We start from the raw sequence: 143,178 nt of genomic DNA on the forward strand, positions 1-143,178 counted from the left end.
AAAAAACATAGTGATATGGTTATAGTGATAAGTGAAAACACTGGCCCTGGTCCTATCACAACAGGTGTTATACAGCCAGGTAACATGGACCCTCCTTTTTATCATGTGTGACCTTCACAGTTTCCATAACTTAAAGAAACATGTTAAGTGCACAAATAAAATTCATAGTTGATATGACAACATGAAGGATTCTTACAGCTTAAAAAAAAAAAAAGAACATTGAGTGTGTCAGTATCCTCCAACTAGCACTTTTTTTTTTAGCTCTTTTTGCATTTCAGAGATGTAGATCTGCATTACAGAAGGTACACTGAAGGAACTGAAGGAACAAGTGTGTTTTCAGAGTTAAAATTCTATTTAGCAATTTGGGTTTCCATTCAAAAATTCTCTTCAGGTCATTCTGCTACATCTCTATTAGTTTAAAGTCCGGGTTCTGACTGGTCACTGGAAAGCTACCCAGATATCATCCCAAGTTAACGTGATCATTCTGTTGAACTTAATTTTGATGTCAGTGACAGAGAACTGTCCAGACTCAGAGGCAACAAACAGCCCCAAATCATGACGCTCCCTCCACTGTACTTTACCACGAAAAAAAAAAAAAAATGTTTTCCAGTTGTTTTTTTCATGCCCCTTTTAAAATCTGTAAAGTATCGCATGTTCTGATTGAATAACTCAACCTCGTCTTTATAAGACACCCACCCAGATAAAGAGTACATTTAGTCAACTCTGTTGCGTGTTCCATGTTTTGTACAAACCACCCTCCCTATCCAGTGCTTCTGCATGAATCTACCCCCCTCATGCAACAAAGGAGTGACAAGGAATTTTTTTTCAGCCTCAGCCAAAACTGGTTCCTTTGAGCGAGTGACTGAGAAAGAGTTGAGTCAAGAGTCAGGCTCTAATGTCCTGTTGAGATGTTTGCTGATTGGACAGATAGGCAGAATTTTTTGATGCCCCTCGACAGAAACAAAGGTGGAGGTAAGTTCTTCTCAGTGTCTTTTATTCACCAGAGTTGGTCACACCCATCCACTCCAACTGATGGGTTTACTCTCTCTCTCATTAGTGTGAATTTTAAATCTCCTCATCACAGCCTCCGTAAACAGTTTCTGGTTCTTCCAGCATGTTTGCCCCTGCAGCCATTTTCAAAATCACCACTTACAAAAACAAACACTATTGTTGGCCGCTGCAGATTCTTTGGTCTGACCCTGAATGTCAGATCTGGCTCTCCCACAGGCAGTTATGCAAATGCAAACACAACAAAGCCAGACGGGCCGTTTTTTTCTTTATCGCAGGCTCTGCGGATACAGTTGAAAGAATATCTGGCCTCGTGTCAACAATATGCTGTCATCAATATGTGTCCCAGAGCTGCGACACAAGTCTGGACTTTCTGGTTGTACCGTGGCTGGGGAGTGGTTGCTCAGACTTGTTTCTTCGGAAGGGTTACATTCGACTTCATTGCCATGACCCTTGAGAAGGAGATAAAAGCTGTGTCGAAAGGAGGTGATACAATGAGTGTAGATTTATTCCAAGTTAAGACCAAAAGTTATCCTGCAACAAACTTTAAGATCTAAAAAGAGAATATTTCCGGGGGTTGCATTTGTCAATGAAGGCTTCCTGATGTAAGCGGTGACCGTGCGTATAAGAAACATTCACTCAAGCAGGCAAATGAGTCTGCTGGGAGAATCATGCTGGGGCGAGAGTTCCTCCGAAAACCCAACATCAGGCATGAGATACACAGCAGATACAACCCTCCAGTGTTTGTTCAGGTGTGGGAGCATATGTCCTGAGATGAAGAACAGGAGGATGTGATCAGGGTCAAGTAAACTCTGAGGAGTGGGGTTGGTGATGAAATTATTCGCCTGGGAGCTAAAAACAAAAGTAAAATCTGAAAAAGGAATGTATATCAGATATTACAATCTTCGGGTATGGTATGAGCTATTGATAAAACGGAACTGAATAAAAAAATAGGGCTGCACCAACTGAGGAATTTTGGGCCTATACCAAAAGTTGAAAATAATCATTTGAGCAATTCCAGTTGTTTTGGTCATTTATTATCCCTTTAATGCCAGGGAAGCAATTAAATGTGCATTATAGAAAAAAGCTTATCCATAATAAGAAACAAATTATATCATATAGATGTCAAACTGTTATTAGAACTCCTCACTTAAAAAAAATAATTTTCTGTAAAATAATTTTTAAAACAATGACTTTTCGCTTACATATAAATCAATATTGTCAGTTTCAGGACAAAGCCAGTGCAACACAATCAGGAAACGCCAGTTAAAGAACAGCCACTGACATCAATTTATGCCATCAACTAATGTGGCCAACTTATTGAGGATTGTAAATGCCGCACAGAGGAAATTCTGGTTGAAATGTCCACAGATTAGAATGGATTTGGGTGTAAGCAGGGCGGATGACATGGATGAACACAGTATGTGAGCCTTGAGCTGCCACAGATCACACATTCACACATATATAAGAATGTATAAACCCTCCTGTTGTCTTCGGGGGTCATGCCAGGAAAAACGTGTATAAAAGAAGTTTCTTATCCAAACTGAAGACACCGCAGGCTTTAGTTACTCAAGAAAAACTATTCAACTGTAAAAATGTCACCAATCACCCGTCTCAGAGGTGTTATTTTCACTGATTCAATTTTCAAAAGGCAAATGAACACCCATAAAACAGGGTGAACGATGTCAAACAATTTTTTGTTATGGAGCCATCTCTGATTTGTTTTAGTTACTGTAGGTCCCACGACAAACAAAGTTCAGAGATGGCATCCTTTTGTTCTTGGGAAAGCTCCTCTTGTTCAAGCTAGAATTGAAATATTTGAAGTTGTTCAAATTTCCAAAGGACAAAAAAAGCAATGATTTCTTTCTGTTCCATATAGTTTTTATAATGCTCCTAATGTGCAGATCTGGGCTGTCTTCTATCACAAATGTTGCTATTTCAGGGTCTCCATTGAGTAGCACATGAATAACAGCAGGACTATTCCTTTGACTTGGGCGCCATCATGCAAAAAGATGTGGAACATGGAATTAAGTCATGCACTAAATTTCACAAATATATTCCAACATAACTTAGAGAATAATGACATGACATTACTCAAATTTAAGCTAAATCCATATTGCAGTTGGGAAATGATGGTTGTCCGAAAGTACCGCATCGCTCCCTCTCCAAATGCAGCATCACCTGGAAAGAAATGTACACAATAGTACATGAAAAAAGGTCGCTGATTTAATTGAGGACACAGAAGCAGCAGAAGCATTTTTTAGAGTCAAGTAGACTATATATATTTTTTAAAAACTGGCGTTTCACTGCATCAAGGTTGTGAATTCCAAGGCTGAAAAAAATGAACTCATTTGTTAACCAGTTCAGACTACTTTTCAACAAAACACCGTAAAAGAAGATTGCAGTAACACATAATGGCAAAACACTAAAAACATTGGAATAGTAATATTTGAGATGTACTTATCTTTGTAATTTACATTACTAACATCCAAGAGTGCAATGAAGTGGGCATGCCCACTGCTGTTCATGTCTGTAGGATGAGAGAAGTCCTCTGAATCCCTCACATCCATCTTCAGTACAAGTGTTCTCGTGGAGCAACTTCTGCTCGAAAACTTTGAGCTGGATCTTTAGCAAGTCTTCGATCTAGTTAACGACAACAAATTGAACTATTATAGACAAAAACACAGCGAATTAGCAAGTTCAAGTTCAAAGTTTTATTGTCATGTGAAACACGTTTCCTTGTACAATGAAAAACTTGCTTGGTGGTTGGTGGCATAGTGGGTTAAGCAGGCACCCCATGTACAGAGGCTACAGTCCTCGCTGCAGCTGGCCCTGGTTCGAGTCCCGCATTAGAAGACCCTTTGCTGCATGTCATTCCCCCTCTCTCTGTCCCTGCTTCCTGTCTCTCTTCGACTATCCTGTCCATTAAAGGCACAAAAGCCCCAAAAAATCATTTTAAAAACTTGCTTTGCTGTCTGCAAGAATGCCAGTCAAAGTTGTAAAAATACTATATACAAATACAAATAAACAGAATGCTGGTAGTGCTAATGTAGACATGTTGTAGTTCACAATTTATTAGCTGTTATGGAGTCTGATGGCAGCGGGGGAAAAAAAGAGTTCTTGAGCTTGGTGGTCCTGCATTTCACACTTCTTGGCTGATGAGGTTTCCTCTCCTTCCTCATGTCCACCATCATTTCCTTCGTCTTGTCCGTGTTGAGGGTGAGGTTGTTGTCCTCACACCAGCTTTGCAAACCTCCCTCCTGTAGGCCGCTTCATCCCTGCTGATGATACGTCCTATCACTGTGGTGTCATCCGCGAACTTCAGGACGATGTTGTCCTTGTGGGAGGCGACACAGTCGTGGGTGAAGAGGGTGTAGAGCAGGGGTGTCAAACTGAACCGTGAAAGGGCCGGTGTGGCTGCAGGTTTTTGTTTCAACCCTGCAGCAACACAGCTGACTTGTTTCATTCAATCAGCTGAACTGGTTAAGACCTTCAGTCATGAATTCTCCTACAAAGCACAAAATGAAAAGTAAGAAAATAAACATTCTTGTCGCACTTGCATCACACGTGAGATGTGATCACATGTATGGTTTCTCTTTGTATGAATGTAATTACACAATCTAGGAGCAGGTCCTGCTGAAGTGGACTTATGTAGACTGTAGCCTGTCCAATCATTAGGCGAGGGTATATCCAGAGCTGGGACACTGAAGCAAAGCAAGATTTCGACTGCGAGTAGATCCTGTAATTTTCAGAAGTTCAAAGCCTCTTCCGTCACGCCGCTTTGGAAACACCTCCATCAGTTTATTAGTTAAACCCATTGGGTCGTGCTCCTGCCCTGTAATGCTCAAACGCTAGTAAATGAAAAGCTGAGCTAAAGTGTCACAGAGTTTTATGAGAAAAAAAACAACAACACAAACTTGGCTTCTGTCCATTTGTATTAGATTACAGATCTAAAACTATGCAGAGAATGTCCCCTTTTTCTCTCCAAGACTAGAAGCAAGAATTTCTGCTTTAAGCACAACGCTTGGAACTTTATCAGCATTGTGGTCGGCTAAACAGCAGAAAGTGTGTGTGCGTGTGTGTAGCTGCTCCGACTTATTTGGCTCTGTGATGATCGCCGCATTGAATTCCTTCGGGCAGCTGCGTATTATCCAACCATGGCTGTACCGGGGCTGACGTACCCATCCTTAACTGTATTATCCAACCAATTTTAAGTCAATGGGCTATCTGTGAATACACTGAATTTTGTTTTGAAAGGATATCAAGGATTAGTGGGCGATTGTGTTGAAATTGCGAATCCTTGCTTAAATAAACTAAAGACTTATTTGTTACAATTGTCACCATTTATAAACATTTATCTCAATAACAGAACACCTGTTGAGGAAAGGTTGGATGTCAACACAGCAGTAACGTGTTCTCAGCAGGCCATCTAGTGTACAGATACAGCAAGTACAGGTTATATTAAGATTAAGATCAGCTTTATTTGTCATGCATACACACAAAATTTGTCCTCAGCTTTTAACCCATCCAGGTTGGCACCTGTTGACACACACACATGCATGGACATGCCCATGCTCACGGTCACACACTCATAGAGACAAATGCCAACCTGGAGTGGTGGGCACCTAAATAATCTGGACATATTTGAAGGATCGTACCTCAAAATGTATGAATTGTGACAAATTCAATGGTGCCAATTAAATCAAATCCAGTTTTTGGTCTCAAATTGATGAGAAATCAAATCGACTTCATTTGTACAAAGTAGATGTAAGCCATTCTGACCCACAAACACTTTTTCCATCAATCTCAATTAGCAGATATTCTTTATTTTTTTAAGAGGGATGTCGAAAAGCAGTCAGGAAACAGTGGTGACACTGCTACGCTCAGCATAGAGTTCAGTGAGCTACGCAGCGTGCTCTCTGCAGTTGCTTTCAGCTAGCTGTATGTAGCCGTGTATAAAAATTAACTGGTTGTTCAGTTAGCTTTAGTATCGTTTTCCTGAGTTGACAGGATGTGCTGGTTTCACTAATCTGCAGCACTTAAAAGTGCCATTCTGCACCAAAAACACAAGACGGCAAAATTAATCATGAGATGCCTTTATTGTACTTTTTTGGAATCCAGTGACACCGACACGAGAAAATGGTCCTATCCCTCCCTCCCCTTTACATATGTGACCTGAGAGGGAGGGGCTGCAGGGTGGGATGTACCGTGATCCCGCTTGTAGTCTTAAATTAAACACAGAGTTAATAGTGAAGACACATCCAGGTGCATTTTCACAGACACGCACGACATGCATTCAAAAGGAGTTTCAAGGAATGCAGTGACTCCTGGTTCATGTACACTTTGTCTCAAAGTATAAGACAACAAATTTAATATGACTTTTTAAAAAAAAAAAAAAAAAAAAAAAAAAAAAGCTGTTTTGATGGCCCACGATCAGTCTATAATAATTCAGGCTCTGTCAATGTTCCACTTGGAGGAGAAAAACAAACAAAAAAAAAGGTAAAGAGACACACTACTACTCATACTGGGAAATGTTTTAAATATGAAGTGGATGGTTCATAGCTTTCTTTTTTTTTTTTTTTTTTCATTAATAGTATACTTTAATGACAAGACAACCGTCTCACTAAAAATCAGCTCATCTAGGTAAAACTAGGCCTTTCCACTGACTGTCTCCCTGCTGTATCTAAGTAAAATATATCAAGTCCAATCCAGGGCTCAGTGGGCTGTTGGTCCAGTTAGAAGTTGTTCACTTCAGTCGTCATCGCTGCCACTGGCCGAACGTTCCTGCGACACAAACAGGAAGCAGATTTACTTTAAACACCTCTTTTCCAAAAATAAAATGAATAGTGAAAAGTCTGCAATTCGTCCAAGTGCTGCCAAAGTCCGTTTTCTTCTCTCACCTCTTCCTGTTCTTCCTCGCTGTCATCGTCGCTGACCACAGGTTTGGCCCGGGAGCCGCGGCCCCTCCGCCGCTGGCTTTTACCTCCTCGATCCCCTTTCTCTTTCCGGCTCAGTTTAATCTTCACCTTTACTGAACGAGCTGATGGGAAGCCCAGAGATCACAAACAGCGTGAGGTCACGCTGGCCATTCACGCTCGCACTGTTAGGCTTCGGTACGTTTCTGATACTTACATTCAGACTCCGAGCCTTCGTCCAACTCCTCCTCCTCCTCTTCGCTCTCCTCACCCTCGCTTTCGTCCTCCTTCTCGATCTTCTGCCTCACACTGGTGAAGACCGACTGAAGCACGATAGAGTCCTCGTAGATCTGAAAGGTTGACACAAAATTTGAAATTGTGTGAAAAAGAAAAAAAAAGAAGAAAGAAGCAATTTAAGTTTTTAAGAAATTTAAGGTCTGCGGGACCCACCAGAGAACCCTCCAAATTGAAAGTCTGGGCGTTCTGACATAGCAGCATCACATCCTTCTCCAGGTCGTTGAGGCTGCGATACTTGTGGCTACGGATCCTCTCCTGATGGAATCAGTGAGGAGTCACACATGTGGACCGTAATCAAAGGGCAGGAAAACAAAGATCAGGTTACCGTTTCTCCTACCTTAATCTTTCTGAAGTCCACTGGCTTGCGGATGAGCTCATAGTACTCTGGCAGCTCCTTGCGAGAGGGCAGCTGGATGAAGACCTCGCTCAGCTGTCTGCCATTTCTGAAAAGACGAAGTTGTGGTTTTAGAACACTAGTCTTAAGCCACCTATCATTTCTTTATAAATTACAAGGAAAACAGGAAATGGGTGCAGCAAAATTTTTGGATGTTGGCCGCCTTTTGTTCCGTTCAGTCAAGATGATCCCACACTGCTTCAGTAATGCTGAGCTCCGGCCTCTGGGCAGGATTCATCCCTCCATAAGTCCTGTTGCCACTGATTTTCAGTCCACTTCTTGTGTCATTTGGCATCCCTCAGCCTTTTATCCCTGTTTCCCTTCTTTAAGAACGGCTTCTTGACAGCCACCCTTCCATGGAGACCATTTCTGATGAGGCCTCAGTGAACAGTAGATGGATCAGCTAAAGGTCCAGATGCATCTCTCAGGTCCTGTGTCAGTTCTTTGCTGATTTTTTCCCCCTCTTTCTTAAGGACATCACTTTTAGTTACTGCTAATATGTTCTAAATATTCTAAGTCTCTGGAAAGGCCAGATACAAAAACTGGAATGAAAAAATTAAAATTGTTATTATTATTATTTTTTTTTTAAACTAAAAAAAAAAAAAAAAAAAAAAAAAGAAACTTAGCCGATGTCCAAAGAAAAACATTGAAAGACCTCCAGAAAGCCTGAAGAATTACTGCTCACAACCACTCAAAGGTTATACTTTTGTACAGGTACACTTACAGCTTATTTAAACACCCATTTCCTTTTTCCTAACATCACAAACACATTTAAGTATATATTTACTGGACATTCTGCTGACAGAACGGTTGGTTATCTCACCCATCCTTATATTTAATGACAGCGTCCACGGTCTTCTTCATCTTCTTAGTAAGCGATGGAGGATTGGGAGAGAGCTTCTCAGCCGGCGGGCGGCCACGTTTCTTAGCTTTCTTCACCTCCTCGTCCTTGTCCCGTCCGCGGCCGCTGCTGGAGCTGGGTGTGGCCGGCCCGCCGTCGTGGTCACGGTCTCGCTTTCGTTTTCTGGTGGTCTTTTTGTGACGAACCTCCTCCTCTATGTCCTCCAGGTTACCTTCTTCTATGGCCTGTGGCGAGGAGACGAATAAATCGGAAGCTCATCAAGAAGCCATTCGACAAGGTCACACTTCCATAAGGTTTTCAGCGCTCTAAACTCATCCCACCTTGAGCCACTGTTTCTCAGTGAGCGAGTCGCTGTAGTCCACCTCCTTCCTCTGGCGGGACCCCCGGCCGAACATCTTCTCCTCTTCTTCTTCGCAGGTCAGCCTCTCGACCTCAGCGTCGTCTTTCAAAATCCAGCTTGGCATATCGTCCTCCTCCATCAGGCGAGGTTTCCTCTTAGGGTTGCGGGCATCCTCGCGGCGTCGGTCGAGATCCATGCGCTGGAACAAAAAGCGAGATTTAGAATCAGACCCTAAAATCATTAGGTATATTATCAGTATAGCTGATATAGAAATGGGTCCAACCATGAACTGTTCAAACTCCTCTTCACTTCTGGCAATCATCTGATTGACAGTCTCATCATCAGGAACTTCATCTTCCTCCTGCAAACCAATAAAAGAGGTTAAATAAAAGAAAGCCGACAGCTAATATATGTGGCACCTCAGAGCAAAGCCTCCGAACTAATGTTATTCACTTGCATATTGGGGAAAAAAGTATTCTCTGAGAAGTGATCCCTGCTATATGTATGTCAAATCAGTAGAAAAGTCAACTGCAGAAAGGAAGAAGCGTTGCATATTGTGAAAGATAAAGTATCATATTAACCATTAAAGGTTTGTACAGAAGCAGAAATACATCAGGGAGAAAAGGAGAAGCTCGGATTGGTGAAATCCTGAGGAAAGAGGGAAATAAAGAAACACGGGGAGAGAAGGGGGAAAACAAAAAATAAGAAGAAAAAAAAAAAAAAAAAAAAAAAGAGAATGAAGAGGTGAAGCAGCGCACAGGCAGATGTGGGTGGGTGGGCGATGCGAGAACGGGTTCAGATCACACCCACCCACGCCCCCCTAGAGCGGCAGCCACCTCGAGCCCCGACCTCGTCCTGTTCCTCATGCTCCAGAATGGCCTGTAAGAAGGCCCGGCGCTCATAGCCCGAGGACTTCTGGTCAAACATGCCAGCCTGGATGACTTTCTGGTCCACGTTCAGCTTGTACTTGGCCGCTGCCAGGATCTTTTCCTCCACACTGTTGACGGTGCACAGGCGGAGCACGCGGACCTCGTTTTGCTGACCGATACGGTGAGCTCTGTCCTGAGCCTGCAAGTCCTGTAAGAGGGAAAAAACGATGCGTTTAGGTGGAACACTGTGACCATTTAGTGCCAGCACTGATCTGATGAAAGAGCAGGAAGGGATGAGAATTTGGGCATGAAGGTGCATGTAAACAAAGGCCAGTGTCGCACTGGAGCCATCTTTGACTATGAGGTGGTTATCTTATCCAACTTATCTACCTGATGAGGGTTCCAGTCGCTGTCAAAGATGATGACGGTATCAGCGGACTGTAGGTTCAGGCCCAGACCTCCTGCCCTGGTGCTGAGCAGGAACACAAAGTAATCGCAGGCCGGATCATTAAATGTCTTCAGCAGCATGCCACGGTCCTCAGCTTTGGTGGTTCCTGAAATTTTTTACAACATTTTTTTTTTTTTTTTTTTACTTGTCGGTTCTGGCTCTTCTACACACTCAGGCGACAACATAAGCGGTGCAAGTGCATTTAAATTGTACGGCAAGTTGGTAATCTACAAATTACCATTGAATCAATTTGCAAAAACTATGGTGTCATTTGAAAAAAAAAAAATATATATTTTTTTACAACCAATGCCCAACAAGCAAAAGCCGGCCCTGCTCAGAAGTGTCTCACCATCCAGACGCAGATACTTGAAACTGCGGTATGCAAAGTAGTCCTCCATGATGGTCATGAGTGAGGTCATTTGACAGAAAAGCAGCACTTTGTGGTTGGTGGCCCTCAGCTTGGGCAGGATGCGGTCCAGCAGCTCAAACTTTCCGGAGGCACGGTACAGGTCAGCGCTGAGCAGAGAAAAGGGACGAGCGTGAGGAAGAATAATGCGACAACACATCCGCAGGAAAACATTCACAGAGAAGCGGCGCGGTTTAAAGTGTTACACACCCTGTCACGATACCGCCAGAATGACCGAGATGCTCAGAGAAGGACTCCTGTGAACGAGATTAAAACGACCACGTTCATTTCTTCTTCTTTTGTGCGTGTTCAATGCGTCTGAGAAAAGAAAAAGGAAGAAAACCGACACCATCGTTCGTGTGGCGTTTCATACCTCGATGTGCTGAAACATGTAGGGGTGGTTGCAGATCTTCCTCAGTTGCATGATGGTGTTCATCAGGGTCTTTGTGCCACCTTTACCCTAGACAATTTAAAATAAAATAAACAAAAAACCACAGTGGACTTCTTAAAGTAATATTCACGAACCTGAATTTCACTGCTATTATAAAAAAAAAAAAAAAAAACACCACCATGGTCCTACCTTCTTGTCCTTCTCTGAGCCATCTGTGAGCAGGACTCCCTTGGCCTGCATGTGTCGGTACAGAACCCGCTGTAATGCGGACATGTCGCACTTGATCACGTACTCCACCTGGAGGAAAACGGTAAGGGAAGAGCTCAGGAGTGCCGCCCAGTAAAATCAGTTTTTTGGATTAAAGAAAATAAAATATGCTTCAGAGGAAATGAGTCGGCTGCTACTACACGGTGTAATTTGGTAAAAGCTGATTTAGAGTGTGAAAATCTACGCTGGCACAAAAAAAACCCACGAACAACTTATTCTCGTGGGGAACAATTACCAAGCAAGTACAAATATTCGAAAGCATTCCTGACCTTCTCCGGCAGCTGGGCCTCCACCTCCTTTTTCAGTCTGCGCAGCAAGAACGGTCGGAGCACTTTGTGTAAACGTCGAATGATCAGGATGGTCTCTTCTTCATTCAGGTCAACCTTAAGGGAAAAAAAAAAAAAGAAAGGAATGTTTCAGGTACTTCTTTCTAAGTCGATCCGACTTGGCGTCTCTCGGACCGTTCTCGGCTAACATCCCCAACTCACCTTTTCTCCTGTCATGGCGAAAGGGGCGTTGAACCACTGCTCGAAGGTGCTGCAGCTCTTGAAAATGGTGGGCAGCAGGAAGTTGAGCAGGGCCCAGAGCTCGGGGAGCTTGTTCTGCAGCGGGGTGCCTGTGAGCAGCACGCGCCGCGGGGCCAGGTAGTGCGTGTTCAACACCTGCGTCAGCTTGCAGTGGTGGTTCTTCATGCGATGACCCTCGTCCACGATCATGTACTTCCAGCGGAGCTTTTTTTTTTTTGTGGGGGGGGTAAAGATATCGCACATTAGGAGCCAGTTGATGAATGCTGCTCAATCAGCAACAAATCTAAAGAACAGAGGTGCCGATGAGGTAGTCGTGTGAAAAAAGTACAATAGCCAAAACTGTGGCATTTAAATGTGTGCCTTAAATCAACGGTGATACATTTATTAAATTGACTTGATGAGCAGCACCTGGGTTTTTGTGACATAAATAGTGATACTTTGTAACGCTGTATGTCTTGTTGTTCATCTAAGGTTGTATTCACCTGATTTTAAGACCTGGTAAGGTACAGGTGATTTATTTATTTTTAATTAAATCTTGACACCTTAGAATTGACATAACGTACTACATGTGTGTGTCAATTAGGGCTGGGCGATATATCGATATTTAAGATATATTTTTAAATAAGATATGGAATTAGACCATATCGCATATATCGATATAGTTCAAATTTGCGCTGTAATACTTGCTTCAGGCAAGCCGTTGATCAGAGCTCTCTGCACTGCTTCCCTCGCTCCGGCTCCGCCCCTCCTCTCTCATGCACAGAGGGGGGAGGGGGAGGGACACTCCAGCACTCTTAAACAAACATGGAGAAGGCAACAACACCTGCTGAGCGTAGGAGGAGAGCCCCTTGGTTGGTAAAATAAAAAGCAGTGGCTCAATCATTTGGAGATGGTTCGGATACAAATTGTCAGACGAGCAACAAAACCAAGCTATATGTAGGGAGTGCCATAAGCACATTGCAGCCAGTGGTGGAAACACTACGAATCTTTTTTATCACTTAAAAACGTGGCACAAAGTGCAATATGAAGAGTGTGTGAAACTGCGCGCTGCAGCAGCCACAGGCACAAGCCGTCCCCAACCTGACAAAGCTCCAGCCCCAAAACAAAGCTCACTGCAAGCTTCATTTTCCCGCTGTGTGCCGTATGAGAAGAAAAGCGACAAGTGTCCTTTCACATTGCCAAAGACATGGTCCCTGTTGCAACAGTGGAACAGGTCGGGTTCAAAGAGCTAATTAAAAAGCTGGGCCCGAGATACGAGCTTCCCAGTCGGAACTATTTTGCACGAGAAGCACTGCCGCAAATGTATAGTGAAGTCAGGCAGAACGTTGCGGGCCGGCTCGCTAACGTCACCCATTTTGTGTTGACCAGCGACATGTGGTCAAGCAGAACCCGTGCGAACCTTATATGAGCGTGACAGTTCACTTCATGCAAGACTGGGAGATGAAAACAGCTTGGCAACTGGTTGAGACTGTTCAGATAAGCTATTAAATTAACAAAAATAAACAGGTAATCTCAAGCTGATGTTTAAAAACGTTTTTCTTAAACTGTGCACTTTATTTTGTTATCTCTTTATATATAAATGCTGCCCTCAGAAAAAGATTTACCTATTTTATTTTATAGGCTAATTTTATTTAAGATTTTTTTTTTTATTTAAATGTGCACCTTACGGAGCTTTGTTATACAGTGTTTACATTTTATAGTGAGTTTCATAAAACTACTCGTATTTGGCTTTGACTTTGACTGAGCATTTCATTTCACAGCTCTCACTTTGCGGAAAAAAATATCGGGATATATATCGTATATCGATATTCAACCTAAATATATCGAGATATGACTTTTGGTCCATATCGCCCAGCCCTAGTGTCAATGAATACATTTCTGTTTAGAAGGGGACCAAGATGACTCGTTACCTTCGCCAACACCTGCTTATCTTTAATGATGTACTCGTATGTGGTGAGCAGGACGTTGAACTTGCCGCTTCGCAAGATTGGAACGAATGCACGACGAGCAGCCGGAGAGCCCTGAAAGTGACAAGAAATTGCTTTCGATTCATAAGAAAAAACAAATGAATGCTAATGGACATTCGGGGGAGCTGGTTTGGTCGTGATAACTGCGCGAAGATGCCACTTACTTTGTAGGAAATCTTAACAACGGACGGTGCCCACTTATCGAACTCGTACACCCAGTTCGACAGGGTTCTGAAAATAAAAGACAAACATTCGGTTTCAACAGCGCAATCATCGCTGTCGAATGTGTTCACAGACAGATGAGAAGAGGCTGTGTTCGGACTTACGAGAGAGGTACAATGATGAGGAAGGGCCCATTGAGGCGCTTGTACTCCATGAGGTAAGTGATGAGGGCGATGGTCTGGATTGTTTTCCCGAGACCCATCTCATCAGCCAGGATGCCGTTCAAGTTGTTGTTGTAAAGCGACACCAGCCACTCCAGACCTTTAATCTGAGCGGGGAACAGTTCAAGTCAAGCCATTAAACCGACGAGTCCAGAAAGATAGATCTGATGGCTCGTGCTTTGCGATTGGTTACCTGGTATTGCTTGAGCTGCCCGTTGATCAGCAGAGAGGACTGTTTATCCACTTTCTCAGTGACGGCATGAGCGACGGCGTAGTACGACTGCAGGCCTCGTTCGAAGCTTGCGTTGCTGTACTCATCGTCTACATCCTGCTTGGCGTGTCTGAAGGAAAAGAGACGGGAAAAAACAGTGAACTCTTTGTGGGACAAAATAACATCCATGCACTCGCACACGATGAGAGTTAACAAATCGCCCGATGACTTAATCGCCGAGGGTAAATGCACACTTGAGTCGGGCTATGGCTCGAGTTCGACCCGGCCAATTCACTGGACCGCCGTCCTCGTCCTAGTTTGCGCGCACGGGGAGCAGAATCGAGTCACCGGCTGAAGTGGGACTCCAATGCTGAGATGTTGTGGACTGTGTGGGAAACACTCGTGACACTGCAACTTCTAACTTTGTCTGTGGGAGATCACGGTACATGCAAGTACGCTGCGGTTATACATACTAATCATAATCATAATTTTAAAAAACAGAACAAAAAAAAGAACAGCATTTTATTAGAGCAGAGCTACAGTTTGGAAATGCCTGGAATGCTTTTATAACCTGGGTGTGTTAATCCCGTTTTGAGAAGATCGATTTTGGTCGGACCGACATGTTTATGGGCCTTTTAAAAGACGGCTTTTGGTCGTAATAACGATGGTGTTGTTCAAATGCGTTTGGTGACCAAACTGTAACTGTTTGACTGCGAACGAAGCGTACTCAATGATGTGCTGAACATCCACTTCGGACACGTCTTCACTGTCGGGGTCTGGAATCTTCTTCTTGTCATCTGCTGGAGCTGTGGTGGGCTGAGGGTGCTCGTTGTCGTCGTCCTGACAAAAGAAAAAAAGAAAAGAAAAAAAACAACAAAAATGAGTCACGACAACTGCAGGAACGGACGTGCCATCTTCTCGCCTTGAGGGGGCAGTGCGTACCTCCTCCTCCTCTTCTTCGTCTGACCCACTGTCTTCACTGTCGGACCGCGGTGCGACTTCATATCTGCGGAGGAGGACATTTTTTGACACGGTTGGAAACGTTTGGTTTGCGTCTTCATCGTGTCATGTGACACCCCACGGTTATACTTAAAAACAAGAAACGTTACATATTGGAAGCACCTCCCATATAAAAGCTAGCCACTTTAGCGGAAAACTGAGAAGCCATGACACTAACCCTGGGTTCATTTCAAGCCAGGTCTCCAGCTGTCCGGCCTTTGGTGCCTCGACACCCGTCAGGATCTTCCCGCTGTCCACGTGGATGACTTTGACCGGTAGGTCGCTCATTTGACTCGTCTCATCCAATGGCTGCGAGAAGAAAATAGAAAAATAAAAAAAAGCTGTTAAGAGAAAGAGCTGCAGATTAGATGACCTTTAGGTGTCCTTTTCTTCTTCTAAACTCACCTCTCCATCAGGTCCCAGAGCAGCAGCTCCACCCTCTGCAGACTCTGGCTTCTGAAAGCATGAAACATTCAATTCAAGAGTTCGATTAAAAAAAAAAAAGTCTGAGAAATCCAAGCCACGCAAGCACTAAAAGCACACATTTACCTTCTTTTTCTTCTTCTTCTTCTTCTCTTTGAGAGCTTGCGCTGCTTTGTGGGCGCGCACCAACTCGGTGAGGTTGGCCACGTACTCGTCCGTCTGCTGCAGCAGGTACGCCAGGCGCTTGTCTTTCTTCTGGTCGATAAGCTTACGATAACCTTCTTCATCTTCAGCCTGGAAAGACATTCGCAGAGAGCTCAGATCCCTGTGGTGGACCAATGAAACCGTCATCTATGACTGGAACTGCCAACCTAATGGCAGTTCCCGTTGCAACTTCCGTCTCACCATCAGCCTCCGCATTCTCTCCTTTTCGATGCGCTCGTTCTCCTTCTTCTGCTCGCGCTCGGTGTTTGCATGGTAGGTGGCGACGGCTTTGGTGGCCTTCTGGATCTTGGCGGTGATGGAGCGGTGGTACTCCTTAAAGTCCTTGGCGTGCTGCAGGATGCTGTTGAGGTATTCCTACCAGGGAAAGGACTCAAGTTAGGCTCTTTAAGTCAGTTTCTTTCATTCGGTTTCATCTTCAGCTCCGTTACATTTTAAAGCCGGACTCTCGCACTCATAAAAATCGAGCTTTCCCCCAACTGTGTACCTGGTGTTTCTGGCGCCGCTTGCGCTCCTGTTCGATCTTCTGCTGCTTCTCAAGCTTCTCTGTGATGCGGGCCTCACGTAGCGACTGCCGTTTGCTACGCTTGTAGGCTTTAGCGTTGAGGGCGGTTTCCAAAGCAGTGTCCCGGCGCATGCAGACAACCACCTCCTGTCGCAGCTGTAGCGGCACACAAGGTCGATTAGGTTGTCATCCCGCTAAAGAAAACCCGTCTTCTGTCAGGGAACTTTCACGTTTACCTGTCTCTGGAAGTTAAGCAGCCTCAGTGCTTTGAGCTCGATGGTGGCCTTGGTGCGCAGATCACCTGCAAGGGAGCCGGGCAGGTTTTCCAACTCCTGTATACGGTGAGTGATACGAGCCTGTAGCCTGCGGAACAAAGACATTTTTTCTTTAAAAAGTTTTATTGTTCTCCAAAAAAACATCTTTGCTCGGGGATGCAAAAGCAGAACCCCGTTTTCACAGAGGGTTGTTAGTGGAAAACGGATTTTTTCTTCTCAGTCACGGGCAGCTTCAACAATAATGTTGAAATTAATCTATTAACATATGACGTTAAATCAAACTCTGGTGAAAAAAAAAACAACCTGTTTTTTCTCCCCAATCCCACTGTAAAAGTGATAAAGTGTAAGAATCCACATTAAAGCGATCCCCTGAAACACTATTTTTGGTATATATATATTTTTTTAGATTAGAGTTGTTCAAAATGCTGCAGGGCGACCCTCATAGATCGGTGAAGATGATGTTTATGACACACAAGTAAATACGGACACCATGCATTGGCTGTGCTTGATGTAATATGTATAATATATCATGTAAAATAGAAAATGATTTGAACATAACTGGGATCAATCCAAATGAGGGATCAGGGGTGTCATCCCAAATTGTGCTTTATGTTTTCAGGTGAAACACCTTGTGTGTTACTCCTCATCCCCCCCTCTAATCTCACCTGTACTCCCGTTCCTGGAGGATCTCCACTGGGTCCAGCCCGCGGGGTTTTTGGATAGGTGTTATGCGGTTCTGCTTCTGGTGCAGCATCATGGGAGGGGGCTGCGCAGGCTGCCCTGGGGACTGTGTCTGAGGAGGCATTACTGGTGAGGCGGCTGGGGGCACAGAGGGAGGAGCGGGAGAGGGTCTGCCAGTCGGCTGAGGCGGAATCAGCTTCTGAGGAGGGTTGGACGGGGCAGCAGCATTCACCATTGGTCCTGAAAGGGAAGAATTTTGGAGCGATAAGTTTTTTTTGTTTGTTTTTTTTAACATGGAAACATAAAAACAGAGCTTTTGTCATTCCCACAGTAAGTGTACCTTCAGGCCATGATTTGGGGGGTCCGTTAGCAGGCTGGCCTTGCATACCAGGGGGAACTCCTGCAGGTCCAGGAGGTGCCATATTGGGACCTACCATACCTAAAACAAACATACAGAAATGTTCATATTGTCATTTTTTTGACCCCATGTAATGAATCATTTTAGAGCTAAAAATCATGTTTTATCACCATTAATTTTCTTTCAAAGCACAATGGGCTCACCATGCGGTCTATTGTAATTAGCCTGAGCTGGTCCCGGCCCAGCACCCGGCCCGCCTCCGGGCCCTGTAGATGGGGGCATGTTGGGCATTGGCTGTGGCTGCATCCCGGGCATGGGCCTCTTCCCCTGCACAGCCATCTGAAGGTGCTCGGGAAGCGGCTGACTGCGTGCCAGCATCTTGTAGGCCATAATTTGAGCCCTGAGTTGGTGCAACTGGTTCTGGTTGAAAGGAGCGGGTCCAGCGGCACCGCCAGGAGGTGGCCCGGGTGGTCCACCTGGACCCTGAGGGCCGCCGCGGTTCGGTTGGCCCATGCCCTGATTAGGATCCCCGCTGCCCTCCATAGGGCCCGCCACAGGTCCAGAGGGAGGTCCGTTGGCCGGGACGGGGCTCGGTGCGTGCTCTGAACCTCCCAATGGAGACGGGTAACCTGGGAAGATGAAAAGAAAAGATTCAGGCACGGTTAAAGAAGGTTTTTTTTTTTTTTTTTTTTTCTTAAATGAGAAGGACATGCTAACCATGAGTAAGGGTTACAAACTTAAAACCATTAAAACTACTGAGCCAGATTTAGCTTTGCAGAAGGGACACGCCGACTGCTTGGTGCGCGACCAGAAATAGCCAATTTTCTAACTTTGACCCGTTTGAGTTATGGCCGACAATCTAGCTGTCAGAAATCTGATTTTTTCTTTTGGTCACAAAGCAAAAAAAACCCCAGCATGAAATCAAGCTTCTCAAACTCAGACCAACACACATAGATGGAGTCAGCCGTGTATGCAACCGTGCTTACTTCTGAACTTGTTGGATTTAATCAGTTTAATTTGAACAACATCTCTGTCCAGCAATGTGGAGAATTCTATTTTTAGATTTCAAAGCGAGAGAAGCCCCTGTATTTATAATCTTATTGTTGTGCGTCGCCGCATGGAATTTAATTCTTGTCAGGGTGATAAATTTGCGAGATGCACTATACTCCGTTCAAGTGGTACAGTGCACCCGCGTGTCTCCCTCTCATCATATCCTATTTTGCCAACTGACTGGTTTTGCAGATGCAGCTGCCTTTGTTGTCATCTGAAAGGGAAATTCCCCGCAAACCCCGCCCCCTCCCCTCCCGTTGCCTTTTGCGCTTGTTGACTAAATTAACAGCAAGAGGAGAAACCGGCTGGATGGGTTCACGCACATACTGAAGATCTGCACGACTGAATGACCCCTTTCTCCTGCATGCTGCCTTTTGGGTATAAAAAAAAAAGAGCCCTAAAACAATAGAAAAATAAGTCTTTATTCCAGACTTTATACCCCCACTAAGTATATATATATATATATATATATATATATATGAAGTATATATATGAAGACCATGTACTTTCATCATTTCTAAAGCTAAACCTTTGACTCAAACTACATAGAACACAATACTGCTAAAAGTGTTACCTTGGGAATGTTGATCCATTGGGCTTGGAGGGGGTCCCATTCCACTGTGCCCCCCTGGTCTCATGCCCATACCCTTCATCTGACTGTAGCGGGGGTCATCCGGCATTCCTTTTTCATGCATGGCTTCCATGGGCTGTATAATGCAAAGTAAATGTTGATTAAAAGATGACTTAGCGCGCGCACACACACGCAATTACACACGTCTTAGTTTGAGAGTTACAACTGTTAGAGGAACTATTGGGACAGCGGATAACAAATACCAACCAATGATCAAGAAATGGCAAATGAAGTTGTAAACTGATAGATCGTTTGTTATATATCCCTAAAACTTAAATCTAATGTCGAACATAAATAATAATGTGGGGGACAAAAAAGGATTAAAATATGATTTAGTACTTTGTGCATCTGATGCATGTTGTCCTGAGGATATCCTGAGGGTCCCTGTGGAGGGTGAGGGTGCCCAGATCCTGGAGGTCCTGGGCTGGGCCCCATCATGCTGTGGGCCGAGCCTGGCGAGGGACCCGGGCTTGGGCCCATCATGCCTCCTGGAGATGGCCCTGGGCCTGGAGAGGGACCAGGCCGAGGTGTCCCTCCCATCGGGGGATCAGGAGTGGACATCTCTCAGGGGAAACTTTGAGGCAGCAGCAAGTACCCCTAAAATAAAAAAATAAAAATAAAAATGAAGGCAAAGATCAGGATCCATCGTTGACACGTTTATCTGTCAATTTTGTGTATTTTTATCATTCTTCTGGTGCTTAAGAAAAGTTTCCTAAAATATATATCACAACAAACAAACAAAAAAAACAGGCAGTCTAAACTCTACAATTTCCCTAGACGATTAAGTGTCATCTTCATATTGCTTATTTTTTTCCGACCAAGTGGTACACCATCAGTTTCAAATCTGCATATGACTGAAGATATCAAACTTCCATATCTGCACATTTGATAAAGACAGATGGCGGCAATGTAGAAAAGCAGCTGCCGGTGAAGTCAGCAGATCACACAGGAATGCTCATTTTCGGAAAAGTGATGCTATCGTTGTGTTTTCCAGTTTGCCACAAAGTAAAAGTCACACACACACACACACACACACACACACACTGCGTGGCACTCAGAAGTGTCCAATGAACTTGAGCAAACCCACCTAAAACTGCCTGACGCGTAAGAGGTTACTGTTCAAGTTCTCGTGGGACAATACGTCCTTTTAAATAAGTCCAACTGTGACAGCCCAGTCTCGTAAACTGTGGCAGATGTTGAGTGGCTGCTTGGGAATGGATCATTCAGACAACCTGAAGCGCAAAACCTACATGCAATATGTAAACACCGAGGGCAGCCACTGTTAGGATGTGATTGTATGAAGAAAATTCTATTTTAAAAACATCCATAATTCATCATGAGGTCGTCTTATCTGTCACTCAATGGTGCAAGTAGTGAGTAAAAAGACACTGTAGATAAGGGCCCTTTTTAACAAAACACAAGCCAGTATACAGAAACGGACGTTTATCAGATAAAAGGAGAATATTTGTGTCAGTCAATTTTTATATTTTTAAATCATGTTTACATTCACAAGTCACCAGCAGTTCTCGCAGTGTAGCTTGCAGGCTTTGCTAACGTTAGCCAGGCCTAGCCTAATTTTATAGGCAACATTATACTGTGGCAATTAAAGCCCATTGTTTCCACTTTCACGTCCATTTAATTTGACACCAGTTTGCTGGTGTTCACTTTCTGCCTCGTTCAGTCGTGAAAATCCAACTACGGCGATGATAAAGCTACAGAGAACGCGAGCCGACTCAGACTGAACTGCAAAGTAAAAGCCTGGACTAACACAACAACATAAGCTGTCTAGTGACGGTGGCTAGCACGCTAGCGAGCTAGTCGAGTTAGCCTAGCCGGCCATGCTCTGTCTGGCCAAATGGGCACAAAAACTGCGCCGTTAAGCGAGATATTCGGGCAACATGTGAAAGGTTAGAGCATCACTCATCTAGGGAGCCGATTGATCCAACGCGCCTCCCGTACCCTTGGCTCAGCGCTCCGCTCTTCGCACATTTCCAAAAATAATTTTCATTCATTGCACTCTGCCGCGCCACGGCAGCCGTACTGTAATGTCGGTCTCGTTTTTTTTTTTCTCTGAGAGAAAAAAAAGCCCTTACCGAGGCACATTTATCCTACAACAGCAGCGTCAAACACATACAAAAGTTTCCATCACCAGCAACAAGATTGAAGAAGACTTACACAAAGTGGTGAAAGCTGATGTTTGGATTCTCACCGGTCGCAGCGTCCCTTGGTTCTCCAAGCCAGAAACAAAGAGCGACCTACCCAATTGGTTTTTTTCCTTCAACCCCCCCCCTCTCGGTAGATTCTATCGCAGAGGCCGGTCTGTTCGACTCAGCAGCGCCCCCTACCACAGTCTCACTCGTTTCCTGCATACCCAGAGAAGGCACTGCATTTACACAGAGGCACGAAAGAACGAGAAGCCTACGTGGGGGATGGGAGCTCGGGTTAAACACAGTCTTGTGGATGAAACCGTAGAAAATAAGGTTTAGCTGCGCGTATCACGCTGAAAATGGCCACATTTGTTATGGTACAGCATAAACTAAACTTGAATAGGTGGCGAGCGGGACATTATCAGGCCACTGCAACATGAAACAAAGGCACCAATGAAATGTTACTATCACACAAAGAAACAGGTTCTTTTAATAATGACACAAACCGTTGATTTATGCTGAAGCAGCTCAGTTGCCAAGCAACAAATTACTCAGACAGTTATTTACATTTATTAAATTTTCAGACCTTTGTGGAGGTTGATTTTACTAACCTAACTGCGACATGTTAGTTCACCCGCATTCACCCATATAATATCCAGGTGGGTGAGAAACTAAAGGACAAACCTAAACTCTTTATGCCCACCTTAAGTCCACATTCACTGCTGCTGTATTCACAGGATAAGCTGCAGCCAGGTGCTCCTAATCAAATGCATGTGAATAACTGATCAGAAGCAAGTGTGAGAACCTCTGTGAAAGCCAAAGTTTGGGCAGTTTGCTGGTTCGGAGCATTCAGGTGTGTTAACACAATGCTAAGGAGGAAAGACATCAGCAAGGATCTTAGGGTCTGGTCAACAAATCTATTTTGCTAAGGCACCTTCCTAACTTACGAACCTTGATAATTATGTAATGTTCAATATTATATCTAGTACGACATTCAAGAGACAACCTTCATTAAAAAACATGTTAAGTTTGCATTGAACAAAGTATCTAAAGCACCTTTTGTAGAAAATGAATCGGAAAACGTAGCTTCAGCTCAGTGTAAGTGTGGTCAACTTCTTATAGCAGCGTGGCTATTTTTCCTTAGAAGTCTCCTGCCTTCTTTTCCTTAACCCCACAACGTTTATCATCTACTTTAAGGAGAATAGCTTAATAGGAGATCAGATTTTTTTTAACTGTTTGACTGGACCTGCAGAGAAGCAACTATTTGTTGTCCATAATTCTAACTGGGAGAAAGATCAATCCCAGGTGGAAAACATTCTCGACAGTTGTCCATTTTCCCAGGTGTGAATGTCCCAGCAAGTTCACCACAAGGCCAGGCTGTACAAGCCTCAGAGAAACTGCAAAAGACCCAAACAGCTACATCTCAGACTCTGAAGGCCTCACTTCTCCTTTGGACAGACGAGACCAAAGTGGAGATGTTTGATCATGATACACAGCACCATGTTCGGAGAACACCAAACACATACCTCATGCCAACTGTCAAGCACGGTGGTGGAGGGCTGGTCATTTTTGGTTTGTTCTGCAGCCACAGGACCTGGACACCTTGCAGTCATTTAGTCCACCATGAACTCCTCTGTATAACAAAGTGCTCTAGAATCAAATGTGAGGCCATCTGTCCGACAGCTAAAGTTTGGCTGAAACTGGGTCATCAACAGGACAATGATCCCACAATGATAAAAAGGATAGCAGCGGAAGAAAAGAATAAAGGGCAACCCAGTCAAAGACCAGACCTCAACAGGACTGAATTCTGTGGTGCAACCGATACAGAAAAGTGCATTAACAAATGTCCCTTAATCCTCAGTGAGCAGGAGCGATGTAAAGAAGAGTAGGCCACAATTCCTCAGTGATGTGAGACTGAGAACCTCATACAAAAAAAGAATTACTTATAGTTGTTGAATAGAATAGAATAGAATATAAGAGAATATGATATGATAGAATCCCACAAGTGAGAAAATTGCATGTTACCGAGCTCCGTGATAAAGGATAAACAAATGCAAGAAGGTTGTTGCTGTTGCTGTTAAAGGTGGTTCAACATGCTACCGGATCATAGGATGTATTTAGTTTTTCACACAGTGCTTCTGCATTTTCAGTTTGATTTGGTTAAGTAAATAATGACACAATGCAATATGTTACGTATTGTTCCTCTGCAGACTCTGTATTTGCCTAATTCTAAGACCTGCGAAGGACCACATGACTTTCTATTATGTCCTGTCACATGAAACCTTGGGAATGAAATAGGGTATACTTCTTTTTCACATCACTGTTGATAATGCGGTACGGACAGCAATGCAAGATAGGCTCTTGTGGCTGCTTACAAACACTTATGGTCAAGTAACATGTACTTCATATGGATATAAATGCGGCCCTTTATAAAAGTGTTTTTTCATGAAAATGACTTATTAAATGCTGCATGCTGCAGGCCCTTTGACATGTGACTCATGAGCTTAAGGGCAGTCAGGTCATGGCAGTCTAAGTGTCTTTAAGCCTTCGGGTACGGTCTCATCCTGAGCAGCTATTTGCAGTGTGCTGATGGAAAGGAAACCACCAGAGAGAAAAGACCGGGTTAGGTTGGAGTTACAGTATCAGACATGCCCCACCACCGGTTTGCTGCCAAGCTTTGGAGATACCGTGTGGAAGGTCTCATGGCGATCTTGGCGGTTACCTCTCTGCTCATACTGGTAGGCACTCATTTAAGGTAAGTACCAGCATTGTGGCATCAGTCAAACCTCTATTTTTGCCGTTTTCTCAAGTCACTACATATATCGTCAGTGAAAAACAATTACAACTACTTCAGAAAAATAGTTTTGTTTCCACAGCACTCAGGATTTGCACAAAGGTTGGAGTAAGATGCCAGTGCAGCATAGAAAGGAAGCCGGTGCCGGTGCCAAGCAAAGACCTTACAACACATACCGAGGCAACAAAGGAAGACTTAAAACTCAGGCCTTGAGAGCACAAGTGCATTTACGGAGGATGAAGACACACACTCCTCCAGTTGTTTTCCTTAAAACACACAAGACAGGAAGCAGCACTGTCCAAAATCTGTTGTTCCGCCTGGGAGATAAGGAAGGAGCCACGTTCGCTTTCCCCTCTTACAGCTACCAGTTCAGCTATCCAGATAAGTAAGCAAATGTCATGCTTAGGTATATAGATCTCACATCTCAAAGAATGCTCTGTTTGCTCTGCTTTAGATTTATTGTGATATTTGAGCGTCGGCTTTTCTTTGTCTCCTCTTTCAGATTCAAAGCAGAATTTGTGGACGAGTTACCCCAACATTCGTCTCATTTCGACATACTCTGTAGTCACATGCGTCTGGACGTGGAAGAGCTGGAACAGTTGATGCCACCAAACACCATCTACATCACCATCCTTCGTGATCCTGTACAGACGTTTGAGTCTGTTTTTTCTTATTACACCTTCTCTGTTCCTGCTTTCCTCTCAGTCAAAAAGGCGGCAGAGACCACGGGGCGCAGATCGGCACTCTCTGTGTTCCTGGAGTCACCCGAGTCATTCTGGGACCCTGAAGACCCAGATAACGGCCTAGGGAAGAACCCCATGAGCTTTGATTTAGGCCTCGACAGCCAGCATTGGAACACCTCCCGGTCTGTGCTGCAGGAAACCTTCCATCTGGTTATGATCACAGAGCACTTTGATGAGTCCCTGGTCCTCCTGGGGGCCATGCTGAGGCTGGAGCTGGAGGATCTAGCCTACGTTCGCCTGAACACTCGCTCCTCGATTAATGTCTCTCCGCTGGATGAGATGACGAAAGCCAGGATAAGAGCCTGGAACAGTTTGGACGTGCTGCTCTATGACTTTTTCCTGCAGGTGTTCCGGGAGAAGTCAGAGCAGCACGGACTGGAGAGGCTGAGGAGAGACGTGGCTCAGCTGAGGGCCTCCACGGATAGAATCAGACGGAAATGTGTGGCTAGAACAGAGGTGCCCCCTGGGGAACTGGAGGACTCGATACGACCCTGGCAGAGCGATTCGGTAACCATCTTGGGTTATCATGTAAAGGGCAATCTGACAAAGCAGGAGCAGGCATTCTGTACGCGGCTTATTTTACCGGAACTTCAGTACCACGCCCATTTGTATTTCCAGCAGTACGGTCGAGTGATGAGGCCTGCGCCTTAAGAACGACATGCATGTCATATAATGTATGGAAAAGTGTCACAGTGAACTGAGAATAAATCTGATCAAACCAGCACTGATCTGCTTTAAATATGTTTTATTGTGGTTTAATGATCAGAAATGAGTTCATTCATTCACTCATTGCTACGCTCTTTATTTAGATAAAAGGCTGAAAAACAATCCAGTAAATAACATTTTTCTTTTTTTGGGGGTGGGGGGAATGTCATTTTCTGAAGTGTATACTTTTTTGACATCCATTTGATTAAACTCAAACATGTTCCTTCATCAGAAGAGGTAAACATTTTTCATTGGTTGTCCTTTGAGTAGGAATTCCTGTGAACATGTGACATTCATCTGAACAGATAGCAAAAACATTTCTTTTTGAGCTCAAATGGACGGAGATGACAAAAAAAACAAAAACATTCTTCATTCCTAAAAGTCCTTCAGTTGAACGGAATTAAATGAATCGTCCTTTAGGCGAATAAATATATAAAACTACAAATTTGCAAAAAAAACAAGCAATATAAATACAGTGGAGTCATAACTAATACCTGAACGATTTATTTTCCTAAACCTTGATGACATCCTTTTGCTCAAATGCTCAGTAGTAGAGTGCAAACGTCAGGTGTGATCCTTTTCAGTTCAAAGGAGAACAAACTCGTCCATGCTGTTGCTGGTGTTGGCTCTTCTCAGTTCACTGTTCCTCTTTAAATAGGTGAGGCTGTTTGCGGGCGTGTGGCTTTCGTCCTCAAGGCTTTCTCCATTTGCGAAGATAAACATGGGGTACGTCTCAGCCGATGTGGAAACAGCCTACAAAGAGGAGCGAGAGGGACTGAACTAATGACTCGAGCTTTTCAGAGATGACACAATTAGTGCTATAAATGATCTTTATGTCATTTGATGAAGCGACACCAGGCCGATAACCACCACATCTGCATTAAGGCACATTCACTTTCATGCCCTAAAAACTGACAAGCCACAGTTTCGATGAATAGAGACCAAGATAACACAAAGATGCACCTTGTTAACAGATGTGCACAAGGACTCAAACTCCTTTTGTCCCTCGGCATAAAACCCAATGGTACAGCTGGGGTCCATGCGGGAGAAAGGCATCTTCCTGGGATATTTACAGTGAAACGACTGCAAGAAGTGTGGAGAGAAACTAGATCAGAAAAAAGGACTACAGTGGATCCAAGGTGGATTCATCAATTCACTAAGTACTAAGGCATTGGTTCAATGTGGATAAATGAGTTCATCTATGTCTGAAAAAAGTCATCAAGAGATATTTCTACCGAGGCGGAAGTTTACTATTGCAGGGTGTTCATAAATAGAAAAAAAAACTAACCCTAACCCAAAAACAAGTTGGTAGGCAAGCATAGACATGACCTAAAACGCTTCTTGTCTCATCTTTTCTGATTCTTAAAAACACAAACTTACAAACCAGTCACCCCTGCATACTTCAGAAGGATCAGGTAGATTTTTTTTAGCAAGCAACTATATGAAAAAAAAACCCCAACTCTAATGCAATTTACTTGTTTCCCCCCCTCCCCTTTATGCTATTGTGCTAAATGAGAATCTGGTTTAAAATCAGTTTAAATGAGCATACGACTATGAACGTGCAGAGTTGGATGCATCAGACAACTGTTCGTGTAAGTTAGTGGAACAGGTTTTGAGGGAGGAAACACAAGAGAAAGAGAAAAAGGAAGTGAAATTGCACCTCATACCTCCAAGGGAAAGTTTTCCTTTGTTATATTCACTGTGGGCTGGCAGTAGTGAGGGTCCAAATACAGCAGATGGTCATCTTTTGCACAGCACGGCCGGGGGAAGAAAAACACACACACACAAAAGAAGTGATTAAATGGACGAGCATCCTAATCACACACGCTTTACCAAACATACCCTGGAAGCCGATGAAGAACAGAGAGTGCTTTGGTTTGCCACCAATGATTCCAATGCAGCACTGTAACTTCAAGAGTTTCTGTAAAAAAAACAAAACAACATACAAGGAATGGTTTGGTTTTACGTGGAGCCGTAACAACCTCAACTGAGTTATATTCTAATGCACAGAAATACTAAATACTTTTACGCAGGTGATGTAGGAGGGATTGAGATCTTGTCCTCCGAGTCGCACAGGAACCAGGATGATGACAGACCTCCAGGAGTGTGGGAGCGGCTGTTCACACAGCCTCCTCACGTCCTGCAGATAGACTGCGCAAATAAAAATGAAAGAGATCCACGGCCTCATGAGGTGTCCACATGGTCCACATCCTCTCGTCTCCAATTTCAGTTCTAACAGCAAATAATACAATGGGAGGACATACTCACTTGTGCAATCTTGTGCTACATACACAGCCAGATTGGGAAGGTCTGCTGACGCTGCCACAGCTTTCCTGAAACGGAATGACGTTCTCCGTTATGGCTTGATCAAAGTCTTTTGAAATAACCGGACTGGAAGTCATCACTTCAGGTCTCACCGTAGGATATGTGCCACGATGGACGGACCGTACCAGTCCCCGGCCTTCTTCCCCGAGCTTTTGCCCAACTCCACGAGCTGGTGTATCCCAAATGGGGCTTTGGGGAGGTCAGCGAACCAGGACACCACCTTCCTGTGCGTAGCCTCGATGGGTCTGTCCAGGAGGGAACCCAGGCTCAGTTTTCGACTCAGCTTATTTGCTCCGTCCTCTGCATTCCACGCAAGCTCAGCACTGTCCGTGGGGCGAAGCAGATCCATGTCATCTTTGACCGCACAGTACCTCACAGACCAAAGCCAACCTGTCAAAGATATGAAGAAGTAACGCTCAGGAAGTAAACACCTGAGAGAGGAAATGTGCGTTGAATCGGCAGTTATATGACATGCATAGACTGAGAAAAGTTTCTTTGTACTGTATGTATTTTGCATGCTAAAAAAAGCAGTTATCACGGACTAGCGTGCTATGCTATGGCTAGAGGTCTCCACCACCAGGTCAGACAGCTCAGGCCTTCAGGGCTCTCATGTCCAAAGCTTTGAGGGTCTTTGGGTCTCACACTTTCATGCCACGCAAGCATTTTCTCATGCAGTGATAAACCTTTTCAAGAAAGTTGATGTTGTAGCATAAAAAGAGGACACTGACACCGGCAGTGGCTTGAATTTAACTGTCCCGCAAGAGCAAGGTTTTCTCCCGTGCTAGCGACACCTAAGTGCCGAGACTTGGCCCAAGGCCAAGAGACTGATAGCAGCTGAATCTTGAGACTGAGTGAGAGCAGCCGCTAGCACCCGCTTGCTCTCACTAGCGACTGGCTAATTTCTCGAGATGTGGGAGGGGCTGGATTAGCATATTCACAGAACCCCATTGAATACGGAAAAAGTGTAGTCATGCTCAAGCTTCAATGCATTCTATGCATTGCATAGGCTAAGAAATGGATGAAACCCCCCCCAAATATGAGCAAGATCCAGAAACATTTCTTCCTTCTCTGGGCTCAGTTTGATACGATGCATCGAAATGTTCAATCCTTTTCCAAAGACACTGCCACCTGCATAAATTTGTAAGAATCTCTAAGAATATCTTATCATCATCTGACTTTTCTGACCGAATAGACGGCATTGCGGTGTTACTGTGTGCTTTGTCACCTGGTGGCATCATGTGTAAGAGCAGTCCTCGTGCCAGCAGCATCTGGCCTGTGCGTATCACACAACCCCAACCGCTGTCAGTTGTCAGGGAGCAGCCGGGCAGCTGGGGGAAGCCCCGTCTGTACGTTAACCACAGGAGAGATGTAAAGGAGCGATGGAAACACTCTCTGTCCCCTGGCACAGTTACAGAAGTCGAATCTCAATTTTCTGTTTTGCTTTCGGAATCACATGAAAGACATCATTTCAGAAAGTACGAAGGCCAAACGTCTGACCACAGCTGATAAAGCAAAAGGAAAAAAAAAACGCCTCACCTTCATCCTTGAGATCGAAGGACTTTCCCAGCATGATCAGAGGAGAGCTCTTGCTGAATTTTGATTTCTGCTTCAAGGGCCAGCCTGATACATTCAAGAGAAAAGTTCAACTGCTCAGCTTCACAAAACAAACGGAACAGAGATGCACATTACAAGCTGTTATCATGAGTTTCAATGTCAGGCAAATAAGACTGACCATATTTGACACTGTTCCAAGCCGAAACCAACTTGGATTTGAGTTTGCCCTTGTCCTCTGCCTCCTGATCCTCCCTGCACACCTCTTGATCCAGAGGCTCAGCTGAGTCAGGGGAAAGGAAGAGCCAGTCATCCATGTGGTCCGGAGCAGCAGCCTGGCCGCCGTCACAGTGAGCGGAGGACGTAGTGGGATTCATAACAGCTGGGGATTGTCTCTTATTGCCACAGCGACCTTCACAGATACAGCAGGGATACAAGTTATCACAATAAAGCTTTTTTTTTTTCCTGGATCTGATTGAATTTCTGTTAACCACAGCAGAGCAAACCGGTCTCTGTGACAGTAAGTAAAAAGGGAAAACATGTGACGGCACCCTGTGACTCGAGAAATTTCAGATATGTCACTGTAGCTGCAGCGGGAGAAGCGCTGATTCTCACCAACATTTGGCCTACTTCAGGTGAAATATTACATAGTTTCATACTGTGTGCACATATCTGGGTCCAGAAAGTGTAAATGAGTACTGCAGTGTTGGGATACACCCCATGACTGATTTAACATCATTTACTACAGTTTGATCAAGCTATTGCATAAATGTATAAGCAGCCCTTTAATTTGGATTTAGCTTTAACTACACTGACTGTTAAAGGAGAAAGTCACGCACACTTATACACTGCCCGTCCCATAGGTAAGAGCCTCCCATTGAATAATTACTGCATGGATGATTAGGTTTAAGCCGGAAACAGGTTATTTAATCCTGACCGAGGCAGTGAGTAGCTTCTCATTTCTTAAACAACCATGTCGGAAGACACATCCTGTGCTCGTGGAAAAGATGTTTCAGAAGGGTCAAATTATTGGCATGTATCAAGCAAAGAAAACATCTAAAGAGGTTGCTGAAACTACTACAATTGGGTTAATTACTGTCTAACGCAATATTAAAAACCGGAAGGATAGTGGGGAACCATCATCTTTGAGGAAGAAAAAAAAATCCTGATTGATCGTGATCGGCGATCACTTAAGCGTTCGGTGGGATCAAATCGTAAAAAAAACAAAAAAACAACAGTAGAACTCACGGCCATGTTTCACAGTGAAAGAACATTTCCACACGCACAGTGCGAAGGGGACTCAAGACATTGGGACTAAACTAAAAGCTGTGTGACCTTAAGAAAACCACGCATCACTGAGGCTAGTCACTGCGAGGAAAAAAAAGGAATCCATTTATCAGGGGAGCAAAAAGATTGGACTCTGGAGCAATGGACGAAGGTTATGTGGTCTGATGAGTCCAGATTCATCGGGCGCAAATTGTGAAAGAGAAGAAGCACGAGAAGCACTTTCAGGGAGCACGAGACCTCATTATCACACATGGATTGGCCTCCACAGAGTCCAGAGCTTAACCCAATTGAGGATCTTTGGCATGTGCTGGAGAAGACAGCGCAGCGGTCCGACTCTCCCATCATCACCACGAGATCTTGATGAAAAATGAATGCAACTCTAGACGGAAATAAACAGTGTGACACTGCAGAAGCTTATCGAAATAGGCTAAAGGCGGTCCAATAAAATATTACAGTGTGCGACCACTTTTAGCTTTGATTATGGCACACTTTGCCACGGCATCATTTAAATAAGCCTTTGCAATGTTAGAAGACTTAATTCTGTTTAAAATTACATTAATTTTCTACTTGGGTTTTATATTGATGATGGGAGAGTTGACTGATTCTTAGTCAGGTTAATGATGCCCAAGATGAATCCTGGGATTAATAATTTCAAAATATGCTTGTGCCATCAGAAAGAAAAAAAATCTAGTGATGGAAAAGCCAGGTCATTTAGTCTGTAGGTATCCAACCTGAGGATAAGGTTCCTCTGAGGGATTACAAGACAAAGGGGAAGAGAAAGATAAAAAATGACATAGGAGAGAAGAAAAAGGTTTTGCTGACATGATTCAGTCAGTTAGCTTGCTTCTCCCAAACCTTTAATGGGTGAATTTGAACAATTCTGAGATGAAAAGGGGCAAATACCAGATTCTCGAAATAATAATTGGGAAAGCGCTTGACTTGAATATTTAACAGTGCATATTATAAGTGTATATTATAAGATCATCATGTTTTTGTTTTGTTACTTAAATTAATAAAATAATAAAAAATACCAATATATGACACCAACTTTATGGGAAAAAATGCTCAGACATCTGATGGATTAGAAGTTTAAATTGGCATTAAAGAAGCCCAACTAGTGTACGCAAGAATGCTTATGCTCGACCCCCTCCACCTTATATTCAACGACATTTGGCTAGAATCTAATTTCCATTCTACAGTCACGTCAAAGCAACCCTGGTTGTGTTGAATTGAAAAATTGTTTTGGAAGTTTTAACGCGAGCTCATAGAGAACCAATATATTCGGGATTCATTTTAAAATCGTTCACATTATACTGTGTTGACACTGTACTAAATACAGTATTTTCTATTTGACAGAAATACACTCATTATTATTTCTAAGTAACTTCTTGAGCAATTTAAATGGCGAAACGAAACATTTACGAGCAGCAGATTCATGCAATGAGACGAAACGCTGGCAATTACCGTCCATACGTTTAATTAACGTGCGAGTAAAATTATATTCACCTTCATTGCGGGAACGTCATTCTTCCTCCTTAGGTTGTAATACTTTCCGAGGACATTTATTGAGGAGTATGGACTGTTTTCGCTGTTTTGTTGGTATTAGTTTGGCTCGGCCCAACTGCTCAAGCAGAGGCAGCGAGTAGTGGTTGAAGTCACTTCCTGTTTAGGAAGGGCACCTGTCAGCGCTTCTGTGATTGGTCGACAGGAGGGCGAGACCGAGCCTCCTTTTTTTTTACGTGTGAACGAGCTTCCAGTAGGACAGCGAAAGATGTCGGACCAGAAAAGAAGGTGATTTTTGAAGATTTTTATTACATTTCTTTTCTTTAGGACTTTTTTTTTGCCCCCTCCCCCCGCATTGGTTCTTGACAACAGTGGCTGGTAAATATGTGGCAATGTAAAGGACAACAACAGTCAAAGATAGTTGTTTTAAAAAAGGTCAAACACTTGGACAAATATGGACATGACAGCAACATTAGCTCCCAACTTTAAAATTTAAAGGATGATAAATCAAAACTGGAGTCGCCACACAGATTTGGTGGGTTGCCAGGTCTAGATGTAAGATTTAAATATTTAAAAAATAACCTAACAGCTGGCCTAAAGCATAATTTCATATCCATTGCAAAAAAAAAGAAGAATAAATAGAACAAATAGAATACAAAAAAACCACAATGTAAGACAAAAAATATTAAAAATGTATAACACAACATAAAGTGCAATTCTGTCACATTACACACAAAAACACTGGTGCTTAATGTCCAAACGATAGGTTAGTGTCTGCTTAATCCACTACATCATTACGGATAAAATGACGATTGTCAAACTAATCTAAAATTGATGTAAATGTGTTAATATTCAGCCAAATTCTGCATCATAATTCTGCATTATGAAATGGAGAGATCCACAGGCAGAATGTAGTAAGACTTCTCATAAACTACGGAATCATTTCTTTGTTTCTTTGTACCATAGAACGTCTGGTGTCAAGTAATTTTGTCCACAAGGTGGCAGTCTAAGACAGGTCTGTTATCCCCAAACTACATTTTAACACACAACAACAAACAAGACCTCAACACTAAGATGCTCCCAAACAAATCTACTCCTGGCTTTACGTATAGCCAGCCACAGTTTCACTGACGAGGATGCTCAGTTCTGTGGAACTGATGGATTGCATATCGTTATACATTAAAGTACAAAAAAAACAGCAAAAAACTTCACATGATCCCAAATGAAAACACTGGCACTTCCCTTCACATCTAACATGATACAATACACTGAATTTCTGCACCAACAGAAATGAGTGAACTCTTCTCTAACTGCTGCGGCTTTCATTATGCATCTCTAACCCAGTTTGCCTTTCACACCACGCTCTAAGCACACGCACATGTTCACGTAATGATCTAAAATATATAATTGCACGTTTCACTATGATCAGCAGATAACTTTTAAGGGGAAAAAAAAGCCTTTGCTTGGCTTATTGCAACGTTTGCGCCTATGTTTTTTTTTTTCTTTTCCCTCGTCTTAAGCACAATGTAAACTTAGTGATTGGGGACACCGATAAAAAGTGGCATCGTCAGCACATTGCATAGTGTCCCTGTGCAAGTTCATCAAATCTACCTCTTCATATCCCACTGAAAGTCAGCCCTTAAACAAATCAGAAGACTGCACCCTCCAGCTCCGTCAATGTGAGTGTTTTGGTTGCTTGGTCCAGTTTCTGGCACGTCCGTTATATTCTTCGGTGCACCACGCGTGAGAAATCATTCTGTGCCGAGAATACAGCTTTTAGCAACTCAACACTGAGGAAACTAAAAGATGGCACCGGAGCTGATCTGAAATACGAGTAATGCCCGTTTCTAACAGAATCCTGCCTGTTCACACACAGCTCAGAGTGGTTGTTGCTGTGTTCAGATGAAAAGTTGTTCACAGTGTTTCTCTACCCCAAGGTCTGCTGTATATTTTTCATCTTCTTTTTAAATATTCTTTCATTATCCATTGTCACACATGCATTAAGACATATGCATTTTTTTTTAACTATATACACAACAAATTGTGATGAACATACAGTACATACACAGGTCTACATTATGACACCATGTGCACACATTTCCCAACAGTAGCTGATGTATGTTTGCTCATGTCTTGTCTACATGTCGCATGTCATCTTTTTTGGTGTTTTTTTTTTAATTGAATTTTTTTTTCATCTTACCCTTAATTCAAAGTCTTATTAAGTCATGATATGTCAGCATGATGCTACAGTAAAAGGCATTGCATGGGAGAGTCTCACTCTTTCATCATGAGTGATGCTTGGAGCTGCGACTGTTTCCTTTATCGGAGTGAGCTGTGCCAGCGCTGGCTGAGGTGCCCCCCCGACGAACACCCCCGGACGAAGCTTCAGCTTTTCCCGCTGCGTTTCCTCTCTTCTCCTCGACCGACTTTGAGGTGTCTTTCACCTTCCCCACCTCTTGTGAACCCCCCTTCATAGGTGCCAACACTGTTTTGGCCACGCTTGTGAGCTGGGTAACGAAGCTGGCTTTATCCCCCGGAGATATGGGTCGGGATTTGGTTGAGCAGGGTGAGGCTGCGTTTGAGGAGGGGGACATGGGATTTTCCTCCAAGACCTCCAGGTGTGCCCTCTCCTCCTTGGCCCCTCTGGAGCTGTTGGTTGGCTTCTCCAATCTGTGTCTGGTTCCAGCGTGGGTTTGGACCTGGCCTGGAATTGGGGGAGCAGGTCCTTTGGCCTTTGGCGCATAAGTCGCTTTATCACTCCCACCTATGCCTCCTTTCTCTACGGCTTCCGTGCTTTTACGTTGCTTGGACTGTTCTGTCGCTGATGCTTTCTGTAAGTTAGCTTTGTCGATAGCTGCAGAGCCTTTTTCTTTCTCCTCCGTCTTCTCTGGAGCTTTAGCCGCAGCCCCACTGTCTGCTTGTACACTCTGCTTCTTGGTGTCTTGCTGTTGCAGGCTCTTTGATGAGCCTGGAGTTGAGATTTTCCCACTGGGTTTACTCTTGGCGGCTACTGCCTCAGAAGTGGAGGCACTTGTAGTTGGAGGTTTGTTCCCGGGACTCAGCTTGGTCTCTGTGGACGTGGCGCTGGCCTTGACTTCATCCGCAGCCGCACTTCCTTTACTCTTTCCAGCCTCAGCAGTGGATGATGTCTTACTCGTTTCGACAACACTGGTTTTAGGCTCCACTGTGGGAACTGTGCTGTGTGTTTGTGACCCACTGAGCTCAGATGCTGTTGTTTGGGTTTCTTTCTCTTTTGCTGTTACAAGTGTGTCTCGGCTGAGTGGCGACTCCTGCCTCCCCAGCCTCCTCACAGGCTTCAGACCTCCAATCTCTCCTCCCAAGGGAGGCGATGGGGAGGAAGATGAGGAGGGAGATGGCGGAGCTGGGCCGTTCTCTCCTTCCATCTCTAGTAGACTTTGTAGACTGTGCTCACAGTGAAAGGACTCTCTCCTGTAGTCCCCGTGAGTTATCTCCAAGCTATGCTTGCGTAACGACACCCCACCTGTCAGAGGTGAAGGCGACGATGAGGACGAAGAGGAAGAAGGCAGAATCTGAGCCCCTAGCTTCTCTGCAGACTGCACCCGCTGGAGCAAAGGGGACCTGGGCGGTTCGGCGCTCTTGGGACGCGGGCGAGTGACGGGAGGCGAGGAGTGCAGCTTGGCAGGAAACATTTGGGTGGTGTTGGAGCTTCCTATCGTGTGGCCAGAGAGAGGCGGAGGAGAGGAGGTGGTCGGGGACGGGGTGTGAGCCAGAGGGGACAGCGGGATGTTGCCTGCAGATTTGCAGCGTGCAGAGCGGTACTGGCGGTGAAGTTTGGGGGACAGACCATGCAGGGAGCTGGGCCTCATATGATGAGAGGCTGCTGGAGAGTTGGGAGTGCTGGATGCTGGAGAGCTGCTCTGAGAAGATGTGCCTGAGGAGAGAGGAGGAAAGCTTTTTTGATCACAATGAGTCAGGAAGAGTGTGTCCTGCTTTCATACCCATATTTTATCCAGCTAATGGCAGCTGTTGGGGTGTCAACTGTTTTCTTTCTTCACGTTTTTGATACTAACCCAGGTAAGAGGATTCCAGGGTGGAGCGGTAAGTCTGAGTGGGCGAGCGGGCGGAGAGGCTGTGGGTGGGGGAGCCTGGAAGACTGTCTCCAGAGGACAGGGAGCGATTTAAAGAGGAGAGGCTCCGGCTGGTGTGGAGCAGGTTGGACTGCTTTGTGATTTTTCGGAACAAGGAGCTGCGCTTCTTACTGAAAGACAAAGAAGAGGAAGAAAAAAGCTTCTTTAAACTAAAGCAATATGTATTCTTGTTTCAATGTGCATCTATTCCACTGCAACCTACTCTTGTCCCTCCTTGACGCCTGTCCTCTTGCTGCGCCGTGCCATCTTGGATTTGTAGCTGGACTTGCGGGCAGGACCCACTTTTATAGAAGTGTTCTCAAAGGGGGTAGTTGTAACTGTAACTTTGTTTCCACTCTGGATTATACACACACACACACATATATATATATATATATGCATTAATTTGAATTGTCTTATTTTATGTAACAAATTTGAAACCGACGCAAATTTTAATGCCTCTCACCTTCAGGATGAGCTCTACTACCTCTGTGTGGACCAGACCGTGGACTGACTCCCCGTTTACATGAGTGATGAGGTCACCAGCACTAAGTCCAGCCTCCTGGGCAGGACCCCCATCCTCCACATGCTGGGATAGGGAACAGACAATTCAATGTAACAGATGTTGTCTTCCAGACAGATGTCTATTATCGTCATTTAAATACTCATTACATGGCAGATGAGTGTCCAGGGTTCTATACACGGTTCACACTACTTTCCATTATTTAAGAACATTTTCAAAACCAAGTGTCAAAGTTCATAGCTCAAACTTGAAATACTGCATTTTGAATGCATAAAAACAATCTGGCATCAGTTTGGGAAAAGAAAATCTTTTGAAACTTTGAAACTTCTTTTTTCTTTGTACGACTGATGTGATACTAAAAGACAACAACTGCCTTTGGTCATCAATGAATCATCGAAAAAAGTTTGAAGTGGTCTGTAGTCGGGTTTTATGTGGTATGGTCTTGTAAGATAGAGGGTACACTCTCTTTTTAAAATTTAAAATTAGGACAAATTGGACATTTATTCACAAGTGGAAAACATTCAAGACGGTTGTCAGTTTTCCAAGGACTGGACGCTCCAAACAAGTTCACCCCAAGGTGAGACTCTGAGAAACTGTAAAGATCCCAGAGCTAAATCTCAGACTCTACAGGCCTTAGTTAAGTTAAGTGTTAAAGTTCATGACAGTACAGTTAGAAAAAGACTGAAGGAATAAGCATTGTCAAAAGAAAGCCTCTTCTCTCTGATGAGAACACGGCAGCACAGCTGCAGACGGGACCAAAGTGGAGATGTTTGGTCACAATGCGCAGCAGCACGGTGAAAACCAAACGCAGCATATCAGCACAAACGCCTTGTACCAACTGTTAAGCACGGTGGTGGAGGGCTGATGATTTGGGGTTTGTTCAGTTGAACAAATAATGACACTGTTTTATATGTCATGTGCTGATGTTCATCTGGGGATGTAATTCCTTCATTGTAATACCTGGTAAAGACCAGATGATAGATTTTTATCATGCCTTCTTTGGATAAAATGTTCTTTAATAATTTTATGTAATGTATATCCAGCTACATCATATGAGAAAAGTGCTGCCCAGTTGTAGTAATTATATCTGGATCTTTAATGTTTGCTCTTCTCTCTCACCCAGACCATGTGATGTACGCTGTAAACATCACTGTCTCCAATGTAGACTCGGATCGCTCGGAGAGTGAACCCATACTTCTTCCCAGAGCGGTGGATGGTGATTGGAGAGTGCAGGACATTGACCACGGGACAGTAGTCTCGGCTGGGGGAGGAGTCGCGAGAGGAGGGGTTGGACGAGAGGGAGCGAGGAGACATGGGGCTCGGCAGGGGCTCGGCACTGTGTTGCTCCACTGAGGAAAAAAACAGATGGCATCAAAGTTTGGACCTAGGATTTATGTAGGAATAAAAATCCTCTATCTGTCTAATGTGTGGCTTTACCTGCTGGAATGATGACAGACAGTGCAGTAGCAGAGGCAGATTTGATAACTTTGGTTCCTGGTCGTGAGCTATGTTTCTCTCCCTCAGCTGAGAGCTGCTGGTGTCGGACCCTCCGCAGCACCAGGTCTGTGGTAGCCCCGCGGGGCCCCTGGGGGTCAGGAAGCCCCAGAATGGGAGCGCTGGCTGGCAGAGGCAACGATGCATCAGCTGGTCTCAGAACTTTGTCTGCGACATAAACCGAACATAAACATTAATTAGATACTCCTTATAGGGTCGTTATCCATATTTATCGGTGCAGCTTCATGCTGTCTTACCTCCTGCCGCCACGCCGTTACCATCTTTGAATAATGTTCTCAGATCTCCATGAGAGGGGATGGCTCCCATAGCTCCTTCTAGGGAAGTCCCCCTGGTCTTCACTGGAGGCTGTTTGCTCGGAGCAGGCAGCTCAGAGTCCAGCTCCAGAGGGGAGGGCAAACGGTATGTATCCATCAAGGCGGAGAAGCGTCTTCGGGCCCCTGACGGCGGGCTGGAGTCGCTCTCAGTGAAGGAGGACTCGGAGCAGGAAAAGCGCTTCCTGGAAAAGCAAAGCACCCGTAATTCACACATCATCAGTAGATGCCAAAACACTCCCAGAAACGACTGTATCTGGCATGCCGTTTTTCACTCTACGCCGTTCTCTCTGCTCACATCTCAGGGGAACCAGTCCTCCAGCTCTTGTCTCTGAGGGTGACACTTCCAAAGCTTTCTCTCTTGGCCACTCGATCCTCTCTGGGGGTTTTATGCTCCCGCAGAGTCACGATGTGGGGTTTGTGCTCCAGCTGAGACAGATGTTCCATGCTGCTGTACACCTTCAGGCCCACACAACATTACAGTAAGCATTTTTGGAGTTATGAATAACTGTTACTGGGAGAATAAAAGGGGTAATATAAGTGACAGGTTCGGACCTTGCTGAAGCGAGGGGAGCAGGACGAGAAGTGATGAATCTCAACAGGCTCGTCATCGTTGGTGTCATCCTCATCATATGAATGCACGTGATGGTAGCGGTCAGAGCGAGCTGGCGGTGAGAAAAGGAAAGATGTTGATATCTAAAAATTGGCTGTGAATTCAGTCAGCAGTGTGATATCTTTCAAATTGCTTTTTTTTTCTCCTGATCTCCAAACTACCGCCACTAGTCCAAATTCGATAAGAAAAAAGCGGTCAAAGCGGCAAACTGAGACCGACTTCTCTGATCCTACGAAATTGACACATTCAATTCTAACAATTCGCTTTGCACTAACAAATGCCTTCCTGTGTTTGAAGTATTCATACTAATAACATGGGAGACTTGATTAGAGTGCAGTGAAGATAACGGATGATTCAGAGGACTTTGAGCTGTTTCAGTGACTAAGAATTTCTAAAGCACCAAAGGATAAGCAGTCTTTGCTTCAAATCAAAACTTTTCAAAAGCACTCTTAATGCCCCGAGGTAAACTTACTGTCGAAATAACTGGTGTCTTCCTCCGACTCTAAGTGAGGGATGAACTCTGCTTTCTGCCTCAGCAGGCTATTCCAGTCCACCTCTGTGAAGAATGAGTGCTGCTTCACTTCAAAAGCACCACCTAAGGGACAGAGGCAAGGAAGGAGGCAGATGCATATATAAAGAGGAACGAGCGGACAGACAGATAGCGGCAGCCCAGAAGCATGTAAAAGTATTTCGACCCTGACAGAAGTGGACTTATTTGGGTAAACTGAACCCTGGAGCCAATATGCATGACAACAGGTAGTCTTCTAGGTCAGTGAGTCTCATTTAAAGATGTAGCCAAAGGGGAACTTCCTGTGATGGAGGATGGATTCAGATCCTTTACTCAAGTCAAAGTACGAATACCGCCCTGCAAAAATAAAAGCTAGATTTCTGCACTTAGAAATGCTGCTTATCTAAAAGGATGCACAGTTCATGCGAGCAAACAAAGTTTGATTATGAGAATCGTCGATTTTGCTTTAAGGTTTGTTTGTTTTTCTGACATAGAGCATTACATTTTAGTTGCATCTTCATGTTTCCTTGAACATCTTTGAACGTCTTGCTAACGTCGAGAACATTGAAAACTTTGGACAACCTTTGCAGAACGTTCCTGTTTAGTTGTATTAAGGTTTTCCTAACTTTTACATTGCAGTTGACCTTTTAAAAGCCTTATGACAATGTCACAGTTAAGTTCTCTGGATGCTTGGAATGTTTTAATGTTGCCATCACAGGCACTGCAGCCAGACTGTTTAAAATATAACTGTGCTGGTACTTAAAGACTTAAACCTGTTAACCTCTGGGCAACGTTTTCAGAAACACCAAAATACAACCAACTCGGGATGTTGTGCAAAGAGTGTAATGAAGCTCTAATAGAAGATTGGAGTTTTTTGTTCTCTAAACATTGAGGGAATGCTCTGCGACTGCATTACCCTGTGCGAATGTTCTCTAAACCTGTAATATACAGACGGGTTCATTATCCACAAAGATTACATCAAGAGGGGCAAAACCACACTACGCTGTCAAAGGATTGTAATAAGCTGCTTTAATAAACGTACATTTGTATCATAGTTTTAATACAGACTTGAGAAAAGGGCATTATTTGATGCTGGTTGTGATTCTGCTCCCCTTGCTTGACAATACCAACCGGCCCCGTTTAACCAAAATGACCAACTGCACCAGACACCTCAAACTAATCACTGTCAGGAACAGTTTCTCAGCACATTGATTCAAGTCTTCTTTGTTGTCATTCTTCAAAGTATGGTGAAATTTCAAAGCAGTTCATGATGACGGATTTATTGATATAAATGGTGAGGTCCTATCTAACAATGTAATCAGTTCCAGCCTATGCCCCAGACTGAGCTACCTGTCATATTTCTGAGTGAGAAATGGCGTAGCCTGATGCAGATCATTGAGAATCGCAATGGTTTTTTACAAAAAACCCTGCATGCTGGCAAACATTTATGCTCTGAGATTCATAGGATCAAAGTTTTACATTTTGACACACGATAAAAAGAGCACTGCAGAGACTTTGCTGCCTTTGGGACTTAACCTCAGTCTGCTCTTTTACTGGCCTTAATCCACTCAATAACAAAGGGCAAAAGGGCTTGGATTTTTTTTTAACAATTTCTATTAATGTTTTTATTTTTGATTGGTAGAGGTTACGGCCTTATCATCTTTGTTTAGGAACTGAACTCTGAGCCAAACTAATCGGGGTTGGGTGCTGCTTTATGCCTGCTAGCAACCGATTTGATGAAGCTTCTGATGTGTAAACTAAACCCAAATGTTGCACATGGAACAGTGCAGTAGTGAAAAAAAAAGTGAAAGTAAGTCAAAATAAAAATTAGGCTTGAACCTCTCCTGCAGGTGACTGACCTGTGCCCAGTCGAACCAGTGGATTTCTCTGCAGGAGGGAGGAGATCAGGTGCTCCGCATCAACAGGAAGAGCCTCATCCCCTTTTGGCCATACTATGTCATCTACAGCAGGCAAAGAGCCAGGGACAAGAGAGAAAACGCAGTTTTAGTGAAGATGGGAGGAGATTGTGTGGGGTTAAACAAAAAGTAAAGCTGTTGGCAATGTGTAGTATACGCAGCATATCCATCTAGATATGCTCATCCCACGAAGACCTTGGATCCCTCACCTGTTATGACCTGTCCAAATAGCTCCTCTGGAGTGTCTCCAAAGAAAGGCACGCAACCCACCAGAAACTCATACAGGATGATGCCCATAGCCCACCAGTCCACTGGCTTCCCGTAACCTTGACGAAGAATAACCTCTGGGGCGATATACTCTGGAGTTCCACACACCTAAAAGAAAAGAAACACTTAGTTTAGTCTCCAAATCTATTTTATGACCTCAGTTGAAGTTAATTACTACAGATTACAAGTAAGAGTGCTTTTTCTTCTGCTTTTTTTTTTTTTACAGTGTGGTACACAGTATTGTAAGGAGCATACACACACATGTCTAGCCAAGTAAATCCCCTCAAAGATGCCAAGACAAGATGAAAGCCCTGGAGAGTGTTTTCATGTGCAGATGGGCATGCACTGAACGCAGACAAACAGATTCCTGGCTGCCACGATGAGGCCCCGAGAAAATAATGAGGCTTCATTTCAAAGCATGCGAACTCAATGAAAGGCTTGTGAATATAAGCCTTACTTAAAAGGGAAATGATTGTTGAAGCTTGGAAAATAGAGGTGTGCTGTTCTGCCAACTGTAAATAGTCTCATTCTGTCAGGCTTCAGATATGCCTGCCACACAATGACAGGGAATATATTTGCATAGAAATGAAGACAGCAAAGGGTGCACAGCATTGTACTGATGCTGCTTTGAACATATTGTATCTGAAAAGTTTACATCAAAATAATGCCAAAAAAGACAGACTTGTGCCACTACTATATGTAGCACTTCATGTTGAGAATCCCATTATGTCATACCTGTTTATCCAAAAACTCCCTTGTATCCTTCTCGATGTGTCCTTCGTACAGGTTGGTGGTCAAACTCATCAGACCCATCTTAGATAGGCCAAAGTCGGTCAGCTTGATGTGGCCCATTGAGGTAATGAGGAGGCTGAGAATAGACATGGCACATTTAAGGGTAAGTAGTAGCACTCGCATAAACTCTGCAACAGATGGAAGAATATTAACTCTGTCTTACTTGTCAGGCTTGAGGTCACGGTGTACAATGCCATAGTTGTGTAAGTACTCCAGTGCGAGGACCGTCTCTGCGAAGTACATTCGGGCCATTTCCACAGGCAGTGCCCCAATGTTCTTCAGCAGGGTTGCACAGTCCCCACCTGCCAGCAGAATTAATTGTTTGATGAGTCTCTCTGCTGACATTAGCAATTATCACGAATGTCCCCTGGTACCTCCTGACTCAGACTGTTTCAGTTTCCATTTGGGACAATGTGCAACAAAACACAGCGGAATGCAGAAAGCAATGAGCGTGAGTGTATTTCTGCAGAATATGACTGTGTTTTCAGTCTCGCATTGCACATTCAGGGATATTCGGTACATCACTTGGCATTCGGACAACATTCACTCAATAATCAACGAGGCCTTTAACAGCAAAAAGCATGGCTTTCAAATTAACCAGTAAAGGCAAACAATTAGATCTTGTTATTGGATTGTATATCATGCTAGCAGCATGGCTCTAGATGTGTATTGTGAATCTGCCAAGCACCAGTCTAGACTTGAATATCTGGCTTGGCAATCTCATGTTTCAGCTGGTGGCCCAGTAAGTGTTTCTTTTTTAATTTGTGTGAAATTTCCCAAAAAAACTAGGGCGTTACAATGAAATTTGGTTTCAATTTTAATTTGGTCAAAAACATGTGGAAAGCATACCGAGTGGTTTGAGTATACATCCTTTTTTCATCCTTCCAGTGTGAACACACACTAAATACTCAAAGCAATCATAGGGTCCCAGCATCGTGTGTGTCCACTCTGTGCATGCTTTGCGCACATTTACCTGTGATAGCTTATTGCTGCCACTTGAGGGCAGTCCTAAGCCACACTGAAACCCTAAATACGATTAATTAAAAGGAAATGGAAATGATATTTTTGCAGTAATCTTTTTTTTCGCAACAATCATTACAAACTTTCATAATGTATTGTTATTGCTGCGGGCAGGAATGACCTCCTGTATCTCTCTGTGTTACATTGTAGATGAAGAAGCCTCATGCTGATCACAGTCTGTTGTTTCAACACATTGTTGTCTGGAGGGTGTGCTTTATGTTCATTAACTTATGCAGCATTCTTATTTTAACAATCAGGTCCAGGGGCTCCAGAGCAGTTCCCAACACAGAGCCAGCCATATCTATCAGTTTGCTAAGTTTCTTTGAGTCTCTGGCTCTGATGCTGCTGCCCTAACAGATGGCTGCAAAGCAGATTGCACTCTCCACCACAGACTTGTAGAAGATATGCAGCATCATGGTGCAGAGACTGAAGGACTTAAGCTTCCTTAAGAAGCACAGTCTGATATGTTCTTTCTTTAAGACATCCTAAACGTTGCATTTCCAAGTGAGGATACAGATACAGTATGTATATTCCTCAACAATTTCTACCTCTCCATCTAGGATTGAGATAGTGTTTGGTTTACACCAGCTTCTCCTAAAATCAGCAATAATCTATTTAGTTTTGTGTTCAAGATGATTTAAGGATTATTCCCATACCATACCACAAAGTGATTGACCAGTACCTTGTAATCTGACATTATCAGTATCGAGGGAAGGCATGGTGGGTTCAGAAAATGGATTGATAGATGCATTCCATTTGCCTTAGAAGTGGGAGCTCCTAAAATGACTAAAATGACAAATTGGAAAACCAATAGGATTTGCTAACTGACAAGACTTGCGCTTGTTAGCAATACAAATTGACAAATTGTTATGCTGTATTTTGCATTTACACAACCCATAGTAACATGTCCACCAATAGAGGTTGGACAGTACAATCTATGGAAATGAATTAATGCAACACACACTGACAAAAGGTCTAATAAACAGTTGGATTTTAATGTGCATGCTTGTTGCGGTTTCTTCTGAAACTTTCCAAACCAAAATTTGGACGGTGCTGAAGCTGAATTTCTCAGACTTCTGAAATTAAATGGAACGCACCCATTCTTCTCCATGCTTTGTCCTCCTTGAGATTACATCTGTCATCGTTAGACCTCTTCCAGCTCAAGCTAACTTTCAATGACTCAGCAGATAATGTTATATACAGCATCATCTCCAAGTGATGCCTGCGCTGTTTGCAGACGGAGGTGTACATGATGCCATGAATGCCCCCATTGGAATAAGAATGTAGCGTGGATTTGGTGTATTGCTGTATGGTTTGCAGTACCACTTAAAAGTTTGCACACACCTTCCCTTCACGGGACCGTTAATTTTGAAGGGTAGGTGTGTGCCGCTACAGATCTTCATCTCACCTTCCACGTATTCCATAACCATGCAGAGGTGGCGCCGAGTTTCGAAGGAACAGAACATGGAGACGACGAAGGGATTCTCTGCAAAGGTGAGGATGTCTCTTTCCACAAAGGCCTGCTGGATTTGGTTCCTCAGGATTAGGTTTTGCTTGTTAATCTTCTTCATGGCAAACCTCTGGCGTGTCTCCAAATGGCGCACCAAGTAAACGGCACTGGTTTACACAGACGCACGGAGGCAGCATATAAAATGTATTATTTTCATTTCATTTACTCTAAGTTGTTTGAAAAAATGATTTGTTTCTATGCCTGAGTAAGAATAAACCACTTGCATGTGAGCACATCCTCATCAGCAGAGTGAAAAGTGCACTGCTCACCCGTACGCGCCGTTACTGATCAGCTTAATGGTCTGGAAGTCTGCTTCTCCGGGTGGTTTCATCGCTCTAATTTTACCCTACGGATCAAAGATCCCAATGCATCAACTGGATACGATCAGTTAAGAAAACAACATGATCAGCAAAACATGACTCCTGAAAAAATAAAAGAATTTGTGTCACCCACATAACTTTATCTTTGGTGCTACATACTCTACTCTAAACCCTCTTTCTTCTCCTTTAATTTTCTTTTTTTCCCCATTAGCTTCATGTTGACAGCTGGAGGCATGCCTAATGCTAAAGGGAAGGCTGGCTTTCAAAGATTGGGATTTCCTGTTTGAAAAACATCAGCATGAATTAGCTAAATTTGATGTAAAAAAAAGCAGGCATGCCAAGTCATTATTAGATGAGGCAGACATTTCCACTCAGGGCAACGAGGCTCTGCGGGCTCTGACGTAATACTGTCTAAGAAATTAAGAAAAGGACTGGAGTCTAGAAAATCAACCAGACTGAGGATTATTTTGGATCTCACCTCTGTTGAGTCATCTGTTTCAGGCGTTACTGGTCCCTCACTGTCGTAACTCTCCAAGTTCACCATGTCTGAGGACAAACAAAAGTCTGGTTAAATGAGCAGGCAGTGGGTTTTTTTCCCTAATAAGTCACTATTGTACAAAGTTTTGATCTCTTTCCCTCACCTTCAATTGGGTCCCTGGTCAGTCCAAGCTGGCTGATGATGTAACGAGGAATGTCTGTTTTCATCAGATGACCCTCCTTGGCGTGGTCCTCTGCTGCCTCCAGCAGATGGTAAAACTCCTCAGGGTTAAACTCCTTTAGATAAAAGCAGTTTGATTTGAATAGATGATATAATCAAGTTTAAACTTAATGAGGGCAGATTGACTCTCCCAAGATTTGTCATTTTGTTCCAAGATTTGTGCCTGCAGTCTGTGCTGCTCTCCAGCAATTGTAAAATTCTCAATTTTCTATTCTCTTTTAAATCCGTTTTTAGCAATTTGGTCTAATTTTAAAGCTATGCTTTACAACAATCACAGTATGATATGTTTGCACCACTCTCAGATAAGTCATAGAGACAGCATCCTCCCTTCTACTCCCTCTACTTACACAGTTATTACGTTTTATGGTCGTACTTGAAAGCAATATTTCTGTATGATAATGGACAAAAGCATAAAGACACCCAATTGAACAGATGAGTGCAAAATGTATGAACTTGATTATTTATCAATTGAGAAAAAAACGATTCAGTGATACGCTTCTGTGAGTGGCATAAGTACTATAACCATGGTTTTCAGTACATGGTGGGACCTCTTTATACAGCAATAACTGCAACTAAATATTATTATTCTGCAAGATTTTTATTTGTGAAAGGCCAAGACTTGGCTATTGCAAATTATCAGTCTTTCTTCTTCTTTAAACATTATTTGACGAGACAAATTAAATGCTTGGGGTTGTTCTCTTGCCGCATGACCCACTTTCTCATTCAGTACAGGGACAGATGTTCTGACATTTGTCTTTAGAACTTCCTGTTGCGACTCAGCATCTATTGTTCCATTAATGATGGCAATCCACCCTAGTTCGGAATCAGCAAAACAGACCAAAATGGCGATACTACCACCACCATGCTTCATGGGTGGATAAATGTTCGAGTGTTTTCTTCCTGCAAAACATCATACAATATTTCATTATTTCATATATTATCACAATATTACGACAAATGCAACTTCAGACTAAAGATCCGCACCTTATTACTAATGATACCAGGAACATCCATGGGACCTCAGACACTAAATTGAAAGCGGCAGTATTCCAGACATTAACTGGATCGGCTAATCCATTTTCCACGTCGCTGTTTCAGCTGCCACTCATAATCATAATGCATTTCAGCGGGGCATGACTCAAGCAGGGTTGCACAGTTGATCTCCTTTTATGAAACACGGTCAAATGGGCTGTTACAGACAAACACACACTCAAGAAACCTCGAACTTTAAAAGACGCCATGGTCACGGTCTCACCGAGTCAGGCTGGAAAGCAGCCAATAAGCAGGGGGCTGCTGGAATTGATTGTACTGTGGCGTGGCAGATTTTAATCTAAATGCAAATATTTTCACCATCCACTAAGACCAGACTGAGTCCTCTACTTCTTTTTTTTGCTTGTTATGATCTTCTCTCCTCTGCAGTGTAATACATCAGGACACTTAAATTCTTATCATGAGCTTACAAATCAGCATGCACACGCATATTTATTTTAAGAAAATCAATGTGCCTTAGGTTTGGCTTTCAGATCTGTGAAATCTTCGGCCATTAATAGGGAGGCTACAGGGGCACTTGTGATCAGTGCAGCAGAATTGTGTGTGAACTTACTAGACACTCCAAAAGCCTCGCAGGACGGGAGATGATGATGAGAAGCTTTTTCACTAATTCCGTGACGAAGGCTACCTCTGAGCTCTCAGAGCGTTCGAAAGCCTAACACATAGACAGAGAAAAGAAGTGGAGACAATGTAGATTTAAATCTCTGACATTTATAGAAGCCATCTGACAACAAATATGCAGAAACAGAAGAGCGACGAAAAGGGGAGACTGTGTGATTAAGGAAGATCATACAGAGAGATCTGATCATGAAGAACAGCAGATAAAATTAATCCCCACACAGGCAAGCCAAAGCAATTAAAGCAATTTAATCAAGCTGACAAAAAAAAAAGGGGTGGTGATGAAATTCCCTGATAGCTATAATCTGCTCTGGCAAATCACAAGCACAATTAGCCTTCGTGAGCCACATCTGAATTTGACTTTCACTAAAAACATTGTGTGTTTGAAGGAAATTGCAAAGGCCTGAGGTGAAAATATCCATCAGTTATCTTCCACAGCACCACATCATTTCAGCTAACATAAGAAGCTGTTTCTGTCCCAACATTTCTTAAATTACACCGTACACAGAACACAGCTGAAGCTGACAGGAATGCCTTTAGTTTTGCTGGTATCAAACCAAACGTTGGTATCAAAGGTCTTATATTGTAGTTTGTGGATATAATGTCATTTTAACTCACATCCTGAAGCAGCTTCTCCAGGTTCTCCTGTAGTTCAAAGAAGTAGACTGAGGTGATGAGGCCTTCGCGAGATTTGGCCAGGCAGTCTCTGGCCAGCTCAGCTATCTGGTGGTGGATGAAGCTGAGGACTCCATCAGCCAGCTGAAGAACACACTCGGGAGAGTAAGCCTGGATGAACTCGGCCAGCCTCTCCTCCATCTGCGCCGTGGCCTGGTGGATGATAGATTCGAGGTTGCATTCGAGGACAGAAGCAGTTGCAGAACAGAGAGAGAAGAAATGGAAAGATTGGAAAGTGGAATGAGTCCCAACAGTGGAAAAGTCGAAAACAAATATTCTTTCTTTAAATGAGTTGTAGCTATGTTAAGGTTCTGACAGTTATTACAAACATTTGCTATTCAGATAGTGTGGCAGGACTGATTTATATTATTGTTAATACAGTCGTTTTGCCATTCAACTTCTGTGAGAAGAAGCTCAAAGAGCTCATAACAACGATGAACTCCAGACAAACTGTAAGGCACAATTTCCTATTGCTTTGATTTTTATCAGAGTAAAAGCTTTCAGCTCATTTCCTCTTGATACCAACCTCAGCCCAACAGAGAGAAAAATGAGCCTTTATTTAACTGTGCAAAGCTGCGGTACTGTTCATAAGTGAAACTGATATACCCAGTATTCTCACACTGGATGAGAGTGCTTGGCAGCTTTGCTATGGTTTATCAGGCTCCATACTTCTTTTTCTCACGTCTGATATTAAACATGTATATGCACAAATTTCTGATGTTCATATATATCCATTTCATGAGTTCCAGTGTTGTTGGATTTGACAAGCGAAATGACAAGACTGTTTTAAATCCTCTGTTGGCTTAAGCACTGGCCAATTCTCCAGAACATTTTAACATGGAACAGCTTTATGTGTGTGTGTCTTACCTTTGGAAAGCGTTCTTTGTACACATGGTTCATCATGACTATCTCATTATCATAGCAGGAGGAGGAGCGTCCCGGACTGTCGAGACAAACAAACTTACTGTTAAAGTGAAGCCACTCAAATCATGAAAGAAATAACACTCTTTCTCCTGAGAAGGAGATCGTTGTGTACGGAGCTTTACAATCAGGTGTGGGTTTCTGCTGCAGAGTGGTCCAGTATGGACACCAAGTTCAAGGGAAAAGTGTGTGAAGTATTCATGAGCTGTCAGTGTCAGTGACCCGCAGAAGACGGCGCTCTCCGTGTATAGCCCTTTTTAAAAGATGTTTTAAGTTTAGGAGGAATGAGCTGTTTTAGATGGCAGATCTTCACTCCTCTCCTGTTCTGTTCTTGTCTTGAGTAGCTGCTAGCTCCGCTCGCCCTTCAGAGTGCTCCACTGGCTAACGCTAGTGAACCTTGGCCAGATAACAGCTATAGAAGTCTTACTGTGTCAGATCAAGCATCCCTGGTTGCAGTCTGCAGCGCAGTTCAAGATGAATCAAATATTCTATTCTGCCCGCTGTGATTTGATTGGTTTAGATGTTGAATGTGAGTAGGGTTTAATTGGTTTTCGACTTGTTTTTTGAGGTGTTAACAAATGCATATAATTAACAGAACCTATCAGATTACTAACGTGTAACGTGTACTAACCTTCATTCTGTCATTCATTAAAAAAGGTACAAAGTTCATTTCAAATATACAAAAATGAAAGAGAAGGCTGTACGAAAACAAAAATATCAACCAAGCACAGCTTTGAAAGAGTCCTTTGAAGAGTGGACAGGGCTGTTTGGCAGCAGGAGCTGCTGTTCTAATCACACGGGTTGGTGCTGCTAATGTTGCTGACCTGAGACTGCGGGAGCGCGGGCGCATGTGGGGGGAGCAGCGGCCCCCGTCGTCGTCTGTGATGCTCTCTGTGCTGCCAAAGTGCTTGGATAAGAAGTGGAGCTCATCCATGGTGGGCTGGGAGGGCAGCTGGTGCAGCCGCTCCTGAGAGGAGCTGGATGACTGGAGGAGGGCAGGCAGAAGTTGAGGGTGGAGGAGGAAAAAGAAGCAGACAAGAATGGGGAGAAACATTGAGGCGGGGGGGAAGGGGGTAGGAAGAGTTGGCATGAGGAAGAGAAACAAAAATGTTAGTGTGATTTGTGGAGTTAGAAGGATCAAAAAGAAGAAGCGCCAGGAAATGAATGGCAACAAAATTTGAGCAATCGACATCCACTGCCTGCGCCTTAATAAGTGAGGCTGGGAAAGTTATATAATTACAGAGTCTTGTGAACCGCAGTCAACAGATCCCTCGTGGGCCCAGACACCACACTGACAGATGAAGAATTAAAATGTTAATTAAATTGTCCCGTGAGCCTCCAACTCGTGTATCTATCTGTCACACAGACGTTGCATCTCCACTTCATTTGCCTCCATCACAGCAATGAGATCTGGAATACTTACTTGTCTGACTGAATGACTGATTGCTGATCAATAAGGTCACATAGTAACACCTTCACCTTTACACTCCTGATTTCCTGATTTCTTCTCCTTTTGTAAGGAAAACACGCTTGTTTGCTAAATGATCTGTTATGTGTACACACAGAACTTGTTCGTCCCCTTCCTTAAGTACCTTTTTATCTAAGAATAAGTCATAGGTCAGTGTTAAGTGGCTTCAAAAACACAAATACACACTCCTTTGAGTGTCAGGTACAAGGACTGAACTGAAAACGAGTGAAAAAGCAGCTAATTCCCAAATAAATATCTTAAAAAGACCTTCAGAAAGCCTGGAGAACTATTTCTTAGGACAACTTGAAAAGATTACATGAATGTCTGGCTGCTTTGAAACAAAATCTCAAGAAACATCTGAGGGTGTCCTGGAGTGTCTGGTATTGGGACGTTAGCATGAGATTCTTTGTGTTCTGTGGGTCGTGGGGTGCAGGTTTTGTGTTTTGGGCTTGCTTCCCCCAGCTGCCATCAGATCCCATAAGATGGGTAACAGTTTGGAGACTGGCTGAATACCTCAAACTCTTCAGGGGAGCCCACTACTGTCCCGCTGGGGGAGGCTGCTACTGCAGGAGAGTGCTTTTTCCATTTTGAAGGTGTGGTTTCCAGACCACTCACAAGTGTTTAAGTAGCAGCCATACGAAGGCCGGTGTCACACTTTACCTGTCAGTGATTTTAAGTTTATGGCTTATTCGGTTTAAATGACTGTGTGTCCTATATTGCTTTACGTTGTGTGACAACACAGACAAAAATAGCACCGTTGAAATTGGTTATCATGCTGTTTTGGCTTTTGTATAATACTGCACTTTTTTGTTTTAACGTTTAAACAGGGAGAGTTGTTGCAATAAAAGTTCAAATCGGGGTTGTGGTTATGTGATAGAACGTATCCGCATGAAAATGATGCATTATTACTGGAACTGGAGCAGGGATTTATTTATCGAAACAGCTCAAAGCTTTTACTTGGGGTATCATATCTGGAAAAATTTAGCCTGTGGTTAGATTAATGTCAAACAGCATGCGCTCTGCCTCTGTCTCACGCCATCTTCTCACATATCCAACCCTCTACCACAGAGAGAGAGTTGACCCAGGCCTGTGACGTCGCCGTTATGCAAGAAGTCACACACCAAAAGACAGCGAGGAAGAGAAATTTAAGCGAAGAAACTGGAGATTGAGTTTAATGTTCTGTCTGCGTATTTCAAGTAAAACATTCTAATACACAAAGGTTGTTTTTACATCCGGACAGTGCAGTGCACTCTAATCAACACCACAGCACCACATTGTCATGAAGAGAAAGATTTTTTTTTTCCTTTTGAAGTTTGCAGTTCTAGTGCTCCTTAAAGCAGTACAAAATGGGCCTTTCGAATATTTCAAATGTAAATCCAATAACAGACAGCTGCTGGCATCATGGCATTACGACGAATGAGGATATGTTCTCAGCTGACAGTCTACAAGTTATACCAGGCTAAATGAAACTAGTTAACACAGAAGCGGTAAAGCTATTTTTTGCAGGACTGCCGTATCAGGCTGTTTTAGTTTTGGTGATTCAAATGATTCAAATCAAGCTTTTAACAACATAAGGCACTAATCCACCTCGTTGGAAAGGCCTAATTAATATATTGTACATTTGGATATATTGGAAAAGTTATTTACCGTTGAGCTGGGAGTGTTGGTGCCATATCCAGAGGAGGGCAAAGAGGCTAAAGACCATCGCCTTCCATCCGCTCTGCAGGGAACAGAAATGTAATATCCTTTAAAACTCAGTGGTATGCATGCATATGTGTGCATGTACACGTTTCAGTTTGAGGAACACACACACACACACACACACACACACACACACACACACACACACACACACACACACACACACACACACACACACAAAAAAAGAAATCAATCAGCCGACAAATTACTTTTGAAAATGGTAAAGTGCAACAACTGGACAGAAAAAGAGTGAAAAAGCAGTCCATGTCCAAAGAAAGACCTTCAGAAAGCCTGGAGAACTATTGCTCAAGACCACTTTAATATATTCCAAGAAAGTCTGGCTGCTTGGAAGCAAACTATAAAGAACATTGGAGTGGCTCGAGACTTCTGCAGATGGCTGTAGTTCATTTATAAGATCAGACTGAGCTCACAGGTCTGTGCGTTCCAGCCGTATTCTTTTTGAATGTGCATTTGCACATGGGGCTTCCGATGTTATATGTGTTCATGGTGTATTTATCATCGAACGTAGCAGTAATATTTGTAGTGTTCTCAGCAGCTGAGAATAAAATGCCCATGAACAGATGCACACCTGTGAACACGCTCAACCCTTTTACCTTCTCACTTCGCCCAGGTGTTGCGAGTGTCATGGTGTGTCCCTGTCATACAGGAGTCAGCCTGTTAGGCCGCACACCTGTGAGGTTCCCGGCACCCCACAATGTGTGAAATCTCTCACAACAACAGACCGCCTCATTTTCTGTCCTTCTCCCACCTCTGACACAAACACGGGGCACACAGGCTAAATAAAACAGGTGCAGTCACGTTCGATATTTTGTAGAAGATCGTCGTGAAGCACTGACCTCCTGGAGGAGGCAAATGAGAAGTGTGCCGGGTTGCCTGGAGAGAAGTTCCGTGGGCTGTCCAGGGGGCTGCTTCCTGTTGGGGCAACAAGACAAGTACAGAGGATTACACACAAAAGAGAAACAAAAGTGTCAGAGAAGGTCACAGTGGTATGACATAGTAATAAAAGCCTTTTATACCGCGACTCACTGATCCCGTGGTTCAGTGTGACACTGTGTCAGAGTTATCGCATAAAGCTCTGGGAGGAAAAATGGTGCACCATTGATTAAGATGTTTTCTAAAGCTTAATGGGCCATCATTGATTTTTCGAATCAAAGGTTCATATTCGTGCTGCCCTCTGCTGCGGCAGGAACTTTTACCACAAATGAATCAATAAAACATACAAGGTTAAGGACACGCGTCAAGTGCAACACATAAAATCTTCCCCGCTTTGGTTGACAGAAAGTTGGTGAAACCCAACCAAAGGCAAGACCAGCGGTCACAAGCATGTGTAATCAAAAAGACGAGAGAGTGAACTCTTGCTTGCAAACGGAGAGAGAAAGAGCCTCTTTAAAATACACTTTCTGCAGTTCTGCTTCGGGATTAAAGTAATAAAACTCATGGCTTGATATCTTGACATTGTTGGTTTGTATTGTAAATACAAAGCTAATGTCAGCCTCACTATAAAGACTGGAAACAAATGATGTACAAAAAGTGGAGTACAAACTACAATTTGCTGTTCAGTATATTCAGACTTGGCTGGAAGCAGTCATTTCCTGGAGTTCCTGCTGGTTGCCTGGCAACCTGACGCTAACCGCCAAACTCATAATCCCTTGTAAAACCAGAGCACGTCATTGTTACATTTTAATTTCTATACAGATTAAACAAACAATACATAAAACCTTAATTGCAAGACTTTAAAGGTGCTGGTTGATAGATCTGTTTTTCCGTTGACAGAGCTGGACTGGCTCTTTCTATCTGGTTCAAGTCCTATTGCTAAGCTAACCAAATGCTAGCTTCAACGTCACAATACTGGACGTCAGAGGGGTATCTTATTACCCAAAATATCAACTAATTATTCTTACCAAATTGGATTTATTATATGATAGTTAAAAGGCCACAATTTACAGGATAACAATGGCTGCTATTGTGAGAGGAAAACAATAGGACTAGAGTGGAATATCGCAATTTTTGTCATTTTTAGTTTTATTTTGAAACATAAACCATTGCAAGACATTACAGAGTTGACTCGATCCATGTAAGAAGTCCTCTGAATAAATATTTTGCATCTAAGTTATCAAAGTGAACCAAAAGTAAAAGCCAAGCTCACTGCTGTGCGTACCAAGGTGTCCAGGGAGGGGCAGAGGGGAGTGAGGGCGAGGCAGCGTGGGAGACGTGGTCGTCAGGATCAGACTTTTCCTGTTGCTTGTGCGACAACTGTGGAGACAAATAGGGAGAGATAAATACCCGAGAGGATGCTGCATCCGCTGAAGAGTTGTGCTTGGATACCATATCTGTGTCACCGCGCATATATACATATATATCTGTGCTACTGCATGTATAGGCAGAGGAGATGCTGACACCTGCACGTGCATGACTAACTGCACGAGCACAACAGTCATAAAGAGAATTCAATTTCCTCAGTTATCCGTCCCCATCCGGCTCCGAGATAAGAAACGGAGGAGAGGGTCAAGTTGGAGGAGGGAATCAGGGAGAAGAGAAAGGACCGAAATGATAATTGTGAAAAACGGATGGTGCAGAAAAATCCACTTTCCGTGACCCGAGTTAATTATGTTGCGGCGCCCACAATGTGCCCGTCGACTCCAGACACACTCATACCAAACATGAAAGGACTCTATCCAACTCTGACACCATTAGGTAGTAAAATGAGGACGCTTTTGTATTTAAGAGATCCACTTATATTTTCAGAATGCCCCTGCAGCTGTGTCATATAATCTGAAGGACTTTTAAACATGAGCCTTGTGATGTGATTCGCTCTCCAAGACGCGTTCTAGGGGCTTAAACAAATGCAAATAAATACAAATGGAAACAAAGAGGAGAGAACAAACAAAATGCAAACAGCTTCATCTCATCTGTGCTGCTAGATAAAGAGGAAAGCTGGTTTTCCCTCGCTTCCCTTTCAGCCCTCTGTCACATGGGGTCACATGTGAGCCAAACACGTCACCACTGCACACACACACTAAGATCTTCATAGACAATGGCGGCATAAAGACCTGAGCTCACGGTGATGAGATCAACACAGAAAGATGACACAGAGGCAGAGATGTTGTGAGACCAGGAAAGAGGATGACCCTGACAGGCTTCACTCTTCTATGTTAGCGTCATGATTAGAACCTCACGGTGTTTTTCTACAACAGCTCTAAGTGTGACTATTTTACTTACCGCTTAATAATTTACCTCACAAGCAATTCTATTTAAATGAAAGAACCAAGAAGAAGAAAAATTGAGCTAAAATGAACCCATCCTAAACCTTCACTCATTCCATCCTCAGAAGAATCTCTCCTTTAATATGCAGGTTGTTCTCATGAATGCAGATGGACACACACGGGCATTTTCCACCATTACTTACATTCTGCATTAGGGCTGCTTTCGCAAGCTGCAAATCACGGGGTCTAACATACATTTACAATCAGTACAGTATAGGGGAGTCAGCATAAAGTAACCATCTTTAACAAACCTATGTGGGCTTGAGTGTGAGTGAGCAGTCACAGTCACAGAGTTTTGCCCAATCGCATGATGGACCATGAAAAAACTATGTTTAACTTCACAATTACTACACTTTCCTTACCCCGCTCCCTACACAGATGGAGTGTAGTCTCCAATCGGTCAGCAGCATTGCTCCTGCATCTTTTTCAAATATTATGTATATATATTATTCTATATATATAGAACACCTGAGCAAAATCTTTTAAGATTTATCTGTGCATTAATAAAAATGAGTGAAAACATATTCTCAATTCCTGTTGACACTAAGCATACCTGACTATGATGAATGAGACCTTTTCTGAAACTTCTACATGGATCATAGACAATAGAAATTAATCTTGCCATACAGCTATGTATCACAATGCATATTTTGTTCATGTATTCATTGTCACGCCCATGGACTTGTGTTTTTAATATCATGTTTTTTAGGTTACGTTTTTGTGTTCAGTTCATGTCTTGGTTTTGAGTTTTTAGTTTTGCCATTGTTTTTCTCCTCACTTCCCCTCACCTGTCTGTCATTGTCTCCAGCTGCACTCCCCAACTCTCCAATCACTCCCAGCCCTCTATTTAGTCTATTGTCTCCTTATTCCATGCCATGAAAATCTTTTGTTTGTTTTTTCCCAGTTATGTTTTTGAATCCGCGCTTTTAGTTTGAACTTTGTTATTTTTGTTTTTGTGATATTAAATTCAGTTATCTTTGAAAGTCCGCATCCGTGTCCTACCTTCCCCACCTGCACCCTCAACCCCAAAACCTGACATTCATATGAAATCCTTGTCACATTGTGAAGCGTTTCATGTGACCGGAAAAAGTTGATAGGTGACCGTGTGCACACTTCAATTCCATGTCTAGGTAAAGCAAATACAATATTGTCACAAAACTGAGAAAGTGGCTTTGCATCTAATCAATCTGCAATATTCTCATTACTCTGACTGCACAAAGGATATCCTGATCAATCAGATCTTTAACTGGCTTTGTGGACATTGATCGCATGCGCCACTAGGATAGATTTAGAGTGCGGGACAGATAATTGCCATTGGGCAATTTTACACACTAGTGCCTTTATCAATTTTTCTTTAAGGCGGCAGTCACCTTTAAGCTTCCTCTCTCAGCCACAACACACACTCTTCCCCAGATCATCCTAGTAATACCAATCATCTCTGTGATTGGATGCATTGGCTGCAGTGTGTATGGTTCAGCAGAGTTTGATGCTTTTATTCCTTCACTAGTTGCTTCTTCAGAGTAAAAGGGAAAAAAGCGAGAGGGAGAGTAATACCAAGACTCAGCAGCAGGACTATTCTTGTTTAATGGATTGTCTGTGCTGCATGAAATCGATAGTGGCCGGCTGTAAACACACAAAAACAACAGTGCTTGGCCTTGAGATTCCTCAGCAGAGCTCGGGAATAAAACACTGTCAGTATTCAGGGCTAGATGTTAAGAAACTATACACAGAGAGACAGGGTGTTAAGCGGAACAAGCATGGTATTAAAGCACAAAATGGGAAAACAAATGTATCTGGAGACAGGTTGACTGCAAACCCAGCAGAGAAAATTAAAAACAAGAGTAATATGCTGGAAAGGGTAAAAGTCATCCAATCTGTCATCATTCCCTGCACACATGCTACACCCAGCCTATCCTTCTTTTTCTTACACATGCACAGTACATGACAGAACCCATAAACAGAACACATGGGGAACTATGGCTGACTGTGCGCATGAGCAGATGACACAGGCAGGAATGGCGAGACTCAAAGAAAACCAGACAAACGGGAGCCTTCACCCACTGCACGTTCACACTCCTCCCTCTCCTTAACAGCAGGGGGACCATTAATATCGATCACACTACCCATTTATGTGAGACTCGAATAGAAGCGGATCTGAAGCATGGAGGAAGAATGATTCATGGCAAACACAAAGCAGATAAAGTAAAAGTTCAAAGAAATGAAAAAGAGAGGTGGAAGAAAGTGCTGCTGATGTGGAGGTTTAGTGTATTTACTGCCACGGCATAATGAGATGAGTCCACCAACTAATATGTTGGTGGGAAATCATAAAGGGGCAACTTTATTCGTTGTATGAATAAAATTTAATATTCTGACTCGTTTTACTGCCCTCAAGTGTCATAATGACATAAAACTATGCAGCAACGTATCTCAGGAGGAAATTTAACCAGCATCTACAAGCCTGGAAGGGACCGTGGTGGAGAAGAGGGAGTCGTGGTCACATGACAGCTTGTTGCTACGCAGCGTGCGGCACGGAGACCTCTGATAATGCCAACCAGGGACCACAGAGGAGGAGTGGAGGAGGGAAAGAAATGCTGCTCATTATAGAAGTCAGTCATGTTCCGTGTTCGAGGGTGGAGCAGGAGAGAGTGGAAGAGACACACGGAAAAGGGAGGATGTGCATTAAATGATCGAATGGTGACATAATGGGAAACGGCAAATAGATCAGTGCCATTAGGAAAAAGAAACTAGCAGCAGAGTGGAAGAGTTCCTTGGGCTCTTTGGAGTAATGTGAGATACACCAATGATTACAGGCTTGCAAATAGGTTGCATGCCCTCCTAAAATGACAGATGAAAATAGTTAAGAAAAAAAGGAAGAGAAAATAGGTTCTTTTTACTTTAAGAATTGGGGAGGGCACAGTGGAGGCATCACTTTAACCACAAATATGATCAGCAAAAAGAGGAGGCTGTAGAAACAAACCGAACCACAAACCATCAACTCAATGGAGCCTCTGATATGAAGACATACATAATGTGCGTGTTATGCTGCAAATACACTAGATACACAAATGTACACACAGTCTAAACAGTTGGTATTCCAAATAAATTGAATGGTCCCCACACTGGGACCATTTTTAGTTTAAAACAGAACAGAATAAGGTTCAAGCTATAATCAGTGTAGCGATCGCTATTCCCCGAATCAGTGTGTGAATAATCTAAAAGTATTCTCCACTGGGTCACATGACCTTTAAAATGGGCAACATGAAGCCCTAAGGCAGAGCTCTGGTCTCAATTAGATCCATTAGATCTCATCTTGACTGCAAGGAGGGTTGTTTTAAATGTTGGAATCATGACCAAGTCAAGAGATTAGTCAATAAGACCATTTCTTGCACTTAGTTATTCCTTAGTTCCCTTGGTTGCCTGGTGTCCCAAACATCCCTAACCCCACACCTAACCCTTGTCAGGATGAAACACTTCAGCTTTTGTTTTTGTAGTGGGCTCAAATCTTTTGCGACACTCACATGAAATTACACGGCAGCTGACATTAGGAATATCTATCAAGCACTCATACATTTTGGACCATGGAGAAGTGTGTGCCCTTCAAAGTGTTCTCTTACTAGAAGAGAAGCCCTGAGAGTGAAATAGCAGAGGAGAGAGGGCATCAAAGAGAAGAGACAGCTCCATTACTCTTAGAGGAGAGGAAAGGCAATGCCCTTTACTGAAAACAGGCATTAATGAAAGATGTAGCAGCTGAAGTGTTAGCTTCTGAGTATTAAACCCTGGACTCCTCTTGGGGAGAGCTGTAGCACTTAACAGTGCACTCTCTTTAATCTGACCCAGGTGTCTTGGCCTCCCACTGACATCCTTTGGTTTGTACATTATTGGTTAGGTGAAGTCTAATGGATTATTTAGTCGCAGATGAAGAGTGTTTTTGATTAGAGGGTGCGGCCATAGTGTACGAAAGATGTGTGGCACGCAGGCACAGAATTGAAGGTGATTATGTCATTGTGTGTTTTTTCTGTTTGCCCAACCTCAAAGTGCACCTGAGCCACAGCACCTGAGGGAGACACACACACACACACACACACACACACACACACACACACACACACACACACACACACACACACACGCACACACACACACACACACACACATACATACTTCTTTTTTTTTTTAGCAATATTTTTTAGGACATTGTATTGACTTTCATTCTAAATCCTAAACCTAAATCTCAATCTTTACCAGACCACGCTTAATCCTAACCTCCATCTGACCTCAATTCACACTTTAGCCCTAATCCTAACCATGACTCTCCTTCATTAGGGCTAGGGACCCCATAATGACTATTTGTCCCTACAAGGTGGGTGATTATACCAAAAAAGGTCCTATGAGGCAACAATAAGAAGAATACACGCTTGTACCTTTTGGTATAAAATTATTCTTCACGTCCTGCAATTGAAATTAATCCTGCTGATGAATTCCTAATTTCAGACAGCAAGCTGCAGCACTTTTAATTTCCTAGCGGAAGACTTGCTAAAATTGAGTATGATTTATGTTTTAATAACTGAAATCAGAACTTTTAAAATCTTTATATACATAATATTATCATGGGGGACTGATGGCAAACAAAAGAAAGAAAAAATAAGTATCTCTTACCCTCATAAGAAAGTAAATTTCTCATAAAGTGACAGTGTAAACTGATTTAAGTCGACATAAGATGAATAAAACAAATACACATTTAATAAAAGGCATCTTTGTGAGCCTAACCCCAAGCTTAACCTTAAACCTACTCTAAAAGTTTTTAATCTACCAAGACTTAACCTTCTATTAGCTCTCAAGACTGTGAGAACAAGCCAAAATGTCCTCACTTCCCAAAATGCCCTCACTGAGGGTCTAAAGCTCAAACTGAAGTGAAAGAGACACAAAAGAAACAAAGAATGAGTGAGAGAGGGAGAGAGAGAGAGACAGAGAGAGAGAGAGAGAGAGAGAGAGAGACAGAGAGAGAGAGAGAGAGAGAGAGAGAGAGAGAGGAGAGTCAAAGCCAGTTAACGTGTCCTGCATCCTCATGTAACCTTAGTGAGATGGTCCCTAATGGAAGAGCAGACACAGATATCACCCTAGGGCCCTCCACTCTATCTCTTCTCATTCCACCTCTTGCATAGCCTCCTTCTGTGTCTACCTCTATTGCTTTCATCCCTCATTCTTGTGCTCTTTACTGGGACTGACTTTGCCTCCCCATCTTGCAGATTTAGTAACAAAAAACAATTGTATTGTAACCCTGGTAACAAGGTAATTAGTTGAATTATCTAAAAGAAATACAATATTTTCATTTTTTGGCAAAGAAGATATGGAAATTAAGGGGGAATGAAAAGTCTGTTTATTAACACAGACTTATAAAATGGTTAAGTAAGTTAAGTGTGATATTGTGTAAGAAATATGTAAGAATAAGTATGTATGTATGTGTGAGCTTTGTGTGTAAACATGGAGTGAACTGAACGTACAATCTTGTGGATCATTCCTAGTAGCTGTGTGAGAAATGCACAGTACACCCTTAAACTCCATTCTCTGTTAACTCGGTTTTAATTGTTTCAAAGTTTGGTCATCGAGTATCACCTGTAATAATTGGTTGGAGATGAGAGGAAGAGAAGGAAAGAGAGAGAAGGAACACGAGGGGAAGGAGACGGAGAAGAAAAGAGAATTGGTTGAGTCAGCAAAAAGAGGTTGAAGACCACTGAAATAACCAAGTGAAGTAATCTGTGACGTTAAGGCAGTCACACCATTCAGCGCATGAAAGTGAGCCGGAGTTTGCGGACGTCAGTGAAGGACAGAAGGTGCTTCAACGAGACGGTTAGCAACTGTAGCTGCCTGGCCATCTTCTACATGTGGGTGAGGACCACGCCTGAAGACCTTCTGCACAGCTGTGTTCCTGTGAGCCAACGAGGAATAACCAGCCGGGAAGTATTCAGTTGCAGCGCAGTGAATTGTTTCGGTTTGGAGCAACCGGGATTTGTTGCAAAGCACTGCGGAGAAAGATCAGGCCTGCAACGTTTTCAGCCACGTGGTAACTCTGAGTGAGTGAGTGAATGCGTGTGTGAGTGGGGCCCATGAATAACGTACTGATGTTGATATACTGTACATGGTAAAAGTTCATATAGTAAGTGTATGTAAGTATTCTTTTCTTTATTAATTTACCACAGAAAGAAGTGTTTTATTGGTGTTGACACTTAAAGTGGTTAAGGTAAAAAAAAGGGATTTTGTTCTTACTGGGAAGGTTTAACTTTTTGTTTATTAAAACTAAGTATTCTTATTATTTTCAAAGCAGTTGTCTGGAGTCATTTATTTTGAATATAGTTTGGTTGTAAAGGTAAATATTATCTTATCTACCTGTTACCAGAAGAACCCAAACCACCCCATCAGTCTTTATAAGTTGGGCAGACAGGTTATAGAGTGGTGGGGTGCTACAGTATTTTTCTGCAACTGGAGAGAAATATTTGAAACACATTGAAACACTGTACAAACTGAATCAATCCTGCCTTTAAGACACACTGTAGATTTTTCTATTGGATTTTTAGCACCATTGGTAGGACATTGTTGTACCAGGCATTTAAGAGGCTGAGATGTCAATTATTATTTCCATCTGTCTGACCATGTGTCTGGGCTCAGGTGGGCCATAGCCAGAGTCTCTAATGTAATAGAAGCCTGTTAAAGCTCTGATCAGCAGGGGAGAATGAAGTCACTCTGAGAGACTCAGCATGACATCTACTAGTGTGGGTGCTGAAGAGGAAACGCCTGGTGCTTTAATGTCAACTCAAAATTTCACATTGTTCAAATTAGAGTGGTTAAAAGTATGAGTTATGAGCACAAAGGAATGTTTTCCTTATTTATTAATTGAAGAAAAGGAAATATAGATTTTTTTTTTTTTTATTGTGTCAATTTTTACCTAATGTGTTTCACCATGTCATTTAAATTAAGGCACTGCGATGGATTGAGTATCTTACTAAAGAAACCTTCCAACCCAGCTATCAAACTACAGAAAAGCCTCCCTCAGCATCAGTGAATCAGGCTCCAATCTTAAAGTTGTGGTTCTGTCTGACTCGTGCAACTATTGGCTGACGGTGAATCACTCAACATATAGCTCTGCCAGAAATGTCACTGTCACGAATCACTGATGCAACCTTTCAATTATTTACTGCTATTTTCACATCAGGATCTACAACGCTATAACCAGGTCCAAATGTGTAGCAAGCTAATTGTCATAAGAGCCGAAAATAAGTCTTTATGCAAAATCTTTATTTTCTAACAGAAAAAGGTTGCTTATCTTATTATGTAGGTATATTTAAGGATCATTTGATCTTCATTATAGTCCACAGCGAAGCTACAGAGTTTCAAAGGCCTCTATAGACACACTTTAAAGGGATATGCCACCCCCAGGCCAAATTAAGTGTATCCCCGCATTCCCGAGACATAAATAAGTGTGTGGGAGCGTTTTCCTGGCGACCCAGGCATTGTCCGAATCTCACAGCACTGACCACTGCTTGGTTGCGCGTAATACATACATGCTAGCGTCGGCAATCGAAATATTTCGCCCAATGTGAATTAATTTACTTGATTTACCTTCTAATTACTGTGTGAGTGGTGTACTTTCACATCGAGTGTAAATGACTGTGTAAACAACACGCAAGGCTTGGTTTGCTCATGTCGGTTTGGGAACTAGTTTCCAGTGCGGAAAACACAGCCGAAGCACACTCCCCGCTATGTCTTTGGGAATCCCCACCCCCACTTTCCTCAAACAAACCAGCGTGAAGCAGCCAGGGGGGGGGGGGGGGTTCCCAATGACGTAGCGGGGAGTGTGCTTCGGCTGTGTTTTCCGCACTGGAAACTAGTTCCCAAACCGACATGAGCAAACCAATCCTTGCGTGTTGTTTACACAGTCATTTGCACTCGATGTGAAAGTACACCACTCACACAGTAATTAGAAGGTAAATCAAGTAAATTAATTCACATTGGGCGAAATATTTCGATTGGCGACGCTAGCATGTATGTATTACGCGCAACCAAGCAGTGGTCAGTGCTATGAGATTTGGACAATGCCTGGGTCGCCAGGAAAACGCTCCCACAAACTTATTTATGTCTCGGGAATGCGGGGATACACTTAATTTGGCCTGGGGGTGGCATATCCCTTTAAGGGTGACTAATAAGGTTAGCATGCTAACATGCTCACAATACCTGCAGCCCATTCTAAAGTGTACATAAACAGTATTGTGCTTGAGGAATATCTGTTAAAGAAATTTCCCCTAAAAAATGACTTGATTTGTAACATCTTAATACCAGCATAGACAGCACTTTCCCCATGCATTACCTTGGTAACACAAGTATTTCTGTCACTGCTAAGGCAGCTATTTAGCATTGACAACTAATGCCAACATTTCTAGCCAAACCGACATTAGCTTGCTAGTAAGCTAGTTTTAAAGTCAGCAATAGCTTTTTTTTATGATATTAGAGAATTTTATTAATAGATTTTTTTAAGGTTTGCTGTGTCTTTTCTTCAATTTAACATCTTAAATTACATAAACAACTAAAACAGTTACTTTGACAATACTTAGCAATGTGTTCATTCTTTGGCGAGCAGTAGCGTCTTAGCACGTTAACATTTGATTATTAGCATTAAACAAAAAGCAAAGTTGACGGTGATTTGAATTGATACATTTATGTGAAATTATGATATCAGAGTTCATAACATTTGTGGTGCATACATGAAAAAGATGGATAGATTCCAATGGTTTAGAGTGGGCTGTCTGAAATCTGAGAAACTATCATTGGTGTCGGTTGGCACTAAAATGGAAACTCAACTGGAAAAAGTGGAAACTTTCACTTGCTGGTAATGATATTTAAGGTGTTAGAATAAGAACACGTCAGAGGGATGACAATAAGTATCTGTACAAAATTACATGGAAATCAGTTCAACCAGTGTATTACTGCGGCTGAAACATAGTCACATGTGTATGTGAAACATTCAGTGGGTTAAACATTTAATTAACTTACTTGTCTCTTAAATACCATTCTATGAAATTATTTTGTACACATTTTAAGGAATACTTGTTTTGATATTGGACCTGTTGGCAGGACTTCATTAACTAACATGCTACCAGACCTGCAGTATGATAGTAATGGCAGAAAGATAAACCATTATATCTGTACATTCAGCAGAGAAAGCAAGTATCTGAAGCTAATACAAGTTAGACACAAAGACACACACACGACTATTATCTTACACACCAGTCACTTTCAGCCTCTTTGTCATGTACACATATTGTAAACCCACACAAAGGGAAAACAAAAAAAATGACAAAGCATCAAGGAGACTAATCAAAGAGAAAACAATATGTGTTGAGGTAGAAGATAATGAACAAAAAGGCTGTTTTACCACTACCTACATCACAGAAACTTAATCAAGCCTACTCAGTTTCAAGCCTCTTAGTGTACCTTTTAGTGCGTCGGAACATGTTGTTGGGTGGATATCTACTGTTGTCGTAGTTCTGGGCAACGGCAGCAGCCCCAGCAGCAGCAGCAATAGCTGGGCGTTGAGGAAGAGCAGTCACAAAGCTGCAAGTCCCTGGCAAAATTTCATCGCAATGCAACAAATTCTGTATGTCTACAACCTTTGGTGTCTGCGTTTCTGAGAGAGTGTGTCTGAGAAACCAGAGGTGAGGGAGAGAAAAAGAGGAAGAGAGAAAGGTAGTGCAGCACAGAGGGAGGGAAGAGGGAAGGAAGGGTGGGTCTTTAAAAAAGAAACAACAAAATATGGCAGGGATTTATGGGACATTTTCTCAAGGCTAAGATGTCATATAACGTACAAAGTGTGTCTTTGTGACTTGTGCTTCTGTTTTGTGCTTTCCTTTCAGTTTAAAAAGCTTCCACCGCAAGCTATTTACGCCATGAATGAGAGTAGAGGGAGGTTAATCTATCCCAGCAAAGAGGGAAGAAATGAAAGCCCATGTGGATTGTTACACAACTGTGAAAAAGGTTTTTGAATAGAATCAAAGATTAAGAAAGCATACGATGATGTATGCCACGTATGCACACAAACTCTGAATGACTGTGTTTACCCATGAATGGGTTGGCAGATTGAATGTGAAGCCAGCTCTGCTGAGCTCATCCATAATGGATGGTGGTCTAATAGTGTCCTACAGGGGGAGACGGGATGTGATGTGAGGGAGAGGGTGACATACTGAATCCAAATGGAAACTGTCTCAAGAGACAAGGGTGTGATCGTAAAATTGTGAGGTTGCGGTGAAAGGTTAGAGACAGCAGTGAAATAAATTGGAAGGGCAGTCTGGACAGAGTTCGGCTGTGGGTTCACTTTAGAAGCCTCTAAAGAAACTAGAAATATGGACTAAATATTGTTGAAAATGTTGATGCAACATGAACGTCATACAGGCTTGAAAGGTACGTATATCGCTCCCAGTCATAATGGGATTAACATCCTTATGACATTTCATGAAAATTAAATAGCAGATTTCCTGATTGCATCCATATAGAATTTTCCATTTAATCTTCTAATCACCAAAGCAGACATCAAGCCATGATCACAATCTTTTTGTGCTGTTTTTTTTTTTTCTCTCAACCACTCCCTAATACAGGAAGGGCCTTTAATGCAGTACTTTCTACAATCTGATCTTAACACAACGTTGATCCACAGCAAAAAATGACTGCTGTTTCACAAAAATAGCTAAAATGGCAAAATTATACTTTCCTTACTCTGTTCCCTTTGCTTAAGCAACTTAAGTTTTTATTTGTTTACATGTCAATGACTTACATCTCCATAAACATTCCTAGTTGCTAATCACAAGCATGCATTGTTATAAGGAGGAGGGATGGGATGGCAGAAAGCACTCTTCTCATTCTGCACAGTGTTTTACACATATCCATCGCATGGCAGACAACAGCTCAGAGATATGCTGCCATCTCCCAGTTTACAACCACAGATTGTAAAACTACTGTATTTTTCGACAAGAAGACAAGCATACCTATTACCTGTTCTTCTGGTGAGACTGGGCTGCTTTAACTCTTCTACTCACTATATTTACCAGCTATCCCCTGTTCACTTTTTGTTATTCCGAATAACGTACGATTTATCTGAGCTTTTTTCGCTGAATCCAGGAGCAGGGAGAGTAAACTAAGACATAAACAGTGTTAAAACGCTCCATAAAGCAGAGGATAATTCTCTGAAGATTTGCCGATTTTGTCAGTTATGTTTTGTGACTTAGTTATTGGGATTTTTATTCAGTGCTCATTGTGTTTTCGGTATTAGATCAGTCTTTGTTTCATCCTGGTTCTGTTTTTCTCAGTATTCAGTTCTGTTTTATTTCTCCTTGTGTATTCTTTGTGTTAGGGAGATTCATTTTCTAAGTTAGTGTGCTCTCCCTCACCCCCTGTGTTTTGCCATCTCTCTCTCTCTCCTCAGTTTGTCTCCTGCCATCAGCCCTTCACTCTCACCTGCAACCTGTTTGTAACTAACCACCAGTTCCTGCTTCAGTAATCACCTCCTCAGTATATATGTCTTTCTAGTTCCACCACTCCTCGCCGGATCCTCGTCTTATACGTCTGTATTCCTTGTCTTACTCATCTGCATTCCTCGTCTGAATTTCTTGTCCTATGCCCCTGGTCCATGGTTTTCCTCGTCAGTCCTGTCCAGCAAGTATTCAGTCTGGTTTTGTTATTTGAACATATTGTTTTATGTTCAATATAGTTTTTCAGTGTTCCAGCCTTGCTGCGCCTTTTGTTTATATTTGAAAATAAATCCTTTAACTACATTTCTGGCTCTTTTCCGTGTCTGCACCTGGGTCCTCCCTTACCGAACCATGACAGATTTAGATTTGATGTTTTATGTCACACAGTCCAAATTCTTTCTTTTTTTTTTATAGAAGAACACAACCTAGAGAAAACCTAGAGTAGAAGGAAAACACAAGCACCGGGGACATGTCTTTAAATATGGTTATTGGCTAAATTGATGTATTAACACTCTGCCACTGACATAATACTGTTTTTGTGTTTGTAAACAAATATTTATCAACCAGAGTGTGTCAAGGGGAGAGAGAAAGAGCAGCTTGAAGGGATCAAGGAAAGAGGGTTATAAAGCTGCGGACAGTGGAAAGGCTGAGAAGTGGAAAGGATAGCGGCACAGAAACGGATTCATAATCAAGCAAAGGGAAGAGAAGAGGGCGATAGAGAGAAACTGGAAAGGGCAGAATAGCTTTCAGGACCATGGACAGCATCCACAGCTCTTGGCTGGCCACAATCAGTCTGACACACACCAGCTGCACTCCAGGAGGACTCCTCCTCCTCCTCCTCCTTCACACATGGACAACACACTCCACACCACAAGCCCCGCTGAAGCATCCTCACAGCTTTCAAACAGAATGTGCAAATCATGCTGATGATCCAAGAAAGCCTGCCAGTCTGATGCACGCTCAGGAGGACAGACCCTGTTGATGCACAGCAGTTGAATTTGATTGTTTGTCTTCATAGAGAGTCTGAAGCTCCCCCCAGAGAGGAGAGAAAAGACAGGTGGCAGGAGAGACCATGGGGGGGATGGGGAAATATACCAAAAGTAAAACTCACCTGCTGTTTTTGCGAGGCAGCGGCAGGTCCTTCTGGCAGAAACACACATGCACATTTAAAAAAAAGAGAAAAAAAAGAGAGATCAGGTACAAAGAAAATGTGAATATATGTCTTTACAGGATCAATCAAAGACGTGTGGAGCTCTCTGCTGAAGTCAGAGTTGACATTTTGGGAGCATCTTCCTAAACATTTGATTTAACTGCGTGCGGGGGTTCTTTTTTTATTTTTTGGAAAGGAAATATCTTTTCATAAGAAATTACCTTTAGACATCTCCCATTTAGACATTTTGATAACTCCTAAATATGTTAAATCTAGAGATGTTAAACCCTTTTCAATTAAAAAAAAAATTAACAACATGTAGTTAAATAGGTCATTTGTTCAAATAATACGACCACGCCTATGGGCAGCAGGAGGGAAATACAACTCTAGCGTGTTTGCACATCAGAGCAGATGTCATTCTTAAGTGTTTCCTTTAACAAGTCCCAGGGTCAAGGCGGAGGGACAGGAATGGACAGTGCAATCAAGCATTTCAGCTATTGATTAGACATGTGTTTGACGCCAAGATACGAACACTGGAACTTTTTTTTTTTTTTCCACCACTGAGTTCCATTTAGTCAATAACTCAACAACACTTTCTTAAAAGACTTTTGTCTTTTGCCACTTCCTGGTTGAGTTTAGGCTATAAAACATCACTTGCTTGAGGTTAGACGGCAAATTTATTTAGCAAGGGTTAATAAAGGTTGCACTTCTAAGTTACAGCTCTATTGATTTTCTTCTAAGCTCTCATTTACAGCAGCACCAAGAATATCCATCCATCCATTTTCTATACCCACTTTATCCAAACTTTATCCAATTTAAAGTTGCGGAGGGCTGGAGCCTATCCAAGCTGTCATTGACCGAGATGCGGCGTTTATCCCGGACAGGGTACTGGCCCGTCACAGGGCCAACACGGAGACAAACAAGACAAAGTACTATGTATACTAACTGAATGTGCAAGAAACCACAAAAGTGTGCATACATGGTCGCTGTGAGGCTACAGTGCTAACCACACTTGAGAAATCTAAAGCTTGAGAGATCCGCAGTGCTTTGTTAAGGATGTCCTTAACGTCAATAGCTATATAAATTGCTGCATATTGATAATGGAGAAGTTTCTAATTCCAAATGCAGATCTCACTCCTCAGGTCCTCACACTAAGCAAATTGGATTTGGGTAAGAGCAGACAAGCCTAATGAATTATAATAAACCTATAAAGCCTTGTTTAAAATTTATGTCTCATAAAACTCTCATAAAAAGTGCTTTGCTGGACTTCTTGGTTATTGTAAAATTGCTTTTCATTACTGAGCAGCATTTACTTCACATGCCCTTAAAAATGTATGGCAATACAAAACTAGGAAAAAGATCACACACATTCATGGTGAAACTATAATATTTAGATGTATAATACCCTTAGTTTAAGATAACTGGAAGTGCAGTAGTGTGCATTTTAAAGGAGACCTTTTAGGATTATTACTTATGGAAAATAAAGCCACTTCGTAGCCTACTTTCTGCCTCGGACAATTTAAGAAACTGAGTTTAGAGGATGGTTATGGTGAAATAAGCAAAAGCTGTGTACTCATGCTCAAATTCGATTGGTCCAGAACGCAGGGGCCTGCTAAGTGAGGTCACATGAGGGGCGTGGGTAGTGAGGTCTGCAGTTGGAACCATATAGAACTAATCAAGATTAATAAGTCTGACAACTTGTCCTCATTCATTTCAGCAGAAATGCTCCACCGGTGCTGCAGTGGGCCATTTACGCCTGTAGTAGAGTGTGTGTGTGTGTGTGTGTGTCGGACTCTGAGTTTGTTTTCAAGTCATTCGGTGTGTTCATTTCTGACTCTGCTGAGAGCCATTCCCTACTTGCCACCCCGTATCTCTGGGGTCCAGATGGACGGGGAGTGCTGAGCCCAAACAGCAGCCGACACTCACTGCACTGCGTGAAAACAGTGTGAGCGGTGCCAGGTCCCATGCGAGCACAGCCCGGCTCTTTGCTAACCCTGCACATTGAGCTAGAGAGGGACAGTGAGAGCACCAACGGTGTAAACAAGGGCGGAGCAGAGGGGGAGAAATGGATGCTTTAGGGGCTGCAGCCTCATCCCTGAGCCTGAGCGTTCTAGTCTTCAGCTCCATGCATTTGTGTGTGTGCTGTTTGTGTGATCAGGTGTGAGCCATTAGTAACAGATGCAATTAATGCATTAGTTGCTTTTCACCCTCTCGTGTCACACGCAGGGTAATGCTGTTAAGATGCTGTTAGCAATCCAATAATCGCCTGTTAACCACAGTCAGTGCAGTTATTAGGTTAACCTTCAGATAGATATTGGGTGTGGGAGCGAGCATATGGGGACCTGCTGCCACTTACTGTATATATGTCAAAGCACAAAATTTATACCCTGGCTGCCTGAAAGCTCTACAATACAAAGACAATCCTGCAGCACAGCAGTGTTGGTGTTTTTGTCTCACCAGTCAATTTCCACAAGGTTAAGTCTGTGACACTCACAATTACCTTTCTGAAAACAATACTCTTTCTATCTCCTCAACTCAGGATCATAAATAAGTTAGGAACCTCAAAGCGTACTGCATGTCCCCCAGGGTTTACATCTTAAATGAGACAAATCCCTCTTTACAAGGGCAACTGAATATTCAATCCATTGATCCCTCTGTACTTTGTCCTTCATTGATCCGGCTAATTGGCCCTGAATTGTCAGAGCCAAGGTGAAGATGACTTGCAAGAGCAAGAGGCATCGAGCTTCCATGAGGGGGGTTACTGTAACACACAAGCTCGGACCAGACAGAGGTTGTGTGTCATGCTTTCCATCTCAGTAAAGCCAAAGCAATGTTGACTTTGGTATTCAATCCCTTACTGTGGGAGCACCTTATAGCCAAAGAAGGCGGTTTCCTCGGCAGAGGAAAATCCAGCTGGAAGCTCTGGACTGCACGACAGCTCCCTTATCTCATTTGTCAATATGCACACACTCGGCTTCTACATTCAATCCCTGTATTTGTGTCCTTGTCCCTTCCACCAGGCATGTGAGGAGAGGCATTAAGGACAGACAGAGGGAGAGAGGAGGGGAGGTGATAGACTTCAGAGCGTCATTTTAAATGGACGTCAACTAAATACGACGTGTGGTATAACTGCATCATCTAACCATTGTTTTAACTGCAATTTAACACTTTTTGCCCTGTCAGTTGAGCACTAAATCTATTTGTAACATAGTAGAAATTTACAATTTATTCAATTTAAAGAGCAGGATTAATATAACCCCACCCCCCAGAAATCTTTGGTGCCAATAAGATTTCCACAAGGGGTACACAGATGAATCCTCCCGCAAACCTAAATGTGGGGGCACCGAGAGGAGAAGTAGGCCGTCAACTTAGTACAATTTCCTGTAGAACCATCCCCAGCTCCACATAATACTGTCCTTGGGCAAAATATTCAAGCCCCATGTTACTCCTGATGGTCAGAGCAGCATCTTGCACAGCAGGGATAAGCAGCACATCCTCCATCATGTTAAACTGGCTCTAGCGTTGTGTTTAGCGTTTTTTTGCTTGGCAAAAATTTGAACTAAATCATTTGTAGGATAGTTTAACTAAGGATTGAAATCTAAACGCAATAAGCCTACAATATAAGCAGATCTAGTTTGCTCCAGCTTGTACAGACAATAAAAGAATCCGATGGAGCATTGAACAAAGTGTAGCCATAATGTATGAGGTCTTGTCCTGCTTTGAGCCCACACACAATAGACAGAATTGAGATTGAGAGTCCAAACTGTTTCATGAATCCATAGGGCTGTAGATTATATGCCTATGCAAGGAAATTTAGTTATCAAATTCTCAAATTACTTGCCAAAATTCCATGAAATCAGTCCACTGTCACCCCAACATCCATGCTGTATTTTTTTATGTGTGTTAATTTTAACACAGAATCAGTTTGAATTATTCATCATCCTCAACTCTGCTTCCTTACTCCAATAGAGACCTCAGCAGTGATCGGTTTCCACAAAGTAAGAATAAGCAGGCAATTACTTTCAATGAAGCAACGTCCTTTGTCCAAATCTGGGTCCTAACACATATTCTGAGGTTTAATTAGCTTGTCAGAATATCATGCTTATTTCTCATTGCATGGCTGCATTTCCCACATCACCACATGAATGAAGACAGCTTTTTTTAAAAAAAGAAAGAAAAAAACCGTTTGAGGCTAATGTTTTGTGAGGATTCACTCATTCCCACGGTGGTAAACGGTGACTGACAACAGATGGAATTCTTTGTCACACATATGAAGTGCCCAGATTAGCAAGCCACACAATTGCTCACTATATCTAGCCGTCTTTTCCGTCTTGAGCGGCTGCTCTTTTTTTTTATCCAGTTTTAACCGTGTCCTTGGGGGGAGAAAAGCTGAGGTTTGAGCCTATAAATGATTGTCTGATCCCCCCCTTTTAGCCCCCGGGTGTCACGCTGACAGCAGAGCATGTGAGTATGCAGCCCAGTGTCTGGTGTAAAAGTAAGGGAGGCAGTGCAAACATCCATTCAAGTGCTCTCACTGGAATGTGATTGTGCCACAGTCTTGCAATGTCTGCGGTGTATGCACAAGTATCTTTGCCAAAAAAATACAGATTAGTGTTTGACTTTTCTTATATCTAACCTGCAGACAGCCTAAGTCTGTCAAAACCTGTTCACTTTGACAACAAATAACCTTTTTTATTGCTTCTTCCCTGCAGTTTCTGTGTTTCCTATATACATATATGTATGTGTGTGTGTGTGTGTGTGTGTGTAGTGTGTGGGGTGGGGGTGGTGCACATTCCAGACGCCTGTTTTTACAACTGGCTCATGTTTTAGGTCATTGTCCTTGCTGCATTATTTGCCAATTGAGTCAGCTTTAAGCAAGAATGTGCAAGGATGAGATAGGTTGAGAAAACTTTCATTCTTTTCATAATTGTCTGGGATGCTGCGGTTGTAGGAAGGTGAAGTCATTCAGGGACAAACATTGTGATGCAGACAGTAACCCAACAGAGACTTAAGACGAGGGAAATCTCTCTCCTGGTACGGTCTTAAGTCATGCCCATAAAAGCTCCTTTGCTGTTGTGTCCTTGAGGACATACTGGCTGCACTAAAGAAGTAATGAAAAGAGAAAAGAAAAAAAAAAAAAGCCCTGTAATAAGGAAATGGCATTAGGTGAGCTGCATGAATATGAAGTGCGCTGCTGCTCACACAGGATGCACTGACCAGACGATTCAATTTGACAAGGCTGCGCAAAGAGAAATGCTGGCGAGCCGGCCAGTAGAAAAACAACAAGGATCAATCAAGGAGTGTTTCAGTGCCAAGAGAGAGTGATATCAGCAAGCACTTACAGCAGAGGCTGACTAACTAGTGCAGGGCTGAAAGATAGAACTACAGCAGGGCTGATGGGTGGGGATTAAACATACAGTATATGCGCATTAGAACTCTAAAGACATAATGAAATCTGATCCTCGCAAGGTTTTAAAATATTGTAAATGCCACCTCAGATGAACAACAACACGACATATCACTCTGTGTAATTTTATGTTTAACAAAAGCAAAGCTAAGATGAGGAAGCAGTACATAAGAAACAATACACCTTAACTGCTTCCATAGGAATCAGGAGGTTAATTAGCGGCCAGGTGCTGCTAATCAAATGCATTTGATTAACTGATCATCCACAGGTGTGAGCACCTCTAGAAAAGCAGAAGTTTGCTGGTCTGGGGCATGCAGGTGTGTATTAACAGGACACCAAGGAGAAACCCTTCAGATCAATCTGGGAAGGGGTTATAAGGCCATTTCCAAATAATTTGTAGTCCAGCATTTTACAGAGAGAAAGATTATTCACAAGTGGAAAACATTCAAAACAGTTGCCAATCTTCCAAGGGGGTGGACCTTCCGGCAAGTTCATCCCAAGGTCAGACTGAGTAAGGCTTAAAGAAACTGCACAAAGAGCTACATCTAAGAGGGTGAGACTGGGTCATAGAGCAGGACAGCACAGCGGCACATCTACCACTGACTGGCTAAAAAAAAAAAATATCGAATTAAATAAATAATGACGGTGTTGCAATGGTTCAGTCAAAGTCCAGATGCTGTAGCTGCACCTTAAAAAAGCTGTTTATGCCCACAAACATAAATTACATTAAGCAGATTTGCCAAAAAGAGTGGGTCATAATAATGCTGTTAAATCAGGTGTGTATGGGTTACCCTGTAAGGGAACACCACTTTCTCCTTCCTTCTTTCACGTGATCTGTTCCTTCCTTGGTTTATCTGAATTCATTATTAGTTCCAGTGCTGTGAGTGTATCAAACTAAATTTAGGATCAGCTTTGGTTGATTAATTCATGTATTTGTTTAGTAGGTTTAATTGAAGCAATGTTTCCATTATTTTGCCTTTTTGTTCCAGTTTCTAATAGCTGTTTTCTCTGAGGTCCACTTCCTGGTTGAGAATGGAGCTCTTATGAACATGCACACATGAATGCTCCTTGCTCCACCAAGTGTTACCATTGTGGACCAAACCAAGTATTTGGGAGAAGGAAGTGATGAGAATTGTCTGTCTTCTGTTTTCACCCAATGACATAGTGAAATTGTCTATAGTCTTTACTGTTGTAGAATTATTTTGCATATCGAGGTCTTAACTTAAATTTTGATGAGAAAGATGCATTACCTTTGACTGTCCATTTTATTTGACCTGTTCTTTGTGCCAAATAGTTTAACCAGGAGCTCTTTAAAGCTGGTGTAATGGATTTGGCCCTTTGTCAGAAGGCTGTGAATGACCATTCCCCTTGTATCAGTGAGTTTCTGTTTATTCTTCTGTGATTGCAGCTTGCTTATGTGGACTTATCATATGGAAATTAAAACATTTTAGAGCCCTGAACTAAATGGTGGTACTTCTGTGCTCATTTGGTACCAGAGCTGCTGGTATACATCCTGGTTCATAGGGTTTAACTTCTCCCAACATACCCTCAAACAAAAATGAAAATACAACCATTAGTTTAGTTATGTTTATTGAATATATATATATATATATATATATATATATATATATATATATATATATTATATAATATTCACGAAGCACTGAACTTCAAATGGGTCAGTTATGACTAAACCACAATATAAAAGGTAATACCAGCTGACAGACTCTTGAAAAATAGAACATAAGATCACAGAAAGGGCCAGAGCTGCCATGCTAAACCATTAAGCTTTCACTTTCTGAGGAGAGGATGAGCAGCTTAACTTGCAGGCTTTTACTTTCAGAGAAGAGTACAGACTAAGATGCCCAATGGGTTCCCTCAAACGGTGAACACAGCAAAGCACAAAAAGCTGTATTTTGGCTTACTGTAAAAGGGAAAGCTGTATTGGAAGGTATGAAGTTTGAAACTTGACGAAAGCTGCAGTCAGCAGCAGTTCTTCCTACTTTACGCAAAATCCATTCAGTTTAAGTCATACAGATAGCATGATTGTAAAGCTATTGCAAACTCTCACAGCACTCGACATAACTTCTGCTTATGAAATGCGAGCGAGTCAAATAGAAGCTGCAGAGTCACGGAGAGCGGCAGGCGGAAAAGAAGCAGCGAGATCATGCTCCTTTCATGTTAGTTATGTTGGAGCAATGCATCATGGGCGTGACCCCTGACCCTAACTGCAGAGGAGCAGGGTGTGTCACCATATGGTGCTGAGGGAACGAGTGTGCGTATGCCTTTATATGTGTGTGAGAGAGCGCGATGTGGCAGTTGGGATGATGAGACCCGGGGGACTGACACGGCAGTTGAACAGACCTTGCAGAGCCAATCATTTGTCAACACGGTTTCATAGACACACAAAGCCATAAAGATAACATATAGGCATACAACTTGTGCAGATAAGCTAAATGCACACATCTATTAAATATAACCCTGTCTCTCTCTAACACACACACACACACACATTAAATCATTCAGCTGGCCTGCCTATATCTATAAAATACCAGCGACTTTTTGAGTCTGACTCTGTGGTGATTAATTCCCTCACAGCTCCTGTCATACATCACAGAAGCAGCGCAGTGAGCTGAGTGGTCGGGATGATGAGACATGAAATCATCAGCACACCTCACTACAATCCCCCCTTCTCTCATTTACACCCCTCTCCCTCTTTTTACTGCCACAGGGGTCAATTTTCCTCCGAGCAGCTCAGAGATGCACTTTTCAGAGAGCGTTTCTTCATGATGCTTCTCCTCAGTAAATTAAACCGCTGGACTACAAACTGAATTACTGAAAGAGAGAAATGAAATGCACCCAAACACACGCACACACACACTTGTGTAAGTGCAGAGGCCCACAGGAGGCTGCTCTCCGCCCGGCCTGCGGGCTGCTCATCTCCGCTCAGTTCACTTGACTGCACCACACAATGATGGAGGGGAGAGTATGACCCATGGTTAAGCAGGCTGCTTCATAATGGATGAACACAGTCATCTGAACGCGTCAGAGCGGCATGCATGAGTGACCATTTATTACCAGCGTTCCCTTAAAGACACGATAGTGTGTAAAAACAAAGGGATCCTTAAATGGAATGAGCGTCTACATTGCTACAAGCCTGAATATTACAGGTGCTGCATGTGATATGGATGTATAAAGATTATATGTAGCTTTAATGTGGTCACTTTGTTGCGATGTCCTGGTTGTGTTGCGTTGACTTAGCTCTGCCATTGTGAGAAGTCACTGAGATAGTAATGATATAAAAAGCTTTTTAAAAAAAGTATTGAGAAACATCTAATTAATTTCACCCAAAGAATCTTTTCATGTTAAAGGATGTGTTTTTATGAGAAAATGTGTCCTCATTAAAATATGTGTGATGAAGGGCTGAAATAATGCATATTTCATTCAAATGAACAAAAAGGGACAAAAACAGTCGGTATAGGCCACTGGAAAAATGAGCTTTAACATCTGAGTTGGTACCAACCCAGCATCCCAGTTGGACTATGTCCTGCAGTCTGGGCAAAAGCAGTGAGGGAGTTAATGAATTAGCTGTCTGAACTGACTAATTAAAACATTTTTTTCTTTTTTTTTTTTAGAAAATAACATATTTGATGTCATATTTGTCTTATTCTAAATCTATTTGGGTTTTAGTTGAACAAAGAAAAGCTGCTTGAATACATCACATTAGGCTCTGAGGGGAATTGATCTTCATTTAGTCATTATCAGCATTTAAATGGCAAAACAAACAAACAAAAAATATATAATATAATAATAAACTCAGACAGTCAAGAAAACAATCAGCACCCTAAAGCTTGAATGAATAAAACAGACGTCCAACATCAAGCAGAACTCTTGTCCGCTGTATACGGCTCACCTGCAGCCTCCGGCGCCTAATTATTCCCGAGTCATCCATGGCGGAGCCTGATGAGGAGCTGCGGTACTCTTAGCAGGGGTTCCCCCCCTCACTAAAACAATCCCTTGACCCCCTTCACCAATCTGTGTTTGGACCCGGCGGGGCTTCGGCATCCGCCGGCGCTCCTGTTCCCACCCGAACTGCACAGCCGCAGCAGCCGCAGCGTCCTAGCACACTCGGAGCCAAAGAGGCGCGCACACACAGCAGCACGGAAGCAGTCCGGTGTCACGTCGAAGAAATCCACGAACACGTACACAGGTCGAGCGGTCCCATTCTCTCTGGTTAAAAAGGCGACACTTCTAAGAAAGCAAGGGCAGGGGTTCCCCGAGCTTCGCGTGAGACCTCCGTCCTGTGTCCTCCGCTGCTGACACTCACGCTGCCATCTGAGGTCCTTGGCGGAGCATCCTTGACATTTTGCCAGAGGTCCGTGCGCTTTGATGCTGTCCAGCTCAGCGACCGAGGGCCTTGTCAATCCGTGCAAACACGATGTTCATGTGGGATCAGCCCAAATTCCTCTGCTGCTGAACAGGAACCGAGGAAACGTCCGCTTCTTTCCACGTCCGATCACAAAGGACGGCGTGTTTCAAAGCTCTGCTCAGGCGAAAACAAGCAGGCGGTAAATTGGTAATGCATCGTAGTGGAGCTTCTTCATCCTAGAGCCACTCGGTCGGGCTGACTTTGCCGCAGATTCGCCGCTGAGGAGCTCGTTCACTCCCCGTTACTGAGGAAAGAGCGCGTCCTCTCCTCGTCGTACTTCTTCAAAACACATTAGGCTCAAACTCCTCTCAGTTTCATTCATCCATTCTTTGCTTCTCAGTGTTAACTTCCTGGGAAGTGGTGACTGGACGGGTCGACCCCAGTAACGCGATATTTCTAACCCCTTCCTGGGATTCCCTCTCGCCCCTCCTCCTACGCGAGCAGCGGCGTGGTCCTGCTCAGATGAGTGGGGGAACATCCAGCCCCCCACCAGAAGAAACAACCCAGTGGGCCAGTACAGCTGTGTCAACTGAGACACCACAGCTGTACAGGCGATTGTTCTATTGCTTTTACATGGTGAGGTTACTTATAGTGTGGACATACTGTAAGTTACCACTTTATAAACCATGAGAATGGCCTGTTGGGGCCAAATTCAGCACCACAGACAGCGGCACGGGATTAATAGTGTGGGAAAGCTGATTGGTGCCTACTGTTTCAACAAAAAAAGCATAACGAGAATTGAGCTCTGATTTAGTACAGTTTGACATGACTCATGCGCAGTTATGAAAACAAAAGAGTGTTAAATGTAAATGCTTATTTTTTTTTATGGGATAAAAACCAACTCAAGCCAAATAGACCAGAGCCCGAGGTCCAATTTATGTCCTGTATCGTTTTTGTATTTAGCCAGTTGATTACAGATGTGCTAAGAATGTCCCCGTTCTCTAAATAGTTCATTCAAGTTTTTTGCCTACAGGTAGAGGTTCAGATGGACACCAGTCACACATCTTTGAGGGAAGCAGCGAAGCTAACTTAGCACAAAGACTTGAAACAAGAAAAGTAGCTTGGTTCTGTCTAAAAGGTACAAAACAACTGCCTGAAAAGTTGAACTAGCCCTTTAAAGAAGCCTTCCAGTAGAGCGCCTCTGTTTAAACTCTGTGTTTTTGATTGGACTTATTCGTTTCTATCATTGTTACAGTACTTTTGTTTTATTGTTCTCATAGAAATCCAGTTGCTAAAAGGTTGGTGCAATAACAACCGGTTTAACGTCCTCGTGTTTACTTGATCTCAGCTCAACTGGGCTCAACTGATAAAGCTAGACTCTGGTAACATGGTACTTGTCTGTGCTATTGAAGAAGGCCACATTATAGAAACTGCTCTCCTCAAAGTGCCTAATGACCTTCTTATAGCAGCTGACTCCAGTGAATGGAGTAAGCTGTATCACAGTTGATACAATAGATCATTCAATTCTACAAATTGTCTTGTGAAATAGGTTAGCCTTTTTTTGTTCATATCTCCATTATGGGATTTTTTCCATTCCTAAAAACATACATTGAGTGTCAGTCCTTGGTCCTTTGTCCCCTCCTTTGTTCCATGTTCCCTGCTATCACATGGACACGTAATTTGTAGATATGACATCAATTTTCATTATGATGCAGATGACACATCTATCGACTCTTCCAACAATTTCATTAGGGAATTGAGTAAATGAGGTTCAGATCTGACAATCAAAAAATCATCTTCAACTGAACAAAGCTAAATCTGATGTCATTATTATAAGCTCAGACACTATATATTATATTTCTTCATAGCTTGGTTCAATCTCCACTAACATCACCTCCAGCTGCAAAAAGCTGCAATCTAAATGGACTGTGTTCATATGGTGATTTTCTAGTCTTGTTGACCAATCAAAGTGCTTTTAAACTACAACCCTTCACTGTAAAGCACCTTGGAATTTATTATTATTACTGTCATCATTGTTGTTGTTGTTTGTAAAATACTAATTTGGGAAAATCATTGCATAACGCCTTGCAGGGGACGAGGACTTTCACACAGCTTAGATGGAACATATGTTAAAAGCTGCCCACACAGCCGTGAACCTTATCAGTGCCAGACGCAGCACGAGATCTGCCATGTTACATCCAGGAATGTGAGCACAGCCTACGTTAGCTCATCCATCTGCAGGGAGGCTGCAGTTGGATGAGCCAAATTGCTTGATGGAAAAACAAAGAGGTATTTTGATTTCATCATGATATATGTGTTATTTTGCACTTTCTTTTAACCATTTAGATGAGACAGAATATTGTACTGTGCGAAAGTCTTGAGCCGCACTTAATTTCTTTCTATATTGCAATGAAAAAAATTAAATAGATGCAGGGATTTATTGAAACGTAAGCAAATATTAATGGAAATACAGTATTTAAGGCAAAAAGAGAGTTTGTAGAATTCTAACAAGCTTGAAAGTCAGTGTTTGGTCCAAGCACCTTTATTCTTCAACACAATCTGAACCCTATTAGACAAGCTTTCTGTCATTTCTTTAAGTAGTCTTCAGAAATAGTTCTCCAGGCTTCTTGAAGGACATCCCAAAGCTCTTCTTTGGATGTTGGCCGCCCTTTGTTCCCTTCTCTGTGAAGATGATCCCACAATGCTTCAATGATGTTGAGCTCTGGGCTCTGGGGAGGATTCATCCCTCCATCAGACCTGTTGCCACTGATTTTCAGTCCACTTCTTGTGTCATTTGGCATCCCTCAGCCTTTTCTCCCTGTTTCCCTTCCTTAAGAACGGCTTCTTGACATCCACCCCTCCATGGAGACCATTTCTGATGAGGCTTCAGTGCAAAGTAGATGGATCAACTGAAGGTCCAGATGCATCTCTCAGGTCCTGTGTCAGGTTTTTACTGGATTTCTTTCCTATTTCTTAAGAAAACCCCTTTCAGATACTGTTCATCTACCGTAGATAGGTTTTTTTTAGGCCTATTTACTCTTTGGGAATCACCTTGTCGGTAAAAACGAAACAAAAAACTTCTCATGTCTGTCAAACGGTGCTATTTTTGGTATTTTTCACAGATGCAACGACAGAAATGACAACAAATTATGTATCTTTGCAACAGGCTGCAAACAACAAAGTGTTTTTCTTTTGGTAAATTGTCTGTTATGCATAGACACAATACTGGTTCATTCCTTGAATTGAGTGCCTTTTTATGCTAATTCTGAAAAATGGTCAGCCAATGTCCAAAGAAAAACTTTAAAACACCTTTAGAAAGCTGGAAGAATAATTGCTTAAGACCTCAAAAAAGATTACAAGATAGTCTGGCTCTTTGGAGGCTAAATATAAAGAGTAAAAAATTAAAAAATTAGGGGTGGCTCAAGACTTAGTATAATAGGTATATGTGTATATGAGTCGGTACTTCTCAACAACACTTAACAGTCCCTGGAGGACGCACTGGAGAGTGCTCCTCCGGGAGACTCCCTCGTCCTGCTGGGGGACTTCAATGCTCACATGGGCAATGACGTATTGTGAGGGTCTGTTGGGAACGGCTGGCGGAATCCCCTGTAAGGAGAAGTTTCAACTCCCACCTCCGGCAGAGCTTCAACCATGCCCCGGGGGAGGTGGGGGACATTGAGCCCGAATGGGCCATGTTCCGTGCCTCCATTGTTGAGGTGGCCGACCGGAGCTGTGGCCGTAAGGTGGTCGGTGCCTGTCGTGGTAGCAACCCCCGAACCCGCTGGTGGACCCCAGTGGTGAGGAAAGCCGTCAACCTGAAGAAGGAGTCCTATCGGGCCTTTTTGGCCAGTGGGACTCTGGAAGCAGCTGATGGGTACCGACAGGCCAAGCGGAACACGGCCTCGGCGGTTGCTGAGGCAAAAACTCGGGCTTGGGAGGAGTTCGGGGAGGCCATGGAGAATGATTTCCGGACGGCCTCGAGGAGTTTCTGGTCCACCATCCGGCGGCTCAGGGGGGGAAGCGGTGCATCGTCAACACCGTGTATGGTGAGGGCGGGGCTCTGCTGACCTCAACTAGGGACGTCGTGGGGGGAATACTTCGAGGGCCTCCTCAATCCTACCGACACGCCTTCCGATGAGGAAGCAGAGTTGGGGAGCTCAGACGTGGGACCTCCCATTTCTGGGGCTGAGGTTGCCGAGGTGGTTAAAAAACTCCTCGGTGGCAAGGCCCTGGGGGTGGATGAGGTCCGTCCTGAGTTCCTCAAGGCTCTGGATGTTGTAGGGCTGTCTTGGTTGACACGCCTCTGCAGCATCGCATGGACATCGGGGGCAGTGCCTCTGGACTGGCAGATTGGGGTGGTGGTCCCCCTCTTTAAAAAGGGGGACCGGAGGGTGTGTTCCAACTATAGGGGGATCACACTCCTCAGCCTCCCTGGTAAGGTCTATTCGGGGGTACTGGAGAGGAGGACCCTCGGCAGGATCCTGGAGGGTGCATGGGAGTTCGCCCAACCGGTCTACATGTGTTTTGTGGACTTGGAGAAGGCGTTCGACCGTGTCCCTCGGGGACTCTTGTGGGGGGTGCTCCGGGAGTATGGAGTGCCGGACTCCTTGATATGGGCTGTTCGGTCTCTGTATGACCGGTGTCAGAGTTTGGTCCGCATTGCCGGCAGTAAGTCGGACATGTTTCCTGTGAGCGGACGATGCGGTTCTGTTGGCGTCGTCGGGCCGTGACCTTCAGCTCTCTGGAGCGGTTCGCAGCCGAGTGTGAAGCGGCGGGGATGACCATCAGCACCTCCAAGTCTGAGACCATGGTCTTCGGCCGGAAAAGGGTGGAATGCTCTCTCCGGGTCGGGAATGAGATCCTTCCCCAAGTGGAGGAGTTCAAGTATCTCGGGGTCTTGTTCACGAGTGAGGCACGAATGGAACAGGAGATTGACAGACGGATCGGTGCGGCGTCTGCAGTGATGCGGGCTCTGCACCGGCCCGTCGTGGTGAAGAAGGAGCTGAGCCAGAAGGCGAAGCTCTCGATTTACCGGTCAATCTATGTTCCTACCCTCACCTATGGTCACGAGCTGTGGGTAGTGACCGAAAGAACGAGATCGCGAATACAAGCGGCCGAAATGAGTTTCCTCCGCAGGGTGTCTAGGCTCTCCCTTAGAGATAGGGTGAGAAGCTCGGTCATCCGGGAGGGGCTCAGAGTAGAACCGCTGCTCCTCCGCATCGAGAGGAGTCAGATGAGGTGGCTCAGGCATCTGGTTAGGATGCCTCCTGGACGCCTCCCTGGTGAGGTGTTCCGGGCCCGTCCCACTGGGAGGAGGCCCCGGGGAAGACCCAGGACACGTTGGAGAGACTTTCTCGGCTGGCCTGGGAACGCCTCGGGGTCCCCCCAGAGGAGCTGGAGGAAGTGGCCGGGGACAGGGACGTTTGGGTTTCTCTGCTCAAGCTGCTGCCCCCGCTACCCGATCCCCGGACAAGCGGCAGATAATGGATGGATGGATGGACATAAACGGGTTGCTGCTGGTACAGATATTTTTTGGCCTCCAGAAACAGGATCCTACTTACATATCACATCATCATATGACCTCTTGCCCCACAGTTCGGTGCAGTTTTCATAAACTGTTCTCACTCCAATTCAGCCACCACCAAAAGTCCACAATCCACATTTGACATCCTACTATAATACTGTAAAATCTTTTAGATTTTAAAATTTTAAGATTTCCAAAGAATGGTAAGTGGGGCATCAGTCAGGACAAATTCTTACCAAAAAAAACCTTTAAGATGTTGGCCCATTCGTGGCAACCTGGTAAGCAAAGTGAACAAGTGACGCAGAATTCAGAATCTATTGTATTTGTACAAGATGATGTAGAATTTCATTAGTGCCCTCCAGTCACTGATTGGTTTCCAGTCCATCTGTAAAGGCTTTGATCTGTACTTACTGTGTGTTCCTCAACACCGAAGAGAGGAATTGCTATCCTTTTGAAGGCAAAAAGTTTCTGACTATGAGTCCTATGATCAGAGGTCCATATTGGATGCAACATTGAACTGTGAAAGGGATGCTTTTCTTAATTGCAAAACGGGTAAATAGTAAAAAAAAAAAAAAAATCCTTTTTTTTGGGGGGGGGGGGGGGCAGAAATGACAGACATGTTTTTCAAGCTTTTCTGTTTAATTTCTGACATAAAAAGGGTTTATCAAAATTTCTGTTGACATTAATACTGTAGCCGAGCAAGCAAAGATTACCAAAAGGCTTAATTTCAAAGTCTCTAATAGCTTTGGAAAGATTACATTTTGATTTCTGTCTTTTACCATTTCAGAAAAGGAGAACTTTTTGTAGTAGGATTCTAATCTTACATGCACTGCTCTTTTGAAATCCAGCGTCAGATATTCGAGGATGCTCCCTTTTAGGGAACTTGAAGACTTTCAGCTAAACTTTCAGCTTGTGCCTCTTGATAAGATCATCATAGATTTTACAGTGTGTTGTCTAGAGCTGTTCTACAGATGGTGACGTGTTATTTAAGATAATCCATTCTATCCTGTATCTGTTAAATGTTCCCTTTGTCACTGGCTGCAACACAAGCACAAAGAATTATCTGTAATTTTGCACAGAGTTCCTTTTCTTTCTTTATTCTAAAATGGTACAAAATAATAAGAATATAACATATTGTCAGAATATACTCTAAGTGGCTAAATTTATACTGTAGTGATGTGGCCCCTTTGTTTTTGAAAAAGAAGAAACTAAATACCCGGGTGTGCAGATCTTAGTGCAGACCTTACAAATGTTTGAACAGTGAAATCTAAAAAGCTTTTCCCTGCTGCGTCAGAATGTGTTCAGAGAAGTCCAAAGAAAGAAAAAAAAAAGAAAAAAAAGCCCCAGTAAGCAGGCTGTTATTTGTTGGATTAAATGGAGCTGTCAGGCCTGTCTGGCTGGCAGTCAGAGAGCCAGATCGTCTCAGTGCTGATGGCGGCGGTTTGTTTTGCAGCTTGATGCTGTGTAAACCCTGACGAACAGACAAAACTCTCCCAGCACTGTCAGCTCCCCTCTCATGCACACAAAGCCTTGTTGTCTTTCCACTCCTCTCTGCTCTGTCACAGCTGTGAACGCTCCTTGTGCTGTGATGAACGCGGTGGACACGCAGCAAGGCAGGAGGGCCTTTTGGTTTCTGCTACAGCAACACTGAACTGATCCTAGAAAAAAAAAAAAGAAAGGCTAAAGCAGATAGAAGTCTGGTTGGGGTGGCACAATTCAATGAGTTTCATAATGCTGTCATTAGAGTTGCTGCAGAATGAACTGCTAGTTCTCAGCGGCTGCTGAACACAAATGATGCCGTGTTCATATCCTCTTACATAATGAAACTGTAATCCCTTTGAGTTTAGGGAGGAACAGATGCTCAGTTTTGCTTGGAACATGAGTTTATGGAGCTGTTTTTCTTTTCTTTTTTTTTTTATCACAGCAAAACTGAAGTACAAAGCATCATAATTAGCCCAGTTAGTAAACTGTAAAGTAATGCTCACATCTCATATTATGGATATGAAATTAGACTGCAGCTAGTCATAAAAATCCTCCTAGAATTAAGCATTAAGGATCAGATGCACACTGGCCCTGAGTCTCCATTCATTCATGTTTTAATGTGCTGCTGAAACAGTAAGCATTAACTTTTATTTCATGTTCTGTCATGACAACTTTATTTCCATATAAAGTTGGAACTGGGTACATTTTCATAATTTAGCGCAAAAGCAGTATCCGTGAATGTTTGAGTTTTTGAGGAGCTAATTGGGGCAGTGGATCTCCCGTTTGTCAACAAATGTGTGATAAAAATCATTTCGAAAAGATTTTTGAAAACAATGTTCATCAAAGGAAGATTGGAAAGGTTTTACATATTTTGTCCTCTACTATGCATAATATCGTTAAACATTTCAAGGAGTCTGAGAAATTTCAGGGTGTAACAGACACAAGTCTTCTATGGCACTTCATGAAGAAACCGACACTCATCAACAGCTGATAAACCCCCACGGACAAGGGATTACTGTGGGAGACCTTTGTCAAGAAGTGCAACACAGAGTCAGATTTAACAAATGTCACTTCAAACTTTACTGTGCAAAAAAAGAAGCCATATGTTCATTTGTTCAGAGGCAGCGTAGACTTCTCGGGGCTCAGAGGCATCTGGAATCACGCAAGGGAAACATGTATTGTGGTCAGACCAATCTGTATTCTTTTTTGGAAGAAAACGAATGCTGTTTGCTAAAGACCAAAGATGAAAATGATCATCCAGACTTTTATTAGCCACAAGTCCCAAAGGCCAGGTATGGGATAGAGTCAGTGCTCTTGGCAAAGCTCATTTACACTTCTGTGATGGTAACACATTTTTGAACAAGTGTACGCAAAACCACATTGAAGCACCCATTACAAAGGCATGGCTGAGAGAGAAGAATAAGTAGTACACAGACACAGACCACTGCCTGTGGTCCTGACCCGTCCCCAACAAACAATGTGTGCAGAATTTTTTTTTTAAACCAAAAATGCAATAATGATAACCTTGTACCTTTACACCTTGAGACTCGTTTGCTGTAAGAATGGGACACAATTACACCTGAAATGTTTCAGTGTTTTTGTATCCTGTAGAAATGTATTGATATTAAGAAATGAAATGAAGCAGAGAGACAAATCCCAAAATATCTTGAGTTCAAACTGGTTGCAATGGAACAAAAGTCGGAACAAAAGTCAGAATAAATGTAAGAATTATTGGGATGTTTTATATTTGCACCTTCCATCCAGACTTTTCCTTCTTTGGGGTTGTAAAATCAGGTTTGCATGAAGATGACAAATTGCTCTGAAGTCTCCATCGCTATGTCATATGAAAACCAGAAAGCGTAATTGTTTGGAAAGCATTGTTTCACATAGGTGCAAGAAAAAGATAAACGACTTTACAGAGGTGAGAACAGGTTTCCTTTTCTCTGTTTAATGGGGAATGCAGGGTTTTCACTCAGACTGGATGTTATTCATTCAGTTATGCGGTTGTGACTGCATTTTTCCAGTTCAACAGCCCTGAGGACAAATCAGCACACGGGGTGATGATATATAATTTTCTGCTCACCTGCAAGCATACACAGGACGTGAGCAGATGGGAGAAGCGAGACTTTCCAGATCACAGCCTCCTCTCTCATCCAGCGGCAGCATCACTAAAAACAAACTCCACAGCTGCCGACCCTCACTGCACTCCAAGGAGACACACAAAGCTCTGTGGTGTCAGCATTATTTTATGTAATACATACTGCTAGCATGAAGCCACGTTTACAAACCAATATAAATCTAGTTCACTTTTTAAATCACATGAAAGTAACAGCAATCAGTGAACGAGGGGCAGGTAAACTGGCAGGAACTTCCAATCTGAGTGTTAGTGACAGACTCACCTCACATTGCATTTATATTGTGAAGTCCTGCTTTAATCTGCCTCTCAACTGTATCTACTTATCTTGATATAAATGGTGCTAACAATGAAATCAGTTCAAGCAACCGTCCTGCCTAAATGGGTAATTGAGTGGCCTTTATTCTAATCTGCATGCAGGTGAATCCTTTTGCCAATATTCATGTTCCCTATGTTGTTTTAAGTCTTATGACACAGGATCAAAGTTTTGAATCTCAACACACAAAGCAGACACACCGCAGAGACTTTGCTGCCTTTGGGATTCCTGGATCCTCAATCTTCATCTGCTCTTTGCAAAGGGCTGTGATCCTCTTAGAATTTTGAACAATTGTCATCCAAGATTTTCGGCGATTGGTAAAGTTTTCCAGCTTGTGATCTGTTTAGGTGTTCAAATCTGCCAAATGAACCAAGTTGCGCTGCTTTCCGCCCTTCTATGCAGCCAGCAGGTTAGTGATAGATTTTTGTTTCACAGTTGCTATTGTGCGAATTTGTGACAGTAAAACAATTAATTTGATCAACTGGCGAGAGATTCTCAAGATGAAGAAGCTAAATTATACAAGGTCTCAAGCAAGTGAAAGTATCAGAGTGGTAATATATTCATTTTCTATTGCTTCCAGCAATGTTAGAGACATGGCCAAGGCTACTTGTTGCCCCAGGTCTTGAATCATGTAGCTGTGGCTGTGTACTTATCACTTGACTGCAGGAATTGCAAATGAGAGTGGAACAGAGAAAAAATATATAATAAACTTTATGGTTGACAGATGTGCCTGCTCGTACTAGTGGTGTCCCCCTGTAAACAATGGTTGGAACATCATTATAATATGATAATAATCAGATTAGTGGACAACCCAGCTGTTTGTCATCCTTACCAAGCATGTTCCGGTTTCTCCTCCAGCACTGTACGTGGTGCATTGAAGAGTCAAAGCCCAAATCTCCAGTCATCCAGCTACATACTGCACACAAGGTGTCAGAGAGCTTCAGAGGTTTAGCAAGAAGGTCAGCGAAATACAGCATAAGCAAACTAAACATAGAACGACCCAGTGAAAGACAGCTCTCCTGACATCTTAAATTCAGCTACAATCAATCAACTTTGCAACAATAAACATACATTTTGAACATTTACAATACACATTTCACTTATTAACTAATCTACTAAACTTAAATAATTTGCATGTTTTGTGATCATCACCCACCAAATGGCTTTTTTTTGTTTTACGGATTTTACAGTCAAGCACCCAGAGGGCAGGAGGAATGATTTCTCATGACATTCCAGCCAAATTCCTGACAAAACATAAAACCCAGTTTTAATTCTCCCACTCTGTTCTTTTTTGTCTGCCTGTTCCCGTAACATGCATTAGCAAGATGTTCTTATCTAAAGATGACAAAGACCTACAGCTTCGTGTAACATTCCTGTGAGAATGGCAGAAACTCTTTTTCTCTTCTCTACGCCTCATCATCAAACAGTAACTTGATCAAGTCTTTGCAGGGAGCAGTGGAAATTCTTGGTGCTGCTTTAAGCATGTGCTTTGTGCACCCAAAGTCCAACTGCAGGCATGCCTGACTTTTATTAGTTGCGACTTCAAGTTGGCATCAATCAAGACACATAATAACCCTTCAACTTAATCTAATTTCTTTACTTCCTAATTCTGCAAGTGCACACCTCCTTGCTGTCACCATACATTGTGTAATATTCAACTCATGTGCCATGACCATAGTAGATGCACAAATAAACGCAAGCAGTCTTTATCTGACTGCTGCTGTTTGCTGTATTAATTTGCAAGTGGTTATACACATGAGGTATTCATCAGTAATGTGCAGCCTCATTGTTTCCTTCGGCTCATAATAAATCACCACTGTGACCCCTTGTGGTGAGACAAGGCAGTGCAGCACAGTCACTGCTTGTGTTGTATTTTATTCCACTGTCTGCTTGCAAAGCTCTAAAGTGTGGCTGTTAATCTCCCACCTAGAAGAGGAAAATCAACAACAACACAAAAATCCCAGATTGTTACACCTTTTTTCTGGTAATTTAAACAGGTGGATAATCTGGATTTTCAAATATATCTCTGCTTCTTGGTGTATTCAGTTGTGCTTTGACTGGTCCTTTGGGAGAGCATCCTGGTCTAAATCAGGCTTTTAACATGTCATTCTATTTTCTCACTCGATCAGGAGTCCACATCGTCATGAATTAGTGCGAGCACACCGTGGGGCCCCGACTTAATCTGTAAGGCGATCACAGGGTCTGTTAGGGTCAGAATTAAACACACATGCACAAACGCACACACAAGCTACCAGTTAAATGAGATTAAACCTATGCCAAGGTGTCAGATGTTGTGTCAGATAGTCTTAAATCAGTGATTGTCTGGTGTTTCCGGTCTGTTGAGAAGGAAACAGACTCCCTGCAGTGTCCTCTCTAACACTGTGCATAGGTGGAGCAGCTTTGAGTAAGAATAAAAGCTTTTCCTCTAATTTTTTATTTCTATGACTCCTTGCTCCTAGCTTTCCAACCCGCTCTTTAATCAAACACAGCCACTGACTGACGTCACCAATTAGACCCCCAGACAGGAGCAGCTGGCATTGTGGGTAATCCCTGATGGCAACAGTGTCACGTTGTGACCAGGGAACAGGGCACTACTCCAGTTGGCAGCCCAAAGTGTGGTCAGCAGGACGTCCTTAAACCCACATCACTATTGCATCACACACCGTTGCTCCTGACAAATTCAGCTCGTAAGAGGATCGGCCCATTCATGACAGTCAAGACATACAAACAAAGAATAAATCAAAAGACAAACACTGCATGCAGACTTTTAATGCCTGGGGTGTGCACATATTTGCAAATGCATTCATATCACACATTTCACATTAACTACAAGGGTTGGTACGAAATACAAATATCGACAGCAATCGTGATAAAAAGGATGAAATACTGATATCGGGTTGATAGTAAATGTGATGATATTGGTATTTGATCTGAGATGATAAAATATATCAACAAAATAATTGTTCAAGTTCCTTAAAACCGAAAATGGAGACTGAACCTCAAAAAAAAAAAGATGAATCAATATGATAGTGATAGCCCTTCATGGCTTTTCTATCGATGTCATGATAACATGGTTATCGTGAATCCTTTTGGCCGTGATAATTGTGTAGTGAAAATCTGATATTGTGACTGCTCTAAATTCTGTAATGTCCAAAACTCAGTAGTACTCTCAGTAAGACACTTAAACTCCACAAGGAGCACTGAGATTTCTGAAAAAGTTGTTGAGATATTTCTGTCTGAGCCAAAGTGGCGGACTGACTGCTCGTCCCGCGGCGCCATGCTGCCAGCGTGACTAATGAGACATCAAGCACAAACTTGAGACAGCAGGAGAAGAAATAATCTCTTTCCCCCGTTTCAAAAATGAGATCAGAGACAGAGAAAATCACAGATCCTTTGGTGATTTGTTCCAAATATGCTGTGCCAAATAAAACCCCTCAGAGATCTCAGAATTCTGATTGAGAGCAAGCAAAACTATCTGTAAAGGAGTTAAAATAGCTGGCTGTGTCACACTGTACAAGCAGGCCACCGAGGACACGCGCACAAGGCTTCTTACTATATTCTCATGACAGAAAAAAGCTGGTCAGGTTAGTGGTTCACTTAATATGGTTGTTGAAGTTTCCACTGGACTGTATGTCTGTGTTCATATTCCTGATTTGGGACTTACACCAGTAAAGAGTAAAGGTGATCACTTATCTGCTGTGAAATGATAGTTCTGCGTCGTCCAGGATTTAAAAAAAATTGCCACTGAATTTCTAAACACGATAGAATTTTTCATGAGAAACTGATATGTAGCGAAGTCAGTCTACAGCTCAATATGTAAAGGTTGGACAATAAATGGCAATTTATCACGTTTCTTAAGTTGCAAAGTCATAACATGCCCACATTTTGCATGATCAAAAAATGCTTGTCCTTGGCAATTGTAGCATGTTCATATTTTGTTTTATGTGAAACTGTTGCAAATGTGACATTGCACGGCTATGACGTGATGAAAAGCGCTTGAATGGCGGCAGGAGGGAGTGGATGGATGTGCTACACTTCAGACTATGATGCAGGCAAATCAAACGAGTCCCACCCAACCCGATATTTCTGACGTCGTTTCACTGTCAGTCACATTTGGTTCAGGTTGGACAAAAAAAACAACCCAAACATGGTTAGGTTTTGACATGAATAAAAAAGACGGTTATAGTTCTAAAAAATGATACACGGTTTAGCTTGAATATTATTGTTATTGAATATTATGATTATATGATTATATCCCACATTTTCTTGTGAGATGGAGCAAGGTAAGCTGAGTACTGTCCACTTACAAAAGGCATGCAGAGTTGTTATTGTGTGAGCTATGGCCCCAAAGCAGCGTGTGGAGATGAGATAAAGCAGAACTGTGGAAGTCTGCATGAAACATTGTTCAGATCTTAACTCTGAGACCAACAACAATGCCACCCTGGATAATAACCAAGTATTTTTGGAGGATCTTATGGCCGAGGAGACTTAACGTCATTTGCACAGGCTGTGCAGGTGTCCTTTGTAAACAACACTGACCCGGAGAGAGCTTTGTCTGTGTCCTTCACACAGTATCAGTTGATCTGCGGAGGAACAGTAAGACGAACTGAGAGGAGGGGAAGAAATGACAGAAACTTTGTTGTATTATTCATAAGCACTTAGCTACGGCACCAAGGAGACAGAGGAGTCAACAAAGCAACAGAGAACAAAAGAGTATCTGAGTGAAGTGCTCACACAGATCCAGACAATGACTTGATTAAAATCCCTGCAGTTTGGGTTGGTGTTTGATGCCTTATTATTAGTAACTGTGTGCAGCTTCAGAGTAGTTCCGGCAAAGATCCAACAATTGTTTTTAGTCTATCAGACAGTTGATGAAAGGACTTACCTATAAGAGCACAGATAAGCCTATTACAACAAAACAAACAGTCCTGAAAGAGCACAGCAGCATCCAAAAAGCAGAGCAAAGCTGCAGCTTTCTGCTCACACTGATATGATTTTGACTAATCTCTTATGTGTGGATGAAAATGCTCACGTGACCTGTCATAGTTTCCTCTTTACAGACCACACAAGCAGTCCTGGATGATCTGATGAGGTTCACTGTGCGTGTGTGGAATATAACTGATTTAAAAACATAATGTGAAGAGATATGATGCAGCAGGCAGACCTGAGGACAGAACTGCTGCAGAGACAGTGAAAGGAACAACATGATTTCTGCCATCTATTGATTTGCTCCCACTGAGGCATCATTTCAGAAGTAGAGTTATGGAACAAACAGTTCTGTTTGCCTGGATTTTCTTCAGCCATCCATCTCCCGCCGCAGAGCCTGTGCTTGTAATGCAGACATGAATCTGTCTGGGCGCCTGTTGTGTGATACATCTCCCCAAAGGTACACCAACACAGCTCAAGCACTGAGATGTGTCTCTCTTTTTTTGTGTGTCTCTGTATCCTGTCCTTAATGTAAGCCTGATCATGACTCAGAGATCCCTCCTCTGCATTTAGTGTCCCAATTTCAGACAAGGAATTTTCTTCTTATGTGAGCAGAGGAAATGTGTTTAGATCAACTCTCCTTACAGAATCAGGTTTTAAGCATCAGCTTATAATAAAAAAATCATCTGTGTGAATATTTATTGAGAAAAAAACTCCAAAATACAGAAGAAGAGTGTGAAAATGTCCAACCTATCATTCAGTAGCTTGCAGAATCACCTTAGCAGAGATAACTTCAAGTAATCATTTTTTTGTATGTTGTCAGTCTCTCACATCATTGTGGAATAATTTTGGCCCAATTCTCATTTTAGTGTTGCTTCAGTTCATTGAGGTTTACAGACAACTCTCTTAAGGTCCACGCACAGCATTTCAGGCAGGTTGAGGTCTGGACTTTGACTGGACCTTTGCAACACCTTGACCATCTTTTCTTTTTCAGACATTCTGTTGTAGGTTTGCTGCTGTGTTTGGGATCAATGTCTTGTTGATGACCCAGTTTCAGCCAAGCTTTAGTTGCCGGACAGATGGCCTCACATTTGACTTTAGAATGCTTTTGTATATAAAGAGGAGTTCATGGTGGACTCAATAACTGCAAGGTGTCCAGGTCCTGTGGCTGCATCTCCACTTTTTCATCTCTCCAAAGGACATTGTTCCAGAGGCCTTGTTGTTTGTACAGACCTACCTTTGCTAACCTAAGCTGTGCTGCCATGTTCTTTTTAGAGAAAAGAGGCTTTCTCCTGACAAACTTTCCAAACAAGCCATAATTGTTCAGTCTTTTTCTAATTTTAACATCCAACATACTAACTGAGGCCCGTAGAGTCTGAGATGTAGCTCTTGTTTTTTTTGTAGTTTCTCTGAGCATTGCATGATCTGACTTGGGGTGAACTTATGGGGTGACCACTCCTGGGAAGATCCAGCAAACTGCAAAAACTTCTGCTTTGACCTGCTGATGATCAATTATTCAAATACATTTGATTAGCAGCTCCTGGCCTCTCAATTCCTATGGAAGCAGTGATGGATGAGTGAGTTTTTCACACCCTGCATCTGCCGGCATGTTTTGCCTGGTTGTTCATCATAGGTTGTAATCAGCTAATCTAATCTAATCTTAGTTGGCACTAGATGATTTTTCATGATGTCCTGGTATGTGCTTTTTTTTAAATGATAGGCTGACATAAATTCCCTTTGATGCCTGATAAGGAAAGACAGCTGAGACACCTGCTGTCACCAACAAGAGATTCCACTGCCAATTATGTGTAGAGTCGCTGGTGAAATATCTGGAAATCTGTCTGGTACATCCTGTGAAGAATGCACTTGAAATATTCATTGCACATTTGCAGGATGAATTAATGAATGTTTCTGACTTTAGAATTGTCCTCTTTGCTGTATTTCAGTGTAGAAAAAATTGGGTAAGGGAGCAGTCAACCATATTTATGTGGCTTGCATTTAAATTCAGCACATACACTCACTTTCCACTTTGTGCCTCTGTGGAATCTAAGGTAAACCAATACAGCAACTCTGCCATGACCTCTATTATCACAAAGTTTTTGCATTTTGTCAATATTTTGAAAACTGATTATGCTACTCTATGTTTGGCTTCACAGTGAACAGTGGTGGCGGACTGGTACTCATGTATGCATGATAAGAGCATTGATGACAGATTAGAATACACAGGACACAGATGTATTATGCATAACACACATAAATAATTGTAACTAAAGTCTCTAGGTAAATTTGTACACTTTTGTACACTTCTATACAAAAGTCTTGAGCCACTCCTCGTTTCTTTTCATATTGCTTACAATGAGCCAGACTTTCTCATAAAAGTTTAAAGTGGTCTTGAGCAATAGTTCTCCAAAGTTTTCTTTGGACATTGGCTACTTTTTCAATCATTTTCAGTTCCGTCCTTGTACCTGACCATTTTCTGAGGAATGGGTCTTTTTGTTTGTTAAGCCACTTAACAACAAAAAAAAATAATCTAACTTAGGGGATGAACCAGTGTTGTTTCAGCACATAACATACAACTTAGCAAAAAACCTTTAAAACTGTACTCTGTAGGTACTTTGTTATTGGCAGCCTGACTCACATAAAGACACATGATTTGTTCCCAGTTTGTTTGACAGACATAAAAGAGTATTTTGGAGATTCTTGAAGAGCTATTTGCCAAAAACTGGCCATATCTCAGCATAATGTGCAGTGCGTCCTTGAGGAAACTGAAAGGAATGTCTTTAAGAAATAGGAAAAATTCTGAACTCTGTTTTCGTCTTTCATACTCCATTTCCATGTCTATTTGTATGCTTTTGCAAAACAGCCGCTTCTGTTTGCTGTTCTTCTGGCAAAATATAGAAATGAGCGTTCTGAAGGGAAGAAACCAGAATGCATAGTGTTGCCTGAAGGTGCACAAAATGCAGATGCCTTTGTGTTCATTACATTATTTGCAGAATGTTACACTATAGTTTTCCGTTTTTATGACATTCCATGACATTATGCACAGATTTGGAGTTTTGGTTTTGGCTTTGCGGTGAAACCAACTGCAGCGCCTCTTCAACAGAAAGATGGTTCGGCTTTTGTAAACTTACAGTAACGACAATTATCTTTTTTCTTTTAAAGTTCAGATAGAATCTATAAAGGGTTTAACAAAACAGAGCACTTTTGATAGGCTGTGAATAATTTAACAGAATGTTGGAAGGGTCATATCGTGATGGTTTACGATTTAGGGGAAATAAATCTAAGCCTTGCTTTTTAAAGGCCATAATCTTTGCTTTAGATTGGCATTTGTCCTAAAGCGCACAGAAGGTGACTTACTAACTTCTGTCTGTTCTATTAATGAGTCGTGTCTGAACAGTTTGAACTGCAGGGATCAGACCTAGTTCATCCTGCCAGTCTCCCACAGCTGCTGTTGACGCACTCTGGCACCAAGCTGAGTCTGAGGATTTGACGTGTGCAACCACGGCCGGGTAGAAAAGGAGGCGTGTTTGGAAGACAGGCAAGCAGGTGCACTGAGCTGCAGCAAGAAGAAACAACGTCCACCACCCTGACAAACAGAGAGAAGCAAAGACATTTGCATTCATCAGCACCTCCAGGAGCTGAAGAAGAGTTCTGTCCAAGTAGCAGCCATGGAGCCCATCGCTCAGACACCGGAGGCGGCAGATGCTCACTTCCAGAGGCGGGGCTGGAGGTTACCCTTAATGAGGGGAGCTTCCTCTCATTTTGTGAGGAGCACCATCATGATCTTGTCCACATATGCTGTTGCTAGCATGACCATGAACTTTGGGAAGAACATCCAGGAACGAAGACTGAGACCAAGTGGCAACTAGAAACTCTGACTTCATTGCAAATCTGGACTCAGCCTTCTCTCAACAACAGTGGCAGAAATAACAGAAGGGGTCAAAATGATCCCTTAACTGTTCTCAGATTTATCCTGTGAAGGTGTGGGAGTACAGAGGACCATATCATCTGGTTTCATAATGGGTTTTACATTAAATCAAACAGTAGTCCTGACAAGAAATGAATGAAAATGTGTGGGTAATATTTCGCATGCAGTGCTGCCATGTGGCCACAGGGTGGAGAACTGAGACTACTCCCTGCTGTGATTTCCAGCAGCAACAAACCACCAACCTACAGGAGCCTGCCTGTCTCTGCCAGCTGAGCCGCCACTCAACCAAGTCATTAGAAATGTACAGAATAATTATAAATACCCTACAGCTCACTGACTAACAAGACTTCAGAATAACTGCCTTTGTATTAGGATGGATTTTTTTATAAGTGTTGTCCAAAGGCTGCCTTGTATATTTGTAAGTAAATACTTGAATGACAATGGATTGAAGTTTCCTATTTTTTAGACATAATATTGGATTGCTTGTGTGTGTGTGTGTGTGTGTGTGTGTGTGTGTGTATTCTGTATTTTAAAAAAGCCCATGCTGGATCCAACACTGTTTCTGAAATAAATGCTGAAATAGAGTCCAGCGAGCAGATTTCTATTCTGATGTGTATTGATTTATTGTCACCTAATACCTGCGTTGCAAGCAAACAGAAAGGTCTTAGAGGACAGATTTAAAGGGAAAGAATAGCAAAGGTGCTCTCACAATGAACTTTTCATTTGACTTGTGTAATTCTTTTTAATAAGAAATTTGTTCTGTCAGAGACATCTGAAACAATCTGTAATCTCTTGAAGAAAACAAGAAAAAGAGCAACAATTTGGCATTCATTCAGCAATATACCTGACAACTAAATGGTCAATAGTCAAGAGTGGCAATTCCTTTACAATCAAATATTTCAAAGTGCCATGTTGTTCTAAAGTCTTGAAACACCCGTGATTCCTTTACATATTGACATGAAAACAGTGAACAGGCACATTGATTTATTGAAACATATCAAAACATAAATGAAAATATATTATATGAGGCAAAAAAACAGAGTTTGTACCATTTTAATTGGCTTGAAAGTCAATAATCAGTATGAGCACCTTTATTCTCCGACACAGCCTGAACCCTCTTTGGCAAGCTTTCTTGTCATTTCTTTAAGTAGTCTTCAGGAATAGTTCTCCAGGCTTCTGAAAGGACATTCCAACGGTCTTCTTTGGATGTGGGCTGCCTTTTGTTCTGTTCTCTGTCAAGTTGATCCCACACTGCTTCAGTAATATTGAGGTCCGGGCTCTGGTGAGGATTCTTCCCTCTATAAGATCTAATGTTCAAAACCACTTTGAAAGATTACAAAAAAAATGCTGCTTTGGCTGCTTTGAAACAATCTAGAAAGATATGAGAGGTGTATTTAGATTTCTGAATAGTTCAACAATGGATTGCTTGGTTTAGAATGCTTGAAAATGTTCCAAATGACCGAGTAGCTTTTAATGAGCTTAAGGATTTTTCTATGTTTAGGATGTGTAGGATTAGCTCCTCTACATCGGATTTTCTCAAGATAAGGAAGCAGATTTTGTTGTCTCCCTCACTCGTGCTCTTGTTTTCAATGTTCAACATGCAGCAGATCAGTGTTTCTCAACTTTGATTTTCTTGGATGATTCCAAGTGGGCCTTCAACGTCACCACTAGTCACAGTCCTGATATAAACACCCTACTGGTTTAACACTATCAGAAGGAAAGATGAGATTGTCACAGTATTTCTTTCGCCACACACTCTCCTTGTTGCTGAAATTTTCATATGTACAGCCTTCTAGTTACAATGACAGACGCCAGGTCTTTCTTTTGATAAAGCCCTACAACAGAGCAGTGCAAAAACTATGCACTTGAGATGTGGGGATTTTAATCCATTACGCAATTCCAGCGGGGACATATCTGACCGGGCTCAAATTTTTCTTTACAGCGACATCATGGTGATGGGATTACATGAAGAGACATCGCAGCAGCTTAAATCCACAGAGAAACTGTGTGCAAGTGAACTGAGGACTGATGCTGTTTTGAAGGCAAAGAGTGATTATGTCAAATACTCTATTGGTTTAGTTATTCGTGAAGGCATGAACCTTGTGCAGCGATGAATTTCAACCATCATTCTTTGTTCTCTGCGTGACACCATCACTTCTCAGCTTACTTGCTGTCTTTCTTTGATGCACTCAGGTTGATGTGGAGCATTCGGATTATTGATGATTTACTATAACTGCCCAAACAGTAATTCTCTATTCTATTCTAAATACTTATAATAAATGGATGTTGTCTCTGAGGACACAAAATTTAAAATAAAAAAACACGCATGACATTTAAAAGAATATAACATTTCAACACCACAATTAAATAGAAAGCACGATATATTTTCACAATAAAATACATTTCAAAAAGACATAATGCAACTCAATCCAGGCAAACTAAATTAAACCAAATTGACCGCCTGGAAATTATCTCAAAGCAATCAGTTGGGGAATTGGGATTGGGGATTGGGATTGGGGAACAAGAAATCCAGGAAGCAGCTGATAAGGTAAATTTCTCCAAGCTGGCATTGTGGGGCAAGCAGGCAGGCTGGTGATGACTGGTGCACTGATAAAAGTTACCATCTCACTATTTCTGGGCCTCTTTTAAAAAAAAAGCTACTATGTTTTAGACATTTGGACAAATGTACCTGTTACATTTTTTTTTTGGTGAGCTTTGGAAGGAAGATCTGAGACCCAAACCACCAGTACAGCTATGGTGCGAGCGCTGTCAAAGAAAACAAAACAACATGTCTAAAGGCGCAGCAATTATGAAAATAATAACAGCAATCTTTTCGTGTCATTGTGTTTTGAGCAATTTTTTCATCTGCAGTGCATAATCATTTACGTTATTGCAGATGTGCTAGCCAGCCGGCTAATGTCCAACCCTCGTCCTTTTGCCAGATGTTAAAACAACCCTCCAAAACAAAAACTAAAGCTACAATGAAAAAGCAGCTTTATGTAGCTAAAGTGCACAAAGCAGCATTATATCACAGGTGGGAGAAGGAAAGTGTTATGGAAAATAAATTCTTAGATGCATTGTATTGAGTGTTACTGTGTATAACCTGTAATGACCTTCTGCAAGATACCAACCTGTTTTTCTCTTTTCCTCCCTGAGGTGATCGTGTGCTCGTTATATGATAAAACTGTATTTTAAGGAGGATAGGTAGGGAAGATGGTAATCTTGACTGTAGTTAGGGAGGAAAAGTAGATCAGAACGCTCAACTATATCAAAGGAGCGATGATTCAACAAAGTGCATTATAACCGAATTGTTTTTGCCTCAGTGGTCAGAGCAGCTCTGTACCTTGTACAGTGCTGTTCTCTCTTGCAAGATATTATTATAAAAGCCTCTTATCTCCTCAGAAGAAAATAATGGAAATAATGGAAAATACTAAAATTTCCACAGAAAGCAAGGAAGTCTGGTTGCTTTTTAAACAAGTTAAAGTTTCACGGGATGGATTAGTAAGAATCACTGTGCTGTGTACTATCTTTTAATGTTTTTTTTTATCTTGAGACAAGCATAAATATAGACCTATGCCATTGCATTTTTAACCAGTTAATTTACTGGCTGACTTTTTCTTCGATTCACCTGCAACAGCACGGGTGCCTGTGTGATAGGTAATCAATAGGTGGGCATCTTTCACGTCTAGTAGATATGAATATGAAAAGGTGTACGACACTGGTGAAAAATAAAAATAACTTCCACTAATGGTCCAAAAAGTTTTCAAATTAATGTAAGGGTGGTTTTGGCCTGTTTCAAAGAGGACTTGATACTCATTATAGGCGCATGGAAACAACTTTGCAAATCTTATCTGAACTGGCAAAGCTTAAAACGATGTGAGTCAGTTTCTAGATATGACATAGTATTCCAGAGATTCCATGAAATAAATAAAAATTCTGAGGAAGAGCTCTCTCCATGTTCCTCTTGTGGATGCTCATCGTAGTTGTTGTATTTGTCCTTGTGGTTTGTTTTCAGATAGGACAACTACTTCTTCTAGTGAATTACAACCATTAGCGAACATAGCCTGTACCGCCACCCTCTGGCAACACCCTGCACCCTACTTTATTCCCTTCAAAACAGTTAATGGAAACATGTCTGATTCCCATTGCTTGTGGCCTTTCAAAAGTTTGCTTCAGATTTGCTTCGCGAGTGAACGACAATTTTAAGTCATTGCGTCACACATCTGCACCACTGCTCCTGTAACATCACCAACAGTTTTTAACTGGGCGGACTGTCTGCCATCTTGGAGAAATGGGTCAGTAGAACAAATCAAAGAAGCTCTAAACAGTTAATGACTCAACAAGGATGGGTAATATTGCATGCCAGCCGAAGGCCTGCCTAAAGCTCGAACATAGGCAGTGTCCGAACCTTGTTAAATGAGAACGAGGGTGCACAGAGGGTTCTGTTGGCCTGCTTTGTCCTTCCTCTCTCAGTTCCCTGAATAGCTCTTGCACAAAGGATATCGTTATTCCTCCTCTAATTACCAGATGAAGAGCTGTTTGTCTGCATGCCTCTCGCTCCTGCGCTCTCACCCCTAGAAATAAAGTGTTCAGTTGTGATGACTCTCGGCAGTTATGAAACAGTCTGGTGGATAACAGGCCCCAAGCAAGCCCTTGTTTCCTCCTTTGGGTCATGTAGTGCGTATCTGGTTCGTATCTCCACTGAGGCCATTTCAGCTGCACTCATTCTGTGTGTTTATTCGATGGCTAGTCTATCCGCTCTCTTCCTGCTTCTGTTGCCAAAAGCAATCATGTCTAAGACATGTCACCAGTTTCACAGTCTTGCTTTGAGGCGAATGTATCTAGGCCACACAACACTCTCCATCTGCTCTCAAGGCCAGAAGCCTTGAGAGGGCTCTCAGAGCCAGAGAGAGATTCACCCAACCAGGGATTAGGTTGGCACAACAGGTCCAAGGGAAGGTGAGATTAGAAGCCAGACGCAATAACACACAAACAGGGCAAACAGCTCCTGTGACCACATAACACACCATGTTCTGTACTTTGGGGTGGACACTGAACAAATTTGAATATCTGAACCGTTTGCCAGAAGAACTGATGATGCCAATGATGCTCTACTGCGTTGACCCACTTTCAGTGGCACAGGTGCCATAAGAACACAGGTGTCATAAGAAGTCCATTCAGAAAAAAAAGATTAACTGAACTCTGTCTTTAGTAGAAGAGGGATTTTGCTTCTCGTGGCAGCTTCCAAGTGAGTTCACTGCATTTTGTTCCACAGAGATTTGTGTTCTGTGCCCTAAGCATATCATACAGTATTAAATCTCAGCTACACCCTGCTCTGACCCTGTCATCTGGAAAAAGCCCTGACCTCAGTGTGTTTCCCTGTCTGTGCCATTGGACAGACAGAGCTTGGGGAGGACAGGTGTGACTCAGCACCACCTGTTTTGTAGCCTCTGAAAATGAAGGGCGAAGCATCAAATTTGGGGCTATTTTAACCCTAAATCAATTTGACAAATCTAATTTCGGTGTTTCCGTCCTTACAGCTATACTTGGGTGGTTGGAAGGAAAGCTGTCAACAAGGAGGATTTGGTAAACATCCTATTGGGAGATTAACAAGGAGGGAGCCCAGTCTTTTCTGTGTATGCGTGTGTTTGTGTGTGCGTGCGTGCAAGAGAGTGGGAGGGAGGGGAGAGAGATAGAGAGGACTTCCCAGCGTGTGGCAGATGGAGGGGGTGAGGCTGCTGGTTGAAGGGACTGAAATGTCCTTCATATAAACCGGTGACAAAGTAGCGAACAGTGGCCCCCGGGGCAACAGAGATCACAGCCAGCGCAGAGAGACGCATAGACAGCGACAGAGAGAGGAGGAGACCGGAGCACAGAGCACCGCGTAGCAGCCGCTGGATCCACAGCAACCGACCGGAGAAACAACAGAGGAAACTACTTGCAACGGAGCAGCATTTCACCCACGGCAGGTACAAAAACAAACAATCAAACGAACGATTTTTAACTGAGCGAGATGACGCGCCACCTGATGTGAATGGTGTAGCTGCTTCTGTATTATTAGACTATAAACAATACATGTTTAGTGGATAAAAATGTCATTTTCCTGTTGCAGTCGACAAAATAGCTTATCTGTCTTTAAGGGTCTGGGGTCTCTAAACTTAACTCATGAAAACAGATTCACCTTTCTTAATCGTTAAGTTGTAGCTCATTAGGCTGAATTTTCACTTTTGGATCTCCATGGATACAGTCTAATTATGCAACATATGAAATAAGTTGCTGGGTTTAGATTGTTTCTTCATGCCAGTTTCGGTCAGCTGGTTTAGTTAAATTACATCATTTCATCAGTGGGATGATGTATGAAAAATTCCTTGTGAGTATCTTAGGCTTTATATTTGTAATATTTCAAATATTCTGCCTTTGAAATGTGTTATGGGTCTCACAAGTGTAAAAATCGGGGCCAAACCCATCCGTTCGGGGCCACGCGGCCAAGTCCAGACAGATTTGTTTAAGTCGTGCTACTTGTATGTAGGTTAGCCCGCAGCCGCTCGTCAGATTAAACGACTACGCATGTCATCCATCTCAGCGCGGTGCTTCAGTCCCAGCTAATTAGGCTCACCCTGTCTAGTAGGTCATCATCCTGCTGTTGGGGTTCTCTGTAACTCTCTGAACCCAATAAACAATAATGATACCATAATGACTGTCCCCGTGGAGGCATGGAAGTAGCTTTGATTATGATTTTTTGACGTTTGATTTATAACAATTGTGTTTTATTGCATGTAATCTGTTTTGCTACTGCTGATAATACCCTATCACTGTGTTAAACTCATCTCCAAACCTGTTTGTGTCTGCAGACATGGGTGTCACCTCTCCCCTTTCGCTACCAATTTGCATTTGTCTGATGGCTGCGCTGATTGGCGGAACACGCTCAGAGGGGGTGTGTCTTCAAGACGGCAAGCACAAGGCCACGCCCAGCCCCGAACAGCACTTGACCGAGTGTGGGCTGTATGCCGATAGTGAGTGTTCGCTTTTGAAACCCTGTATGATTAGTGGAGTAATGATGAAAATGTCTTAAGACGAAAGACTAAAACAAAAAAGACTGAAGTTGATGACAAGAAGAAAGATCTGAAATGTTATTTTCTGTCCTTGCTGTTGCAGATAGCTGCTGCACCGAAGAAGGCATCCAAGATATTGCCCATGTTCCCTCCATGAGCAATAAGAATGAACCCTGGGACAAGTGTGGGCCTCTGAGCCCTGAGTAAGTCTTACCCATCCCTCTGGTCCCCTTCAATTTCTGTATAGGGGCAATGATCAGTACTGTTGATCATCATATCTGATGAAAAATCTAATCCATTAGATGATTTATTGATTGTTACAGCTCTATGCAGTCTTTTAGCTTTTTTTTTTTTTTTTGGTTAATTATTTTCTCCTACGTTGCCTTCTTATACCACTCCTCTCACTTTATCAGTAATCTCAGTCACGGCGGTCTGTTGCTTTCTGGAAAAAAATATTCAAAGACCCAATTTCCACAACCTGTCAAGCACCAGACTTTGAATTTAACAGAGGTTGAACATGAAGCTGATAGATCTCGAAAAGTTAGAGGAACTTCGCCAGCCCCAAAATCTAGAAAGGCTGCCCCACCCATAAAAAGTGGTGATTTTTTACTGGTGTAAAAAAAAAAAAAAAGCTCATCAGCACATCTGCTAGTTTGTATCTGATACAGTGTTGTCCATACTCTTTCAGTCAGCACATCATTATTATGTTTGTGCAAAATACAATGCATTACCTTGTTTTTAGCTTCTGTTGCTAAAAATAGCTGGCTTGGTCAGTTAGCACAACAATGAGCAAATCCGGCTGGGTCTCATTCTCAACTACCTAACTGGGAAATGGAACACCGCGTGACTTAATCTCAAAGGCTACTTGCACATATAAAGGAATAGCAAACACAGCAGTAAGGTAATAACAGCAAAACCTGGGCACACACATACTGCATAATACTAATCAACATTTTTATTTTCTTTGCCTTGACCAGCTGTGCTGAGTCAGGTTCGGTAAGCGTTTGAATTCAGTCTCCGCTATACTGTGCATCATGTTGGTACAAACCCGTTCCTTTTCTTTCCACAGGTGTGAAGGCTTTTTGAAGCGTGTGTCATGTTTTTACCGCTGCTCCCCTGATGCTTCCCGCTGGCCTCATCCTCATCGCCGCTCGTACATCCAGGCTGTGCCACTTTGCCACAGCTTCTGCCGTGATTGGTGAGGCTGCCAAATACACAGCCAAGCAGATCTAACTCAGAATCAGTACCTGTCATTCTACACATATAAGACTGTCAAGGGAGACATTACTATATTGGGTAACAACAGCATTCTGTGCCAAGACAAAGTACCCAGTAAACAATATCAAAGTGTATGACGCAGGTAAGACCATAGTTATGTCAGGTCCTTTCGTTGTAAAACAGCTGCGCTGAGCATCTATGCTGGAGTCATGAACAACAAGAGAACCACTATTTTCTTTTCTCAAGTTTGCTGTGTTAAAGACGTGGAATAATCTTGTAATATGTCAATGAGAATGTCATTTCATGGGGATGATTTTAACATCCAGACAAATCCTTTTGTCTGAGTAGTCGTGACAAAAAAACGAGAAATGGATAATGAACTCTCATTAGTTAAATGCACGATTCATAGATGTATTCTTACACTGTATGAGCAAAAGATACGTCTGAAAGAATAGTTTGACATTTTGAAAAATAGGACTTTTTCTATGTTTTTCCAAGAGTTAGATGAGAGGAAACATATGATTATTACATTTGTAAAGATTCTATCAAGTTACTCCCAGAAGTATGTTGTCTTAGTTTGGCACAAAATGTCAGAAGAGCTAAACTGGCTTAATCCAAATGGAACAAATCCACCCACCCGCACCTGCAACGCTAAAGATGTACAAAATCCGAACCATAAAAACAGCACCTTGTTTTATGCAGTTATATTGTCAGCAAAACGCTAAGAGGTCAGTGTTTCCAGAGTCTCTATATAACCTCATAACCCCACATTAGGCTTGTCATATGGGAAACGTTGTAGTATTGAAGCCTATTAAAGGTTTGGCATTAAGTTAATACATGCAACTCATAACCAGGAGTAATTGTAAATATTTAATATCAGATGTGTTTTCTTTGACACCAGCTACAATTTGGAAAGTGTATCACCGTGTTACATTTTAGAGCAGATAATCTTTTGTGGTATGCTGCAGTGTGGTTTTATTAGGATTTGCTGCACTCTTTGCATTAGGGGCAGTCAGATCCATCATCATGACAGGTGCAATTAGCTGGAAAGATGTCATGTGAGAAGAGATCTGAAAGACACAGAATGCATGTTTTACTATGCTAAAATGGGATTTCCCTTTAGATGTCGTTTAAAAAATGATATTACAAGGATGATATTTTGCGACTGTTTGTATTGTCAATTTTTCATCGCACAAAAGGCAAATTATGGTTAAAATCTCTTACATTGATTATCATAAAACTAGCAGTGATGTTTCACATATCTCATAAAACTACAGCTTTGTTATTTTTTGGATGAAATGTGGGCTGATTACTCAAACAAGAAATAAAATGTACAGTGTGGAGCTTGAAGGCATATTCCATTGAGGGTTGTGTAAAATATTTAGCAATCAGTGTCTTAGCTGTAATAGACAGCACTCAGAGCGCTCTTAGTTTGGGGAATTAGGGAGGAATCATCATGGGCTAGTCAAGCTAGCACTGGCTAAAAATACGTACAAGACCTCGTAAACTTTGAACGAATGCTATAATGTGATTTTTTTATAACTTGGCTGTGCACAGCCAACAATCAATTGTCGATTGTACTGTGGCTGCACACTACCAATGCAACACAGGTGTTCTTCAGCTGATAAAAAGATGTTGCTAATGTAAATACTTGTCTAAGGCCAAAGTGAAGTGGTGTAAAAATCCATAATGTAATGTTTGTTCATACTGCTGTAAGTTTATGAGGCTTGAGTTTTTCAGATAGCAAAAATTCACTCTTTTCCTGTCACTGTTTTGACCAGTTGCTAGTTTGTCTCACCCATCAGTTCCCCTCTCCGATCCCCTAAACTGAGAGCAGTCTGATTGCTATCTAATGCAGTTCAGACACTCATAGTACAGAGTACCCATAGTACCTAAAGTACTAAAAGACTTCCCACAACCCCCACTTAAAAAATGGAAGCCTCACTTCAAGAGCTAATGCAAGCTTTTTCTGTCTATTTTCTGTCTTTCTGCTAATCTTTGCTAATCATGTAGCATCATATTTAGCATACAGACGTGAAAGTAATGAACTTTCCGTCCTCTAATCTAACTTTTAAAGAGTTAAAAACACAAACTTCCCCAAATGATAAAAACTGGTTCTATCAGGGAAACAAATATTCAAGAGGTTAGGAGGTTTTGCCATTTAAGATTTTTTATGTTGAATTATGTTTCTTCAGGTTTGATGCCTGCAGGATGGACATGACATGTGCTCGTAACTGGGCCAGAGACCCGAGGGGACAGAACTGCACTGGAACCTGTGTTCAGTATCAGCAGGTACGTAATTCAACTATAGCACATTTTGTGCTACTTCAGTACTTTTATCTATGACCAAATACCATCACAACTAAATATCCTAAATCACAAGTAAATAAACTAAAGATCCATCCTGTTGGCTGAATAGTGTAGTGGTAAGATTGCCACCTTTCATGTAGGTGACCTGGGTTCAAATCCCCTCTACAAAAGGTAATAACCTCCAGTAGGGGTCCTTAGGCAAGACCCTCTTACCCTACCTGTAAGTTGCTTTGGATAAAAGCTTCTGCCATAAACATAAATATGTTCCTATCAGCTTTAGCTATGCTGACAGGCTAAACTTATATATAAAAGTGGAGCGTAACCAGCTCTTTTTGTACTGTAGTATTTGTGAGAGTGTATTCATATCCAAGCTACTCCATCTGAGGACGAGTCATTGGTTTGAATCCCTCTGACTGAGCTCATTGTCATCTGAGTTGCATGCTCCTGGTCGACAGTCTGAAATGGTGTCGCAGTGTGCGTGGTTAAGTGAAGGGTTAACAGTGCAGGGCGGCGCTGTGGGCTGGAGCGTGAAAGAGTTTGGTCGTGCATCGTTGGGCAGAGGCCAGCTGGGTGATTTAAAAAGAAGCAGAGTGTAGGTGGTGGCTGGTGCGCACCTGAGGCCGGCAACTCTCACACATCACACTGTCGTGGCGACAGTCAATCCGATAGGAGTGTGCGACTTTCTCTCTTTTCTCCCTGTTTTTACTGCCCCTAATTATATCCTTCATTCTCTCCTCCTTCTAATAACTCTACTGGATATTGGACCAAACGCGGAAATGACAAATTTGTGGTAAAAGAGGGACCAAAAAGAGAGAATATCAGTGAGGGAGTGTGTGTACGTGGACGTGCGTCTGTGTCCCTGTGTTGGCCCATTTTCATGTGGGGCACCGCTAATGCCGCAAATAGGCTCCAAGAAATGTAAGCAGCTCTAAAATCAGTGTATTAAACAGCTCATGAATACAATTTGAAGGAAGTGGAAGCAATCAGCACAAATGAACAGCTCACCCCTCTTAGAGAGAGCGCACAAACAAGTGGCAGTCTCTCACACTTTTGGGGGTAGCATCATTAATGCGGTTGTTTTTTTTTTCCCTCCAGCCAGCAGAGATGGGAGATTTCACAGAGGGCTGCTTTGTGGTCTGAGCTAAAGCACTTGAGTTCACCTCAGACATGCTGCATGGGAAAGCAAAACTGCAAACATGCATAGATCAGCGACCGTTCATCCGTCTGGCCTCACTTTAGAACCTCTCACAGCCCCATCTCACCTGATGTGGGTGTATGTGTGAGACTGTAAAGCAAAAACAGACACAGACGATCTTTGTGAAATGCTAACTGCAGTAGATGACAGTTTGCATAACATCAAGCGAATACATTTAAAGGAACACAAAGCAACACATTCGCTGCATGCAAAAATCCCTCTGGCACTCTCCGTCTCACTCTCTTTTTGTAGTCATTAGTTACATCTTTTGCCAGCCAAGGTCTTATTCATCTCAGTATTAGACTCTCTCTGCCTCGGATTTTCTGGGAAAGAGGTCTGCAAACAGCAGCCATGGCTGTACTGCATGCCGGCGCTGCCAGAGTGGCATCCATGGATTACATACAGAGAATTACTGGTTTTATAGTACGTATGATTATAAAAGAAATACAGTTTATGAAGACTTAAACTGTAAGCAGGACTTTTTCTCAGATATGCTTGCCAGCTTTGTTCCCAACCATCGTGTGCCATTGCAGCAATTGTAACTATAAAGCACACCTTTTCTTCTCTGGCATAACCCAGAGGGTAATCCTTTGTTCCTCAGCTAAAGATAATCATGTGCTGGGAAGAAATCAGTCAATTCAGTTTCAGCTCAATTTATTTTAGCTCATTCATAAAGTTGCCAATTCATAAAGTAATCTCAAGGCACTTTAAAGAGAAAGTAAACAGGTTTAGTAAAGTCCAATGGGAATCAGATTATTCAATCCAATTAAGTCCAAATCATTGTGAATGCATTCTTATTCAGTCAATTAAAAAAAAGTTGCCTAGAAGAGAAATATATAGGAATATACAAAATCATTTTAGTTCTTTTTTCTTCTTTTTCTTCTTGCTCGTTTTCTTCCTTGTAGAATTTCATTCATTCCATCAATTCAAGGTAATCTTTGGTCTGTGATCGCTATCCTTTCAAATGTTGAATCTCACAAACTGCAGTTTATTCGAGAATATTATCAGCATCTGTTGGCGGATTTTGAATTTGCAGTTTCTCTAGGAAAACATGGGGTCTTGATATTCTAAATTCTCTACATTTATTTTCAATAAGATAAACGATAAACATAAATTTACAGTGTCAAAACTACCAACTCCCTTGGCTAACACTGTCACTGTCGTTGATGAGCGCTCTAAGCAGGAGTTTGTGCCTATTTCCAACCCGATGTCACGACAGATTGTGACATAGCAGTTCACGTATTGCCTGTGTGTAGATGGCCACAAACTCTCATAAGTAAGTTTGAGAGGATGGTGGGAGGTGCTGATCCATGTACCTTTGTGAACCAGCAGTCCCTTTGCAAGAGTTAACTGATTCGCAACACTGCCTGATAGACAACAACAGCCTACGGGATGCATAACCATCTCATGATTTGCAAGCTAGGGTTTTAGGCTTTGGACAAGCCTTTTCTCGTTGAGGCTGGGCTGTTGTTTTTGTCTTCTTTTTTCTTCTGTACACTATGTGTAGTGCCACAGGTTTCAGGAGGGCATAATTAAGTAAGAAAAAGGAAGGGAAGGACAACACAGAGCCTGGGGAAGTATCTCTTATCTTCCTTATTCGATCACAGCGTGTCATCGAAAGCCACTTGTGCTTGCACTGAATTAACTTTGGCAGCAAACCAAGTCTGCCCGAGGAAGGACGTTAATATTTGTGTGTGTGTGTGTATGCTACAGTGCGTCTTGTTTTGGCCAATGTGATAAGTGCAAAGTGTCAGACGGAGAGCATATGTAGCTAAGAGAAATAGCCATCATCCTCTTTGTCCTTTGAACACTGTAAACATATTACAGTTTCTTCCTCTCAGAGGCCCCTGTGTGACTGCGTCTTAATCCCCCAACAGATTGGAGGATGAAAGGAGGCAGACCTTGGAGTGGGGGTGTGTAGCAGAGAAACAGTTTCTATGAGAGGGTTACAATGAGCACAGGAGTAAGCAAAATATAGAAAATGTTGTGGGGGGACAGAGTGGATTTGGGGAATTATTAAGCTGTGTGTGTGTGTGTTTGTGTCACTGAAATTTTACTGATTTGCTTTCTTGACTGTTTCTAGCTAAACAGCTTAATCTGGGATTTTGTACCTTTATGCATCATCCCCTTTAATAGCCACTTGTCTCGTTAAAAGGGAATACAAATTGTGATGCTCCAGAAACCATAAAGCTAATGTCAGCTATAATTGGATTTTTCCTCAAAGAGTAACTTTACAAAAGCTGGACGCTGTAATGAATATGCTGTCAGAGAGCAATAGAAAAGGTGATGGCAGTCGCTTGTCTCATTAGTTTAAGCTGTCTTTCCACTCTGTGGGGCATGCTAGAGATGTCCTACAGACACAAGAGCAAGTTTTTTTCTTTTATTTGCACTCAATGTTGGTGACAAAAGCCACTCATGAGAGCAGCTGCCAGGTGTAAGCTGACCCCTCCAACACCTGGCAGAGGCAAAGTGTTTTCAAGGCCAGAGAGAGGGCAAAATAATTTCATTTATTTCAGTGGATACAGCAAGGTGCAGGCTGGCATGGAGAAGCATGAGGACACAGTGCTTTTTCTTTTGTAGCATTCTCTCTATCAACCACTGTCCAGCATGGCAGCCACCTTTCAGTTCAAAGTGGAAATTTGGACCACAATTGAATGGCAAGTTTACCAGGATTTAACACTTTGATATAAACATTGCAAATTCAAAGTGGCACAAATTGCATGTACATCTGTCAATATTTATTTTGATTACATGTAACGTAATCAAGCGTCCTCCTTTCAATCAAATCTGAGATCCTACTCGTCCTACACAACTTAGTCATGCACCATGCAAGTGCTGCTGGCTTCAATTTCGCAAACGTGCCAGTTTAATGTCAACAGGTGTTGTCTGTGATGAAGCTTAGGAGCTGTACTCAGGTCAAAGTTGTATAAAGCTATCCTGAGATTTCCATGTTGCCACTGATTACAGATAGGGATTCTTTGTTTAACCTTTATTTAATCAGGAAAGGCTCTTAGGATTTCAAATCTCATGCTGAGAGACAGGGGCCAAAACAGGCAGCAGCTCAGATCTGCAGCAGATTTCATAATATTGCAGATAAAATTTGTTTACAGTATCAAATACAAAATAAGCCTGGACTTGTAAATATCAGTGACAGTGAAAATTTGACAAACATTAACCATCATGCTACTTAAAGTAAGAGTGTGTAACCATTGCTGACATCTAGTGGTCAAATTGAAGAAAGCAACCATCTCAAATGCTATCCACCTACAATCTAATAACAATTAACATCTACTGTATATCCCCTGTGGTGGAGACAACAAGCAACTTCTTCGTCAGCTAATTCAATTTGGGAAAAGCCACATCAGTGTTTATTCTTATTGTTTTATGTTGCTTATCTCGCTATCGCTTCGATCCTTCATGTTTTTGCCTTTTCAGTGAGATCAAGTCTCACGTCGCCGCCTGTTCTTGCAGTGCATAATAAGTATGATCCTGCATTTCTAAAAATGTCCACCCTCAAACTTTCCAAAATTCCCAAATTAATAAAATCATTTCAATCCACTGAAATACAAATGGAAACATAGTTTTTTATAGTATTCATCGCAGTTCAAAACAGGAGCTATATTAGGCATCCATAGCATTTAAAGCTGGTTGAGCTGAATCCCAAAATATTTAATTTAAGTGTAGGAAGCAGCATATTTAAATGCTCTTTTTTCTCATTTCAGTACAAGCTTATAAGGTGATCATTCCCTGCACTTTTCCAAAGGATGTAGATCTGTATGTCAGATGAAAGGAGACTGAGATTGGCTTTGTACTTAAAAGAAATATGCCAAAATTTAGTTTATGGCAGGACAGAGTATACCATCCAACCCAAGCACAGAACGTGCAGTGATGTGGGAGGTGTTTAAGGTTTGCGACGGACCTCTGATTCATGACACACAGTATCCAATGTGTGTAAGCATTGCATAGATCCACGAGTGTAGATGGCATCTCTTTAATCCAGCTCAGACAAAAATAGAAAGACGGGAGTTCATTCTAAAGAAAGAACCCAATTTCCATGTCAGTTTCCTCACTTTTTACTGGATAAAGGTAAAAGAAAGAAAATGATTAATCAGAATCAGAGGTGTTGATGCTTAGATGCTGACTCAGATTCAAAGCCCTGAAAACACAAGATAGCTGACAGAGAGGTTGTGGGACAGGAGATAAAGCAGCAATCCACCAATCAGTAGTAGCACTGTATGAATGTGTGTGAATGGTTAACTGTATCTTCCACAAAAAGGTGGAATTTTGCATGCAAGACATTTTACATTTGAGACATTTTGCATGCGAGACATTTTGCATTGGAGACCTTTTGATCGAGGCGATGAAGCCATGAGATGGCCCACTTTTTCTCTTCAACTCTTCACTTGTGTTTGGTCCGCAGATGTACCAGCATGGCAGGGATCTCTGCGAGAGTCTGTGGGGTGACGCCTTCATGACAGTGGAAGACGACCCACAGGAAGTGGGAGAGTCCGGAGAGTTTGGGGTAGAGGGTCGCCCCTGCGGTTGCCTGACTCTCAGCCCTTCGGACAAAGACGTGATTGCTGCCCTCAGAGCCCAGCAGGACGACCCGGAGGAACTGGATACTACCAAGACCGGCCTGCCTCAGTACCGAGCCCCATGCAAGACCAAGCTGCCTGCGCAGGGAAAGGTCGGCCGAAAGGGAAACTCTGTGCTGCGCAAGCGCTCAGTCGAGATTGAAGATGTGGAAGGGAGTGGGAGCGGCTTGTAGATGATGATAGACGGCAACGTGTTTAGAGATAATTGTCTAGTTTCCAATACACAAAAACAAACCCTTGAAATGGAGTTGTAACCTAAGCTTATCGAACTCAACTTAACACACAAACTTAAGGTCACATTATCACCATCACATATCTCAGTGATTTTAAACAATACTGCTTTTAGAGAGACTTAAAAGCTTGTAACACTTTTAATAGCATCTTGATTTGATTGAATAGCCATGAAATGACCAATAAAGATACAATTGAATGATAATAGAGCTTTTAAAGGTAAAATACTTATTTTTGCAAGGGCTCTGTCTTCATCGATTGATATATCCCACTATTGTTGGACCAATGTTTAATTACCAGCTAAGGAAAGTTGATTAGATTTTTTTTACAGAGAATTTGCTTTGTATGATTCAGCTAAACGTATCACTCAACATTACGATATGACGTGTTTGAAATATTGCATGCAGTAGAAGCCCCGCAGTCTCAGCCCATGTGCATGAATCCAATATGTCATCCTTAACCTTCACAGTACTTTTCATGACTTTAGTGAAAAACATAACATAAATCACCACCCTGCTACTGTTATCAACCAACTAGCTGACTTTAATCTGTGCATTAGTTGCTTATTAAACACAGATCTTACTGTTGTGATACCATACTGTGCAGTGTGCTTGTCCTGAAGTAGTGGAGATGGTCACACAGTGTAACCATGATCATGAATGTAACTTACATTTTCTTACAGAGACTACTGCCCTGAATGTGAGGGATTTGGTGTGATAATGACAGCCGAGAGGTATGCTAAACAGCTGAGGAAAGGTTGAATATACACAAAAAGAATCCACAGAGGCAGCATCCGTACCAGATAACGTCGCTCTGGTAGTTTGATCATCAATCTTCTCTGAGGGGTTTTCTTTTATAATTAATGTATATGTAGACTGAGGCACTGATAGATGTAAATGTTTTGTTTAAAAAAAAAAGGGAAAACTGATTTGTCTGATACATGGTAAGCTTGTTGAAATTGGTGTTTCTGTGCTTTTCTTTACATTCTCAATAAAGACGATATTTCTAAATGTCACGCCGGGTCCATGTCATTTGTAACTCCTGGGAATAATGAAAGATAATTATTTACACCAGATATTATTTTGACGTGTGTATACAGAGTTTTTAGCCGAAATTACAGTTTCTGTTCAGTAGTTGGTGACCCCCTGGCAAAATTAAATTCACCACACTTGGAGAAAAACATCCAGAAATATTACTCAAAATGATTCCATATAACAGCTTAACATTCTGTTTTTTGTAAAACACGCTTTTCAATGGTAAGTCATTTTTCACAACAACTAGAGGGGGAAAAAAATCACGAACCAACCATCCTCTAAAACTCTGACAGGCTTCACGAATAAAAGACAACGTTTTCATCAATCTGGTTTCAACCTCCTTGTGTAACGTTTGACAGATCCGGGTTCACAGGATGGAGCCTTGTCATGGATCATTTACTGTTTGCTGGCCATGTCATTGAGTTGACATGTCTTTCCAAAACAAAAGAAAACGAATGCTCTTTCCTCTGCGGCTTGAGACATTATCATCCTGAAAAATGAGCTCATCACCACCACACCTGGTTTGTACTGATGGAATGAGGAATGTGTCCGCCTGTGCATTTACTGTAGAGGTAATGACTGCCATCCTCCCATGTCCTTTACCTGACATCAACCCCACACCAGAGTTGATCGTGGAAGTTTGTTATCTTCAGGCAGTCATCTGTATATGTTTCATTGGACCTGCAACAAATTAAAGTTTTAGCATCACATCCCTGTCCAAAAATAATTTTATATCTGTCAGGTTTCCGATATGTTCCCCCCAATGTTAAACTCATTCCTACGCCCTTGGCGATACATTACTGATCATCATTTTAATATAATCATCCACAGTCTATGTCTGCTTCTCTTTAGCCCGCTGTAACCTTGTTTTCTTCTGTTTAGGTGTTATTTAGTGTTGGTGATGGTTTATGTTTGGCTTCTCTGGATGGAAATCCCATTTCCTTCAGCTGGTTTCAGGCATTTGCTTTGAGTTTCCTGTCCTGACACTTTGACGTCTTCCTTGGTTGACCTGTGTGTTTCCCTTTCACAACTTTCCCATTTTGTTTGTTCTTACTCAAAATTTTAGACACAGCTGAATGACTTTTATAAAGGAGCTTTAGAATCAGACAGTTCTCTTGTTGGGGGCATGTTTTCTGACAATAAGCCAGGTTCAACATCTTCTTAAGCTCTGCGAGCACTCTCTTTTTGACTGCAGATTAATTCACATATTTAGGCTTGTGAAGGTATTTGCTTTAGAAATGCAAATCAAAATGACATTTCCTTCTATTTGATCTAAAACAAATTTGCCGTTCATATATAAAAAAGTACAACATCATTTTGGGGGCATGTTAGGTAGATTTCTGAGTGGTTAAAACGCTACTTATGCATGCTTTATAATTCAGGTTTACCTTTTAAAACCATTCATAAGAACAATTTTGGAGTTTTAGATTGCGCAAAAAATCATCCCCTTCCACAACCTTTTTTTTCTTTCTCTATTCATTTATCTATTTATTCTTTTACTGGCTAAAAAGTTTAAATATATCCCCTATGGAAAAGGATTGCGTGGCATCAGGACCAAAATCCATGTATATTTTGCCTAACAACACTCACATATAGTTAAGGCAAGGCAAGTTTACTTGCATAGCACAATTCAACTACAGGGCGATTCAAAGTGCTTTACAGAGACATTAAAATAGTAGAAATAAAAAGCATGATTTAAATTTTAAACAAATAAGAAAGAAATAAGGACAATAGATCGAATCAGATAAAATCAGTAGTTAAAATGTAATTAAGTTTTGAAACTCAAGCTTCAGATTTGGAGCTTTATTCAAACGCAGCTGAAAATAGGTGTGTCTTCAACCTGGACTTAAACACACTGAGTGTTTCAGCTGATCTGAGGCTTTCTGGGAGTTTGGTCCAGACATGTGGAGCATAGAAGCTGAATGCAGATTCTCCATGTCTGGTTCTGACTCTGGGAACTGATAGAAGACCGGATCCAGATGACCTGAGGGGTCTGGAAGGTTCATACATATATTTTGGTCCTAGACCATTCAGAGCTTTATAGACCAGCATCAGAACTTTAAAGATATCCTCTGATGGACAGGCAGCCAGTGTAAAGACCTCAGAGCTGGACTGGTGTGGTCCACTTTTTTGTTCTTAGTGAGGACTCGAGCAGCAGAGTTCTGAATAAGCTGCAGTTGTCTAACTGACTTTTTAGGTAGACCTGTAAAGATGCTGTTACAGTAATCAAGCCTACTGAAGATGAATGCATGGACTAATTTTTCCAGGTCCTGCTGACACATCAGATCCTTTAACCTTGATATATTCTTAAGGCGATAGTAGGCTGACTTTGTTACTGCCTTAATGTGTTTTTCCAAATTTAGGTCTGAGTCCATCACCACACCCAGATTTCTGGCCTGGTTGGTAGTTTCTAGGTGTATAGATTGAAGTTCTGTGGTGACCTGTAATCGTTTCTCTTTGGCTCCAAAGACAATTACCTATTTTTTTTTTTTTTGTTTAGCTGGAGAAAGTTGTGGCACATCCAGTCATTAATCTCCTCAATGCATTTACCAAGAGCCTGTACAGGGCCTCGGTCTCCTGGTGACATTGTAATGTATATCTGCGTGTCATCTGCATAGCTATGGTAGTTTATTTTGTTGTTTTTTGTAATCTGTGCCAGTGGGAGCATGTAGATGTTAAACAGAAGAGGTCCCAGGATAGAACCTTGGGGAACTCCACATAATAATAATAATAATAATAATAACTTGGACTTATATAGCGCCTTTCAAGGTACCCAAGGTCGCTTTAACAAAAGAAAAGAAGGGGGGAAGGGTAGGGCCGGAGGGGTGGGTTTTAAGAAGAGTAGCACATGGAGAAGAGATGTGTTTTTAGATTCTTTTTGAACTGTAGTAGAGAGGGGGCAGAACGGACGTGAAGTGGCAGATTGTTCCATAGGGTAGGGGCAGCTGAACAGAAGGCCCTATCTCCATATGTTTTCAGTCTGGTACGAGGAACGGAAAGTAGGTCCTTGTCTGAGGAGCGCAGAAGCCGCGACTGGGAGTAGGGGTGGAGGAGATCAGAGATGTACTTAGGTGCAAGTGAGTGGAGAGATTTGTAGGTCAAGAGAAGGATTTTATAGGTGATGCGTGCTTTGACTGGGAGCCAGTGAAGTTGCTTTAGGATGGGGGTGATGTGCTGCCAGGGCTTGGTGTGAGTTAGCACCCTGGCAGCTGAGTTTTGGACATACTGCAACCTGTCAAGGGCCTTACTGGGTAGCCCAGACAGGACACCATTGCAGTAGTCCAGGCGGGAGGAGATAAATGAATGGATGAGGGTCTCTGTTACTGAGTCAGATAATGAGGGCCGGAGTCTTGAGATGTTTCTGAGGTGAAAAAAGGCAGATTTAGTGATGCTCTTGATGTGGGACCGAAATGAGAGAGTGGAGTCCAGGATGACACCCAGGTTCCGTACCTCTGGTGATGGAGAGATGGAACAGCCATCTATGACCAGGGCCAGATCACCAACCTTCTTCAGCAGCGGTGCCGGGGCCACCACCATGAGCTCCGTTTTGCTGCTGTTTAGTTTGAGAAGGTTAGAGGTCAACCAAGCTTTAATTTGCTGCAGGCAGTTGTTGAGTTGCATGGGTGGGAGCTGAGAGGAGGGGTTTGTGCTGATGTACATCTGAGTGTCATCAGCATAGCAGTGAAAACTGAGTCCATGATTTCGGATAATTTGTCCTAGGGGGAGCATGTAAATGGTGAAAAGAAGGGGACCCAGGACAGACCCCTGGAGGACGCCATGGTTAACTACTGCAGTGATGGAGTTGGAACCTTTCAGAGTGATGTATTTTTTCCTGCTTGAGAGGTAAGACTGGAACCAAGAGAGTGCTGTGCCAGTGAGGCCAATGAGTTTAGAGAGACGGGTGAGGAGGATAGTGTGGGAGACAGTATCAAAGGCTGCAGACAGGTCTAGGAGGATGAGGATGGTGATAAGACCATTATCTGCAGCAACCAGGAGGTCATTGGTGATTTTGATGAGGGCGGTTTCAGTACTGTGGTGGATTCTGAAACCGGACTGGAGGGGTTCGAAGAGCTCATCGTGGGTAACTCTTGTGTGCTCAGATGTAAAGTTACCTATTTATACAAAGTACTTCCTGTTCTCTAAGTATGTTTTGAACCAGTTTAGTACAGTTCCGGAAAGACCCGCCCAGTTTTCCAGTCGTTTCAGTAATATATTGTGGTCAACTGTATCAAATGCAGCACTGAGATCTAGTAAAACTAAGACTGACATTTTTCCACCGTCTGTATTCAGACATATGTCATTAAACACTTTGGTCAGAACAGTCTCAGTGCTGTGGTGCTGTCTAAAACCTGACTCGAAGGTGTCATAGCAGTTATTTTGTTTTAAAAAGTATTTAAGCTGTTGAAAAACCGCTTTTTCAATGATGTTACTTAAAAATGGGAGATTTGAGATAGACCTGTAGTTGTTTATTTGTGTTTTGTCAAGATTGTCCTTTTTCAGCAGAGGTTTGATTACAGCTGTTTTTAGTGGCTCTGGAAACACACCCGACATTAAAGACAAGTTCACGATCAGTAACAGGTCTGACTCCAAAATCTTTGAGACCCTTTTGAAAAAAGGGGATAACATCACAATCAACAGGATAACATCACAACAATACTTATCTCTCGACAAAAGATAATCTTGTTTAAGGTGACTAATTTATGGATTAGATCCATGAGTCATGTTGGAATCTGTTTATTGCTGGAACGATGCATGTCCTCTGCAGGTGGAAGGCAGAGAGCACAAACAGTGCATCATGTTGATAATGCCACACACCGCTTGACATTTCTCCGTTGAAAGGACAGGCAGTGAGACAAAGTGTGTGTGTGAGTGTGTGTGAGTCGCTGCTATTTCTGTAGCGAACTGCAGCTTCTTGATGATGTTAGCTAATAGCATGACCTCGGTGAAAGTCACCATCATCACAGTAAATGACAGAGCAGAACGGAGAGGGACAGAAATGAGAGTTCTTCTGCACACACACACACACACAGACACACACACACACACACACTTTTAAGCTGATGACTGCTTCTGCTCCAACACTTCAGTGATAAGCTGAACGGCAACAATACGGTAGATGAAAGAAGGTTATCTTTGTAATTTGTTTCATTATCATTCCGTCCATTTTTTTTTTTCTTGCAAAAAGTTGCGACATAGATGTGCTTATCTGTCTAATTTCTTTCTGCAAAGCCATAATCTTACGATCAAAAGCCTGAGCAGATTTTCTGTCTGTCTCGCTCTCTCTGTAACTTTCATATTCTCACATAAAGACACTCATCAGAGCTGAGCTGTTAATGGGGCCTCGCTCGGTGTGTTTGGGTTGGATTTCATTCACGTCCTCTACCTGTGGATTAGCTTCACATCAAAGAGGGACAATGCATTTGATATAACACTGTATTTAATGCAACGTTCAAGTACCATATTACTCAAGCATAACAGCTGCCCTGACAGTCCGACCACCACAAATGACATTTCCTTTGGTATTTATTTGATTACAGTCATTTTTTTTCATTTTTTTTAACTTAGTCCAAAAAAAAAGAAGCTGCTTCTTCCTGCAAACACGTCTTTCGGTGTGCAACTGCACAGGTTCATTATCACCACATTTCTCATTTCAGAATTCTCCTCACATTGTATATCAGGAAACGGGTCAGGACGGCAGGCAGGCCAGCCCAGTACCCATGCCCTCTTCTTCCTCAGCCATGCCTTTGTAAAATGTGCAGAGTGTGGTTTTGCATTGTACACAGAGTAAATGAGCTTTGCCAAGAACACTGACAGCCTAATAAGGCTTCTTTTTTCAGCACAGTAAAGTTTTAAGTGATATTTGTGAATAAAACTGTATTTTATGGCTTGACAAAGGTTACTAATAGTGATGCTGTCCATGTGGTTATACCAGCTGTTGATGAATGATGGCTCTTGATGCAGTGCCGTATGAGGGATCAAAGATCACAGGTGTCCAGCTTAGGCTTGCGCCATTTAAACACTGAAATTCCTCCAGATTCCTCGAATTATCTAATGATATTACGCACTGTAGAGGGAGAAATATGCAAATTATTTTTCATTGACGGAACATGGTTTTTAAACCCATGAGTGGTTCTTCTCACGCTGTTGTCAACAAACTGGAGATTCTCTGCCCATCTTTGCACCTCAAAGCCATTTTTGTGGAAACTGCTCATGTACTAAATCATGATTACAATCACTGTAAGCCTCACCTGTTTGACATAATACCTTTTATGCTTTTATGTCATAGCTTGGCCCAAATTACCCACTCCCCAACGTTTCTTTGGAAGGTGTTGCAGGCCTGAAATGTTAAAATAGATTAATTAGATTATGTAAACTATATAACTTTTGATGGAAAGCCGAAACCAAAGAGCTTTGACTTCACACTCACACCGAAGTACAGTTAATACAGCATGATTAGAAGCTCAAGGTGGGTGAAGATGAAGATAGGGAGGCTGGAAATTTCTACTGTGAGCCGAAAGAGTGAAGCAGAAATGCACTGCAAATCGTAATGATCTATTTTTTGAAGAGGGATTGTGCTTCATTTTTCATGTTCATACTTTTTCTTTCAGTGTCATTCCAGCAGATGGCGACATGTGCCAACAAAAGCTCCAGAGTTCACAGTGACTCAGTGTCGGTGTTAATCTTGAAGGCTTTGAGGGCCTCCTCTCTGCCCCAGTGCGACTCCACCAGCACATATCAGTACAAAACTATATTTCAACAAATGTTGAATGTCAACACTGCGTGTTGTGCATATTCTGCAAGCGTTCACAGCTTTCTGTTATGCCTCTTCTTCGAGGTCCTGGTCCTGTTAACAGTAGCACTGAGATGACAACATTACACAGTCATGTGAAAAAGGAATCACACCCTCTTTCTGTTCAAAGCTCCTACTTATAAGGACATAATGAAAAGGCCTTATAATTAGGGGCTTACAACATGAGAGGAACAGCAACACATGACATATAGCACATCATTTATCTAAAAAAAATGTCAACCAAAATGTGAAACCAGCATTTTAAAAACTAAGTCCATCCTCACTGCTTCCACAGGTATTTAAAGGATGAGTAGCAGCCAGGTGTTCCCAATCAAATGCACATGTTTAATTGATCATCAGCAAGTGTGAGCACCTCTGTAAAAACAAGTGGAAAACATTCAAGACAACTGTCAAATTTTCCCAGGAGCGATTGTCCCAGCAAGTTCTCCCCAAGGTCAGACTATGCGATGCTCAGAGGAGCTGCAAAGAAGTGCAAACCCACAAGACTTCTGGAACAATGTCCTTTGGACAGACCAGACCAAAGTGGAGATTTTTGGTCATAATGCACAGCGGCACGTTTGGTGAAAACCAAACATAGCATATCAGCACAAACACCTCATACCAACGAATTGGGAAATCAATGGTGCAGTCAAAGAGTGGTTCTCCAAGTTGATAGATAGATAGATAGATAGATAGATAGATAGATAGATAGATAGATAGATAGATAGATAGATAGATAGACACTTTATTGATCCTAAAGGTAAACTGTGGAATTAAAATTTGAATGGTGAGCTGTACACACTGCTTCACTCTGCCTTAATTTTGGTTAGGTGAATAATGACAATAATATGTTGTGTGTTGTTCTTTTTTATTATTATTTCCTGATGCTTAAACCTTTCTAAGTACACGGAGTCTACTTGATTTTTCACAGGACTGTTTGGGTGATATTACTTATCATAGACAGATAACTTAAAGGTACTCAAGCTGCTGATTAAAAAAATACCCTCGTGGTTGTGTGAAATAGACCAAAGTGACAGGCTTTGATAATATGGACTTATTTGATCCCACTTACAAAGAGAAAATCTCATATTACCTAATAATCACTTAACAGTTCTCACGTTGAGATGATTCAAATGACATTTCTGACTGATGCAACTTTCCGCAAAATAGGCGACATAAAAGAAACGCGTCGCCCTCCCGAATCACCCTGTAAATCACGGCCTAAATTGTGATTCAAAGAACCTCAGATGGCTGCTACAAGGTGGGAGGAATATTCATGCTTCTCGAGAAGATAACAGAAGATCGGAGAGAGGGAGAAAAACGAGTGGCTGTGGGAGGGGAAAGGGGGCTCGTGGAGAGGAAAATCAAACCCACCCAGAGCTGCTCATACGTCACCGCTCACATCACAGATGTTCCCTCAAACACTCAGTGTGGGTTGTGGGCCGAGGCGTGTGGAGAGCGAGTATGGCTTGAATTGGCTTTTGTTGCGTGCGAGTTGTTTGCGCGCATTGTGGTACGTAGGCCTGCCGTGCGCGCAAATGGAGACTTAAGTACTGCAGTGATATTTAAATGTGGTGCTTTTGATTGAGAGAAAATACATGTGTGCAGCTGTCACTAGTGAATAAAGAAGAGCAGGGCCTGAGCTCAAACAATGTATTATGTACATCCCCTTGAATAAAGGTTTCGTGATAAATGAAAAATAGACCGAAAAAGAGAACTTGCGTGGGTGTGCCCGGTTCTGTTTCCACGTCCACGGCAGAGGAGTTGTTATTGATGGAAATTAGACTATTTAAATCAGTTGAAAAGAGCTTATAACCTTCCTCTCCAAAACAGCTTGAGGTGAGAGCGTTGTAAACCGCAGCCTTCCCTCCCAGACTCGTTTGAAGTGGTTTCTGCGAGTACTGAGAGTGAGAAAATCTCCTTTTTCAGCTAAGATCGGTCGAGTTGTTTACTTGAACGTCACCAACCGTTTCTACAGGACAGAAATCCCCCTCTGTATTTTCCAGAGTCCACTCTCTGCTCAGCGTGTTTCTCTGTACCGCGACGGTCACAAGTGCATTGACTGTTTTGTTTCTTTATATCTTCCTGTTTACAACGACATGTCCTTGTAGCTACTCATTCATCATCTGTCATCCCGAATCCCAGCTAAATAATCTGAGTTTTTGTTTTAGTATCCCTGCTCCCTGAAAACTTGTGGTGACCCCTGACCAAAAGCACAGACGGTACATGACTCATTCACATCATTCTGACACGGGACTTTTCCCCCTCTCCGTCCATCTTTTAAGACCCCGGTGCCGCACATATTTGCGCAGTGATGTGTCCCACCAGAATGCTGTTCTTGGCAGCGCGTAGAGCGTTTTTTATCCGCACAGACGCTCCTGTGCGCGCCATACGCCCACTCGCGCCTACTGCTCTGCCAGGCGGCTTGGCATCTCGAGACGCCCCTGGAATTCCTGAAGCCACTGTCATTTCCCCCTCGAGTGCAATCTTTCAATTTCACTGACACCTCAAAAATGTCAGGTTGAAATTTAAGTGTTTCATTTGGAGCCACATAAAGGGTATATTTTCACCAACTTCCTCTTATCACTGTCCATCTACCTGATAGCAAGTTTGCACTTTGCTCCATTAGTGCGTAACAGTTCGGTATAAAGTTGCACAACAACCAGAGGAAATTCCACCACCCTCGTGAAGCTCGCGGCCCTTATCTAGTGGCATACAATACACGGAGGGATTGAGATGAAACCAGTTTGAATTACCTGGGCGGGGGTTCCCAGAAATCCTCCCCTGTGACGAAGTAGTCACCAACATGCCCATATATGGACAACCCTGTGTGTAATAAGGAAAGGCCTATACGTAGGCAACGTGCTGTGCGTGAAAACACTGAAACCAGAATCTGCTTGTGTAAGAGTTTTTAACTGGGAGACATAATAATGACTGTTATGGAGGGAAAAAAATCTCACCGATCTTCCCTGCTACTTATGTATATCAAATGTCTCTGTTTTGTTGTGGTGTGTGTACGCATATGAAAAACAAACACTCAAGTCCAACTTTTCGTTTTAAAGACACTTTACTTAAATACACATCACAAATAAAAATTACAAAAAAAAAAAAAAAAGACACTGTAAACATTAGACACCAGTTTGCCCGGATCAACCGGGCAAACGAAATAATTTACACAATGAATAAATGCAGCATTGCATGACAATATCAGCTGCAAAATAAGCACAAAGTAGTACAATAATCATTCTCGTTTTCTGCCTTTAGTAAACTTGACTTGTGGGCTTGCGCTCACAGTGTTGCTCAGTGTCTGCTCAGTCTGGATGCTGCCCTGGTTTCAAGGCTTGAATGGTCCTATGAGCGGTGTCCAGCATCCGGAAGTACCATATCAGTCTTTTTTTTGTTACCCCTAAACAGCCTACAGAGATGTCTACACTCGGCCCTGTGATGCCGACAACACATCAGCCGGTATTCCAGTGCTGCGCATGTAGAACATGACTCCAGTGTTATTACTTTTCAGTCTTGTAGTAGTCTCTGTTTTTTTTAAAATGCCTCCAATTTGCTGGTTAGCATCAGCTGACAGCCGCTGCTCACGTGTGTCAGGACTTTCTGTTTGAGCTGGGCGACTTGATCCCGGAGCACCGTCGCCGTGTTGGAGAGCCCTGCGTTGTCATTCTTCAAAACTTTCACCTTCTCTTCCAGCCGAGCGATGCGCTCGAGCTTGCGCCTCCGGCATTTGGTTGCCGCAAGTCGGTTCCTCAGCCGCTTGCGCTCCGCCTTGATCCGCTCCTGCGTCTCCAAGTCGATCGGGGACATTGGAGGCGAGCCGTCGCTGCTCAGGAGGTCAGGCACAGTCTGAGGTTCCTCTTTGAGAGCGACTAGCCGCTGTGGATGGAGCCCGGAGCCCGGGAGAGAGTGCTGGAAGTGGTGGGCGCCGTGTGTCGAGGTCTGTGAGTGGCTCTGCTGGTGAGGCGGCAGGTAGCTGATGGTGGCTGTGGGGTAGCTGGGTGCGGAAGAGAGGTTCGTGTTCGGACAGTAGGCGTTCAGTGTTGTGTAGATGGGAGGCTCTGGCTGCAAAGCGGAGCCGAAGACGCTAGAGGCCGCCGCCGAACACGTCGTAGCTCCACCGGCACCAATAGACACGTTAGGAGGGGGCAACTGGTTCATCTTGTGGAGCTCATCAAGCGCTTTCACAAACCCCTCTGCGAAGCCCTCCTGCTCATCGGTGATGCCCCGGTTGTAGAAGTACTGGCCCGGGGTGGGAGTGGTGAGCACACCGTTACTGTTTTGGATGATGAGCCTCTCTAGTTCTGGGGATGCAAGCTTCAGGGACCCCACGTCTTGTTGCCCCCCTTGGTACGGGTCTGCCTCGGCTCTCAGCTGGGATTTCAGGTTGCGATAGGGCTCTGTCAAGTTCAAATTCATATTCTGCTTTAGCAGTTTGTAGTCGTGCATTGCTGCATCTGAGTGACCGTAAGCCGACAGAAAAGAGTCGTCATGATAAAAAGGCTGTTCCATCTTTGTAGACATAAAGTCGTAGGAAAGGGTAAGCTTACCAGCTGCTTATTGAAACACAGTCTCTGGGTAATCAATAGTATTCAGTGTCAGCAGAGAGCATGCATCAAATCAGGCACTGGTCGCCTCTGGAACAGTGTCCCAAAATTCAAACAGAATATTTAAAAAAAAATCACTCCAAAGCAAAGAGTGAAAATCCAATAAACTGTATTCAGTTCAGTGTCAGAAGGTAAAAGTCTTTTCCAGAATCTTATTGATGCCTTCACAATCCTCTGAAGTTAGAGTAAGATCTCGCAACTCCTATTTGCCGAGGTTTCGCTCTTGCTGTTTGCTGGTGTGTGTTCTGCCGTGTCAGTAGCTCCCTGTTTTATACGAGTAGGCTGCCAGGGCGCCGCGGCTTCCTGATTGGCCACACCACCCGGTCTCCACGCCCAGGGAGTACGTCGTCAAGTGACGCTAATGCCGGGAAGAGACGGCTGTAAACAAGCCTGTAGGCAAGACAGCGCACCGAGGAGCGGAGTGTCAGAAATAGAAAAACCCACTGTATTTACGCATGATTTTTGCAGGTGTATAAGTGGAATAAGTGGTTGTCGGATAAGCGAGGAGGTGAGATTATCTAGTGAAACTAAACCTCTGCCTTTAATTCACCGACTCATTCATTCGCGTGCTGTCAGTGTGTGGGAAGAACGCTGCTTTTCGTAACATGTTGACAGGGTTTATTGAGGAGCGCATCACTACGAGTCCTATTTGACGTTGGAGCCGTGAGAAATTAAATTCTAAATAAAATATCAAACTGCTGCGCTGTTTATTGTGAGCCGACCTGTGGAGGAAGCGTGCAGGCCTTATATGGACCTGATGACACACGAGTTCCGCCAGAGGAGAAGCAGGAAGACACGCCCGCTCATGCCTCTTTCCAGAAGCATTCCTGCTCCTGTGTAAACTCAATCCATGTGGCAGATAGGGACTTTCTTCTTCAGCAAGAAGAAGAAGGGAACTGAGCTTGAATATGTCCCACAGGAAGTTTTAGATGATTTATCTTAGAAAGCAACACAGACAGCATTCTGTGACAGTCTTGAGCCACTCCACATCACTTTGTATATTTGACAGAAAACAGGAAATGCAGTATGTGAGGAAAAGCAGAATTGATCAAATTCTAACAAGTTTGACTCTCAGTATTTGGTTTGAGCAGCTTTATTCTTCAACACAGCCTGAACCTGCTTAACAAGCTTTCTTGTAATTTCTTTAAGTAGTCTTCAGGAATAGTTCCCCAGGCTCTCTGAAGGTCTTTGCTAAACTTTTCTTCGGACATTGGCTGTTTGATTTTTTTCACTTCAGCCATTGTATCTGACTATTTTCAGAGGAATATGCTTTTTTCTTTTTAAGACACTTAATACGGATCTATAAGTCATTCGAGCATAAAAAGGCCACTAAATGAAGGGATGAACCTGTCTACACACTTAGCAAAGATCTAACTTTGTTACTGGCCTTTTGTCTTTAGTTAAATCAATTAAATATACCAAAAGAGTTTACCAGACATATTGGGGATGCCCTTCAAGAAGCCTGGAGAACTATTCCTGACCACTTTAATAGACTAAAAAAAGTCTGGCCTCAAATATAAAGAAATGAGGGATGGCTCATGACCTGTGCACAGTACTAAACATTTTAAGACATTTTTTGTTTTCGATAACGACATCACCAAACGCTTACAGACACGATGGCCAAACCCACACAGTAGTGATGCACACCACTAGAGCAGAAAATGATCTGTGATCACTTAAGGAGCAAACGCCTCCTGCAGTATTCTAACAGGTTTGCTGTCTGCTCAGTAAACTGTTTCAATCAGAGATTAGAAAATTTCCTCCAACACCAGCCAAACATGCTCAGTTATCTCAAGCCAGACTCATCTTCAGTCATTTATTCGTGTGACCTGTCGTAGTTGTTTCACAATGAAGACCTTTCAGCTCAGTTGTGCTGCACAGGTAATGAGCGTGGTTTGCTTTCTAGGAGCGCAGTTCAAAGAGAGAGGAAACACGATTCCTCAGTAGTGCACCTGTCTCGGTTGCTGAGAAGGGAACCTTTGTCTTCTATTTGTACTGTTTCCAACGCCCACACAAACATGCACAAACGTTTTCACCACTTCTTCCCATATGCCTCCACAGGCAGAACAACTCAGGTTGGATGCTTGGCTTAATCCACCCGAGGCGTGAATCTCTGATCATGCCGAGCAGTTGCAGTCAAGCAACACATCCCTTATTTACACATGTGCACTGGAGACTAGGCACGATACACATTTAGGCTGACCTATAACATTAAAGGTCAATTAGCATTAAAGCTGACCAATAACACTGAGAAATGCACTCATCTTTATTATAATGAGCCGATGATCTAACGGCTTTCCTAATGAAATCATTACAGCTTGTTCCAGATGTGTTCTCAGGAGGGGAGATTTTTGAGGTTTAGACCTTAAAGGAAAGCAACTGTTTACCATCTTCTGGCTGAAATCATCACTTCTAGGGTGCCTGATCAGAATTACCTTATCTCAAGTAATCATCTGGTATTCAGAGGGGACTATTTTAATTCAATGCCTTTTTGTCAGTATCCATGGGAGTGAGGATAAACAGAGGAAAACAACGGTTCCTGGCAGTGTTATGCCTCCACTTTGCCACCTCCCTTATAAATTCTATTCTCCGCGCAGCTGCCTGTTTCTTATGCTGCTCTGCTTGGGTTTAGGGTTTATTCAGCAGTGCGGTTCGAGGTTGACCACAGCCCCTGTGACATTTTGGCATAGAACAACAGCACAGGGTCCAAAGTGGTGAGTGTTTACGGGAACACTCGTGTGATGGCACCGTGCCATCCTGCCAAATGTTAGTCAAAAGCAGACATGTCAGCCGCCCAGTGGGACATATGAACGTGAGAACGTTGGGACAGATGTACGGCTTGTTCAATATGTGATATTGTTTTTCCCCCGGAACAGTCTGTTAATCACCCCATCAATAATTAACAATGACGCTCGAAAGGTTTGGCAGAGGTAGCTCTAAACAATGACTTGATTAGTTCAACACCTCAGTTATCAGCTTGCAGCTTTTGCAAAAAAACGGCAAAAAGTGTCCGACGTCTTAGTCACATCTTGATTAGTCACGTCTGTGTTTAGTCTGTTTAGATTTAGAGTTCTCCTGCACTCTAGTTCAGAAATTCCTTTCTCTGAGTTCTGCTTTTTTTTTCCTGCTGAAGTTGTAACGATACCAAAGACTCGCTCTAGGATAAGGTGCTTTTTTGGTGTGGAAGGCTGGGGTTTCTTATGCATATTTTTTGGGCAGTGTTTCAAAAGTTTCAGGGCAGGACGAGCTGCTTGGCAACAGACTTGATTTTAACAGTCAGGATCACATGGACGAGTGCCAAAATCAACTGAGTGCTACCTGCTCTGGTTCCCTGGGTGAGTTTGGGAAAGGCAAGGCCTGAGGTTAGAAGTAAGCTGTTTACCATAATGATAAGAAAAGATTATGAGTGTGCGTATGTGTGTTTGTGAGAAAAAGCACGTATATCACTTAGGGTGGGGTGTTAATTCTTTTTTGATATTAAGATAAAGAATTTCTCTGTGGAAAGTCTTAAACTTTATAGTTTTCTGACCTTATCTAGAATAACGTGGGATGAACTTAATAAATTCCCAAACCAAAAGGAACTTAATTGTATATGTTTTTTTTTTTATGATATTAGTATACAAACAAAATTAATGAAACACTCTTTTTCCTCCACTCTCCAGGGGAAATCCCCTTCATTTCCTCACCCTGTAGCCTCTGTTTTAACAAAGCAGCCTTTTACAATGAGGTGCTTGTGCTGAGAATTGAGCTCTCCTCACCTCCTCCTCTCAAACCATCCCATTGTTCCTCGACACCTCTGCACAACTCTCCTTTTGTCAGAGCCGGGGCAGCAGCCTACTTGTCGTCTGCTTCTCGACAACGCAGTGCCCTTTTGCTTGGCGAGGTGGCTTCGTCTCCGTGACTCAGAGCAGCTTGGGAGGGAGGAGGGGGCGATCAGAGGTCAAAGCTCCAAGCTCTCTCCCACCTCCTGGGTCTTTCCCCTGACCTTCACAACTCCTCCAAACACCCACTCAGCAGAAATAAGTCAGGGTTAGCACAGCGGGAGCGGGTGGGCAAGATGTGACTTGGTCAGATGAGGTTTGTTTGTGAAGTGCCCTCTTGACAAAGTGGCTGACTCCTTCATTTGGACATAATGGGGCCTCTCATCCATAGAATTACTGTTCGCCTTTGTGACTGTGGTCACTTTATTGCCCAGTCTATTAATAGAGACATCTATCACGGTTTACATCATCCTCATCTTCCTTGTCAACATCACATGATGGCCTGATGGTGTTTTCCTCCTCTCCACTCTGTCAATCCCAAATGGCCAGTGTTAATCTGCATATCAGCTTAGGCTGCGTTCAGCCCTCATGTGCCACTAATTTTTAGTTTTGAACTTTTAAACTGAAGAGCCTTGACTGACTTCAAGTCTTGCATGCATCATTGCATCTAGTAATGCACGACAGCTTCAGGATAAGATCTTTGAGATGTTGCAATCACCACTCATTTTTCAGAGCAACTAAAACTCGCAGTGAGAGATTGTAATAGAACTTTGATGGCACACAACATCTTTTAATATTTTCAGGAAGACAACTCTCTCATTTCCATTTTTTTGCAGTTTCAAAATAACAAGTAGAAGGAAATAACGTGCAAAAGTTTGGTCACCCTGCACAGTCAGCTCTTAGTGACACTCTCTTAAACAAATAAAAGCTTTTAAATACTTTCTTTCAAGTCTTTCAGTTCTTCTTTGAGGGATTTGCAACTATTTTTCTGGTTCCGTTTTTTTAAGAATTCATAGGCACCAGAGATGACACTGACTCAGCGATCGAATGCTGATTGGATGAAAGTTAGCTTGATGTAGTAGGCCAACAATGAATTTCATAAGAAAGAGGCAAAGCACCAAATGATTAACAGCAAGGTAGCACAGACGAAAAGCACAGATGACTACTATGGATAATCTCCTCACTCCATCAGTAAAAAGGTATTTTTTCACTTTGAGTTTCATGTTTTCCGGCAGCAGAGCAAAGCGAAAAGACCAACAACAGCACCAAGAGCAACCCACAGCACATATATTTCTGGGACTGCCCCCAAGTGGTAGAAACATGCTATAACATGTAGCCTTGTGTTTGCAGGAGCAGCAACACATAGGTCAAATAGGTATATCTCAGCGGTACCATGTGTTTTGCGTCAATCAGCTGATGTTACTTTGAACTGTTTTTTCATCCCCTGTATTTGATCAATTCAATGTGATTTCCACTTTTGATGAGAGGAGACAAACTTTATCACGTTTTTTACTAATCTGAAAGACAAGTCCCATCACTAATTAAGAGCCAATACCACAAAGTAAAGAAATAAAAAGCTCACAAAATGATTCGAGCCACAGATAGGTGCCTGTAATTTTTTTTCTTTTCTTTTTGATTGGCTTGTTTTGACAAATATATGGTACGTCTGTATTTTAAGATCCCGATTTAATCAGGGGCTCCCTGTGATGGACTGGCGACCTGCCCAGGGTGTACTTTGCCTGTTGCCCTATGACACCTTGGATGGGCTCCAGCAACCCATGACCTTGAACAGGTCTCAGGTGGGAAAATAGTTGTCAGGGTCAATAGGGTCAAATTAGGTCAATATAATCCCAGGTGAACAACAACACATAATACACTGTGTCATTAATTACTGACCAAAAGGGTTGTGAAAACTAAGTACACTACATTTTAGCTTAAAGAACCACCTTTAGTAGCAAGTAATAGTTTTATGAATGAAGTTATCAGTTTCTCACATTGTTGCAGAGGGATTTTCACCCACTCTTCTCGACAATGTTGTTTCTTCTGACTTTGGATCGTTGCAACACCATCATTGTTTACTTTTTCTGTTGTAGATTTGCTGCTGTACTCGCGATCACTGTCCAGCTTTAGATGTCGGACAGATGGCCTTGCATTTGATTCAAGAATGACTTGGTATACAGAGGTATCCAGGTCATGCAGTGGCAAAACAAGCCCAAATCATCAGCCCTCCACCACTGTGCTTAGCAGTTGGTGTTTGTGCAGATATGCTGTGTTTGGTTTTCTCCGAACATGCTGCTATGCAGTATGACCAAACATCTCCACTTTGGTCTTGTCTGTGTTGTGGTCACCAAGTCTTGTGGTGTGTTCAGATGTAACTTTGCAAACCTAAGCTGTGCTACTGTGTTCTGCAACCCTTCCAAGCAAGCCATACTTGTTCAGTCTTTTTCTATTTGTACTGTCGTGAACTTCAGCTTTTACTTGCTAACTGAGGCCTGTAGAATTTGAGATGTTGCTCTTGGGTTTTTTTGCCATTTCTCTGACTTTGTGTTGAACTTGTTCAGCTGTCCACTCCTGGGAAGATCAGCTGCTGTTTTTAATGTTTTCCATTTGTGAACAATCTTTCTCACTGTAGAATGATGAATGAAAAGGCATTTCAGATTAACAGGCAGCAACAATTTCTCCTGTGAAATTTCTATGAAAGTGATAAGAATGACCAAACCTTTTCACCCTCTTGCTGTGCATTTTAGTGCAGTTTTTGTCAAATAAATAATGTTACTATAATATGGCATGTGCTGTTGTCTGTATTTACCTAATTTTTAACTTCCGCAGCATAAAGTCAAATCTTTTCATCATTTGTTTTTCAGATTAAACAGGCCAGTGACAGAGCTTTCCACAATTATGCTAACTGAACAGTTTCTGAGATCGCCCATATCTCTCCTGCTCAGTGAACCTGAAACAGAGTTGTGAGTCAGGTAGCCGACCTGAGGGGGTACCCTCCCTTGTAGACAGTGGGCTGCTTGCTGCAGAGAAAAAAAGGGAAGCGTTAGTCAGTCAAAAGTTTGGGTCATTAATGTCCGCACCAAAGGTCAACATGTTAGGCTGTGCTCCATTACTCCATTCCAGCCTGTTTTTGCACTGTCCTGTCCCCCACCTTTTCTGTTCATTAGTGCAGGAACAAGTAACTATAATGAATACAGACTGCGCTCTTAATGATCTTGCCCTATTCAAGGCTATAAGCTATGAGCCTGTAGCACAAGAAGACATTTAATGTAAGAGAAGGGAGGATGAGATTGTTGTGGCATGAGAGAACAACTGGCTCCAGATCTTCCTGTGGTGTGTGCGTGCAAACACATCTGTGTGTCTCAGGGAAGGCAGGCAGCGATTCAAGATAGTTGACATTTCATCCTCATGGTCTTGAAGTGGCAAATAAGATATACAGCACGAATTCCTCCTCTCCACCAAAGATTCTAAATCTTGGATCCCAGCATGCTCACTGCCTGCCAAACTACATTGGAACTTTCTTTGAGTGGGTCTCCTCGGTTATGGTTTGGCTCAGTCAGACAGCTACAGCCGCCCCACTATTTGTGTGTTTTCTTTTGGTTCTTCCTCCACCACATGGTCAAAACATGGCTTTGGCTTTTATCAGAACAGAATTTCTCAAGAGTATTGCCGTGTCAGCCTCTGTGGAGCTCATAATCTGTTTTCATTTTGGATCATATAAGTCATCAACCCAATCATTTATCTCCTTTATTTGTTTTTGCCAACACAAGCCAACTGGAAAGCAGCTGCTCTACAAATCCTGCTCTTGTTTTGATATCCAAGATATCCTCTTATCAGAAATCTCTGTCTGTGAATAATCACAAATGCTTTGAAAAGTTCCCCTTTCCCCTAAGGTTGTCAGCAGTTGTTTCTTGTCTGTGCTGAGTCTCATCTGCAGTGTCTGCTCCGCTTCCTGGTTATCTTCCTTGTCTAAGTCCAAATAAAAACAAAGGAAACATTTTGGAGCTAGACACCAGGACATCATAATGTTGGCAGATATTATGACATAAGACAGACCAGGGAATTCCTTTGGGGAGTTTTGAATAAAGAGAAGCTCAGAACCTCAATAGGACTGATGTCACTCACCGGCAAGGAAGCAAAGGTATAGTTCAAGATTATGAGAGCAGTGAGTACGTTTTAAGTCACACACACTCGCACCTTCAAAGCTCATGAGGTAAAATAATCAAGTAGCAAAACAGCCGCTCTGTCTAACACATGTTGTTCAAGTGGTTGTGTGACAGAGAACTCTACAGGTTAGGGATAGTTCAGAGAAAAGGTGCAGTGCCAGCAGTTTCTGGGGGCAAATGCTCACATGCAGCTTTTACTGTCGACATAAAAGACCACAGATTTTCCAACTTTGTCTGCGTCGGCAACTCCTGTTAAGCCTCAGGGAGCCTTTGCGTGATCCTGTAACTGAGCGCCATTCCCAATGCCCGCGACCCGGCATGTCTGAAACAAGCCTGGACATGGATGCCCTGCAGCAAACCTGCGCCTGTAAAAATCAACCAACACCCCCACAAACTCCCACATATTTCATCCACACAGTTACACACGCACACTGAACTCCACTCTTGCTCACAGTCACACTATTACTCACTTATGTGCATTTGCACTTCTGCTGGTGCACCACCTTTTGCACAGCTTGGACTGCACAGACTCCCGCACACACACACACCAGCTATCAGACATGTTTTTGTATTTCAAACCAGCTGACAATTATTGTTTGTGCGTTCTGTGCTCGGACAAAAACCTCTCGCTGCATGTGTAGGAGGGTATTAGGAGCTGTCTGCAGGTTGTGATAGGTGGAGACGAGCAGAAGCACCCACAGGCAGCACAATTAGCAGTTTGTGGTCTTCTTGAGGCCCACTAATTACCTCGCATTTAATGTACTTTACCCTAAGTGGTGCATTTAGGAAGCACTGCACCAAATATAGACTCTCTCTGGGCAATTTAACAGTCTTGTTTGGGCACAAATTAGGCTACAGCGTAATTGTTTGCACAGCGCAGTTGTTTACTAGTATGACAACGAGAGAACGTATAACCAGACTTGAAGATGATAAGTTTAGTCCCCAATCTGACATTTTGGGGAAATGTGCTAATTCATATTCTATTGGGGAGATACAATATAAAGCCAAAGCTAACAGCTGCTTTGCTCAGCCTGAAAACAGAGGAATCAGCTGAAACGCTATAAAACAACAACATGGCATTTAGAAGCTTCAGTTTTTGTGCAGATTAAACACGATGTAAGATGTTAATTTATTTGTGGTGCAAATTGCGTGTATTTCTTATCATGTATCTATGTTGGACAAAACCAACTAGTTGCTAGTTGTACTGGTAGCTTCATATTTGGCATATGTACCTTTCAGAGAAGGTACATTGTACATTGAAGAGAGATTTTCAAGGTGACGCAATTTGAGCATTTTACAAAAAGGAGCTGATTCATACTTTTATAGAAGAAATAAAGCCAAAGCCACCAGCTGTTTAGCTGAGCCTGGAAACAGAGTGATCATCTAGTTTTAGCACAAAATTCACTGTAAAAATTTCAATGTATCATTTGTACGCTTCAGTTTTTTTGTGCAGATCAAACAAACAGAGTGTAAGATGTATGTTTTTAAAACTGATTGCTGACTGTTCTAGTAGCCCAACGTCTACAAGCTGCTAGTTGTATTAGCTTCACAGTAGCTGTACGACATGTTACATAAGTGTGACTCAGCAAATGTAAAACTACTCTTTTTAATCATTCAGAAAAAGTATCTAGCTATATTTGAGGTAAATATGTTTTGAAGAATGCACTTATCACTCTTTCCTACAGTAGATATAAAGCCAAAGCTGACAGCTGTTTAGCTGGGAAACAAAGTGATCGGCTGATCACAGTTAAAGGGATATGCCACCCCCAGGCCAAATTAAGTGTATCCCCGCATTCCCGAGACATAAATAAGTGTGTGGGAGCGTTTTCCTGGCGACCCAGGCATTGTCCGAATCTCACAGCACTGACCACTGCTTGGTTGCGCGTAACACATACATGCTAGCGTCGCCAATTGAAATATTTCGCCCAACGTGAATTAATTTACTTGATTTACCTTGTAATTACTGTGTGAGTGGTGTACTTTCACGTCGAGTGCAAATGACTGTGTAAATCTACACGGAAGGTTTGGTTTGCTCATGTCGGTTTGGGAACTAGTTTCCAGTGCGGAAAACACAGCCGAAGCACACTCCCCGCTACGTCTTTGGGAATCCCCACCCCCGACTTCTTCAAACAAACCAGCGTGAAGCAGCCGGGGGGGGGGGGGGGGGGGGGGGGCGGCTGTGTTTTCCGCACTGGAAACTAGTTCCCAAACCGACATGAGCAAACCAAACCTTCCGTGTAGATTTACACAGTCATTTGCACTCGATGTGAAAGTACACTACTCACACAGTAATTACAATGTAAATCAAGTAAATTAATTCACGTTGGGCGAAATATTTCAATTGGCGACGCTAGCATGTATGTGTTACGCGCAACCAAGCAGTGGTCAGTGCTGTGAGATTCGGACAATGCCTGGGTCGCCAGGAAAACGCTCCCACACACTTATTTATGTCTCAGGAATGCGGGGATACACTTAATTTGGCTTGGGGGTGGCATATCCCTTTAACACATAAAACATTGTAAAACCACTATGTGGCCTTTATGCGCTTCAGTTTTCAACAAAGAAAGTGTAAGACTGGCGGGTTTTTTTATGCTAACTGCTGGGATATGTTTTTGTGGCTGATTACATTTGGGCAAAGCTAACGAGCTGCTAGCTGTACTGAAGCTTCATGTTTGCCGATATTGATATCTTCCTCTTTTTCTGTAAATGTAAAACAACTTATCTAATCTTTTATTCACTATATGTGTCTTACACTTGTTACACTTGTTTTCCCTTTCAATTTCCCCTAAAAGCAGCGCTATCAAGTCATACAAATTGCGGTCAACTTTAAGAGAACCAGCCCCATACAGCCTTAAAAAAATAATAGGAAAAAAGCTCATCTGTAGCATTAGAAGCCCTCAGATAGTTTGATGTCACGTAAAGCGCATTTCCCCCCAGTTCAACTCTCACTTTGAAAGCTTGGACTTAGTCATCTTCACAATGCCTGTCAAACAGTTTGCTGCTTTGTCATTCCTTATCACCGTGTCAGTCTGGGCATAGTCAGAGTCATTTATTACATGCACATTACATTACATTACATCTACCTCCATAATGAATAATGGGCGACATATTTGTTTCGTAGAACCATCTTACTAAGGAGAAGGAGAGTCTGCTGTTTCCTGTCATGGCTGCTTGTGTTTTGAAGAACAGGTTTTAATGGGGCTTTTGCTCTGTGTCTCACTGTAAAGCGCAAGGACAGAAATAGCGAAACGATGCCTGCCGGCTAGAGGCTCGCATCTATAATGACCCCAGCCTTGTGATTGAACAGGCACTTCTAAAAGGGAGAGCAGGTGGAAGTGTAGGTGGTCTCCCCCCAGCACTCTTCTCACACTGTATATGCACACAGAGATGCGCAGCACACACACAGGAACACTTCTGGTGTATGTACTGCTCCTGCTGCTATTTTCACTTCACAAACCCAATGTTCAAAGTTACACACAGTAATACACTCGACACACACATTAAGTGCCAAAAGTGACAATTTACACAAGGAAGTCTGTTGGTATTGTTGCCTTACTTGTACCTAAAAGCACTTCAATTCATTTGACATTTTACAAGCTTGTATTCTTGCATCTCAGTCTGAAGGTTCCTCCATAAAATAAAGCATCTCTTGGGTGCTGTCAACTTTCTCTTCTGCTGTGAGTAATAGCGAGAGTTGTACTCTCATCCCATTGACGTTCTGAAACGATGGTGCGGTGTAAATGACTGTTTGAGAGTATATCCATTCATCTATTTGAAACGCAGCAACGCTCCAAGAGACTACCGAAGAAAATCAGTTTCATGTCAAATACAAAAGACGCTTTAAGCGAAAATTTGGTCAACATGTGCATAGTCGGTTGGTCTTGTCTTTATTCAACCACAAGCACTTGATAACTGACTCGTTAGCTCAGCCCTTGCAGTTGCTCACATGAAAGATTGTTCCAACTGTGTATGTATTGGAGCGCATATGTGTGCGTCGGTATGTCCCCGTCTCATTTGATGATATCTGGCTTTAATTTCTGCAGCATTTAACTGATGTTACTCATAAACACTCTTGACATCTTATCCTGAATATATGGACATGTGTGTGGTTCAGTGCTGAATTGGAGAGGTTGTTTTGACATTTATGTGTGTTATTGGAAGTATATTGGTTTCTTTGTGATACCGACAAATAAACTGCGGATGCTGCATGTGGATAATTGCATGCAGGTGGATCCACATACAGATATTTCTCTCTGCTCCTTTTGTGGGTGGAGCACACACACAAACACGCACAGTGGCTGTTTCCCTTATCTACTTCTCTCCTTCATATGTGCATACTAAATACATTTATATGATATTAAGAACCACTTTGGGTAAACTACATCATACTGCAAACATGTTTTAGCCACAGTGGTGACTTTAAGTTTGTGAATCCTTAAGAGATTTATTTATCAACATACAATATACAGTTCTTTTGTTAGTTTGTTTTTTTGACAGGTTCTCAAATTAATTGAGCAACCAATATGACAGATCTGTGACTGATTAAAACCTCTGATCTAAGTTGGATGGATAAAGTCATAAATACCACCTCTTAGGTGTTTGGAATCCACTGGCGAGTTCCAACCCACGAGGTCACAAAAGAACCTTATGGTAACTTCTGTCAATGGATAATGTTAATGCTCATGAGTCAACCTGGAGTACACTGAAGAACAGTGGTGTGTGGGGCAGGGCAGCAAGGAAAAAGCTGTGTCAAAAACAATCGCTGCAGTTTGAAAAAGATCAAGTGGAAAAATGTTTTGTGGACAGATGAGGCCAATACTGAACTTTTAATAAGTTTAGATAAAGAAAAACACAGCAATCAAGCAAAAAAAACCGCATACTGTCTGTGAAACACGGTGGTGGTAGTAACATAATTTGGACTGGTTTTGTGGCATCTGGACAAGGACAGCTTGGCACAGGATTGATTCCACTGATATAGCAATTGGGTTTTATTGAATGGGGGAGAAAGTTGGTTAGGCAGCGAGATAAAGACTCTAAACACACATTTCACTCAAAAAATTTTTAGAAGAATAAAGTGAATGTTTTGGAAGGACCAAGTCCAAATCCTGACAACGATCCAATAGAAATATTGTGGAAGGACCTGAGATGATCTTGGTTTCCTCATTTGTGGAAACTCACCAAGATCACCCGAGCTGGAACCCGGGCTTCCGATGAATAGACTCAGCCTCGGTGCTCAGTTGGTTTTCCTGTTGAAGATTATATAAATAAAATGTGTGGATAGAAGGTACAAAATGGCAAGTGCAGAAACAGGAGAATAATAATGCCCAGATATTTTATTGGTGGTTTGCATAAATTCTCAATTGCCAGGGTAGACTGTCTGTAAATTGGCATAATTGCCATTGATGTTGTAAAACACTGTATTTTCTCCCTTTATCAATTTATGTTTGCTGTTCTTATGTTTTCCCTCCCCTGGTCCATCCCCATTTCTGCCGTGACTATCCGTCTTTACAACATGCACCTGTGTTTTCACCCCCTCAAAATAAAGAACCAGGTCTAATATCTCTGGGTCTGCCTTCCAGATACCACAAACAACCTCGTCAGTAGCCTTGATCAGAGGCACCATGTGCTTGCAACCATGTTTACTCACAGCAGGGGCAGCGCCTCAGACTAATGTGTGCGTGACTGCAGCCACTTAAACCAGGCCATTCAGAGCCATGTGGAGCAAGCAGGTGCTTTTTCCTATTCTCCTTTCCATATACCAAAAGCCTTTTTTCCCCCTCAACTTTATCATCTTCCTCCCCCTCCCCTCTCCAAGCTGGCTTTTGCCATCAACCCACATCTGTGTATCAATTAATAAAGATCAGAGAGAAGAGCAATGCCCTGAGGCAAATCATCTGCAGCATCAAACAGGAGTTTGTACACTCACTCATCTGACTATTTGTCGCACACACTAACTAAGTGATGCCATCTTATGCCAGACAAACACTTATCAACTCGCAGAGTGTTTGGTCGATAGGAAATTGAATTAAAAACTCTTTTAGCAATGAATGCAATATTTGCAAAAAAAATATTTAATTCAGCTCAGCTGGTGTGTCGTCCCCAACTAAACATGCCTCTCATCAAAGACGTTCCTTTCTGTGCCTCTGTGATAGTAAGGTTTCACACAGGATGTTGAGGGGGTAGAGAGGAAGTTTGAACGCATCCTGTGGCGGTAATGGTCTGTGCATATTTACGTCTGCCTTTTATCGGGTTCACTGGAAGACTCAAAAGATAAATGGTGAGCATAGACTCGGAGGTGAGAAGTGATTGTGACGATGACAGGCTTCCAGTGCTCGGCTGTTGCCATCAACCACTAACTGATTGTCAACAATACATTAACTGAAGGTCAGCCGTTCCAACACCTACCAGTTCATCACATCTTGGTGTTCGGAATCTTTATTGTGTAAAGGTGTCTAACTTCTTACTTTGGTAACATCGCCTACACCGTTTTTCAGAAATAAGCAGGATAGTCCCAGAAACTTTGTCATTGTGTCACTTTTGCCCTTTTAGAACAGAGGACAGAGTTGGGGAGATAAGAATTTACAGTGGTTATTGTAATTTAATTCACTTTAGAGATGAAAAGTTTTCAATACATTATGATCAAATAAGCAGAGGAGCCAAGTTATTTTTAGCTAGCCACAAGTGAGTCTAATGTCTTTCCACTTACGTCCCAGTTCAGGTCCCTAAACAAAACAGGAAAGTCCCAAGTCGGCTCAGAGGTTGAATTTAAGTCCTACGCATTGAACTTAGTTGTATAAAGATACCAAAAACATCTAAACTAAGAAATGAAAATCGTGTTTAAAAATATGTTTCATATCCAATATTCTTCAAACTAGCGTCCCTTTTCTTTGATGACTGATGAATGATTTTTTTCCTTACGTTTTGACATAGCTGAGCACTTGTTGGCTGCTGTCCAGCTCATCTCCATCCATCTCAGCTGGATTTAGATCAAGATTGTGGAGGCCATCTGATGGTTAACCGTTACAGAGTCTTGGAGTGGACTTTGGGTCAGAATGTGACCCGCTAAGCGCAAACCAGCAAAGCATGCCAACGTCATCCCTCCTCCTCCTCCATGTTTCACAGTGGGATTCACACATGCAGATTCCATTTGTTCAACATTCACGTGTCTCACAACAACGCAAAAGTTGAAAGCTCAAATCATAGATTAAGTAAAGATTTCTCAACCATTTTTGGGGATTCTATGCCAAAGAATCTGTTGTTTTCTCATTGGCTGCACTTGGTAGTTTCTTTGCAGCAGTTTGACCACAAAGGCCTGATGAATGCAGCCTCTTCAGAACAGTTGACATTTAGATGTCTGTCACATCTATGAAAGCTCTGATTTGAAGAGCCATTATTTTTCAAACTGGCTATTTTTCTTTGTTTGTTTGCTGCTCATCCACCAAACCCACATGCAAGCTAATATTTGGCATTGCTGATTGTTAAGTGATTTTTAAAGTTTAAATCATAGCTGCCTTTTCTTTGCCAGCCATATGTCTTGAACACTATGTCAGGAGTGTCAGGGTCTCAGTCGCGAACAGGATCATCTACCCCATGGCAACTGAACCAAAATCATTCATTTTCTGATATAAAACAACTGATGGAACTTGGCAAAAACAAGGAGAGCACCGGGATGTATGCAGTGGACTGTCATCTAAGAGTTTCCAGCTTCATTGATTTCCTAACAATCTAGCTAAGTTACTTAGAAATTGTGCTAATGTTAGCGCAGCATTACCTCATTATTTGTGTTAAGAATCAACCTGCGGCTCTTTGTACAACCTTCCAATGTTAAATAAAGGCCCCATCCACACGTAGCCGGGTATCTGCTAAAACGAATATATTTTTCTACGTTTGGACCTGTCATCCACATGAAAACACATAAAAACGCATCGTAAACGAATGTTTTTAAAAACTCCGGGCAAAGTGAAGATTTTTGAAAACTCCGTTTATGCAGCTGCGTGTAGACAGAGATAACCGGAGTTTTGCGTTTTCGAACGTCACAATATGCGCCAAAACAACAACAAATCTGCTTTAAAGTCTAAAGTGCGACCTTTGTTTACTGAAGAAGCATGGATGTCTTGAGAACTGTGGTGGTTATTATTGTGCAGGCGCTGTTTACTGCCTTGATTTTACACGCCCAAGTCGTACTCCCAGAGGAATGGCGTGACAATTTCGCATGTCCCGGTCCTCACTCCTGTCGCTGTCGGAATAATTACGTCCTCATATCGAGGGGCAGTCCACTGTCATGCGATTACCTGTCAGTGTGCTCAAAAAAGTTGCGTGCACACTTTATTATTTAGCTGACGAGGGCAGATTGCGCAAAACAGAAAATGCATTTGGGTTGTCAAGACAGGTGAAAACGCAGATGTTCGGTTATGTGTGGAAGGTGTTTTTTCGAAAACGAGGTAATGTGGATACAAATTATTTTATAAACGGAGGGGGGGAAACATTCGGTTTTAAAAATACCCGGCTACGTGTGTACATAGCCAAAGTTCCACCATCATCTGTTATATATAATCTGCATGTTTTTCATTCTGTGGCTTTGGCAGCCAACAGGCCAGATGCTGTCAGTGCCACTCACGCAACAAAGTCCTCATAGACATATCCTCAAACAACGGACAGTTCTTTTCATGTTGAGGAAACAACAATAGCGTGATAACAAGCAAACACTGCTTTGTTTATGTTTATCTATGACTTCCGGTTTCCGTTGTTGAATACCATAAATACAAAGATAACCGCCCCCATCTGAGCTGGAGTTATGTCCTCTTGCGCAGGCCTTGATGAATCGATGGTACATCCTATCTGGCAGTTGGACAAGGCATTCCCAATTTTTTTTAAATGCTATTTGTGTGCCCCGACGATTGTGATATGAGGAGACTGGGCGAAGGGCCCCTTTGACTCCACTCGTTCTTCATGTTGGTTTGGTGTATAAGACCCCTAAGAGTTACTGGTATGGATGTAGACTCTTTGGCCCTGTCCCATTTCCCATTCTATACCCTAGAACTTGGTGCTACGTCTGTCTTTTGCAGAGGTGAGGTGCCCCTTTTATTTAGATATCAAGGAGTAATAGTCAGATAGCTAATCCAAAAGACCACAAACACCTCAGTTGAA

General features: G+C 42.5%; 6 protein-coding genes across 8 annotated transcripts; 2 read left to right on the forward strand and 4 right to left on the reverse strand.

Annotated features, from left to right (window-relative positions):
• Positions 1-6,088: 6,088 nt before the first annotated feature.
• On the reverse strand, positions 6,089-21,704 carry smarca4a (SWI/SNF related BAF chromatin remodeling complex subunit ATPase 4a). 2 transcript variants are annotated; one of them, XM_075454734.1, is made up of 34 exons: positions 21,605-21,704; positions 19,769-20,026; positions 19,373-19,505; positions 17,952-18,377; positions 17,731-17,829; positions 17,375-17,630; positions 16,671-16,797; positions 16,417-16,590; positions 16,113-16,286; positions 15,834-16,001; positions 15,690-15,740; positions 15,463-15,593; positions 15,228-15,291; positions 15,013-15,125; positions 14,268-14,415; positions 14,018-14,181; positions 13,856-13,922; positions 13,635-13,745; positions 11,686-11,928; positions 11,467-11,580; positions 11,120-11,227; positions 10,913-10,999; positions 10,750-10,796; positions 10,483-10,649; positions 10,076-10,239; positions 9,666-9,893; positions 9,100-9,177; positions 8,797-9,015; positions 8,438-8,700; positions 7,558-7,663; positions 7,374-7,475; positions 7,141-7,273; positions 6,909-7,048; positions 6,089-6,792 (listed from the first exon to the last, which is right to left on the reverse strand). In XM_075454734.1, the coding sequence occupies exons 2-34, from the start codon at positions 19,988-19,990 to the stop codon at positions 6,760-6,762; spliced, it is 4,860 nt and encodes a 1,619-aa protein (XP_075310849.1). In that variant the 5' UTR covers positions 19,991-20,026; positions 21,605-21,704; the 3' UTR covers positions 6,089-6,759. The 2 variants fall into 2 exon arrangements, with proteins under 2 accessions (XP_075310849.1, XP_075310848.1); XM_075454733.1 differs by having other exon boundaries at positions 9,627-9,893.
• Positions 21,705-24,606: 2,902 nt separating this feature from the next.
• On the forward strand, positions 24,607-25,764 carry LOC142370713 (galactosylceramide sulfotransferase). The gene is made up of 2 exons (XM_075453141.1): positions 24,607-24,755; positions 24,873-25,764. Exons 1-2 carry the CDS (start codon positions 24,607-24,609, stop codon positions 25,762-25,764), a joined length of 1,041 nt encoding a protein of 346 aa, XP_075309256.1.
• Positions 25,765-25,843: 79 nt separating this feature from the next.
• On the reverse strand, positions 25,844-32,634 carry LOC142370943 (cysteine protease atg4da-like). Its single transcript, XM_075453485.1, has 11 exons — positions 32,488-32,634; positions 29,876-30,106; positions 29,680-29,763; positions 29,369-29,542; positions 28,236-28,533; positions 28,087-28,151; positions 27,842-27,969; positions 27,661-27,739; positions 27,486-27,562; positions 26,782-26,901; positions 25,844-26,571 (listed from the first exon to the last, which is right to left on the reverse strand). Exons 2-11 carry the CDS (start codon positions 30,069-30,071, stop codon positions 26,404-26,406), a joined length of 1,389 nt encoding a protein of 462 aa, XP_075309600.1. The 5' UTR covers positions 30,072-30,106; positions 32,488-32,634; the 3' UTR covers positions 25,844-26,403.
• Positions 32,635-32,810: 176 nt separating this feature from the next.
• mast1b (microtubule associated serine/threonine kinase 1b) lies at positions 32,811-78,697 on the reverse strand. Of its 2 annotated transcripts, none has more exons than XM_075454802.1 (27): positions 78,304-78,697; positions 68,945-68,973; positions 55,219-55,313; positions 53,897-53,972; positions 52,986-53,058; positions 50,695-50,855; positions 49,817-49,892; positions 48,893-49,102; positions 48,210-48,311; positions 46,530-46,662; positions 46,367-46,434; positions 45,838-45,914; positions 45,467-45,675; positions 43,202-43,340; positions 42,982-43,114; positions 42,189-42,354; positions 41,923-42,024; positions 40,028-40,150; positions 39,498-39,607; positions 39,241-39,401; positions 38,868-39,127; positions 38,554-38,778; positions 38,236-38,465; positions 37,060-37,182; positions 36,817-36,950; positions 36,537-36,724; positions 32,811-36,397 (listed from the first exon to the last, which is right to left on the reverse strand). In XM_075454802.1, exons 1-27 carry the CDS (start codon positions 78,340-78,342, stop codon positions 34,770-34,772), a joined length of 5,070 nt encoding a protein of 1,689 aa, XP_075310917.1. In that variant the 5' UTR covers positions 78,343-78,697; the 3' UTR covers positions 32,811-34,769. The 2 variants fall into 2 exon arrangements, with proteins under 2 accessions (XP_075310917.1, XP_075310916.1); XM_075454801.1 differs by having other exon boundaries at positions 68,945-68,976.
• A 24,056-nt stretch (positions 78,698-102,753) lies between these two features.
• rtbdn (retbindin) lies at positions 102,754-114,685 on the forward strand. The gene is made up of 6 exons (XM_075454497.1): positions 102,754-103,038; positions 103,921-104,082; positions 104,225-104,324; positions 105,191-105,319; positions 107,535-107,631; positions 113,265-114,685. Exons 2-6 carry the CDS (start codon positions 103,923-103,925, stop codon positions 113,610-113,612), a joined length of 834 nt encoding a protein of 277 aa, XP_075310612.1. The 5' UTR covers positions 102,754-103,038; positions 103,921-103,922; the 3' UTR covers positions 113,613-114,685.
• Positions 114,686-124,542: 9,857 nt separating this feature from the next.
• Positions 124,543-126,344, reverse strand: junbb (JunB proto-oncogene, AP-1 transcription factor subunit b). The gene has a single exon (XM_075454279.1). It carries the CDS (start codon positions 126,019-126,021, stop codon positions 125,035-125,037), a length of 987 nt encoding a protein of 328 aa, XP_075310394.1. The 5' UTR covers positions 126,022-126,344; the 3' UTR covers positions 124,543-125,034.
• Between the last annotated feature and the right edge of the window lie 16,834 nt (positions 126,345-143,178).

The sequence above is a fragment of the Odontesthes bonariensis genome, chromosome 21 (genome assembly GCF_027942865.1).
Source record: "Odontesthes bonariensis isolate fOdoBon6 chromosome 21, fOdoBon6.hap1, whole genome shotgun sequence".
In the NCBI taxonomy this organism is placed as follows: domain Eukaryota; kingdom Metazoa; phylum Chordata; class Actinopteri; order Atheriniformes; family Atherinopsidae; genus Odontesthes; species Odontesthes bonariensis.

What these genes read in the sequence shown, in the direction of transcription:
- LOC142370943 (XM_075453485.1), bottom strand. Translation starts at nt 30,071, where the DNA reads ATGAATCCCACTACGTCCTCCGCTCACTGTGACGGCGGCCAGGCTGCT. An exon ending in CTTCGATCTCAAGGATGAAG is followed by an intron (nt 29,543 to 29,679) that starts GTGAGGCGTTTT and finishes TAACTGTGCCAG; the next exon opens with GGGACAGAGAGTGTTTCCAT. An exon ending in ATCGTGGCACATATCCTACG is followed by an intron (nt 28,152 to 28,235) that starts GTGAGACCTGAA and finishes ATTCCGTTTCAG; the next exon opens with GAAAGCTGTGGCAGCGTCAG.
- smarca4a (XM_075454733.1), bottom strand. Translation starts at nt 19,990, where the DNA reads ATGTCCACTCCTGATCCCCCGATGGGAGGGACACCTCGGCCTGGTCCC. An exon ending in ACATGCATCAGATGCACAAA is followed by an intron (nt 19,506 to 19,768) that starts GTACTAAATCAT and finishes TGCATTATACAG; the next exon opens with CCCATGGAAGCCATGCATGA. An exon ending in TGCTTAACTTCCAGAGACAG is followed by an intron (nt 16,591 to 16,670) that starts GTAAACGTGAAA and finishes GTGCCGCTACAG; the next exon opens with CTGCGACAGGAGGTGGTTGT.
- LOC142370713 (XM_075453141.1), top strand. Translation starts at nt 24,607, where the DNA reads ATGAAGACACACACTCCTCCAGTTGTTTTCCTTAAAACACACAAGACA. An exon ending in CAGTTCAGCTATCCAGATAA is followed by an intron (nt 24,756 to 24,872) that starts GTAAGCAAATGT and finishes CTCCTCTTTCAG; the next exon opens with ATTCAAAGCAGAATTTGTGG.
- mast1b (XM_075454801.1), bottom strand. Translation starts at nt 78,342, where the DNA reads ATGGATGACTCGGGAATAATTAGGCGCCGGAGGCTGCAG. An exon ending in TTAGGCGCCGGAGGCTGCAG is followed by an intron (nt 68,977 to 78,303) that starts GTGAGCCGTATA and finishes TGTTTCTGCCAG; the next exon opens with AAGGACCTGCCGCTGCCTCG. An exon ending in GCTCCCCTCGCTTCAGCAAG is followed by an intron (nt 39,402 to 39,497) that starts GTCCGAACCTGT and finishes GTGGGCCTGAAG; the next exon opens with GTGTACAGCAGCATGGAACA.
- junbb (XM_075454279.1), bottom strand. Translation starts at nt 126,021, where the DNA reads ATGTCTACAAAGATGGAACAGCCTTTTTATCATGACGACTCTTTTCTG.
- rtbdn (XM_075454497.1), top strand. Translation starts at nt 103,923, where the DNA reads ATGGGTGTCACCTCTCCCCTTTCGCTACCAATTTGCATTTGTCTGATG. An exon ending in CACAGCTTCTGCCGTGATTG is followed by an intron (nt 105,320 to 107,534) that starts GTGAGGCTGCCA and finishes ATGTTTCTTCAG; the next exon opens with GTTTGATGCCTGCAGGATGG. An exon ending in CCTGTGTTCAGTATCAGCAG is followed by an intron (nt 107,632 to 113,264) that starts GTACGTAATTCA and finishes TTTGGTCCGCAG; the next exon opens with ATGTACCAGCATGGCAGGGA.